The sequence below is a fragment of the Vulpes vulpes genome, chromosome 14 (genome assembly GCF_048418805.1).
Source record: "Vulpes vulpes isolate BD-2025 chromosome 14, VulVul3, whole genome shotgun sequence".
Taxonomy (NCBI): domain Eukaryota; kingdom Metazoa; phylum Chordata; class Mammalia; order Carnivora; family Canidae; genus Vulpes; species Vulpes vulpes.
This window is the reverse complement of record NC_132793.1, coordinates 139,758,810-139,878,955: the sequence shown is the minus strand read 5'-3', so window position 1 is coordinate 139,878,955 and position 120,146 is coordinate 139,758,810. Positions and strand designations below refer to the sequence as shown.

General features: G+C 59.5%; 4 protein-coding genes, 1 long non-coding RNA gene and 1 pseudogene across 14 annotated transcripts; 4 read left to right on the top strand and 2 right to left on the bottom strand.

The window, feature by feature from the left end:
- The first annotated feature begins 16,865 nt into the window (after nt 1–16,865).
- On the top strand, nt 16,866–45,470 carry PDE6B (phosphodiesterase 6B). Of its 2 annotated transcripts, XM_072738073.1 has the most exons (22): nt 16,866–17,473; nt 21,229–21,381; nt 22,094–22,183; nt 35,360–35,500; nt 35,600–35,674; nt 36,518–36,582; nt 37,309–37,375; nt 37,459–37,506; nt 38,179–38,328; nt 38,448–38,591; nt 39,088–39,153; nt 39,414–39,560; nt 40,118–40,225; nt 40,312–40,421; nt 40,523–40,610; nt 40,949–41,049; nt 41,229–41,336; nt 41,798–41,861; nt 42,148–42,222; nt 43,111–43,194; nt 44,298–44,454; nt 45,247–45,470. In XM_072738073.1, exons 1-22 carry the CDS (start codon nt 17,006–17,008, stop codon nt 45,306–45,308), a joined length of 2,571 nt encoding a protein of 856 aa, XP_072594174.1. In that variant the 5' UTR covers nt 16,866–17,005; the 3' UTR covers nt 45,309–45,470. The 2 variants fall into 2 exon arrangements, with proteins under 2 accessions (XP_072594174.1, XP_072594173.1); XM_072738072.1 differs by lacking the exon at nt 45,247–45,470 and having other exon boundaries at nt 16,959–17,473; nt 44,298–45,152.
- Nucleotides 45,471–50,666: 5,196 nt separating this feature from the next.
- On the top strand, nt 50,667–53,681 carry MYL5 (myosin light chain 5). The gene is made up of 7 exons (XM_072738078.1): nt 50,667–50,852; nt 51,267–51,374; nt 51,546–51,621; nt 52,202–52,306; nt 52,640–52,718; nt 53,212–53,260; nt 53,520–53,681. The coding sequence occupies exons 1-7, from the start codon at nt 50,850–50,852 to the stop codon at nt 53,619–53,621; spliced, it is 522 nt and encodes a 173-aa protein (XP_072594179.1). The 5' UTR covers nt 50,667–50,849; the 3' UTR covers nt 53,622–53,681.
- On the bottom strand, nt 53,436–61,353 carry SLC49A3 (solute carrier family 49 member 3). Of its 6 annotated transcripts, none has more exons than XM_072738077.1 (10): nt 60,910–61,353; nt 57,832–57,990; nt 57,434–57,647; nt 57,219–57,295; nt 56,152–56,289; nt 55,904–56,020; nt 55,482–55,634; nt 55,083–55,240; nt 54,739–54,848; nt 53,436–54,560 (listed from the first exon to the last, which is right to left on the bottom strand). In XM_072738077.1, the coding sequence occupies exons 1-10, from the start codon at nt 61,054–61,056 to the stop codon at nt 54,403–54,405; spliced, it is 1,431 nt and encodes a 476-aa protein (XP_072594178.1). In that variant the 5' UTR covers nt 61,057–61,353; the 3' UTR covers nt 53,436–54,402. The 6 variants fall into 6 exon arrangements, 4 of the variants coding, with proteins under 4 accessions (XP_072594178.1, XP_072594176.1, XP_072594175.1 ...); XM_072738075.1 differs by having other exon boundaries at nt 54,015–54,560; nt 55,124–55,240; nt 60,910–61,149; XM_072738074.1 differs by having other exon boundaries at nt 54,263–54,520; nt 55,124–55,240; nt 60,910–61,151.
- A 5,157-nt stretch (nt 61,354–66,510) lies between these two features.
- On the bottom strand, nt 66,511–70,202 carry LOC112918714 (uncharacterized). The gene is made up of 2 exons (XR_003234751.2): nt 69,932–70,202; nt 66,511–68,716 (listed from the first exon to the last, which is right to left on the bottom strand). It is a non-coding gene; the product is annotated as an uncharacterized lncRNA (long non-coding RNA).
- Nucleotides 70,203–70,409: 207 nt separating this feature from the next.
- On the top strand, nt 70,410–119,766 carry PCGF3 (polycomb group ring finger 3). Of its 4 annotated transcripts, none has more exons than XM_072738069.1 (12): nt 70,451–70,620; nt 84,214–84,254; nt 84,503–84,654; nt 88,295–88,412; nt 89,631–89,727; nt 92,305–92,360; nt 100,259–100,369; nt 101,258–101,346; nt 101,523–101,603; nt 109,063–109,200; nt 115,623–115,703; nt 116,303–116,774. In XM_072738069.1, the coding sequence occupies exons 4-12, from the start codon at nt 88,304–88,306 to the stop codon at nt 116,348–116,350; spliced, it is 810 nt and encodes a 269-aa protein (XP_072594170.1). In that variant the 5' UTR covers nt 70,451–70,620; nt 84,214–84,254; nt 84,503–84,654; nt 88,295–88,303; the 3' UTR covers nt 116,351–116,774. The 4 variants fall into 4 exon arrangements, with proteins under 4 accessions (XP_072594171.1, XP_072594170.1, XP_072594172.1 ...); XM_025996874.2 differs by lacking the exon at nt 70,451–70,620 and adding an exon at nt 83,349–83,582; XM_072738070.1 differs by lacking the exon at nt 101,523–101,603 and having other exon boundaries at nt 70,410–70,620; nt 116,303–119,766.
- On the top strand, nt 111,356–112,855 carry LOC140595529 (malate dehydrogenase, mitochondrial-like; annotated as a pseudogene).
- Nucleotides 119,767–120,146: the final 380 nt, after the last annotated feature.

The following is a 120,146-nucleotide window of genomic DNA, read 5'->3' as shown; positions in this document are numbered from 1 at the left end:
TGGCTCCTGCCTTCTTGTTCCTCAGATCTTAGCTCCACCTCACCAACTTTTGTTGGCTGCCCGCTGTCCTGCAAACACTGTAGAGTGCTTTGCATGGGTTTTCTTCTGTAGTCCTTGCACCAGACCCTCAGTCGGGTGGCCCTGTAATTCTCACACAGGCTTTCTATGAATTAGCCAGTGGCTTGTGGAGTCAGGGTTCAAACCCAGGCTCCGTGCCCAACCTCCTTTCCCCTTGACCTCCCTCCCCTCACCAGACACCAGCCTTCCTCCCTGCTTCCCCTCCTCCCTGCCCCCAGCCCCTCCCAGAGGCCCCCCCTAACAGGTGGGAACTCCTGGTGGTCTAAAGGTCTGTCCTCCCCATCAGATTAGCTGCTCACTGCAGGCAGGCTCCAGGTCCAACTGATCCCTCGCTCCTCCCCATCAGGATTCAGTCCTGCCCTGGCTGCGTGGAATGAGTGAGTGAATGAATGAATAGGTGGTCAGCACTGACCCTGGGTCACTCTGTCCTGTGACAGAGTCTAAGTATCTGGTTCTGCTCATTGGAAGAATGCACCAGGCCAGCAGGCAGAGGAGGCACCCACCTGGTGTTGAAGTAAGGGAAGGCTATCTAGGAGGGAGGTGGAAGGGAGGGAGGAAGGGAGGGAGTGGGTGGGTGGGTGCTAGGGAGGGTGGGTGGGAGGGAGAGAGTGGGTACTAGGGAAGGAGGGAGGTGGGAGCAGGGTGGGAGGGAGGGAGGTGGGGGATGGGAAGGGGAAGCCAGGCAGGGAGGGAGGAGCTGGGAGGGAGGGAAGAAGGGAGGGAGGGAGGGAGGGAAGGAGTAGGTGGGTGCTAGGGAGGGAGGGCAGGAGGAGCTGGGAGGGAGGTGGGGGCAGGCAGCAGGAGGAAAAGCAAAGACAGCAGAAGGGAGCTTAGACCGTCTACACCTCCAAAAATGTTTAGGGCAGAGAGCAGGTGACCTGCCAGAAAGGGTCCTGAGCTGCGCCAGTTTGAAATTCATCCTGAGGATGGGGAGACCCTAGAAGGGCAGGAGGATACTGCGGTGTGTATTTTGGAGGAACACTGCCCCATGAAGACTGGGTTGAGGAGACAAGGCATGTGGGGGGTTCGGGAGCACTTGGGGTGCAGGTAGAAGGGTCCTACCCAATCGTGGTGTTATTGCAAGTATTATAATCTGTCCTGTTTGCTGCCTGGCACTCAGCACATAGTCGCCTGTCTTCCGCCTCTATCTGCAGGAAGGAAGGGCAGCAGGCTGTGGTCCCTGTTATTTTTTTTTTAAGATTTTATTTATCTGGGGGAGAGAGAGAGAGAGCAAGCGAGCATGAGCAGTGGGAAGGGGCAAAGGGAGAGGGAGAAGCAGGCTCCCTGCTGGGCTCAGTCCCAGGACCCCTGGATCCCTGGACCATGACCTGAGCCGAAAGCAGACGCTTAACCAAATGGGCCACCCAGGCGCCCCTGTGGTCCCTGTTACACAGAGCCTCCTTTTAGGGTGACCCCATAACCATCCCTCTCTCACGGGGAGGGCCTGTCTGCACCTGAAGTGGTTTCTGACACCCATAACCCGGGGTGTGAACTGAAATGACCCACACACATTTTGAAAGCTGACTCTGTTGCTTTCCTGTGGAATCCTTTCTCCCAACTCCTGCCAGAGTCACCCGTGAAGCCCCTTCCCTCCCAGCCACGCGGCACAGCCAGAGGCACCCCCTGGGATGAGCAGCTGTGGGCCACAGTGGGGTGATTTGGGTGCTCAGAGGTTGCTCAGGGGACCCACACTGGAAAGGAGCAACACTCCAGTGAGCAATGACTTTAGCCAGGTTGTTGGGGAAGGAGGAGTGACTTCGAACATCACAGAGCCCGCCATGTGCCACATACTTTCTCAGGGACCAGTGTAGCACCTCCATGCGGGACACATCACTGCTAGGATTCTGAAGACAGGGAACCAGGGCCCAGAGATAAAGGCTCAGACCGATTATGACAGCAATCATGTATGCAGTGAAGGATGTTTTCCCTGTTAGCTTTAAATTCCATTTTAATATTTGGTATTTATTAACATTTGAAATCCAGTCTCCTAGAGTACTGACTTCAATTAACTTAGCTGATTCTAATTACTTGTTTTTGCATTTGTTTGTCATTTAGCTTTTCAGTATTTTTATTCTTTATCTTTTTAACTGGCTAAATAATAGAATTTTTCTTTTATTATTATTTCTCAGTCCCCTTTTTCTGGGAACAATGAATACTGATCTTCACTTATGGACATAGTGTGTGCGTTTATGTGCCAACATTGCATAGGCGGTGATTAACCCAAAAAACTCTCACAAAACCAGAGCCAGTGAGTTCTGCAAGACATGAGAATGTATTATTTTAAATGCTTTTATCTTGTGAAATGTAATAGATCCACAGAAAAACTATAATGTAACAGCTTGATGACTTATAAATGAGCATCTATATACTTGCCACCCAGTCAAGAAACAACGTTGCAGGCACCTCTGCAATCACTGCCCTCCCTCCCAGGAAGGTTCCACTGGCTTCATTTGAAACCACTTTTCTTGTGTTTATTTACACTTTTATCACCTACACGTGTACCTCTACACATTTTAGTTTGGCTATGTGTATCATTTGGACTTCATATAAGTGGAATTATAGAACATGATTGCTATACGTCAGTTTTTCTTTCATCCAAGGAGATGCCTCTAAATTTTAGCCCTGTTGTTTTCTGTGTCTATAGTTCACTCACTTTCGTGGCTGGATCCTAAGCCATCCTAAGAACATGCCACAGTTTATTTTTCCATTTTACTGATGATTCGATTTGACCGTTGATAGTTTGGGGATATCATGAATAAAGCTGTTGTGGACTTCCTTGCGTGTGTACTGATGTGCTTTGGCGTGCGTTCTGTTGGATCCCGCGTAATATATCTGTTCAGATTTTTGTGCCCTTTTGTAGTGAGAATCAACTGGCATGTGATAGCAATCACTCATTTTTAAGTGTACAATTCCATGAATTTAGATAACTGTACACGCCGCGGTCGTGATGCGGGCTGTTCCAGCTCCCCCAGAGCACCTCCTGTCCGCCCCTCTCCTCAGTCCAGCCCCCTCACACCTGCTCATCTGCTTTCTGTGCTGTAGTTTTACTCTATGATTTCATGTACCTAGAATCATAAAATATATATATTCTTTTATGTCTGGCTTCTTGCATTTGGCATAATGCTTTGTTTTTACCCATTCATTCATACTGCTGAGCCAAATTCCACCAAAATTTGCTTGTCCATTCACAAAATGGAGGCTATTACGTTTTTTTCCATTTGGAGTTATTATGAATAAAGCTGCTATTAACACTCCCGTACCAGCCTTTTGTAACCCTGTTTTCATTTCTCTCGGGCATATCCGCAGGAGTGGGATCGGTAGTCTGGATAATAAGTCTGTCTTTGACTTTATAAGGAGCTGACAAACCACCTCCCAGAGTGGCTCTGCCGCTTGGCACTCCGCAGGCACAGCCCTGTACCGAGCCCCGTGCCCCCTCCAGACCTGAGGTCCTCGGCAGTCTTCTCAACAGTGCCCGTGCTGGTGCTGGCGGGTCCACCGTGGTATCTCCCAGGAGCTTTGATTTGCATTAATTACCCTGATGACTAATGAAGCTGAGCCTCTGATATTTCTTCTTTGGCAAAGTAGCTGCTCCTAAAAGCTCACAAGATGTTAGTAAGTTATGGCCTTTTGTTTATCTTCTTTAGTAAGATATCGCTCTGAGTCTTTTGCCAATTCTGAACAACTGGGCCATCTTCATGCCATTGACTTGTGCTCCATAAATTCCATACACAAGTTCTTTACCAGATACTCGGGGAATACGCTCCCCATCTCGGACTCACCTTTCAATCTGCTCATCAGTATTTTGTAAAAAGCAAACCTTTTCCATTTTGATAGAGTCTGGTTTATTACTTTTTCTTTTATGAGTTTTGTGTCCTGTCTTGGAAATTATGCCTAAACCAAGGTCACAAATATTTTCTTTCAGGTCTTTCAAAAGTGTTATAGTTTTAGCCCTTACATATATATGTATGATCCACTTTGAGTTAATTTTTGTATTTGGTGTGACAGAACAGTCAAGGCTCTTATTTTTTTTTAAAGATTTTATTTTTATTTATTTATGAGAGTGAGAGAGAGAGAGAGGCAGAGACACAGGCAGAGGGAGAAGCAGGCTCCATGCTGGGAGCCTGACGCGGGACTCGATCCGGGGACTCCAGGATCGGGCGCTGGGCTGAAGGCGGGCGCCAAACCGCTGCGCCACCCAGGGATCCCCAAGGCTCTTATTTTTGCATATGATGTCCAAGTGTTCCAGCACCATTTGCAGAAAATAGTCACCTTTCCCATTAAACTACCTTGGCACTTTTATTGAAAATCAGTTGTTTATAAAACTGTAGATCTATTTCTACTTTCCCAACTCTGTCTCATTGATCTGTATGTCTGTCCTATGCTGATTCCATACCGTGTTTATTATTGCAGCTCTCTAGCAAATCTCAAAATCAGGTAGTAGTAAGTCCTCCAAATTTGCTCCTTTTTAAAATCATTTTGGCCACTCTAGATCCTTTGAATTTCCATATAAATTTTAGAATCAGGTTGTCAATTTCTACCCAAAAATATCTATCGAACTTTTGATTGGGATCATACTGAACCTATAGATTACTTTGGGTATAACTGATTTGTTAGCAATATTAAATTTTCCAGGGACACCTGGGTGGCTCAGTGGTTGAGCGTCTGCCTTGGGCTCAGGTCGTGACCCCGGGGTCCCAGGATCAAGTCCCACATCCAGCTCCCTGCATGGAGCCTGCTTCTCCCTCTGCATGTGTCTCTGCCTCTCTCTGTGTGTCTCTCAGGAATAAATAAATAAAAATCTTTTTAAAAAATTTCCAATCCATGAATATGATTTGTCTCTACATTTATGTCTTTAGTAATTTCTGTCAATTCTATTTTTATAGTTTTCAGTATACAGGCCTTGCACACATTTTGCTAAATTTATCTATAAGTATTTCATATATTTAATGCTTTTGTAAATGCTACTTTAATATTTTATTGTCCAACTCTTTGTTAGTAGTATATAGAAATACAATTGTTTTTTTAATTACCTTTTTATCCTACAACTTTGCTAAATCCACTTATTAGTTCTAACAGCTATTTTTCTTTTTTTTTTTTTACAAGAGACAGAGTGCAAGCAGGGGGAGGGGCAGAGGGAGATGGAGAGAGAGAATCTCAAGTACGCTCCACGTTTTAGCTCAGAGCCCGACATGGGGCTCAACGCAGGGAACAATCCCATGACCCTGAGATCATGACCCCAGCCAAAATCAAGAGTTGGTCACCGAACCAACTGAACCACCCAGGCACCCCTCTAACAGCTATTTTTGTAGTTTCCTTAAGATTTTCTACATAGACAACGTATCACAAGCAAGTTGAAACAGCCTCACTGCTTCCCTTCCTCCTTGAAAGCCTTTTATCCCTTTTCGAGCTATGGTGCACCTGCTTGGCCCTCATGCAGAGCAGAGGTAGTGAGAATAACATCCTTGCCTTGCTCCTGATCTCGTGGGAAATCATTTAGTCCTTCACCCTTTCGTCTGAGGTAAGATATAGGCTTTTGTAGATAACTGACATGGTTGAGACCTAGTTCTGTTTGCTGAGAGTTTTTATCATGAATAGGTGCTGAATTTTGTCAAATGCCTTTTTGTTGTCATAATCTATTATCCTTTCTACACGTATGTGGATACACAGATCCCTTTTACATATTCTTTTGAAGATTTTGGGGTCTGTATTAATAAGGAGTATTATTTATAGTTTTCATTCTTGTAATGTTTTGTCTTGTTTTAGTATCAAAGTGATGCTGACTTCATAGAATGAGTTGGGAAATGCTCCCTCATTTTCTTTTCTGTAAAGGTTTGTATAAAATTGATAGTATTTCTTCATTAAGAAACACTGAAGAAAACACTTCCTTAAGTGTTTGGTAAAATTCACTTGTGAAGCCGTCTGGGGTTAAAGTCTTCTTTCTGGGATGATTTTAACTATAAATTCAAATACATTCAAAAAAAATTTTTGAGTTTTAGGGATATTCCTGTTAAAAATGTTTTACTGAATGCTAATAGTTTATGTCTTTCAAGGAATTTGCCCATTTAATTTATGTTTTTAGATTTGTTGCCATAAAGTTGTCCACAATACAAGTGGTTAACTTAGAAGTTGGTTTTTCTTTTTCAGCCTGTCAATATGGTAAATGACATTCCTTGAGTTTCAGTATTAAACCAACCTTGCCTTCCTGATATAAATCCCATTTGGTCATTGTCAAGGAAATAGCATCTGTTGCCTGTTTTCAAGAGAAGTACAAATATTTCTGCCTATTACATCTTGCTATTAGAGAAAAAAAAAAAAAAAAAAAAAAACCACAGTCAAGCACTGAAGGGAGCAAGCTTACTCACCCTAGAAGTCAAGACCAAGATCAGTCGTGAGAGTTTTTATCATGAATAGGTGCTGAATCACGACTCCCGTCGTTTTTTGCTGGCCCCTGTATGGCCAATGGGTGCCCCCCAGTGGCTGATGCATGGCCATTAGCCTGCATGCAGCCCTCTTGTGCTGCAGCAGAACTCCAGCCCTCTCCGCATAGACAGATGCAGCAGTGGGCTTGCTCAGGTGCCACACGGCACACACATTTAAGCAGAACAAAGGAGCACACACCGAATCTGAAAAGGAAAAATATTCCCACGCAAGGTGACCAGCCCAGCCAAGCTGTGAGGGTTTGTTTTTCTTCTTTACCTCTGGTTTAGTGGCTTAAAATAACAATGCATGAATCAAATCCCTTAGTTGGAACTTGAGTTCATAAAAGAAAAGTTCAATAAAGCTGAAAGAATAAAATGCTTAAAAAACAGCATTTTCTTTTTTATTTATTTTCCTTTATTAAAAATTTTTTATTTAAGTTCAAGTTTCCAACATACAGTATAACACCCAGCGCTCATCCTATCAAGTGCTCTCCTCAGTGCCCGTCACCCAGTCACCCCATCCCGCCCCCACCTCTCCTTCTGCAGCCCTTTCTTTGTTTCCCAGAGTTAGGAGTCTCTCGTAGTTTGTCTTCCTCTCTAATCTTTCCCCCCTCAGTTTCCCTCCTTCCCTTATAATCCCTTTCACTATTTCTTATATTCCCCATATGAGTGAGACCATATGATAATTGTCCTCCGATTAACTTACTTCACTCAGCATAATGCCCTCCAGTTCCATCCATGTCAATGTAAATGGTGGGTATTTGTCCTTCTAATGGCTGAGGAATATTTCACTTTATATATAGACCACATCTCTATCCATCATCTTTCAATGGACACCAAGGCTCCTTCCACAGTTTGGCTATTGTGGACATTGCTGCTGTGCACATCCGGGTGCAGCGGTCCTGGCGTTTCACTGCATCTGTATCTTCGGGGTAAATCCCCAGCAGTGCAATGGCTGGGTGGTAGGGCAGGTCTATTTTTAACTCTTTGAGGAACCTCCACACAGTTTCCCAGAGTGGCTGCCCCAGTTCACATTCCCACCAACAGTGCAGGAGGGTTCCCCTTGCTCCGCATCCTCTCCAACATTGGTTGTTTCCTGCCTTGTTAATTTTCCCCATTCTCTCTGGTGTGAGGTGGGATCTCATTGTGGTTTTGATCTGTATTTCCCCGATGGCAAGTGATGCGGAATAATGTTTTAATTCTTTTGTGTCTGTAGGATCTGTAGTGAAATTCCCTTTTTCATTTCTGATATTGGTAATGTGTGTGTGTCTTTTTCTTGATCAGTTTGACTAGAGGTTTATCAATATTTTTGATCATTTCAAAAATCTAGTGTTTGGTTTCATTATTTTCTTTTTGTTTGTGTTCTATTTCATTGACTTCTGCTCTTTTATTAGTACCTTTGTTCCTGCTTACTTTGGCTTTAGTTTGCTCTTCATTTTCTAGTTCTGACTTGAGACCTTTATTCTTTCCTTATGTAATCATTTAATGCTATAAATTTTCCTTTAAACATTGCTTAGTAGTTTTAACAAGTCAATTGAACTTGAATTCGTAAAAGAAATTTTCACTTTTTCTTTATACTCCCCCAAACTTTTTAAGGTGCTACATGATGGAAGATACTAAATGGGAGTGCTCAAACTTGAAGACAAAAGCTGGGAAGACAGACGGATGGTGGATAGGTGGATGAAGGATAGATGGATGGGAGATGGTGGGTGATGGAAGGTGGTGGATGGATAAAATAAGATACAAGAGAGGCCTTGCATGGACAATGATAATGGCTCATGAATCAGGGAACAGGATTAACTCAATTCAGGATCTTGTTGTTGTTTTTTTTTTTTAAATTAGCTTCTTGTGTTATGCTGAGGTAGTAAACAGTCTCCGATGAGCAAGGCTTACAACAACCACGGTACCCTCATTCACATCGCACGGTTGCAGGACAGCTGTAGAACATCTTCTTCTTTGTTAGGGGACCCAAATGGAGAAACAGGCCTTTAGGGGACGTGTTTATGGAAAAGGGATAGAAAACAATGATGAACCTACCCTATGGCTGTTTAGAAGTAACATTCTCACTTCCTCCCACATTAGCCAATGTCACGGGTCAGGTACTTGAGGTCAGTTGCAGGAATGGAGGGGGTGGATCTCAATCCTGTTATTAGAGTGTTGGCCACTGCTTTACAACCCCAGCTGGGCAAGAGTGTTTTATCTCAACTCCTGGCCCTGAAGCCACCTTACTTGCAGCTACAGTTTCTTCTGGGAAGATTAATCCTTCAAGCCAAACTACTCTATCATGGGGCTTTTAAGTCTCCCTCTCAGTCCTTGGGTCTATGATCATTACTTGAGTTTTTCTGTCTCAATCCACTATAATCACATGTCCTCTGAAGTGAGGATCCTGTGCCTTTTTACTTGTTTTCTTTTTTTTTTTTTTTTTTTAAAGATTCTATCCATCCATTCATGAGAGACACAGAGAGAGGCAGAGACACAGGCAGAGGGGGAAGCAGGTTCCATGCAAAGAGCCCGATGCGGGACTCGATCCCAGGACCCCAGGATCACGCCCTGAGCTGAAGGCAGATGCTCAACGGCTCAGCCAGCCAGGCGTCCCCATGACTTGTTTTCTAATGCATTCCATCTCTGAAATTCCAGGCTTGGAATATACCAATCTTCTTGCCTGGCTGAGAAACGGGATGAAGAGAGAAACCAAAGCTACAGTAAACTCCAGTCCCCATTGGTGCCAGCAGTGCTTTGCCCAAAGCCTGCCCCGAGGTGCCACTGGATGTTTATAGGACCTGATTTTTGTTCAGACTTCCATCCTCTTCCAAGTAGCCCAGGCAGCTCAGGGACAATGACCCTCCTGTTAGTTTGCAACCTCCCTGGGAGCCTCCCAGGTGAAATCTGAAACAAGTCTCCAGACACAGAGGGCAGAGAGAGATGGAGGAAAAAGACAGTCCTCTTCAGGTTGGCAGGTGGCAGGTTTAAGAAGCAAGGGAACTTCCCATCAGCCTTATCTGGGCGGCCACAAGACAAGGGTATCTTCACATCTCCTTCCAGAACCTTAAAAGTTTACATAGAGATCTTAAGAGTGTTCAGTCACATATGCCATCCAGATGATCTCACCACATTACTTTCTCAAAGCTATTCTTTGAAACAGCTTCTAGAAGTGGCGAGGTCAAGCAGAATGGGCGTTCCAAGGACAGGGGAGGGAATGAAGAGCCTCCAGTTACCCAGGTCCAACTCACAGGTCAACCAGCAGTCAGGTCCTTGCAGCTCCCTCCTCCAACACCTCTACTGGCTCTAGGGGTGGGCTGTGATTAACCCCAGGCCAGGAGATGGCAAACACCTTCTGCCAAGGGCCAGATGGTAAATAATTTAGGCTTTGCAGGCCATGTGGTCTCTGCGCATGGGCTCAGCTACAAGCAGCCCCGTTGTGTGAAGCCCACCGTGAGCCACCTCTCCCTAGAGGCCACGCCCCCCCAGGGGTCCCTCTCCCTCTCCACTATGGGCTCTGCTGGATTCTGCGACTTCTTGGGAGCCCAAGATAAGTCAGTCTTGACTTCCACTGCCACCAGCTGGGGCCCCCTGCAATGCCAAGGGGTGTAGAGCTGTCATGAGGAGAGAAGCCAGCCCTTGAGCTGTAGGGACCACACTATGTGCTGCACAGACCCCTGGTCACCCAACCTCCTGAACTTGGGTTGTGTGAGATGACACATTTCCCTACTGTTTAAGGCAGTTCAGGCTGGTCTCTGCTACTGTCCTGGCTGCTCTGAGCAGGACCTCATGGCAGCATTGAGCCCCCAGGTGGCTGGGCCCCAGCTTACCGCTGCCCATGCACCCCAGAACAGCTCCCAGGGCCCTTCCTGCTTCATGTCTGAGGCTGCCCCATGTAGCATTCACATCCTGTGGGTGTGGTGCTGGCAATGGTCTCTGGGTGGGAAAAGCTAGTTTTAGTGCTTGGAGGCAGGATGGGGCTGCAAGGCTTCCATGTGGAAGCTGAGCAGGAGTTCATGGGTCAGAAGCAGGAGGGGAGATAATGCACTTCTAAGGACCGGGTGGGCTCCGCCTCAGCTGCCATCCTCAGGGGCAAGCATTGGCTTGGGGGTGTCTGGGGCAGCTGCCCACCGGAGGGACCGTGGTCTCAGAGGGCCCAGGTTCCACCTGGCAGGGCCTGGTTATCAGAGCTGGCTTCGTCGGGTCCAACAGCTGATCTTTAAGTAACTGATTTTGATGTGTCACCTTGGCTGGGCCACAGGTACCCAGCTCTTCGGGGTGAACGTGATTTCTGGGTGGGTCTGTGAGTGTTTCCTTAGCATTTGAATCAGTAGATGCCTCGTCCCACCCTTGGAGGACACGCAGAGGACAAACCGTGGAGGAGGGGAGAACTCCGTCTTCCAGCCTGCCGAGCTGGGGCAGGAGCGCACACCATCGCATCCCTACGTCTCCAACTTGTGGACCACAGGCTGTGGGACTTCTCAGCCTCCGTGGCTGCCTGAGCCAATTCCTTGACACAAATCCCCTTCTTTCTGGTTCTCTTTCTCCTGGGGTCCCTGACTAGTGCAGTAAGTGAACTGTGATGCGCAGGTAAACGTCTTACCATGCTTTCCTCTACAGTTACAGGAAAGCTGCTCAAATGGCTGGAACAACAATGGGAGGGCAGGTTCCAGCTCTGCCCCCCGCGAATTCTGGGGCTCTGCCCTCCTCTGGTCTCGGCTCCACCTCAGACTTGCGTTCCCCAAGACAGCTACACCTGGGACAAGTCCAGCAGTGGAAAGAACCGTGAGCGCTCAGTGGGCCAGGAGCTTCCCCCCGGCACCTGTAGCAACGGCCGGGAAACACGCCGCGCGGCCCGGATCTGGTCCCCAAGCAGCCTGGCCAAAGGGCTGGGGCTGTGGGGGCTTAGACCAGGCCCACGGTGGCCCACGGTGGCCCAAGGCCACCTGGGCGAGTCACCGGGGCTCTCTAACCAAACACACAAGGTGGGGGCTTCCGACAAACGCTATTTGTTGTCTCTCAGTCCTGATCCAAGACCAGATTGAGAGCCGGTTCCCTCTGGGGGCCTCTCCCGCGGTGGGCGGTGCTGGCGTCCTTGGCTTTGCGCGTCCCTCCAGCCTCTGCCCCACCCTCGGGGGGCCCTCTCCGCCGGCCTCTTATAAAGACACCAGTGGTGACATTTAGGGTCCACCCCCATCCGGTGCAGCCTCGTTTTAAATTGGTCACATCTGCAAAGACCTTATTTCCAGATAAGATCCCGTTCACAGCTCCAAGCCACGAAGCGAAAGGCACAAGGTAGTTGACCTCAGCCCTCTTGAGGGCGGTTTTGAAGAGAAGGGCCCAAGCCCCGCGGTGCAGAGGGGCCTGCCCGACCGCCCTGCCCCGAGCTCCCCGGGGGGGAGGAGGCCTCCAGAGGTCTCTGGGCGCAGCGAAGGCGGCACCGCTCCGGGGGGCCGACACCCCGGCTCCTCGCTGCCGCCTCATGCGCAAGGCCGCCCCCGCGGAGGGCTCCGCCTGGTCCAGGGTGGGCAGAGAACAGCATCGCCCACTCTCCCCCAGAGCCCACACACAAATGCCCTAAGTGCCCACGGAGAGGCTGCTGGGTATGCTACAGAGACGCCCTGGCAGAGCTGTGGGAGCCGCCACAGACGATGACGGCAGACTGCGGGACGCCCATGTCCTGGCCCATGTCCCGGCCCATGTGCTGCGGCTCCGCGGTGGAAAGGTCCAGGTCCCGAGCGGCGGGGAAGAGCCGGCTGGGCCCCGACCCCCGACCCCCTGCCGCGGCCCCTCGGGGCTCCAGCTCCGCTCCCCGACCCTCCCGGTTCCCCGTGTCATCTCTCCAGGTTCCACTGCATCCTGTGCGCTGGTGACACGCCGGCGCCGCAGTTGTCTCAGCCTCGGTCCTCGCCTCGGGTCCACCTCTGCGCTTCTGACTGGCCCACCCGGCCCACCCGGTCCTGGCCAGTCTCTTGTGTGGGGCGGGCACCCTCCCTCCTGGTGGGCATCTCCCGCCCTCCTGCTGCGGATGAAATGCCACCCGTGGGGTTTCCGAACGGCTGCCCAGGGCGCTGGGAGGCCCCGGGCTGGGGAGCCGAGCTCATTGCCCAAGGGCGAAGCGGCCAGTGGGCAGCGGGACGGTGGAGGAGCAGAGCGACCCCCTCCATCCTTCGTCTGCGGCTGCCCTGAGGTGTGATTCCTCCGCGTGAGCCTGATGAGCAACCAGGGGTCCTGGGGACCGAGGCTCAGGGCTGGCTTGGCTTCGCTCCAGCACCCCCCGACTCCCTCTGCCCACCCCCCTGCTGCCTGGGACTGAGGTATTCGCTCTGCATCCAGGCCCCAGGCTCTGTTTTCTAGAGGATCCAGGAGTATATATGGTACATTTGCTGCATGACAAAATGCCCCCGAACTAGTGGCTTAACCCATTCTCATTTGCTCCTGGTTCTGTGGGTCGGCCACCTGGGGTGGGCTTGGCTGGGCAGCCTTCTGCCGGTCTTGCCTGAAGTCGCATTGGAGCCGTGGTCAGGTGGCAGCGGCCTAAGATGACCTGCCTGCCGGCCCGGCAGCTGGGCTTGGCCCGTGGGCAGCCCTCAGCCCTGCCCCAGCTCCCTGCCCCTCCCTGATCTGCTGCCCCTGGGGCGGGCTCACCAGGGACAACCAGTCACCAACACTCACGTTGCCCGGGAAGGCACCCGGGACCCTGCTGGGATGGGGCCGGGGACCCCAGACCATCAGAAGGATGTACAATCTGCCTCCCGCCCCCTCCCGCCCCCTCCCGCACTCTATGCCCCGCTGGCAGTCCCCAGGACACGGGCACCGGCCCTCCCGCTGCATCCCCAGCAGAGGCACGTGGTCCTAGGGTTTGCAGTCCCCTCACCCCGTGACAGCGGCTCAGGCACGTCAAGCCTGGTCCTGCCCTGCCAGCAGGTGACCACAAAGTGAGTAAGTGCTGATTGCCCCTGGACCCCGTTCCCCGAACACCAAGCACAGGCCCTACCTCCTGTGCTGGGTCCAGCATCACTCTCTAGCCAAGGTTTGCCCAACCTGCCCCCGCCCCAGGCCAGCGCAGGATCCACCCATTGCCTGCATCACCCCTCATCCCACTACCTGCAGCTCCACACTCCTCCTTCGCCACCCCCCACCTGGGCCTCCGTTCCCTCCCACACCCTCAGCCTCCTCCTCCCCTTTCCCTGGGCGGGCAGGGACCGGGTCCCCTGCAGCCTGCCTTCCACAGGACCTCACCACGTGCTACTGCTCAGGGCACACACTTGATGTCACCATTAGTCATGTACCTCCCCCCACAAGAAAACCCCAGCAAGATCCCGTTGGCCAGAAGCCACATGGGGTCCAGAGGGGCTGCGAGACTCCCGGAGGTCAGGCAGCCGGTGGGAGCAGAGGATGGAGCCAACACGATGCCCCAGGCCCCGTCCTGAGGTCAGCGTCTGAGGCACCTCCCCGCGCACCCCACCGTCCACGTTGCCATCTGTCCTTTCCCATGAGGACGTGGCACTTAACACCCCTCCTGTCATCCCTCTGGCAAAAGTCAAGCTCTGGAAGTACAGGGCCTGATGGATGTGTCTGTGTCTCTGCTCTGGCAACGAAATGAGATTTCCTAGTGTGAACTCTGATGCCTCCCATCCCGGCCGTCCCCTGCCATTCCTCCTCACTGGTTAATTTTAATTTCAGGCGTAACGCTCCTTGTGAAATTGCATCCTCCCCACGGTTTGGGATAAGAAACTGGAGTTCTCTTCATGTAATAGCTATTTAAGACATATTCCTTGTTATAAATGGCTCCCAGGGTGGACTTGCTAATTTTGAAATTCCACATTAGGATGAGGTAAAATTAATAGGAACCTAGCAGAGGAGAAATCCCACTTGTCCTCGAGCATCTCCCACGTTCACTCGTGGCGAGGTTACCTGTGGTTTCCGATGGGCCCTGTGCGCAGGCGCAGCCCCCCCCCCCCCCCCAGCGCTCTCTGCGGGCCTGGCTGGCAGGTGCGGCCGACAGGTGCATCTCGTGGGCCCGCCGCCCGGCGCGCCTCCCAGGTGTTCCCCACGGACGTTCCTCATGACGGATTCTCAGGGGTGTACCCACGGGCGTACCTCAGAGACGTCTGGCAAGCACACCTCACGCGTGTAGTCAGACGTGTGCCCCAGGCTTCTCTCGCAGGCGCATCCCTACCTGCATCGGTGCCCACCCCTCAGGGCGGCTCAGTGCCGCGGCATCACGGGGTGAGGAAGGGCAGGGCCAATCCCGCCAGCCTGTGGCTCAGCAGCTACCTGGGCCCGCAGGTGAGGCAGCGGGGGAACTCGCGCACGACCCCGTGAGTCACAGGTCAAGGACTCCCTGGAGACGCTAACCCCCGATGCCTCTGGCTCCCACACCTGCGAACGCTGCGGGCCGCCGGGCAAGGAAACCCGCAGGTGAAGTGACGCGGCACCACGGCTAGGGCCGGCGGGCACGCTGTGTAATGGTGAAGGCTGAGGGGGCGCCCCATGCTCTGGGCCCCCTTCTGCTCCGGCCAGCACCCCAGGTGTCTGGCTGTGGCACGATGGTACCCGAACTCCTCAGCCAGCCCCCTCCTCCGCCCCACCCACTCGCAGGGAGCCCCCCTCCACCCCACCAGCCCGAGTACCTGGTGCCTGTGAGCGCCCAGACGTGCCTCTCCCGCTGCCGTGACCTAGGCCTACGGCCGCCAGACGCAGGTGCGTCCTTCACTGGCGGCCCCCAGCCCCAGCAGGGCCACCCTGCCCAGGGCTTCAGGCAGGTGGGCTTACCCACCCTCAGCCCTGCAGGGAAGGAGCCAGCTGCCAGGGGCGGGGGGGCGGAGGCAGGGAGGGGGGTCGCGGCCCTGAGTGTGCCTGGGGGTGGAGTGAGCCAAGGATTTGGGAAGTGTCCCCCCGGAGACCCTGCTGCCCTGGGCTGCCCAGCCAGATGGCTGGCTCATTGGCATGTCCCTCACACCAGGCATAATTTGGACTGCAGCTCGGAGAGTCTGGGGACAATACTCTGGAAGGCTCTGGAAGCTGTCTGGGGACTGAATTTGGAGCAAGGTGACCCCCAGCCCCAGCCCCAAATCTAAGCAGCGCAGCACCTGCCTCCCTGCTGTCCCCGGGTCCCCAGGCAGAACTCACTATTTTTAGGAAAAGTGGGATGTTCAGAGCAGATCCCTGAAAGGAGTCTGCTGCGTGACTAAGCAGAGACAGGAATGTCGCAGCGCAAGGGCCTGTGCCCGGCGCTCGGCCAGCTGGGCCCATTGTGGCCAGCACAGCTGCAAGGCGCCGGCCCAGAGCCCGCGTGCAGAGTCCCCCAACCAAGGCTTGTGCTGAGAAGACGTGTGTGAGCACAGAAGTCCCTCGGCCCCCAGTCACACACGTGTGCACACTCACACACGTCACCCTGTGGGCAGCTGTGGGCAGGGCCATGGCGGCCACCTCCAAGCTGGGCCCAGGGTGCCAGGGCCACCGCGCTCTGCTGACGGGCCCGGTGGGCTCACGCCGCGGGCAGCACGGCTCCCCCAGCCCCCGCAGTCCACACGGCGTGCACGCGCACACAGCAGGCACACACACATCCGAGAGACGTCACGAGCCCCCCAGCCCCTGGAGACTCAGACAGACCGGAGCAAGCCCTCGGGCCCCCAGCCTGGTCCGCACGGAGGTGGCAGGCAGTGGGGACAGAGCCGGTGGCTGCGGCCGGGCGCGCCGGTCCTGTGCGAGGCACAGACACCAAGGCACAAGCTGGTCTATGACACACGGCCGTGCCCACGGCATGGGTGTGGATTGCGTGTGCGGGGAGCACCACCAAGGAATCGGGCCAGGGAAGAAGGTGCGCGCTGGGGATTCACGAGGACAGCTTCTGACGCAGGGTGCGGCTCTTACCAGAGTTGCTCTGTTGTCACTCGGGTGACCTGTTCTCTCGTGCAAACCCCTCCTGCAAGGCCACCCCCCACCACCGAGCAGAGAAAGTCTGCAAACCCGCATCTCCGGTCCCGGGGCTCCAGGGCCTGGGCCACCTTCGTGCCCTCTCCTCACTTCCCTCCAGGAGGGGGAGCTGCGGAGCTGCTCTCAGGGACACCCCCCCCCCCACTCCCCCACCCCCTACTCCCCCACCCCTCAGACCCGCTCCTCCAGGCCTAGGGCTGGGCTGCAGTGCCCCACGCCGGTCTGGGCCGGTCAGAGCACCCCAGATTGGGGGGAGCTGCGGCCGGGCCTCCCAGAACTCTCGGGCAGGCCCCAGGCAGGCAGGGGCGCGGCGTCGAGGGACTAGGATTGAGGGAAGCCAGCGCCCTGCCCTCAGCTGCGCCCACCCCGGGCTGCTCCCCAGCGCCCCCCTTCCAGGGGTCTGATGGCCCCAGGGCCCCGGGTACACCGTCCTAGACCGGGGCCAAGGGGGGCAGGCGTGGGCGAGTCAGCTGGTGTCCGCCCAGGCCTCGTAATCGTCGCTAAGAAAGGCTTTGCTGATGACAGTGTTTGCCGGGAGTGTGTGAGCGCCCGGGGCGGCCGTGCCTCCAGACAGACAGCAGGACACCATGAGCCTCAGTGAGGAGCAGGTGCAGCACTTCCTGGACCAGAACCCCGACTTCACGGACCAGTACTTCGGGAAGACGCTGAGCCCCGAGCATGTGGCTGGCGCCTGCGGGGACGGGCAGCCCACGGACTGCGCCAGCTTCCGCGAGCTGTGCCAGGTGGAGGAGAGCGCGGCGCTGTTCGAGCTGGTACAGGACATGCAGGAGAGCGTGAACATGGAGCGCGTGGTGTTCAAGATCCTGCGGCGCCTCTGCACCATCCTGCGCGCCGACCGCTGCAGCCTGTTCATGTACCGGCAGCGCAACGGCGTGGCCGAGCTCGCCACGCGCCTCTTCAGCGTGCAGCCCGGCAGCGCCCTGGAGGACTGCCTGGTGCCCCCCGACTCGGAGATCGTCTTCCCGCTGGATATTGGGGTGGTGGGCCACGTGGCTCAGACCAAGAAGATGGTGAACGTCCAGGACGTGACAGAGGTGGGCTCTGGGCCGCAGCGGGCAGGGCCGGCGAGGAGTCCCCGTAGGTCCCAGGGGTCAGCCTGCATGACATGTGCGCACCTCCACGGCCAGGAAGGCAGCCTGGGGCGGTGGGGCGGGCGGGGCTGGCGGGGCCAGAGCCTGCAGAAAGGAAGGCAGCCAGCTCTGGGGTGGCTGGGAGGGTGGTCTGGGCAGGGCCGCTGCCCCCGTGACCCAGACGGCCCTGGGCAGAGGACTGGGGAGGAAGGGGTCAGAGCAGGGGCTGGTGCGAAGGCCCAGAAGGGAAGGGCCAGTGGGCCCCAGAGCCCCAAACTCACAACCTCCTAGGGGACCATGCTGCCTCCTGGCGCGGCAAGTTTGGGGGTTCGGGAGAGGCAGCGGGGAGACCAGGCTAGCCAGGAAGGGTAGGCAGCGGTGCGCGGAGCTGAGATTCAGGAGGCCAGGGTCCTGTAGGAGGGGCAGGGGGAGGCCGGGGCGTGCAGGTACAAGGAGACCAGGAACCCCGGAGGGACACCAGGCGGCTGGGGCCAGGGGATGGAGGTGCCCCTCGGGTGTGCGTGAGGGGCAGGCCCCCAAGGGGAGCACGGGGATGAGGGGCTCCAGGAGGGAGCAGGAAGCTCCTGCTGGGGGAGGACAGGAGCCACTGCCTCGGCCCCTCCGGCCCCTCCCGCCTCTGAGAGGGGGAGCAGGAGCCCTGAGTCCATCAGCCCCTTGCGCTGTCTGTGAGGGAACCGGAGGGGACGGCCCACGGGGATGGGCCTCTCCTGAAGAGCCCCTGGCCCCGCTCCGGGAGACCCACGGACACGTGCACATCCCCCAGGCGCTCTGGGGCCTGGGAAGGAAGTGATGGCAATCCTCTTAAACTTCTCTGCTCTCGGCAACCCTGGGCCCGGCGACCTGAATATAGTAATCTCTGGGATTAGCTTCATCTTCACTCCATTTTAAGAAGTGGGTCACCCCCTGCATGGGGATGCCAGGAGCCTGAACGACCCGGAAGCCAAGGCAGCTGGCGGGGGAGCGGGGGTGTGCACCGAGCTGTCCTCCACCACTTCCCTCCTCCTACTGCGACCGCTCCCTGCTCTGAGGCTGGGGTGCCTCTCCGCCCTGAGGGGTCTGTCCCCCGCTGCCCCCCAGTTCAGGTGGCAGGGCTGTTCTAGGTCCTGTGCCCTCCCCCTCCTAAGGCCTTGGCTTCTCGAGACCTTCCACCTCCGCCGGGATAGGCCACTCTGCTCTCTCCCCGGTGAGCGAGGGATCAGGCCCGTAGCGCCTCGACCCTCAGGGCTGCGCCGGGCCTTGTTTACCTCAGATGCGGTGAAGTGACAGCAGAGTCACAATCTGCCCAACAGCGAGTTTCCAGTAAGTGGGTCACGAAGACCTAAGCAATGCAAGTGTCAGGCTCCTGGACGCACACTGTCTTCAGAGGGGAGACTGAGGCAGAGGGCCTTGCTCCACTGGGACTCCGGCACCACCCTTGCTCCGTGAGAAAGCGTGGGGGCTGTTTCTGGAGAGCAGGGTGTGCCCAGGGGAGGGACCCCTTGCAGGCAGCAAGGACGGCTGCTGTGTGGTGGCAGGAGGAAGACATCACCTTAGCACCACTTGGCAGCTCTTGAGACCCCCGAGGGCTCCTGGGAAGGCAGCCAGGCAAAGAAGGCTCTGGAAGGAGGTGGAGCCGCAGCTCAGCCACAGGCCCTGGCTCTGTGGTCATCTCTGACCCCCTCCAAAGAGCTGTGGGCCCAGAAACAGCCCATCACGAGGGTCCTGCATGTTGCCGAGGTGCCCAGACCCCAGTTGTGGCCGCCAGCCGTTGTGGGCTCAAAGGAGGCTGGGCTGGCATGAGGGACATGGTTTGTGGGGAAGTTCTGGGCACCAGGCCAGCTCAGAAGAGGGAGGAGGGCAGCACGACCAGGCCAGCCATTGGGGCACAGGCGGGCCAGGAGGGTGGGTGCGGCAGGTGAGCCATGACGAGGGTCCAGGCAGTGGGGACAGAGTTGGAGGGGCTTTAGAGCAGTCACAGGACCCCTAGACCTGCTGAGCCTGAGGCGGCGGGAGGTGCCAAGGTGACAGCAGGGTCCTTCCCTGGGGTGATGGGTGAGTTCCAACTCCTGGAATGGGGGGCCTGAGAGCACAGATGTTCTGGGAATGAGGCTTGGGGTGCAATGGGCCTGGGGCTGCTCCTATTCAGACACTCTGGTTCCAGGCCTCCGGAGCCTGAGCATCGTCCGCTGCCCTCCAGGGGGTTGGGGCCCTGAGCGAGGCTCTGGGACCGCAGGGTCTGATTCAGTAGAGGAGCCGGGGTAGGGTACGAACATGTGGAATGCAGGTGACCCCAGGCCTTGGGCGATGTTGCTCAGAGAGCACAGCTCCTGGCCAGAGCCTGCTCTTGACCTGAGGCTCCCCTCACCGTGCACGTGGGCTTCGGGGGCCGATGAGCGGCCTCCAGGGAGAGGCTGCAGCCCCAGGCCGCGGCGTGAAGGCCCCAGTGCGGCGGGACCCGAGGGGGTGTCTGGCACAGCGTGGGGCGCCTGGGAGCGGGGAGCGCTGTGCAGGACCCCAGATGGCCGCTGCCAGGCAGCAAGGAACGTCTGCCGGGAGACTGGGCCACGTGGCCAGGGCAGCAGAGCCGCGGAGTGGTGGGTGCCCAGGACACCAGAGAGGTCACGAACGTGGAACGCGGACAGCTGACCTCCCATTGGCCCGAACTGTGGCCTAGCTGCCCCTGCAACGGAGGCTGGACGGTGGACGCGGCCCTCTTGGGCCACATGGAGGCCGGGCCACAGAGCGGGCACGGGAAGTCACGGGGGTCAGTCACCCCTCTGTCTGCTACGGGACCGACAGTCCTCGAGTAAACGCGCAAGAGCTCCCCTAACAGCAAATAATAATAACAAAATGTAGGAAGCATTTACAGGGGTTTCCTCACTCCACCCACACTGACCGGGGAGGAGCAGGCACGGGGTCATCCCATCCTTGCTGGGGGTCACGTGGTGGTAGGCCCAGGCCCCACCCAGGAAGTCCAAGTCTGAGCCGTCCACTGCAGCTCTGCGTCTGGTCACTTGGGCCTCACGCAAATAAATATCAGCCCCGGGAAGTAAGAGGGTGGAGCGGGAGTCACATCCACTCTGAAGCACAGAGTCCTTGTCACCCCGAGGGGCCTCACCAAGCCCAGCTGACCCGTTCCCTGTAGAGACACAGCAGAAGAGCCCCTCAACCAGCTCCCAGTCAAGGAGAGGCCCCCAGAGCAACTCTAAGACTAGCAGGACCTGCCCAGGGGCCACAAGTGGACAAAGGCCCCATCTACGGACCCCATGGAGCAGACGCTGGCGGAGCGTGGCCCCAGGGGATCGGCAGGGACCCTCCACGCGACTCACACTCTCCCTTTATGCAGCCAACACAGTTTTGGGGAGGAGCCTGTGGGGGTGAGAGGAGAGGGCACCCTGAGCTAGGAGGGGCTTCGGGTCGGGCCGGGGACACAGACTCCAGGGGTAACCCCGAAGCTGCCTCGGCCAGATGGCGGCAGGACCCAGGCCAGGCCCAGCCCCAGCCTGTGAGGCCTCAGGAGAGTGTGTGCTCGAGGCCTGGGGTCATGGGCTCCGATGGGGAGGAGAGGGCTGCAGCCACGGGAACAGCCACAGGCTGCGTTCTCATCCTGCGGGGGCATCTGATGCCCGGGCCGGGCCTCGGCGGAGCTCGGGGCTGCCCCACGGGGCGGGAGCCCAGGCCCACAGGCTGACCGCCTCCCTTCCCTCCTCCTGCCCCAGTGCCCCCACTTCAGCCCCTTCGCCGATGAGCTGACCGGCTACGAGACCAGGAACATCCTGGCCACACCCATCATGAACGGCAAGGACGTGGTGGCCGTCATCATGGCCCTGAACAAGCTCGACGGCCCGTGTTTCACAAGCGAGGACGAAGACGTGAGTGTCCGCGGCCATCCCGGCCCAGTCCCCCCACGCCCCGCGGCTGCGAGCTCGCACCCAGCCGCAGGCTCTGCGCCCCCTGTGCTGTGGGTCTCTTCCCATGGGTCCCGCCCCGCCCCCTGTGGGTCCCGCCCCCGGGGATCCCCCCCCCCCCCCGTGGGTCTCTTCCTGCCCCCCGTGGGTTCCGCCCATGGGTGTCCCCCCATGGGTCCCGCCCCCCGTGGGTCTTTTCCCATGGGTCCCACCCCCGCGAGTCTCTTCCCACCTCCGTGGGTCCCGCCCCCCGTGGGTCTTTTCCCATGGGTCCCACCCCCGCGAGTCTCTTCCCACCTCCGTGGGTTCTGCCCCCGTGGGTCTCTTCCCAGCCCCCCAGCCGTAGGTACCTCCCCTGGGTTCTGCCCCGGTGGGTCCCGTCCCCCGTGGGTCTCTTCCCATGGGTCCCACCCCCGTGGGTCTCTTCCCACCTCCGTGGGTTCTGCCCCCGTGGGTCTTTTCCCAGCCCCCTGCCGTAGGTACCCCCCCGGGTCCCGCCCCCGTGGGTCCCACCCCCCCGTGGGTTTCTTCCCGCCCCCCCCGTGGGTCCTGCCCCCCCCGCCGCCCCCGCCGAGCTTGCTGCCTGGGCCAGGCAGCCGGCGTGTCCGCCTCGCACACCTGAACACCTGAAAGCTGCCGGGGTTTCTAACTGCTGCTGTTCTAATGCCTGCTGCAGGTTTTTCTGAAGTACCTGAACTTCGGCACCTTAAACCTGAAGATCTACCACCTGAGCTACCTTCACAACTGCGAGACTCGCCGAGGCCAGGTACCTGCGCGCCTGCGAGGACGGGATGGGGCCTGATGGGAGCGAGGCCGCCGGTGCGGGATGGGTGCAGAGCCCGCGGGCAGTGAGCTCGGTCAGGTCCACGGGAGGGCGGGGAGAAGGCGGCTCCTGTCCACGGGAGTGGGGAAGCTGAGATGCGGCCCTAGGCTGAGCCTCAGCAGACCTGGAGGGTGCCCTGGTCGCTCCACCCACCCCGCTTTCTGCTCTGTCTGCAAATGCTCTGTGCGTCCTGGCCGTGGGCTAGAAACCCGCTTCACAGGCCGGGAGGCTCCTGTGCAGAGGGGCAGCCTGGGCAGGGGTCTGGGGTCATAGGCAGCCCCACTGGTTGGGGAAGAAAAAAAAGCCTCTGGGAGAGATACCTGCCCGGGGCATGGCTGTGCTAAGGGGGCAGCGGGAGGGCCCTTGGGGAGGACCCGACGACCCCCGACCCCCGGGCAGAGGAAGAACATGGCCCGAGGCCTTCGGAATCGCGGCTGGGGCTGCTCAGGCAGGGCTTGGGCAGCGGGGGCAGCTGGAGGGCTGCGGCCTCGGTGCCTTGCGGGGGCGGCGGTGAGCCCCACTCGGGAACAGGCGCCTCCGCCGGGTCCGGCTCCCTTCGCCCTATTGATTTGCTTCTCCCCTGGTTACCTCAGGCCGCGGGTCGGGTGCAGGGTGGAAGCCGGGCCCGGCCCGGCCACAGCCGCGGGAGCCTCTCCGTGGGCCTGGGGCGTTGCACATAAGCCAGTGCCCCGGGCTTCTGTTTGTGGGCTGGGGGGCGGGCAGGTGTGTTGTGGGGGGGCACTTACTCTCTGGCGCGACCGGATGCCCCGACGCACCCGTGTTCACGGCCTAGCCCGGACCCAGCAGTTCCCCAAGGAGCCCCGCTGCCCCCTCCGGGGAGGGTCTGGGGAACCAAGGGCCGGGCGCCTCCCTGCCACCAAGGCGGCCTCTCCGGGTCCCGTGGCTCACAGGGAAGGAGGCCCACGTGCGCACCAGCCCGCACACACACACATCTGCAAGTACTTCCACGTGTGACCGTGAATCCACGTGAGGTCAACCCGAGCCCTCGCTGGGCCGGTCACCGCGCGGGTGGCCCTGGCCTCCCCGCTTGCTGGGACTCGAGTTGCCCCCCCCACCCGCCGCCCTACCCGCTCCCGTCGTCCCGCTCACTCACCAAGTGCTCAGTCGCAGTGGGTGCACAGCGAGAACCCACTCGCTAGGCCGTCCCCACGGGACGCATCTTACCAACCGGAGGACAGTGTTCATGTGCAGCCCCGTTGTCTTTAGTCTTGCAGACTCTGCTCATTTCCAAAATGCTTCGATCAGCATCCTTCCTCGCCTCCTTCAGCGAGGTGCTTTCAGATGGTGGTTTGATTCCCTCGTCAAGTCCGCATTCCTTCGTGGAATCCCCCAACCGCTAAGTGACTGGTTTATGCGCAGGCGTGAAGGCTCACCCTTTGTGCTGGAAATTTCTAGAGGCCTTAACAAATGCATCATGACAGGGACACACAATTACAGCGTCACACAGAGTGACTTCACTGCCCTGAACATCCCCCACGCTCCACCCGCTCATCTCTCCCTCCCCACCTGCACCGAACCCCTATCCTTTGGCTGTCTCCAGCTTTGCCTTTTCCAGAAAGTCATAGAGTTAGAACCATGCCGTGTATAGCTTTTGCAGGTTGGTTTTTTTCCCTTAAAATGCATTTAAGATTCTTCTTCTTTTTATGGCTTGATAGCTCATTTCTTTTGGGTGCTGAATAATATTCCATTGTGTGGATGAATCACATTCACCTATGAAAGGACACCTTGATTGCTTCCAGTTTGGGGCAATTATGAGTAAAATTGCTATAAACATTTGTGTGCAGGTTTTTGTACACGTGTAACTTTTCAGTTCAGTTGAGTATATACCAAGGAGTGCGAGGAGCGCTGGATAATATGGTATAACCGTTACTTAGCTTTGTGAGGAACCGCCAGAAAGCAACTGTGCCACTTTGCATTCCCATCATCGAGGAATGAGAATTCCTGTCGCTCTGGATCCTTGTCAGTTACTTGGATCTTAGTCTTTCCAATAAGCGTATCTCATTTTTGTTTTAATTTATAACTCCCTAATGATGAATGCTATTGAGCATCTTTTCACATATTTATCTGCCATCTATATATCTTTTTTTTTTTTAAAGATTTTTTATTTATTTATTCATGATAGTCACAGAGAGAGGAGAGAGAGGCAGAGACACAGACAGAGGGAGGAGCAGGCTCCCTGAGGGGAGCCCAATGCAGGACTTGATCCCGGGACTCCGGGGTCACGACCTGAGCCAAAGGCAGATGCTCAACCGCTGAGCCACCCAGGTGACCCCAGGAGTTTTAAATTTTAATGAAGTCCAATTAATTATTGTTTTCTTCATAAAGTGTAGTTAAGCGTTCTATCTTAAAACTCATTACCACGTCCATCTATAGGCGATTGGATAAAGTAGACGCGAGACGGCTGATACATATAATGGAATATTATTCAGCTATACAAAGAATGAAATCTTGCCCCTTCCAATGACATGGTTGGAGAGCATATTGCTGAACAAAAGAAGTCAGAGAAAAATACCACGTGATTTCACTTATATATGGAATTTAAATAATAAAACAAACAAGCAAAGAGGAAAAAAAGAGGGAAGAAACAAAAAACAGGGAACACACTGACGGTTCCGGGGGGAGGTGGGGGGTAGGTGAGAGAGGTGTTGGGGATTAAGGAGGGCGCTTGCAGGGGTGAGCATCGCTGTTGTATGGAAGTTCAATCACCGCATCGTACGCCGGAAACTAAGATAGACTGTGCTAACTAACTGGAATTAAAATAACAGAGTTTTTTTACAACTTCATTGCCAAATTCAAGGTCACCCATATTTTCTTCTATGTCGTCTTCTAGGAGTTTTATAGTTTTGTGTTTTATAGTTAGGTCCATGAATTAATATTTATAAAAGGTGTCAGGTCTGGGTCTAGATACACTTGTTAGCATATGGATGTCAAATTGTGCAAAAATTATCCTTTCTCCATTGAATTGCCTTTGTTTCTTCATCAAACTGCAGTTATGTGGGTCTATTTCTGGGTTCTCTGTTGTTTTATTGATGTATGCATCTATTTTTTCACTAATACCATAGAGTCTTGATCATTTTAGCTTTATAGTCCTGAAATCAGAAATATCAATTCTCTAAATTTTTTTCCTGTAGTATTTATTATACTGGCTATTCCACGGGTGGGGGGGGGGGGATGACTTTCCACACAGACTTTAAAATCAGTTTGTTTATCCCCACAAAACACCTTGCTGATATTTTAGTCGGGACTGCATTTGTTAATTTGTACCTTAGTATTTCATTTTTATGCTAATGTAAGTGCTTCTGTGTTGTTGATTTCAAGTTCCAATTAGGTATTGATGAATGTAAAGAAAAGTGACTGACTTTCATGTATTAACCTTGTATCCTGTGACCTTAAAACAATCACTTATTAGTTGCAGGAAGGTTTTTCTAATTGATTCCTTGGTATTTTCACATAGAGAATCACGTCATCTGCAGGCAGACAGTTTTATTCCTTCCCTTCCAATCAATATACATAGTATTTCTTTTTTTCTTTTTTATCTTACTGCACTTGCTAGGACTTCGTTGAATATGAGCAGTTAGAGGGGACATCATTGCCTTATTCCCAATACTAGGGGGAAACATCCAGTTTCTCACCATTAAGTTTGATGCTCACTAAAGGATTTTGTAGAATTTTCATCTATCTAAGGAAGCTTATTTCTGTTTGGCATAGAGTTTCTATTCTGAATGAGCGCTGGATTTTTGTCAAATGCTTGTTCTCCATCGATTGATACGATCATGTTACTTTTTCCTTCTTTAGCCTGCTAATGTGGTAGAGTACTTTTTTTAAAGATTTTATTTATTTATTCATGAGAGACATAGGGAGAGAGAGAGAGGCAGAGACCCAGGCAGAGGGAGAAGCAGGCTCCCTGCAGGGAGCCCAACGTGGGACTCGATCCCGGGTCCCCAGGATCACGCCCCCGGCCGAAGGCAGGTGCTAAACCACTGAGCCACCGGGGCTGCCCTGTGGTAGATTGTATTAATCGATTTTCAAATGTTGAGCCAGCTTTGCATACCTGAGATAAATCCCACTTAGTCATGTAGTGTACTTATTTTTATACATTATTGGATTGGTCTTGCTAATATTTTATGGAGATTTTTTTGCATCTATGTTGATAAGACATTTTGGTCTATAGTTTTTCTTTCTTGTGATGTCTCTATCTGGTTTTGGTATTAGGCAATGCTGGCTTCATAGAATGGGTTAAGAAGTGTTCCCTCTGCTTCTATTCTTTGAAAGAGATTGTACTGAATTTGGTGTAATTTCCTATGTATGTAATTTCTTCCCTTGATCAATGAATTCGTCAAGGACCAGTGCTTTCTTTTTGGGAGATTATTATTCCAATATTTTTATTTTTATTTTTTTTATTCCAATATTTTTAATACATATGCTTCTGTTCAGATTATTCCATTTCACCTTATATGGCTGTTGGTAGTTTATATCTTTCAAAGCATTGAAAAATTAATTTAATCTAAGTTGTCACATTTGGGGGCTCAGTGTTGTTCTTAGTGTTTATTATTTTTTTTCTTCTGCTTGCTTTAGGCTTAAATTGATTTTCCTTTTCTAGTTTCCTAAAATTAGATTATTGATTTCAGGTCTTGCTTCTCCTCTAATCCTCTATCCTCCTAATATTATCCTCCTCTAATCTCCTCTGTCCATTTAATGTTGTAAACATCCCTCTAAGCACCGCTTTCACTACATCCCACAAATTTTAATAAGCTGTATTTTTTTTCATTTAGCTCAAATTCTATAAATTTCTTTCGAGAATTCTTCTTTGACCCATGTATTATTTTTTTAAAAATATATTTTATTTATTTATTCATGAGAGACACAGAGACAGAGAGACAGAGAGACAGAGGCAGAGACACAGGCTCCATGCAGGGAGCCTGACGTGGGACTCGATCCCGGGTCCCCAGGATCAGGCCCTGGGCCGAAGGTGGCGCTAAACCGCTGAGCCACCGGGGCTGCTCTGACCCATGTATTATTTAGAAGAGTTCTGTTTCATATATTTTGGAATTTTCCAGCTACTTTCTGTTTATTTCTGATCTCTAGTATAATTCTACTGTTTTATGAAAATATATTCCTTATGATTTTTATTGTTTTACATATGTTAAGATGTGTTTTATGGCCCAGAATATGGTCTATTTGGGTGAGTGCTCCATGTGACCGTGAAAGAACATGTATTCAGCTGTTGTTGGACGCGGGGTCTGTTGATGTCCGTTATCTCCAGAGCGGTTTAGCTCCCCTCTCACTGATTTTCTGCCCGCCAGGTCTATCAATTAGTGACAGAAGCGTGCAGAAGTTGGCCAGCTCGCGGGTTTATCTACCGCTCCCCCAATTCTACCAGCTTGCTAGGTGCATACGCAGCAAGGGTGCTCTCTCCTTGGAGAAATGCCCCCCGTGTCATTATGTAATGTCCCTTTTTACCACTGACAGTTTTCCTTCTTCTAAAGTCTGCTTTGTCTACAACAGTTGCAGCTACTCCAGCTTTCTTCTGATTGGTACGAGCATGCTATAGTATTTCTCCATCTCTTTACTTTTTTTCTAGTTATTTTTATCGTGGTAAAAGACATAACATAAAATTTACTGTCTTAACCAAGTCTACAGTTCAGTCATATTAGGTACATTCATATTGTGTAACCAACTCCAGCATCCGTCTCCCGAACTCTCCGCATATTCCCAAACTGAAACTCTATTCTCATTAAATACTAATGCCCCAGCGCCCTTGTCCCCAGGCCCTGGCACCCATCACCCTACCCTCTGTCTCTGTGCTTCTGGCTACTCAAAGTACCCTGTGTAAGTGGAAGCTTACGGCATTGGTCTTCTTGTGACTGGCTTGTTTCATTTCACATAAAGTCCTTGAGGTTCGTCCATTTTGTGGCAGGTATCCAAATTTCTTTCTTTTTAAGACTAAATAACATTCCGTTGTCTGGAGAGACTACATTTTGCTATCGTGACGTCCATCAGTGGACGTTGGTTTCCTTCCACGCTTTAACACTGTGAATAGCATCGTTGTAAATCGGAGTGCACAAACACCCCTTGGAGACGCTGCTTTCAGCTCTTTTGTACACACCCAGATGTGGAATTGCTAGGTCATAGGGCAGTTCTAGTTTTAATTTTTGAGAAACTTTCCTACTGTTTTCCACAGTGGTGGCACCATTTTCCATTTTCACCAACAGTACGCAGGGTTCCAATTTCTCCACACCCTCTCCAGCACTTGTCATTTCCTGTGTGTTTCTACGGTAGCACACTAATGGGTGTGAGGTGGTACTTCATTGCAGTTCGGGTGTACATTGCCCTAACGATCAGTAATGTTGACCATTCGTGTGAGTATTGGCCGTCTGTGCATCTTCTTTGGAATGTCTGTTCAAGTCCTTCACCCATTTGGGCAACAAAAACTCATTTTTGTTGTTAAGTTTTAGGGATTCTTTACATTTTCTGCATATTCACCCCTTACAAGATATATGATTTGCAAATATTTTCTCTCATTCTGTGGGCTGCCCTTTTACCTTTGATGCACAGAAGTTTTTAATTTTCAGAAAGTCCAATTTTTTTTCTTTTTTTGACTATGCCTTCATCCCAAACTCAGTACCAAGAAGCTTTTGTCCTACATTTTCTTTTAAGAGTTTTATAGTTTTCGGTCTTATATTTAGATCCTTCATTTTCAGTTAATTTTTGCAAAAGATGTGAGGTAAGGATCCACCTTAATTATTTTGCATGGAAATATCCAGTTTTCCCAATACCATTTGTTCAAAGACTATCTTTTCCCCCAGTGAATGATCTTGGCACCCTTGTTGAAAATCATTTGACCACTTATGTGAGGGTTTATTTTTGAACTTTCTATTCCATTCCATGGATCTCTGTGTCTGTCTTTATGTCAGTATTACAGTGTTTTGATTAAGGTAGTTTTGTAGCAAGTCTTGAATTCAGGAAGTATAAGTCTTCCTCCTTGTTCTTCTTTTCCGAGATTGGCTATTCAGGACCCTTGAGATTCCACATGAACTTAAGGATGGGTTGTTGGTTTATTTTTTTATTTCTGCAAAAAACATCATTGAGATTTTCATAGGGATTACACTGAATTTCTAGGTCACTTTGAGTGATATTGATATTGTAGCAATATTAAGTCTTCCAATTCATGACTAAAGCATGTCAATTTATTTATGTCTTCTTTAATTTATTTCAGCAATGTTTTCTAGCTTTAGTTCTCATAACAATACTAGCTTTTATAATGGCCCATGTACTTACCTTTATTGAAATCTTTATTTCTTCATACAGCTTTGAGTCCATCTTATGTCCTTTCATTTCCACTGCAGGACTCCCTTTAACATTTCTTACAGGGAAGGTCTAGTGGTGGCAAATGCCCTCAGCTTCTGTTTACCTGGGAATGCCTTGATTTCTCTCTCAGTTTGAAGGACAGCTTGGCGGATATAAGATTCTTGGTTGACAGGGGTTTTTTTCTTTTACCTTTGATTTTAGCTTTTTCTTTGATTTTTTCTGACCTCCAAAATTTCTTATAAGAAATCTGCAGACAGCCTCAGGAGCCTTGTGTGTGACAAGTCACCTTCCTCACTGTTTTCAAGGTTCTCTTTGTCTTGGCTTTTGACAGTTGATTATAATGTGTCTTGGTGTCAGTGTTTTTAGTTCATCTCATTTGGAGTTTGTTGAACTTCTTAGTTCACATTCATGTATTTCATCAAATTCAGAGGGTTTCCAGCCCTTATTTCTTCAAATACTGTCTCTGTGTATCCCTCTGCCCTGGCAAGGTCTGGCCCACCTCCCTTAGGGCTGACGGGCTGAGTTGCTCTCATTCTGCCCTTGCTCTGTGGCCCCCTCTTCTCCCAGAAGTGGATAATGCAGCTTCCTCTCTTCCTTCCTCCCGGGCCCCAGAATTGCTTTGAGGACATTTCCCCAACTCTTATCAGCAGCATCTCCAAACAGTGGCCTCGGGCCAGGATTCAAATCCAACCCCATACATTGTAGGTGTAAGTCAGGGAGCGTTTTCTTGGCCCTGACCACACACACACGTTTCCCCACTGGGTGTTGCCCAGGTCGTTGCCCAGGTCGAGGGAGGGGTGCAGTTTCCTCCAGGGGAAGCCAGGTTTTTAATTATCTGTCTGTCGTGTCCTGAGCCCCCACCTCAGTGTCCAACTACCCCCACTTGACTGCTCCCCTTTATAAATATAATCAGGGCTCTGTCTGCCACTGTCACGGACACATCTCAGGGTCCTTCTGCTCCTGCACCCTGACTCAGGAGTCAGAGCCATGCTTGGAAAACTTGGGTCACGTCACTGGGTGGCCTCAGGGGCTCCCGTGCAGTCCCCTCCCCTCCTCTGACTTTCCCCACCCCCCGCTCCACCCCAGCCATCGTCCCCCTGGGGTCCCTCTGCCAGGAACAGCTTCCACACACTGTGCAGCTCCTCCGCAGGGCACCCCCCGCCCCAGCTCCACATCCAGCGCTGCTCTCCTGTTCCCTCGGTCTACTCATATCTTGTAACAAGCCCAGCGGCTGCTCATTTTGATCGCGTCCTAGCTGCCCGCCGCCCCCACCCAGAAGGGAATCCTAAGACTCGGATTTTTGTCTGTTCTGTTGTCCAGTTACCCCAGCTCTGAACCAGGCAATGAGTACCATTCCGGCAAATGAATTGCCAGCGCCTGGGAACCAGGGGCTACCTGGAAGGCGAGGTTTCGGGCCCCTCGGACCACACGCATGCACGTGGGCTTCCGGCCAGGGCTCCGGGGGACTTCGAGGTGGGCGTCCGCGGCTCTCCGTGTGCCTTGACTTCCTGCTCAGACATCCCCCCGTCCGGGCAGAAAGCTGTTTCTGACACCTCATACCATGAGCAACATTTTAAAGAACCGTAAATAAGTTGCCCGAAGCACAGGGCTGTCCCTCACACCTTCGGGGAGAAAGGTCCGTCGTGACCAGGGACCGCCCCGCGCAGCTTGCCCTCAAGCCTGCGGCTGCCTCCCACTGGCCTCCGCGTGCTGGAGAACAGGGCCCCCCCCCTCCGACCTCGCAGCTCTCCAGGGTCCTCACAGCCACTCAGCAGGGCCCTGGCCCTCAGCCCTGACCACCCTTCTGGCACACTCCACGCAGGGGCTCCTGTCAGTCCCTTTCCGGAAGCATCTAAGCCATTTGGTCAGAGGTGACAGAAGCAACAAGGTCAACATTAGGTGCAGCCATGGATGCTGGAATTTCTCCGTGAGAAATCTGCTGAGTCGAGTGACTGGTCAGTTTTAGCAGAGTGACTCCCACTGTCCAGCGGGCCACAGGGCGCCAGAGGCTGGATGAAGGCCCCACTGGACAGGACTCTGTCCTCTTCCACCTGCTAGGCTGCCCGCGCCTGCGGCTCACTTGAGGACCACAAGACAGGCGCAGCCCCTCCCAGGGCCGGACAATCGCAGGAGGCCATGCGGACAGCCCAGGGCTCAGCTGCTGGCCCCATATTCTTGTCCTGTGCCTGAGCAGAAACGTTCAGAAGTCAGGAAGCAGCCAGGAGGGGCTGGCACGCCTCTCCCCGCTGGGCAGTGCCAGCCGACTTGGCGGCGGCCCCCACGTGACGGCCCTGGACACAGAGCTGGGGAGGATGTGCCATAGTACAGACCACCTCCCCGCGACAAATCACCTCAGGAGCATGGATAAAGGTGAACTCTAGTGAAATAGGGAGGAGACGATGAAGGCTTCCTGAGGCCTCCTGAAGGGGGAGAGTGGTCAGGCCTCAGTAGGCAGCGCTCCCCTCCAGGAGGCCATGCAGGCCTCTGTTGTCCGCCCCTTGGTTTCTGAGGTCACCGCTGCCCCCGGGCTCATGTCGGAGCACGAGTCCACGAAGAGCAGTGCCGCAGCACCCGGCGGATCGTGGCTCCGGCCCGTCAGCCACCTGGTGTTTGGTTCACATGACGTGTGGTGGCGCTGGTGTGCTGGCTGCTGATGTCAGGAAGGGGTGACCCCTCCCCAGGGAGGGGCCGAGGTCCAGGAGATGAGGTGTGACTTGCACCCTAAAGGAGCGACAGGTGAGCCAGGTGAGGCCCTAGTGTGAATCAACAAGTTTCCTATATTTTATTTTATTTTATTTATTTATTTTTTTAAAGATTTTATTTATTCATGAGAGAGACAGAGAGGGAGAGAGAGAGGCAGAGACACAGGCAGAGGGAGAAGCAGGCTCCATGCAGGGAGCCCGACATGGGACTCGATCCCGGGTCTCCAGGATCATGCCCTGGGCCGCAGGCAGGCACTCAACCACTGTGCCACCCAGGGATCCCAGTTTCCTATATTTTAAAGATGAGATTTCACTTAAGAAGCTGGGTTTCGGCGCAGCCGGTTAGGCATCTAACTCTTGATCTCGGCTCCAGTCTTGACCTCAAGACCTCGGGTTCAAGCTCTGCGTTGAGCTCCATGCTGGGCGTGGAGGCTGCTTAAGAAACGCAAGCAAGCAAGCCTGAGCCCCGTCCACTGACCCTGAGGGCCCTGGCCTGCTCCTCTCTACCAGGCGACACGGAGGGTGTCAGCCGATGCCGGAGTCTCCTTGGCCGGGCGTCCCGGGGCGGGAAGGGCAGGAGCAGGCTCAGAAGGCCCCAGGCTGGGGTCGAGGCAGTGCTTGAGAGGCCGTCCAGGAGGCCCAGGCCCAGGGAGAGTCAGGAAGAGCCACCGCACAGTGACACAGCACAGGCAGCGCATGAAGACACCTAGACCAAGTTCCAGAACAATCCAGGGGGTGGAGCTCAGACGAGCGGCGGCAGGGACCGGGAGGGCGCTGGTCCTAGATCCTGACTCCACAGATGTGAAGGTTCATCCCGCGGTGTCCCACCTCAACGCTCACTGTGTGTGCCAGACTCGGCTGGGAAAGTTAAAGAAGGAAACGGGGCGGGGGGGTGGAGGGCTGCGGCCCCCGGTGAGCCGGCTGCTGGACGTGTGGCCCAGCCATGGAGCCCCCGACGTCCTCAGGGCCAGGAGAGAACCCGCTTCAGAGCAGAGGCCAGCGCAGGCCCGACTGGAGCGGGCGGGGGGGGGGGGGGGGGGGGGGGGAGAGGGCCAGCGCAGGCCCGACTGGAGCGGGGGGGGGGGGGGGGGGGGGGGGAGGGATGGGCCGGGGTGGGGAGTCACGGAACGGAGGGTCACCCTTGGTGTGCATCTTGCATCTTCCTCCCGGGGACAGGCTGTCCGACGCCGCGGGCCCCTCGGCCTCCCCCAGCCCGGCTTCCCCGTCCTCACCGTCCTAACCCGGGCGCCGTCTGCAGGGGCCCAGGGGGCACATGGGGGTTAGATGCGCGGGATGAAAGCGCTCGCAAAGGCCCCCAAGACACGCTGGCACCGCTCGTGGGGGCTCTCGGGGAGCCTGACTCGTCCTCCAGTCTTCTTCCCAGCACCCTGAGGGGCGAACGTCACTGTCCCCACTTTACGGGTGGGGAGACTGAGGCCTGGCAGTCAGCTGAGGAGAAGCAGATGGGCGGCCCCCTTGCCAAGTGGGGGGAGGGAGAAGCGTCCTGTGTCCCGGCGCCCCCAGGACTGGGTGCGGGCCAGCAGCTCATACCAGGAGGGGGGCCCCGAGCAGCGCGTGAGCGGCTGCGGGTCCACGCTGCCCCGGGTATCCGTGCTCAGGCAGCCGCCAGCCCGGGACCGGAACTCGCACCCCAGAGTGCCGAGCCGCACGGCGTTCAGGGGGCCAGCGCGCACGCAGGTGCGAGGTCTCGGTGCCCAGCGCTGCGATCCGGGACTGGGGCACCGCGCAGCCTCCCAAGCCTGTGCGGGGTGGGCAGCCCTCGCCGGCCGCTCAGAGTGGAGCAGCGTGTGGGGCAGCTGCCGAGCACCGGCCCCCCAAAGACAGCTTTAGGCTCAGACTCCGAGGTGAGGACGCCCCAGAGAAGTGCTGCGAAGGCAGAGGACAGAGCTTGTGCAAAGGCCCTGTGGCCACTCGGAGTGCGTGCCGAGGGCTGGTGGGAGGGCCGCGGGCCTTGGACACTGATGGGCAGAGAGGGGCAGGGCCGGGCCACCAGAAAAGCCTCCTCCAGCCACGGGGGGTAGTGGGTGGATCAGGTCTCCAGGAACCTTGCAGGGGGGTGGCGGTGTGGGAGCTGCGCTGCCTCCTGGTGAGAGCACTCCGGGGTACAGGGGTCTCCGGGCCCATTCTTGCCTGGGACAGCAGGGCGTCTGCGAGGGGCTGGGGGCAGCCGTGCAAGGAGGCCCCGGGACTAGGCGACATGCCCTATGGCCGGAAGGTAGCAAGGAGGCGAGTGGGGCGGCCTGGAGGTGGGCCTCACGGGGTTCCTCTGGGCCTGGCCAGTGACCCGGGGGCCGACGACCTGGGCAGGTCAGGCCGAGGCTCACACAGCCGGTCCATGAACCGCCACCCTCGAGCCGTTCTATGGTGTCCGGAACGCGACACATGCCCGTTCCCAAGACGCAGCCTCTCAGGCTGATGGGGGAGGCGGGCTGCTCAGAGTTCCGCCCTCGCCCTTCATGCAGTCGCCCCTCACTCACCCACCCGCCAGGGTGGCTCTGGACCTCTGCCGTCCCACGCGTGTGTACGTGTTGGGGGGAGTGACAGTTCACACCCAGGTGCTGCTGTGCCCCCAGGTGCTGCTGTGCTCCCCAGGTGTGCGTGGAGGGGAGCGACAGGCTCACAGGCGTGCCCCCAAGTGCTGCTGTGCCCCCAGGTGTGCGTGGAGGGGAGCACAGGCTCACAGGTGTGCCCCCAGGTGCTGCTGTGCTCCCCAACTGTGTGTGGAGGGGGCCACAGGCTCACAGGTGTGCCCCCAAGTGCTGCTGTGCTCCCCAGGTGTGCGTGGGGGGTGTGGCCACAGGCTCACAGGTGTGCCCCCAGGTGCTGCTGTGCCCCCAGGTGTGCGTGGAGGGGAACACAGGCTCACAGGTGTGCCCCCAGGTGCTGCTGTGCTCCCCAAGTGTGTGTGGAGGGGGCCACAGGCTCACAGGTGTGCCCTCAAGTGCTGCTGTGCTCCCCAGGTGTGCGTGGAGGGGAACACAGGCTCACAGGTGTGCCCCCAGGTGCTGCTGTGCTCCCCAGGTGTGCGTGGGGGGTGTGGCCACAGGCTCACAGGTGTGCCCCGCAGGTGCTGCTGTGGTCGGCCAACAAAGTGTTTGAGGAGCTGACGGACATCGAGAGGCAGTTCCACAAGGCCTTCTACACGGTGCGGGCCTACCTGAACTGTGACCGCTACTCCGTGGGCCTCCTGGACATGACCAAGGAGAAGGTGAGGCCCGCGCTCCTCCTGGCGCCGCGCCGCCGCAGCGCTGCCTCCCTGACCCTCCCTGACCCTTCCTGACCCTCCGTCCCTCCTGTCTCTGCTCAGGAATTCTTTGACGTGTGGCCTGTGCTGATGGGAGAAGCGCAGCCGTACTCGGGCCCACGCACACCCGACGGCCGTGTGAGTCGGGGAGGAGGGGCAAGGCGCAGCCTGAGCAGCGTGGGCGTGGGAGGTGGGGACAGGGGTGGTGGGCTGGCTGGGACCCGACCCCTCTGGAGGGAGGCTCTGAGCGCTTGTGCTGCCCCCTGGCTCCGGCTGCTGCTCAGGGGCGGGAGGCAGGGGCTATTCTCCAGGGGAGGGTTGTCAGCCTCGCTGGGATGACCAGCATCTGTCCTGTGTCCTACCCTGAGTCCCTGTAGCAGCTCCGTGAGGAACCGTGTAGACGTGTGTGCACGCGCGTGTGCCTGTGCACGAGAGAGGTGGGGTGAAAAGGGCATGGAAGCGTGGGCAGATACCTCCGCCACTTACTGTGCGTCCAATCTGTGGCACACTACCCCGCCCGGCCATGCCTCGGTGTCCCCACCTGTCCCATGGGGGCGGTAGCTGCCTTCCTCACAGCGCCAAGTGCCAAGGGTGTAGAAGAGGCCCTGCACGTGGCGTGGCTGTGACCATGACCTGCCTCGGTTGTGTGTGTGTGTGTACGTGTGTGTGTACAGTGGGCCCCGTGTGTGAGTGGGCCGTGTGTGTCCATGTGAAGGGGGGGGGACCCAGCTTGTGTGTGGGCTTGAGCAGGACACAGAACGTGCGCGTGTCCCACGAGCGTCGGGGGTGGTCTGCGTGTGTGGTCGTATGTAACGGCGTGGGCGCATGTGTGCACTTCCCTGTGTGCACGTGCAGGTTGTGCGTAGCTGTGTCGGTGAGGTGCGTGTGCACGTCCGGGTGGGCACTGGGGGCCCCTCTGCTCCGGGGGCTTCCCTCTGCGGCCTGGCCCGGCCGCTCACCACCGCGGGGGTCCTTTCACAGGAAATCGTCTTCTACAAGGTCATCGACTACATCCTCCACGGCAAGGAGGACATCAAGGTCATCCCGTAAGTGCCAGGATTTTACGAGAAGCGCCAGCGGGGGCGGGCACCCCAGACCCCTGCTGGGTGGGCCTCCAGGAGTCACCACATGGATTCAGCAGCCTCCCGGGGGTGCTCCCTCAGCTGTGGGGCACGCAGGACGGGGAGGGAGGGAGGGAGACACCGTGACGGCCAGGGTGGACCTCCAGGGGCCCAGGTGAGCCATCCAGGTGGCCCTGCCAGCAGCAACTGACCTTTACATCCCTCAGGGTCACTTCTTAGCTCACCCAGCCATGCAGGCCGGGGTGGGAGGGGTGGGGGGGGGCAGAAGCCATGGCCCGTAGGGCGGGAGGGGAGGGGAAACCCAGGTGGGGGGCAGGGCCGGGCTGCAAACCAGCGAGACTGGGGAGAGCTGCTGGCCGTGTGGCCCCAAGACCCCACGAGCCTGTGAGGACCCCACCCTGCAGGTCCCACGAAGGGACTGGGCTCCCGGGGGCGGGCCGGCGGGCCAGGGGACAAACGCTGAGCTCCAGGCGCTCCTCCAGTGGGAGGGGGGCTCCGACAGGCTGAGGGGCCTCCGTGTAGCAGAGGCAGGACGAGCGGCTCAGACACCCCAAACCTCACCCTGCCTCCTCCGAGTCTCCCGGGACATGGCCCGCGAGCTTCCCACCGCCCCGGAGCTCCGGAAAGGGAATACAGGGACACCCAGAGCCCTGAACCGCAGCCCGGCCCGACGCCCTGCTCTCCCCGCAGCTCGCCCCCCGCCGACCACTGGGCCCTGGCCAGCGGCCTTCCGACCTACGTGGCAGAAAGCGGCTTTGTGAGTCTGGGGGCCCCGCCCGCCCTGCCCGCCGCCTCCACCGCGGAGGGCGCCAGGCGAGTAGTGTCCCCCTCCTCTTCCAGATCTGTAACATCATGAACACCGCCGCGGACGAGATGTTCACGTTCCAGGTACGTCCCCCTCCTTGCAGAACGCGCGTCGTGCTGGGCAGGAAGACGCTGTGGTTCCGCAAGGCTGCACCGAAGCAGCGTTTGCTCCTGAAGAAACCACCTCCAAACCTCCGGGGCCAAGGCGGCCCGCATGCCCCGCGGTGCGGGTGGGTGCGGTGGCTGCGGTGGGTGCGCGGCCCGGCTGCAAGGGGCCTCCTGTGGGGCCGGCTCCTCTGGGCAGGGCCCGAGTCAGCGGGGCCGCGCCACTGGCCTTGGTCTCCAAGACCTCTCCCGCGACTGGCCAGGGCTCTGGGGCCGCAAGTCGGGAACAGCTGCACCACTCGTGGGGCCGGCAGAGGGTCGGCAAGGCCCCGCTCCCGAGGACTGAGAGCGTTAGGGGCAGAGGGCCAACCGGGCTGGAGCCTTCGGAGCCAGGGAGCCTGCGTGACCGCGAGACCCACGCCCCGGAGCCACCTGCTGGGCACGTAGCCTCAGCTGGGGCCCGTGGGAGAGGTCCCGGCGCAAACCCCCAGACCCAGAGCTCCTGGCCACGGGGTGGAGGCGGGGGTGCCACGTCCACAGGAACCCTGAGCCCTCACCGCCACCTGGGGACAGAGGACATCGCTCGTGCCCGCTGGGTGACGGGCCGGGCTGCAAGCAGCGTGGCGGGCACCCCGACGCCTCTCCCTGCAGGAAGGGCCCCTGGACGACTCGGGCTGGGTCATCAAGAACGTCCTCTCCATGCCCATTGTCAATAAGAAGGAGGAGATCGTGGGGGTTGCCACGTTCTACAACAGGAAGGACGGGAAGCCCTTCGATGAGCAGGATGAGGTCCTCATGGAGGTAAAGCGCGACTCGGGGTGGCCCCGGGGGGACACGGGCACAGCGGGGGAGCCCTCGCCGCCTTCCACCTGCGGCCCGAGGACGCGCCCACAGAGGTGGCACCGCCACTCTGTCCACAGTCCCTCACTCAGTTCCTGGGCTGGTCGGTACTGAACACCGACACCTACGACAAGATGAACAAGCTGGAGAACCGCAAGGACATTGCCCAGGACATGGTCCTGTACCACGTGAGATGCGACAAGGACGAAATCCAGCTGATCCTGGTAGCACTCCTGTCGCCCGCGGCCCCTTCTGCCCAGAGGGGAGGCAGGCCGTCCTGCGGCGGGGGGGGCTGTGGTCGAGCCCCGAGCCCCCCCGGCGGCCCACGGGCTCCGCGCAGCCAGCAGCTGTCCCTTCCCTGCGTCCCGGGCCCGAGTGGGTGGCGGTCCTGCGTGCTGGCCTCCCGCGGGCGTCGTCCATGTGCCGGAGAGGCCGGGAAGGACCCAGGGAAGGGCAACCACTGCCTGCGCCGTCACCTACCTCTGAAGCTGCGGCTGGGGCTTCCAATCAGCTTGTGCCAGAAGCCACCTTGGGCCCCCAGGAGGGGCGCAGGGGGCGCTGTCACCCCGTCCCTGCCACGAGGGGCACCATTCCCCCTCAGGGGCCCTGTCCCCCCACAAGGGGCCCCATCCCCCCCCAAGGGACCATTCCCCCCCCAGGGGCCCCGTCCCCCCCACGAGGGGGTGGTTCACTCCGACTGACCGGCCCCCTTCCTCCCAGCCAACGAGGGAGCGCCTGGGGAAGGAGCCTGCGGACTGTGAGGAGGATGAGCTGGGAACACTCTTGGTCAGAATCTGACCCCCACCCCTCAGGTGGACCCTGGAGGGGCGGGAGCCCTCCCCATCCCGGGGAGCTGTGTGCCTGGGGTGTCCCCGCCCCTGCTGTCTGGGTGGGGCCAGGGACCACAGGCACGTGAGTGTCCCCCCCCCCCCCCCCCCCGCAGGAAGGGCAGCTGTCCCCACGCTCCCGGGGCGTCTGAGGTGCACAGAGGATGCTGGGAGGGGCACAGCCCAGCCTGCCCCCCTCAGCCCGCCGTCCCCCCACAGAAGGAGGTGCTGCCGGGGCCGAGCAAGTTCGACATCTACGAGTTCCACTTCTCGGACCTGGAGTGCACGGAGCTGGAGCTGGTCAAGTGCGGCATCCAGATGTACTACGAGCTGGGCGTGGTCCGCAAGTTCCAGATTCCTCAGGAGGTGGGGGGCAGGGCAAGGGGTCCCAGGTCCGAGCCCCAACAGTGGGCACGAGTGGTCAGAGATCCGGGGCCTGCAGGGCGCGCACAGGTGCCCAGAGGAAATGCAGGACGAGGGCATGTGTGGGTGCAGGTGGATGGGGGTCGGTCGTGGGCGTCCCAGGCCGCCAGGTGAACGCGGAGAGCCCCTCGGAGCACCCCCGCCTCCACCCCACTCCCCAGGGAGCCCCCGCCCAGTGAGGAGCAGCCTGCCTCGCGCTCCCCTGGGAACGGGTGCATGCTGGCGGCCTCAGAAGCCGCTTCCCTACGTACTGAAGGGAAACACGAAAGAAAGAAGTACAGAAATTATTAATAGAATTGCTTCGATTTCAGAATCCTTTTCTGACCCTCAAAGTCACCGAGGACGCCCGGGCCCCAGCCGGGGTCACACACACACACACACACACACACACCCGCACGCTGCCTGCGGGGGTGCGTCACACCCAACCGCCCCTAGAGCCTGGGCCTCCGCGGCCGCCCCCCAGGCCGGGCCACAGTGCTCAGCCCGGCGGCCTCCCCCAGGTCCTGGTGCGCTTCCTGTTCTCCGTGAGCAAGGGGTACCGGAGGATCACGTACCACAACTGGCGCCACGGCTTCAACGTGGCCCAGACGATGTTCACGCTGCTCACGGTGCGCGGCCTGCGGGCGCCCTGCGGGGGGCGGGGGGGCGACCCCTGGGGCGGGCGGAGGCGGCGAGCCGGTGCCTGTGTCCGCAGACGGGCAAGCTGAAGAGCTACTACACGGACCTGGAGGCCTTCGCCATGGTGACGGCGGGCCTGTGCCACGACATCGACCACCGCGGCACCAACAACCTGTACCAGATGAAGTAGGCGCCGGGGGCGGGGGCTAGCGGAGCTCGCGCCGCGGGAAGCACGGGGGCACCCCCAGCCCGCTGCGGGCCTCTGACCCAGCCAACCTCCGCCGCAGATCCCAGAACCCCCTGGCCAAGCTCCACGGCTCCTCCATCCTGGAGCGGCACCACCTGGAGTTCGGGAAGTTCCTGCTCTCCGAGGAGGTCCGTGTTGGCCCCCCCCCCCTCGGGGCAGGTCCCGCGCCCGCGGCCCAGCGACGACAGCACAGGGCTCCGAGCGGCCTCCGAGGCCCGTTGGGGGCTGCAGTGGGGTCAGGGCGGTGGGTTGGACTTGACACCCGCAGGGGGGTGCACCCCAGTCTCAGGCAGCGGTGGGGGCCGAGCGCCTCCCAGCGCCAGCCCAAGGCCACCTGGGTCCCCTGGGCCCCCGGAGGCGGTGCCATGACCTGGGGTAAGAGCCGGCCAGCAGCCCGACAGGGACCCACGGGCGGACCCGGGAGGGGGCAGACCGGCCCGCACCGCGACCAGAGCCCTCCCCACAGACCCTGAACATCTACCAGAACCTGAACCGGCGGCAGCACGAGCACGTGATCCACCTCATGGACATAGCCATCATCGCCACCGACCTGGCGCTCTACTTCAAGTGGGTGCACCCCCGCCGCCCCGTGGGGGCGGCCAGGAGCCGCGGGGGGCTGCGGTGGGGAGCAGGGGCCCCACAGGCCTGGGCTCTCTGCCTCGGTTTCTCTCCTAGAAGGGTGCTTGGGTGAGGGTCGAGGAGGAGGAGGGGGCAGGGCGTCGACTCTCTTTGTTCTTGGGGTTCAGGAAGAGGACAATGTTCCAGAAGATTGTGGATGAGTCTAAGAACTATGAGGACAGGAAGAGCTGGGTGGAGTACCTGTCCCTGGAGACCACGCGGAAGGAGATAGTCATGTGAGCAGTGGGGGCGACAGGAGCCCCCCCAGCTGGTCGATCTCAGACGTCCCCCACAAAACTAGAAGACCCCCGGCCCTGCCCGAGGGGGCCGCAACAGAGCAGCTCGTCTCTAAACGGCTTTGCTAAAGCGTCAAGCCAGCGCTCCATCTGCCCTGCTCCTCCTCCTCTGCGGGGGACAGGACAGGACTGGGGGTCAGACGGCCCATTTCCTTAGTTCATGACCTTGGCAGTGATTTCCTCACTTATGAACCTCCGCTGATGCGCCCCGAAACGGGGATTCAGGACTCGGTTCCCGCTGCAGGCCTGCCCCCGAGGTCCACAGGGAGGCTGCCTGATAAATACCTGTTCCCCGGGGTGGCGGGGAGCACGAGGGTGGGGCCTGCAGTGGGGGGAGTGTGAGGTGGCCGTGGAGGGGTGGGAGGGGGCCAGCGGCGCCCTGGAGCTTCGTCTGCCCGCAGGGCCATGATGATGACGGCGTGTGACCTGTCTGCCATCACCAAGCCCTGGGAAGTCCAGAGCAAGGTCAGAAGTCATGCAGGGCCCCTCCTCCGGAGACCGCAGGGAGAGGAAACATGCGCCCCCCCCCCCCCCGCAGCCCTGCCCCCCCCCTGCCCCAGGGCTGGGGGCGGCCACACTGGGAAGTGCCAATGAGCTCCCTGTGCACTAGGCCCAGCCTGAAGAATTGGGGCCCCAGAGGGCCTGGGACACAGGAGACCGAGGGCAGAGGAGGGCAGGAGCCTCTCCTCAATTTCTGACCAAGTGCTGAACCCCCCCAAGATGACTGCCTTTTATGCACCCACCCCCCAAGGTTGCTCTGCTGGTGGCGGCTGAGTTCTGGGAACAAGGGGACTTGGAAAGGACAGTTCTGGATCAGCAGCCCATTGTGAGTGTTACTTCCAGAATCTTCTACCCCACCAGGCTCCTTGGGAACCTCGGGCCTCGCTTGGTGCACACAGAGAACCCCTGGGGACTTGGGGTCAGAGACCTCAGTCTCACTTTGTGGGGTTGGTCATGTGACACGAGGTGGGTGTGAACTTCGATGGCTCGAGATCTGGGTAGGGTGTAGACCCCGACCTAAGGTCTGCAGGAAGCTGTGGTGCCCGGGCAGAAATGGAAAGTCCTTGTGAGAGTGGCCCGAGCAGGCTGTGCCGTGAGGCTCGGGCAGGCTGGGAGCTGCTCCGGGAAGGCCTGGCCCGGGGAAAGTAGGGTGCCAGGGAAGGCCCGTGGCCGGGGCCCGGCCCACACAGGGGACGGACGAGGCTGACGTCCTCCGGTCAGCAACGTGGCTCGACTGGGGTGCTGGACCACTGCGGCCTCGACGTGGACTGGTACGGGCACAGCGCCGTCCACGCGGCCTCGGTGTGACCCAAGGGCACAGGCACAGCGCCGTCCACGCAGCCTCGGTGTGACCCAAGGGCACAGGCACAGCGCCGCACCATCCAGGACCGCCCAACCTCAGGGGGAGGCTCTGGGGCCAGGGCCAGACCGAGGGAAGGGCACCTGCAGTTTACCCACAGGGTCTCAAGCCAGGGCTGTGGTCAGCACCGAGGGTGGCTCCCAAGGACCAGGGGCTCAGGTGCGGGCAAGTAAGGGGCCTTGCCCGGTGGCCCCAAGCGGGGAGGGCACCCCTGTCCAGGCCCAGCGCCATCAGGAGGCTCAGCCCCAAGCAGAGGCTCCGCCCTCATCCCACGGACACTGTGCGCCGGGGCTGCGAGACGGGCCGGGGCCGACTCCTGCAGGCTCAGAGGAGGTGTCTCTGCTCCCCCACAAGCCGATGATGGACCGGAACAAGGCAGCCGAGCTCCCCAAACTACAGGTTGGCTTCATCGACTTCGTGTGCACGTTCGTGTACAAGGTGAGCAGCGTGCATCAGGGTCACAGGCGGGCGGCACGGGCTGGCCCAGGGCCTGACCTGCCGCAGCCCCACCTCCGCCCCGGCACTTAGGCCTGAAAGCCACAGCGTCACTCCAGCCGCTTCCACCCTCTGGAAGGGCCGCCACTCACCGGGAGGCCTCACCCCAAGCCCCATCTAGGGCCCCCACGCGTGGCCTACACATTTTCAGGGCACAGACTGCAGTTTGCCTGCAGGCACATGTGTTCATGGCTGTGAGGCCAGGACAGGGAGGGCCGCCTGCCACAGCTGGGAAGGCCTCTCCCGACCAACACATTGCACACCTGAGGTTGACAGTGGACATAAGCTGTGACCTCGCAGCCCAGAGGACGCACGGGGGTGTGCTGGGGGGCCGGGTGCAGAGCCCTCCCACGTGATGCCCTATGCGGCCCTGGGCTCCACGCCTTCTGGCCCTGGCGGCTGCAGGGACCCACACTGTGACCAAGGGGTGGTCTGGTGCTGAGCAAAGTCACCCCTGACCGGGCAGGCCACGCCCCACCTCGACCAACGGGCACCCCAGCTCCCTTTGCTGCCCCCTCAGCAGGGCTGCGAGCACTGGGAAGGAGGACGGGACCAGGATGTGCATCCCAGTCCTGAGGTCGCAGGTCACGGCCCCACCACAGCGCTCCCCCTGCCCCTGCCGTCCTGAGTCCACCCGCCCACTCCATGTGCACACACGCACACACATGTGACGTAGGACATCTGAAGAGGAGCTGCAAGACCTGCATGTCTGCCTGAGTCTCCCCGGGACCCCACTTCTGCCATTGATGTGCCTTTGGCATTCTCAGGATCCTTGCTCGGCTGTGGCCGTCCGCGCCATGGGCACTCACACCCCACAACTCCCCGTCCCCTCCTCCCTCCCAGGGCTGTGCTGCAAAGTGACCCCTCAGTGGCCTCCCCTTCTCCGTCAGGCAGCCCCCCGCCCCGGGGTTTCCTCCCGGGGGAGCGAGGCAAGGCACTGGGGGGCAGGCTGGTGTCAGCAAGGGCCAGGCCGTGGGGCTGCCACCTGCCCCCCCTGCCTGGGAAGGGTCGAGAGGTGTGGTCCGACCTCCTGATTCTGTGTCCAGGAGTTTTCCCGTTTCCACGAAGAGATCCTGCCCATGTTCGACCGACTACAGAACAACAGGAAGGAATGGAAGGCCTTGGCTGATGAGTACGAGGCCAAGCTGAAGGCCCTGGAGGAGGAGAAGCAACAACAAGAGGACAGGACAACAGCCAAGAAAGGTCTGGGCCGCAGGGGTGGGCATGGGTTAGCCGCCCGCGGAGCGTGTAACGGGACAGCGAGGCAGCAGAGGCGAGCCTGGAGGCAGGCAGGTGGCCCGCGGCACGGGGACCCTCAGGCGCGGGGCCTGACGAGCAGGAACAGGGAAGGGCCCCTCCGTTCCCGGCCAGGACCACGTTTCCTCCAACCAAGTAACTACGTGGCTTCCGCTGCAAGAGGGGAGGGAAGCCCGGCAGACACAGCCCCGCAGCGGCCGCTGCTCCCCACTAACCCGCTCAGAAAAATCCACCCGTAACGTCCATGCTGCCCTCAGAAACCGGTGGAAGACCGAAGGGTGCCCGAGTGGCTCCGGCCGTGACCTCGGGGTCACGTGCAGGAGGGAGCCTGTTGGCGCCCCCGCCCCGCCTGTGCACACACGTCCTGTGCCCCCTCAGATAAACAAAATCTTTTTAAAAAACCAGAACATAAGACCTGTAAGTGAGCTAGGAGTCGGGCGCACGGGACACGCTTCCCCGGCCCGCGTCACAGGTCTCCGCAGCTGCCGCTGCAGGCATGTGCTTCCGCGGCAGGGTCGCGGCCCCCAGGAACCCGATGGCACCGCCCTGGCACTCTCGGAGGAAACGCACGTGAACAGGGCTTCGGGGCTGTGAGGGCCAGAGCTGACGGGTCACGGGAGCGAAGGCAGGAAGGGCTGAGGCCAGGCTGGCTAATCAGCTCAGTCGGGCACCGGGCCGAGGAGGACGCGGGGGGCAGGCTGTGCGCACCCTCCCCTCACCGTCCCGTCTCTCTTGCAGCAGGCACAGAGATTTGCAACGGTGGCCCCGCGCCCAAGTCTTCCACCTGCTGCATCCTGTGAGCTGCTCCCGGGTTCGGACGGCGCCCCCGCCTCTAAGGGTTTGCTACACGTTAGGAAGCCCCAGAAAATAACTAAAGACAATTTTGGATATTTTGAAACTTTTTTAAGGTCTGTGTTTTTATAAACTCAACTATGAATAAAATTTAGTGTACCTCACGCTCAGCCACCTTCCGGGTGTCCCACTGCTTGCCACGGAGAGCCCTCTGGAAAGGGGCTGTGAACTGTGCGTCCACGAGGGCTGGGTGGGAACGCCAAGCACACGACTACTTATGTGTACACGGGTAGACGAGATACGTGCATGCTGTTGCCAACCTGGCTTAGAAGGAACCCTGACCAGAAACTTGGAATAAAATAAAAACAAGTTGTCCTTTTCTCGTGTGACCCACCGGAAAGTTCTGCCAGAAGATCAAGGCCCGAGTGGAGGAGGGGTCACAGGCCTGACCTCAGCACAACCCCTGCACAGCCCTCCGCACAGATCGCCTGGCGTCGCCAAGTCCTGTCCAAGTGACGGCTTCACGCTCATGACCCAGCACGGCCAGACCCGACCAGGACACACGACTCCTGGGCGATTCAGACGCTACTTATCTGGGAGAAACTAGGGACTTTTAACCCCAAAGCATTGGTTCCCCCGACCCTGGACACTGAACCCACAGCAAGCTGCTCTCAGCTGCGCGATCAGACGCCTCCAGAGTTCCCGAGCTCCTGGGCAGGTGGGGGGACGGGGAGGAGGCAGGTCCCTTCTCAGCAGGGGCTCCTGGGGACACCCTCCCTGTAATCAGGGCCAGGCCACCCACCAAGCGGACGACACCAGCCAAGCACTGCGGGAGGGGCCCGGCTCCCCGAACCTTCGCCCTGACTAAAACCAAGGCTTTCAAGCGCTCATATGCTGCTCCTCCTTCCTCTCATGTTTGCAAATGAATCCATTTTTCTATCAAAATCTAACTCAGGGACAAGGATGTGCTCCAGACCTGGGCTGGAAAACAGCATATTCCACCCGCAGGCCTCAGAGCACAGCCCGGGAGCAGAGGGGCAGATGCGAGAGCCCAAGCCCACCAGAGCGGGGTCCATTGGCCACGTCTTCCGGGGGGGGGGGGGGGGCTTCCCGACAAGGAGACAAAGGGCATCAGCCACCTCCCAGCCTGGCGCCTGTGCTGCCCCCCAGGGGTCTGGCCAGGCTTAGTGAAGGCCCAGCAGCACCCACAAGACCCGAGCTGGCTGTGTCTGCGCAGCTGCTCCCGTGGGGGCGCCCCAGCCGGGCACCCCAGACAAGCGACGGGATCGGTGTGTCCGCGGCCCGCCTGCACCCAGCACCCCGCGTCTTCTAAAACCCGCTCCCCGTCGCCAGGCCGCACACACTGAACCGGAGGGCGGCTGCCGAGCCCGAGCCGGGGAATCAGACAACGGAGACGGGGCGGGACAGCATCGCACGGCACAAAGCTTTTATTCGCGCGCGCGCCGCTGCGGGCAGGGCAGCCTCACTTCAGGATGCTGTCGTCTCGGGCTGCAAGGTCCGGGGGGAACGCGCGTCAGGGCGCCGCCGCCGCCGCCCAGGCGACCCACCCGGCCGCGCCGCCCCGCGCCCGCCCCGCACACCCGCGGCCTCCCCCCCCCCCCGGGGCCCAGGGCCCGCGGCGCCCGCACCTTCCGCAAGCTCCCGCTCGATCCGCTTCCGTTCCTCCTGCTTCTGCTTCTCCTCGGCGGCCACCCTCCGCTCCTCCTCCGCCCGCGGCTTCAGGTAACCTGCGGGGCACAGCGGGGAGGCGCGGAGGGAAACGGTCCACGCGAGACCTTGAGGCGCCCGAGAGCCCGACCCTGTGCTTCCCACGCGGCCGGCCCGGCCCCGACCCGACCCCCACGCACCCAGGGGTCCCGCCCTCGGGGCCCCCGCGCGCCCGCGGTCACTCACTGTAGCGCTTGGCCCCGTACGCCATGCCGAGGACCAGGGCGGAGTAGCGGCCGAGCTGCGGGAGACGGCGGTCAGGGCGGTCAGGGCGGCGGGGAGACGGGGGGGGACGGGGGGGGGCGGGGGCCGGGGTCCCGGGGAGGGGTCGGGGCCGGGGCTCCCACCCCACCGAGGTCGCGCACGCGGGGCCCCACGGGGCCGAGCGCCCGCCGACGGCCGCAGAGCCCGGTTCACCTTGATGAGCGGGGAGACCTGCACCGGCGGCACCATCTTGTCCGTGACCCTCACGTCGGAAGCACAACCCGCCGCCGCCGGAAGCGCCGCGGTGGCGTAGAGGCGTAGCGAGGGCCGCGTGCGCCGTGCGCGGGAGCCTGCGCCCCCCGGTGGGCGGAGGCGGAACAGCGCGGCCGCTCGGGGCGGGGCCCCCTCCCGGCGCGCCGCTGGCGACCAGTACGCATGCGCGACCGCGGGGTGGGGGCGGGGCGGCCCTGCGGGGGGCTCAGCGCGGGAGGAGGCGGCCCGCCGGGCCCGAGGGTTTGCCGAGCGCGTGAGGCTCAGCAAACACAGGCCCCTGCGCCCTGGCTGCGGGCTCTGCGGCCCGGGGCCCCGCGCCGGGGAGGGAGCCGCCACCACGCCCCGCCCCAGGTCGCCCGCAGGGGCCGCAACGGGCTTCGAGGCTGGGCTGGGAACCCCGGTGTGAGCGGAGGGCGCCCCTTGGGGGGCGGGGTCTTCCGGGAGGAGCAGCCTGGCCGAGGGCCCCAGCAGCCCCGCAGTCTCCCCCTTCTGCTCCTGGGGGGACGCGAGGGGCCTCTCCTTTGAGTCGCTCCACCCTCTGAGCCTCTGGGCTCACTCTGCGACGTCATGCCAGGGGAGCCGCAGCGGTGCAGAGGGGGTGACGTCATGCCAGGTGAGCCGCAGGGGTGCAGGGGATGACGTCATGCCAGGTGAGCCACAGGGGTGCAGGGGATGACGTCATGCCAGGTGATCCACAGGGTGCAGAGGGGGGTGACGTCATGACCAGGTGAGCCGCAGGGGGTGACGTCATGCCAGGTGATCCACAGGGTGCAAAGGGGATGACGTCATGACCAGGTGAGCCGCAGGGTGCAGAGGGGTGACGTCATGACCAGGTGAGCCGCAGGGGTGCAGGGGGTGACGTCACGGCCAGGTGATCCACAGGGTGCAGAGGGGATGACGTCATGACCAGGTGAGCCGCAGGGGGTGACGTCATGCCAGGTGATCCACAGGGTGCAAAGGGGATGACGTCATGACCAGGTGAGCCGCAGGGTGCAGAGGGGGTGACGTCATGCCAGGTGAGCCGCAGGGGTGCAGGGGGTGACGTCTCGGCCAGGTGATCCACAGGGTGCAGAGGGGATGACGTCATGACCAGGTGAGCCGCAGGGGTGCAGGGGGTGACGTCATGCCAGGTGATCCACAGGGTGCAGAGGGGGTGACGTCACGGCCAGGTGAGCCACAGGGGTGCAGAGGGGGTGACGTCATGACCAAGTGAGCTGTAGGGGTACAGGGGATGATGTCATGCCAGGTGAGCCACAGGGGTGCAGAGGGGATGACGTCATGACCAGGTGAGCCGCAGGGGTGCAGGGAGTGACCTCATGCCAGGTGATCCACAGGGTGCAGAGGGGATGACGTCATGACCAGGTGAGCCGCAGGGGTGCAGAGGGGGTGACGTCACGGCCAGGTGAGCCGCAGGGGTGCAGGGGGTGACGTCATGCCAGGTGAGCCGCAGGGGTGCAGAGGGAGTTCCCTACACGGCAGGCAGCAGTGGCCGAGCAGCTCCCAGGGGCGCCGTGTGCTGGCTGTGGGGACACATGGCTCCCCAGGCTCCCAGGTGGGGGGGTGCCGGCAGGAGGAGCCCTCGGCCCGGGCCCTGCACTGCTCCAGGCCGAAGCCCTGGGAACCGGAGCTTGAGGCTCTCTGGGGCCCCCAATACGCCAGACGGGAGCCCACTTTCCCCGACTCTCCCAAGCCCTCCTGTTTCCAGAGAGAACTCAGCAGAATCCGAAGAGCCCGGCACGCGGAGACGGACGCTCCGGGCCGAGGCGCAGCCGCTCCAGGTGCTCGCAGGGCGGCGGGGCTACCTCCGGCTCCTGGGCTCAGCCTGCCCGCGGCCCCGCAGTCCTCTCCACCTCTGCCCCGGGGCTGCAGGATCACGGCGGGTTCCCGGGGGCGGGAGCCAGCTCGGTCCTGCAGGGCCCTGCCGGGGCTCTCGGGGGACCCTGCCCAATGCCTCTGCCAGGCCGGGGTGGGGCGACGCCTGCCCAACAGCCTCCGCGCCCCCGGAGGAAGCTGCCTACGCACCTTGACCCCACAAGGCCGAACTAAGCCTCTTGCAGCAGCGCGCCTTGTGGGGATGCTGAGCGCGCCCCCACCCCGCCCGGGTCTTGCCCTCGGGCCGCCGAGCTGATGAGCTCAGGTGGCAAACATGTTTTTCCTTCTCTGGATGTTAAAATAAACAAGGCTTCTCAGCAACTCCTGCTTCCAGAATTAAAAATAAGTGTCTCTGGGGCTGAAGGTGAGGCCAGGGTGCTGGTGGGGGACCACCCATCAGTAGCTTCCAGGGGGGTGGGGTGGGCGGTGGGGGGGCCGGTGGGGACACCACGCACACACGCACACACGCACGTGGCTGCCCGAGGGGGACCCCTGAGGCTGGGGGAGACTCACTTTGGCCCCGGGCCCCTCCTGAGGGCCTCGGGGGTTCCCACCTGGCTCAGGACACTGGAGCCGCCTGCTGACGCCTCTGCACCTGTCGGGCCAGCTGTCCTGCTGAATCCTGATCTGCCCCCGGGCGGCTCCTCGGCTATCTTTAGTGCGGCCAGCCCGGGAGACCTCCCCAGGGGCTCCGCCGGTGTCCGCCGGCCTCCCCACACCAGGGGCCTCCTGAGCACCTTCCCTTCTCCATGGGGCGCCCGCTCCTGCAGCCCCACTAGGCTCTCTCCGAGCATCACAGTCAGACCCGCTCGACTGGGAGTGCAGCCCAGCCCAGGTCCCCCACGTTACTCATGTGTTTTCCCTCTGGGAGTCCCCAGGTCCCCCCGGCAGGTCACGCCCCCCAAGACCTGGGGTGATCTCTAAGCCTGACACCACCCCACAGGCACCTGAGCCAGGTCCCCTCCCCAGACTGCCTGCTGGGCCGCGATGTAGCGGGGAAACCTGGCTGGAGGCTGGCGCAGGGCTCGGCCCATCCCGAGGCACTCCGCCCCAGAAACGTCCCCGCTCTGCCAGGGGGACGGGGCCCTGGGCCTCTCCTGCCACTGAAGCGGGGAGGCGAGGGCGTACACAACATGCCAGGAGGGATGCTTGGTCACCAGCCACTCACAGGGACTTTGGGCAAATCTAGGAGAGGCGCCTTCCTCTGCTCCCGCAGCCGGAACAAAGGCTTCTGGGTGAGGGGCGGCGGGGAGGTGCCTGGGAAGCCCGCGCCAGGGCGGGAGGGGGGCATCTGAGTCACCCGCCGGTGCCAAAGCTCACTGTGTAGTCCCTCCAGTCCCCAGGGTGGCCCTAGGCCTGTCCTTGTAGGGAGCGGAGCCGGAGTCCGAGCAGTCCTGGGGGACTGGGCAGGAGCTTAAGACAGGCGGCCCGAGCCCAGAGGGCGCAGAGCATCGCAGCAGGCAGGCCCGGGCATGGTGAGTGGGGCCCGCGGGGCAGCGGGCAGGAGTGTGAGCATGCGCATGCGCGTGGCTGTGCAGTCCCGGTGCCGCCGACGCGAGTGTTTGCCCGTGTAAGAGCGCGGTGGGGAAGATCTGGGCCCTGGTGACAGTCTGGGGCTGGACGGTGGAGGCTCCTGGCCTCGCACTGGACGGGTCCCCAGAACAGGCCCACCCGCTGGCCGGCCGCCTGCACACTCAGGCCCAGCTGGTTCCTGGCTGGACGGCAGGCCCCGGGCGCGGGGCTTTTGGGGCCCGGTCGGGCCGCTTCATACCCACACCTGCAGCTGGCCTCGCCCAGGGGCCCAAGTGCCAACCACACCCCCCCCCCCCCTCCCGCGTCTTCCCGAACACCCGCCCGGAGGCCCCTCAGCCTTGGTGTCCTCGCATTAGGCCAGCAGGAAAACGAAGAAGAAGGAAGGGGGGGGCCTCCGGGCCCAGAGGGCATCCTCCAACGTCTTTTCCAACTTTGAGCAGACCCAGATCCAGGAGTTCAAGGAGGTGAGGCTCCGCTTTTGTCCCAGTAACTCCCACCCAAGGGGTTCCCTGCGAGTCGTAACGCAGGTGACAGAAAGACCCCGGCTGAGCCTCGCTGTGGAAGCAGCGGGAGGACAAGCCTGTGCTAACGGGGTGGCCCGCCGGGGAACCCAGTGAGCCTGGCCTCGGTTTCAGGCGTTCACGCTAATGGATCAGAACCGAGATGGCTTCATTGACAAGGAGGACCTGAAGGACACCTACGCCTCCCTGGGTAGGTGCCCGGGGAGCAATTCTGCCACGACCTCGCGGGAACGCACTCTGGCCCTACAGCCTGACCCGGCGTCCCATAGCCCGTGGGCTGGAGGAGGTGGGCTGGGCCCCCCGGGGAGACGTCCCTCTCGGGTGGCACGGCCCGAGCATGGGCACCCCGGATGGAGTCGTCGGGATGAAGCTCCCGGGAGGGGCCGACACCTCAGAGGAGCCCCGAGCAGGGGGGTGTCCCCCTCCCCCCCGAGCACCATAAGGAAGCCCAGAGCAGACCTGGGAGGACCGGGAGGCCGGCTCACACTCCACTGAAGAGCCGAAGGCTGGCCCTCTTGTCCCTCCCCCCGCGTGGGGGCACGTTCTCAGGCCGAGGCCACCCCGGGGGAGAACAGGTGTGTCTCCTTCCTCTGGGCCCCCTCGCCCCAGGTAAGCCCCGCGCCTCGCCTCTTCCTCCTCCTCCCAGGGCCCAGGGTCTGGGGCTCTGCTGACAGGTCCCCCCATTGGCTCGCCTCCCCAGCGTTGTTCTGGGGACACGGCAACAACAGGGCGGCCAAGGTGGCTGTGACCCCATCTCGTGTCGGTGACAGGCAAAACCAACATCAAGGATGAGGAGCTGGACGCCATGCTCAAGGAGGCCTCGGGGCCCATCAACTTCACCATGTTCCTGAACATGTTCGGGGCGAAGCTGACAGGTGGGAGCCGCAGGGGAGTAGGGGCAGCCCTCGGGCCAGGCGGCCGAGGCGCCGTGCATTTTGTTGGCTCCTGACACCGTTTCACATGAAAATCCAGATTTTCAGATGTGCCAAAAAGCCCCAGAACCTGACACTCTGGTTCCCAGGTCTGCGGGGCGGGTGAGCTCGCCGGGCGTCCTGTAGCCTCTGTCCTTCACTCCCTGGGCCTCACGTCAGCCTCGGGCCTGGGCAGGATCCTGGGGACCCGCCGGCTGGGAGCTGCAGGTCCTCCTTCAGGCCAACCCTGGGGCCTGGGACGGGATTGGAGCCCTGAAAACCCCCTTTTGTGAGCAGGTACGGATGCCGAGGAGACCATCCTAAACGCCTTCAAGATGCTGGATCCCGACGGCAAAGGCAGCATCAACAAGGACTAGTGAGTGTGGCCCCGCCGCCAAGGGCTGCCCCTGCCCCCGCCCGCCCAGGTCCAGGCCCGGGCTGCCTGCCCAGATCCCGGTCCCTCAGGGTCACGGAGGGCAAAACTGGTCCTGCCCACGGCGGGGCATTGGGGCTGACCCTCGACCCTCGCTGGGTCTGTAAGCCGCCTGGAGGCTCGGCAGCTCGGGCCGGGGGGGGGGGGCGGGCGGTGGAGTGGCGTACCCGGTGTAGCAGGCACGTGCCTCAGTCTCCCCCGCGCCCCCCCACGGAGCCCCCCAGGGAGGTGACCCCCAGCGTGAGTCAGGAAAGACGCCCCAGTGAGTCCCAGAGCCCAGGACTTGCCCTCCGGCCAGGCTGAGAGAGGCGCCTGTACTGTGGGGGGGGGCCACCAGGCGAGCTGACCCCCCCTGGGCCTCCCACCACGGGGGCGTCCCTCTCGTGGGTCCCTCTCGCGGGGCAGCCTGATGCGGCTCCTCCCTCCTTGTCCGCAGCATCAAGAGGCTGCTGATGTCGCAGGCAGACAAGATGACTGCAGAAGAGGTCTGGCCCACACTGCCTCACCCCACTTCCTTCCCCATGGTCCTCTGTGGGCTCGGGGGCGGGGGACTTGGCCAGGGGACACAGCCCGGGCCCCCAGAGGCTGCGGCATGGGGCGGGCAGGGCACTGCCCCCCAGCTCGCCCCCTGCCACAAGCAAGAACCACACGGGAGCCGGCTGGAGTTCAGTGCCTGTAATTCGCCGGCCACCTCGCCCCTTCCCCTCCTCCCTGGGCCTGACCTCCACCCCCACCGGCCCGCAGGTGGACCAGATGTTCCAGTTTGCCACCATCGATGCTGCGGGCAACCTGGACTACAAGGCACTGAGCTACGTGCTCACCCACGGGGAGGAGAAGGAGGAGTGAGGGGCGTCTCCCCCATCGCCCCCCAGGCTGCAGCCCGTTCAATAAACACGAACCCACAAACCTGCCTGCCAGTGTCTGCTGGGGGGGGTGTCCTCCTGGGGGTGCGAGCGTTGCTCAGGACTGGGAGAGTCTGGAGGGGAAGGGTCCGCTGGGGGCGGGAGGATCAGCAAGGACCTGCGAGGGGGCCGCCCCCTGCCGCCCCTCCCAGCCCAGCCTGACGCCCCCTGCTCAGCAGGGCAGGTTGAGAGAAGCTGGGGGCTGGGATCCCCCAAGGAAGGCATGTCTCACAACTGTCCGCTCGCCTCAGTGATGCTGGGGACCCCAGGGCCTGGGATCCATCCAGTTCCCCCACAGCCTTGGCCTCTCATGCCAGCCACCCCCACCCCTGCCGCCAGCCACCCTGGGCCTGGCCTGGCCACTGGGGCATCTGTCTGGCCAGCGGCTGCGTGTCCCCCCGGCCTCGGGGCCTCCCGTAGGCCACCCCGCCGCGCTCCGCGGGTGCCCAGGCTGCCAGATGCTGGCACGTGGTGGCCAAAGCCCGCCCCTCCTGGCCTCCCCTTCACGCCCAGGACCACTTCTCGACGCACCAACTGCTCCTTTGGCTTCCGGACTCCACAGGGACCCCATGACCTCTCTGCGAGTCCCGGGGGCTCCAGGGCCTCAGGGCTCCGCGAACAGGCGGGGGGACGGGGCCACGGCTCTAGGACCGAGCTGCCCCGAGCTTCCTACGGTCCGCACCAGAGGCCAAGGGGTGGCGTGGGGTGGCGAGGCTCGGGGAGCCTCAGGGGGTGGCCGCCGGCTGGGGCGCGTGGTCCACGTCGTCCTGGATGGAGCGGCTCACGTGGGCCTCAGCCTCCAGGCGCCGGTAGCGGGTGTGGAAGAAGAGTGTCAAGCAGCAGCTGAAGAGGGCGCAGAGGCCGGCCATCAGCAGCAAGGACACTGGGGAGACACGGCCCCGCTCGGCTGAGGCTCGCCCCGCGGCCGGAGCTCCCCACGCAGGCCCCAGCGGAGCCGCGCAGCTGGCAGGGCCCCAGCCGACCCCCGCCGTGGCCAGTGAGGGACCAGGCACAGACCTCCTCACTTGGGCCCAGGGGCTCCGGGCAGCGGAGGCACTCACCCTTCCAGTCCAGGGGGCCCCGGCCATCCTGGCAGGTGGAGGTGGACGGCTCCGCTCGCCGCACGCTCAGGGCCGTCAGCAGGACCACGACGAGCGCGCCCGCAGCCTGCCTGGACAGCCACAGGCTCTTCAGCCCTGCCCCGGGCACCGCTCACCGCTCACCGCCACGGGTCATTCGGGGGGCAGCGTCCTGCTCTGGTCGCTGCGGGCCGGGAGGCCTGCCCAGGGCTGCACACAACTCAGAACGCGGTGGCCTCCGCCAGAGCAGGCGGGTGGCCCGCTCCGTGGCCTTGGGGCAGGGGCAGGTCTCGGGACCCCCAGGGAAGCGGTGGAGGAACACTCACCCCAGTACAACCACCAGGCCTGCAGCGGCACCCTCACTCACAGGAAAGGAGCACTCGACTGCCAGCTCCATGGCAATAGGCACCACCGAGAGGCCAAAGAGCCCGAGCAGTGAGCAGATGGTGGCCAGCGCGAGGGTCTGTCCCTGCAGCTGCGACACCTGGGGGTCAGGGCAGCGGTCAGCGGGACGCAGCCCTGGACATGCAGACCCAGCCAGGCCCCCCAGCATCGTCTCGGCCGCGCAGGGCAGCCAAGGCGGCGGCGCCAGGGCCAGGGGGCCGCCCTGCGGGCAGTGCCGAAGGCTGGCAAGGCCTGGCTTCCTGCTGACCAGCTTCCAGCTGTCCTGCCCCAGAGCAGCCCCTCCCGCCCCCGTAGGGTGGGCTTGCTTCAGGGGGACTCACCAGGGCAAAGGCGACGCAGACCACAGAGGTCAGACAGTAGCCAATCTTGACAGCCTCGGTGAACTGTTTGGTCTGGTCCACATACAGGCTGAGAACCAGCGCCCCCAGGACCCCAAAAATGATGAAGAGGGCCCCGCAAAGGCCTGCAAACTCCTGGAGGAGAGGAGGCCGGGGCACCCCATCACCCGGTGCAGGGATGCCGCGGCCCCAGGGGAGCAGCCTGCCCACCGTCCCCGAGAGCCCGTGGCGGGGCGGCAGGGAAGGGCCGCGGCGCAGTTAGCGGGTGAAGGACGGCCCGTCAGTACCGCCCGCAACGGGACGCTCCCCGTCCAGGGGTCCAGGGGTCCAGGGCTGGAGACCCAGGCTTGGCGGAGGTCACGGCCGCGGGCTCACGGGACAGGGGCCCGGGGAGCGGCACTCACGTTCGAGTAGCCCTTCACGCAGAGGACCTGCTCCAGGAGGGCCAAGAAGCCGGAGAAGATGCCGATGCCGCCCCCGAAGCACACGGCCAGGGTGACGTAGGCCCTGTTGTGCAGGAGCTGGGGGAGAAGCCCCGCTCAGCACAGGGGCCCGGGCACCCGGGCTTGTCCCGCCCCTTCCCTCCTCAGCCTGCACCCACACCCGGCCACCCGGCCACCCGGCCACCCGGCGTGGATCCCACCGCACTGACCAGCTTCAGCCCCTCCAGGAACCTCTCCGAGGAGCAGCGGGCGGCCCCCGCAGAGGGCGGGCTGGGGGGCACGCTGTCCCAGAGGCAGGCAGTGGCCAGGAGGCAGGCGAGGCCAGCGGGGATGATATAGATGCCCAGCTAAGGAGAGGGCACGCGTGAGGGGCTGTGTGCAAGTGTGCAAACACGTGCGTGTGCACACGGGGACCGCACCCCGCCGCTCTGGGCACACCGCCCCCTTGCCAGCCACCCCACCGCCAGCCCTCGCAGACAAAGCTGAGCCCCAGGACCCGCTCTGCTCTCGGGAACCCTGCCTTCCGAAAGATCACCCGAAGGTGGCGCCCACGGGGACAGCCGTCGCCCGAGCCTCTCCCAGGCCCCGGATTCGCCCAACTGCCCCCTGAGCCTTCCTGCCCGCCTTCATGAACGACCTCAGCGCTCGCCCAGCTGCACAGCTGAAGCCCCCTGCCCCTCGGAACCTGCCCGGGCCTGCCCCACTCCCCGACCCAACCGAGGTCCCAACTGGACCCTGCGACCGCGTCTTTGGCTCCCCAACGTTCTGGACCAGGTCAGACCAGTCTCCCCTCAGACACACCCGGGTTTTCCATCCCACCAACACCAAGCACCTGCCACCTGGGGTGATCCTCCCCCCCTTGCTCAGCAGACACGCTGGCCTGGGACCCAGCCCCTACCCCTCAACCTCACATCCACCTCACGGCCTCCGCCGGTCCCTTGTCTCCATCCCCAGCCCTCCCTTCAACGCCTCCTCCTGTTCCAGCCAGCCCCTCACCTAACTGAGGGCCTCCCCCCAGCAAGGAAACTGACATCCTGGTCCCTACCTGGCATGAAGGTGGCCCCTGGGGACCTGCACACGTGCGAAAACCCTGCGTGCACCAAGTGCACGTGCCGGTGGGGTCACCAGCAGGGAGGGGCAGGTGCGCACTCACAGACAGCTGCGGACACACTTGTACGTGCACACGTAAGCACACACACGCCCGCACGTATCACGTGCAAGCCCAGCATGCATACATACACACCACGTGAATGCACACACGTCTGAGCTCCCTCACCATCCAGGGGATGTCCTTCTCCTTCTTCACCAGGGTAGGTGACAGCAAGTTGGCCATCAGGATGCCCAAGGAGTTTGCTGGATGGGCAGATGGAGACACGTGTCTGCCCCGCCCTGGGCCAGGCCTGGTCCCCGGCCCATAGGCCGAGCCCCTGCCCTCGGAGAGCGGGGAGCACGCAAGTGCCAGGACCCATCAGCCTCAGCCCTGCCACTCACACATGGTGCCGATCATGTTGGCTGTGACGCGCTGGTGCTCCGGGAACCACAAGGCAGCCAGCTTGGCTGGAGAGAAGATGACCACGGTCTGCACCAGGGCACAGAGGCTCTGCCCACCCATGAGGAAGGCAAACGGGTCCTCGATCCCGATGGCCAGAGAGGGCAGGGCTCTGAATATACTCCCAGCAAAGTTCAGCCATGCACACGTGATGGTCTGCAGGGATGGGGTCAGAGCACTGCCTGGTCAGCCCGGACTCCCTCCCCAGCACCCTGACCTCTGCCCTGCCCCCCCAACGGCTCTGCCTGGGGATCCCCCGGGGGAGGAAGCAGTGGCTCTTGAGCCCTTACTCAAGGACCCTGCCCCATCTAAGAACCAGCCTCTTTGGCGTCTGACTCACTGCCCAGCGAAGCCCAACAGAGTCCAGAACCCAGATGGCCACCACGCCGGACGGGATGGACACCACGAGGTAGATAAGTGAAAGCCAGTTGATCTGCTCGGTGGAGAGGACGAAGTGGTGGGCGATTATGTCGGCCACGGGAGCGAAGCTGAGCCACAGCTGTGGATACACACCGGTGTCAGCCCCGGGGGAAGGTGCTACAGACATCACAGCCACCTGCTGTCCTAGGCTTGGGCAGCCAGCCCGAGGGAGAGAGAGTCCGGCAGTCCCACAGGAGCCAGAGTCTCCACTAGTCACCTCTGGGGGCATGCACCAGCTAGGGGGTCAGACAGCGTGCTTGGGACTGAAGCACCACCATCCTGCCAGCGTGGTCCGAGGGGTAGGCTCTGGAGACTTGGCCAGAGCCTGCAGGACCCTCTATGGGGAGGGCCCAGAGGCAGGTGTCTGCAGGGGGAAGGGGAGCTCTGCGTGGTGAGTTGGCTGGGAGGGGCGTAGACCGGGTGCTGGACAGCACTAGGGCCCGGGCCGAAAGAAGAGGGGGTCTCGATGAGGAGAGCCAGTGGCCCTGGCACCCCATGGCATAGATGTGCAGATGGGCTGGGCAGAGGAGTCCATCTGGGGGGATGCTCGCTGTCTACGGGGAACACCCAGGTAGATAAGGGTAGGAAGCAGGGTGGGCCTGGAGCCACTGAAGGGGCAGTGGGAGGGATGTTTCCATGGCGGGGAGGGGGACAGAAAGGGGCCCAAATGGTATCCCCAGCTTGTCTACAAACTCGGGGATTGAGCCCCAGGTGAAAACACCTGGACTGTGGGCTGGCCCTGCCCAAGGCCAGCCCACCTGTCCTTCAGGAGACCCAAGTGTTTGGGAGGTAAGACCCTCCCTGACAGCATGACAGGTGACGTTTCCCAGCCTTGGGTGCTGTCAAGAGCTAGGACTCTGAACCCCCCAGACCTTTAGCAAGACAGCGTCTCCTCCCTAGAGGAGGGGCTCTCCAAGGCTTATTGCTGGAGAAAGAAGGGAAGCAGGCCAGGGATGGGCCAAAGATGAGGGCGTCACAATCCAAAGCTCATGATCACTGCCACCCTGTGAGACCTGGGAATGCAGGGGCTGGCCCCAGGCCACATCCTCCACGGCCGAGTGAGTGAGGTCCAGGCTTGCTGACCCACGCAGATGCCGACTGCAGAGCATCACATGACAGAGAACTTGGGCAACAGCTGCCTTTTGTTCCCTTTTTTTTTCTTTTACAGGGCAAAGCAGAGGACGGATCCTCCGGGTGCAGAAAGACACTGATCCAGCAGCGAGAAAGCGTGGTATCTGTTCCCCAAACCCGCCCCGCCGAGCCAAGGCCATTCCTTCTTCCTCCCCAAGCCTGTGGCCAGCAGAGCAGAGACAGGGCCAAACTGCGCCAGACAACATGGGGACAACTCCCCTCAATCTGCTCTCAGCCCTGCCAGTGCCGCTCACATCCCTCTGAGGGTGCTGATGGCTGCCCCCCACGCTCGCCCCTGCCCACACCCCTGGGCTGCCTCCTTGGGCCACTGTGGGGCCACCAAGACCTCACTCCAGACACTGCTCCACCTGCCTCCGACACTGCCCTCTAGGAACCTGGGACCTGTGGGTACCCAGCTGCAGACGAAGGACACAAGTGGACGTGGCTGGGGTAAGCCTGATGACCAGTGCTCCCAGGGGTGACCAGAGCAGGGATCACAATTCCTGGCGAGAGTCCTGTTTGCTCCATGACAACCCGCGGACCAAAGGGGAGTGCAGCCGGACACTGCCTCGGTGTGCAAGGAACTCCTCAGGCCACCAAGAGACCCACCAACCTCAGACTCATCAAAGCAGCGTCAGGGGCCGAAGGAGACCCTGCACCAAAAAACCCTTTCTGGCTTCCTAGACGGGGACCTGGTATAAGCACAGTGCTTGAGTCCCACAGAAAAAAAGAGGTCTCGTCCACGCCTGCCCGCCACCCGCACTCGGGGCTCTGCACGTCCCGATCGTCTCCCGGCCACTCATGGCCTCCCCAGCTGTGGATCCTTCTGCCAAGGTAGCTTTCCATGACCTGATTATGTGGGGGCCTAGTGCTGCCTGGGCGGTCCTGGGGTTCCGTGGAAACTGAGGAGTCACGGGCAGGTTCATCCAGGCACTAGCAGGCAGAGCAGGTGGCTCGGGGGAAGAGATGGAGGCTGCCCCGCGCAGCCCGGGGTGGGCCAGCACCGCGGCCTGACCCCATGAGCAGGTGGCCCGGCATGACATGATGAGCGTGGCTCCAAGCCCTCCCTCCATCCAAGCGCACGAGGACACCTATCCTAGGAGCATGGGGTGGGGTCCGCAAAATGTTCACCCCACCAAACCCACTGTACGTGGTGGGCTGGGGAAGGAGGGACGCCAGCCTCCTGCGGGAGTTGGGGAGAAGCTGGAGACCCGAGCCCCAGAGATTGGTAGATCCTGTTCTCACTGGCTGACCAAGCAGTTTCAGGGGGAGTCCCTGCCAGCCCTGGGGACATTCTACAACAGTCGCCGGAGATCCCAGCTGGGCAGCTATGGAGCCCCTGGGCCTGCAGACAAGGCCCCCTGAGAGGGTCCCCATAGGGGTCAGGAATCCAATGAGGGCGCCGGCACCCTAAGGGGGGGGGGATGGAGTCGGCAGGGCCAGGCAGGGCCTGACCGGGAGGCCTGTTGTCAGGTGTTGGGTCTTCCAGAGCGAGGGGGGCTATTGTCAGCTAGACAGTGACTCCCGCCTCGCCCTGGGCAGGAGAGGAATTCTTTCCAAACCACTGCAGGTGGCAGGGACCAGGCTCCGGCGCCACGAGGACAGAGGCCGCCCCCGCCCTGCAGCCAGGGGCCTGCGTCCCCGGTCGGGGGGGGGGGGTGCCTTGCGCCCGAGCCCCTGGGGCTGCAGCGTGTGACCCCGCGCACCCACCCGCGCCCCCACCTCCCCGCACCGCCCCCCGCCCCCCACCTCCCCGCACCTTCCCGCACTGCCCCCCGCCCCCACCTCCCCTCACCTGCCCCCACCTCCCCCCACCTCCCGGCACCTCCCCGCACCGCCCCCCGCCCGCGCCCCCACCTCCCCGTACCGCGGCGTTGGAGCAGTTGAGCAGGCTCAGCACCAGCAGGAAGACCCAGCGGCGCGCGTAGACGCGGTAGCCCAGCACCGCGCCCAGGGCCGGGGGCGCATCGGGCCCCCGCCTGGCCCCCCGCCCGCCCCCAGCCCCGCCGTCCATCGCCCGCCGCGCCGCCGTCCTGCCGAGGATTGCTCGGGCCAGGCCGCCCTGGGAGGTGGCGCCGGGGCGCGGGGCGGGGCGCGCGGGGTGGGCCCGGGGGCGGCGGGCGGGGGTCCGGGGCCGGGAGGAAGGCGCGGTTACGCCGCGGGACCTTCCTCCATCCGGCTGGACGGGCGTGTCTGCCGCGGAAACAGGGACAGAGTCTCCTGCCAGGGGCCAGGCAGCCCCCGACCTCCGCGTGGGCCGCCAGGTGCACACCAGACCACGCAGGTGGGTAGAGGAGAGGCCCCCGCGAAGTCACTCGGCCCCGCAGAAGGTCCGCATTTCCCGAAAGGGGCTGGGGAGAGGTCCCCTCCCCAAGTCCTGCTGTCCAAACAAGTCACAGGGAGGGCAGCAGGCCAGCGTGGAAGAGGAAGCTGGGGTCGGTCTGGGAGGTGGCATCCAGACTAGTCATTGGGTTGGGTCCTGTGGGGAAGCAGAGAGGAGGGGCAGCAGGCAGGGGCTGAGGAGGAAGGCGGAGTCCAAGGCCTGCCTGACCTGCCCAGCGCAAGGGCAGTGTCCCCGCAGACCTGGGGCGGTGGGCCTCCCCTGCAGGGCGATGGTCCACAGTTGCCAGCTGAGGAAACAGCAAGGATAGAGTGGGGAGAGGACCTAGAGCTGAAGACAGAGAGGAGGGGGTGTCAGGGCAGCCTCCCCTACAGCGTCCTCCCCACCCAGAAGGGAACCTCAGACATCTCCCTAAGGTCACCTGTGATGTCTAGGGGCTGACATACGTGGACATGATAAAACCTTGGCACTCCTATCCCTCTCCACCTCTGACCCTCCCCCCATCCCTGGGGCTCTTCTGTGGGGCAGGCAGCTCAGCAAGGCCACAGTCACATTTCTACATGCCAACGAAGGTGTGGAAGCTAGAAATAAAGATACACTACCATTTACAATTACTTCAGAAAGTTACATACTTGGGCCTATAAAAATTGATCAGAGGAAACCTCAACAAAAATGGAGTCAGGAGTCCAAAAGGGGGAGCTCTCATGCTGTACCATTCAACGTCAAAAACTGCCATTACAAAAAACAAAAAACAAAAAACAAAAAAAAAAACCCTGCCATTACAGACCCTAACAGAAGAATCATCAATAGGTAAGAATCATCAGTTACAGGCCCCAAGAGGAAAAGATGTGCATTGTATCTCCTACAAGAAATCAGGCACCCCTGAAACTCACCCAGGGAGAAACTGCCATCACCGTAGACTCTTGCCTTTCTCCAATGGACTTTCATTCAAAACAGCCCCTCCCAATTTCCTCCTTTTTCTCTTTAGAATAACATTTCTCTCCTCTGTTTGTTGGATTACCCTATGGTTTTGGCTGCAGCTGGCTTGTCCTGCATTGTGGTCATTTGCTATTTCTGAATAAAGTCATTTTTTAAGGTCAACAGGTATAAACTTAGCAAACTGTACACAGCACTTGTGTGTAAAAATTATGCAACACAAATGAAAGAAATCAGTGAAGGTCTTTTTAAAACCAAGAGATAGGGGGATCCCTGGGTGGCACAGCGGTTTGGCGCCTGCCTTTGGCCCAGGGCGCGATCCTGGAGACCCGGGATCGAATCCCACGTCAGGCTCCCGGTGCATGGAGCCTGCTTCTCCCTCTGCCTGTATCTCTGCCTCTCTCTCTCTGTGTGTGACTATCATAAATAAATAAAAAAAATAAAAATAAAAATATTTAAAACCAAGAGATAGGGATCCCTGGGTGGTGCAGCGGTTTGGCGCCTGCCTTTGGCCCAGGGCGCGATCCTAGAGACCTGGGATCAAATCCCACGTCGGGCTCCTGGTGCATGGAGACTGCTTCTCCCTCTGCCTGTGTCTCTGCCTCTCTCTCTCTCTCTCTCTGTGACTATCATAAATAAATAAAAAATTAAAAAAATAAAATAAAATAAAACCAAGAGATGTACCATGTTCATGGATTGGAAGACTCAACATTTTAAAATGTCAGTTCTCCCCAGACTGATCTATACACTTAAGACAGCCCCTATCAAAAGGGTTTTGTAGACATAGACTGGGAAAAAATATTTGCAAACCACATATCCAACAAAGGGCTGGTATCTAGAATATAAAGAGCCCTCAAAACCCAGCAGTAAAAACAAAACAAAACAAAAGTCTAATTAGCAAAAGACATGAAGAAACATCCCACTGAAGAGGATACCCAAATGGCAAAAGATGTTGGACGGCTAACATCACTAGCCATTAGGAAAATGCAAATTAAAACCAAAATGAGATACCACCACACACCTTTCAGGATGGCTAAAAGAAAAACCAATGACCTTGAATGCTGCTGAGGTTATGCTTAACTCACTCATTCATTGCTGTTAAGAATGTAAAACCAGGTTGACAGCTTCTTATAAAACTAACATGTAATTATCATATGACCAGCAGTTGCGCTAACTGCAGTGCATCCACACCGTGGGGTGGGGCTCAGTGGGGAGGGACTGTTCATAGTCAAGCAGGCTGGGTGAATCTCAGGGTAATTATGCTCATTGGGGGATGGGGGGAGGTGTCCAACTGCAGAAGGTTGTCCACTATCTGAGCTATTACCTTAAAAGTAAGACTACCAGTTATTTTACCAGCAAAAACGGGTCTATTTGGGAATAGCAGAGAATGGCAGTCCAGGACGACAAACCTACTGCAACACCACAGACTGGCGTGGAGACCCACGGCGAAGGGACTCTGCTTATAGAGGACACGGGAGCTGGGTCGCTGCTGTTAGCAGAGTGTCCTTTGGCGTAAACTGGGAGCGGAAAGTGAAGCGGCTTCTCATTGGCGGGGCTGTGACCGTCTCTCATTGGCTGGGCTGTTGCTGGGGGAGGAGGAAACTTTCCTCCGGCTGCGGGGCTGCGGTGAGGGTGGCACTGACCCACCCACACCCAGCGCCTCCCTTCCTGTTGGGTCTGCAGTTAAGAGCTTCACCTGTGGACCCTCCTATTCCACTTTGATGAGGTTTCTCCTTATTAATATTCGCAAATTCCATGTGTTTACATTTTTGAGAAGATGGGATTGTAGAAGTGGTCTCAGGGATCCGGGAGCGGGAGGGAGGGGTCCTCCTGGGGATGGAGAAACCGTCGGCCTTGAGGCCTGGGTACCAGAACCCACGTGTGACACAGTCGTGTGCGGGGCCGCGAGCGCACCTGGAGAGGCCCGAGATCAGGGTTCACCGGTGTCGGCATCAGGGCTGTGACATCCTACAGTTGTGAAGATGTTCTCTCTGGGGAGGCCGAGCACAGAGTACAAGGGATCTCGGTATTAGGCCTTACAACTGCATTTGAATTTATAATTATCTAAAATAAGTTTAATTTTAAAAACTCACATAACACGGGGGGGCACCTGGGTGGCTCAGCGGTTGAGTGTCTGCCTTCGGGTCAGGGCGTGACCCGGGGTCCTGGGATGGAGTCCCGCGTCCGGCTCCCCGCATGGAGCCTGCTTCTCCCTCTGCCTCTCTCTCTCTCTCTCTCTCTCTCTCTGTCTCTCATGAATAAATAAATAAAATCTTTTTTAAAATAACATGGAAATCATACTCATTTGGAAACAACTTTTTCCACTGTCACACTTTATTTAAATTTGGGCAAGTATCTGCAACGTAAGCATCTAAGCTGTTCAGGTTTTTTTTTTTTTTTTTTAATTTTTCTTTATTTATGATAGTCACACAGAGAGAGAGAGAGAGGCAGAGACACAGGCAGAGGGAGAAGCAGGCTCCATGCACCGGAAGCCCGATGTGGGATTCGATCTCGGGTCTCCAAGATCGCGCCCTGGGCCAAAGGCAGGCACCAAACCGCTGCACCACCCAGGGATCCCTAAGCTGTTCAGGTTTTGAATCGAGCTGAAACACCATCCTGGGAAGGAAGGGCCGCGCTGCGCCGGCTCCGCACCCCTTCCCACCCGCACCTCCGGAGCGCCCCGCTGGAGGATTCCCATTAGTCATCTCCACTCGTCGCTTCCTTTTGAAGTGATCTTCAAAGGCTTATTTCAAATAACATTTGACACACAATTTTGACTAAATCTTTGCTTCAGTGTTTCATCTTTGAAAAAAGATTTTATTCATTCACTTGACAGAGCGAGCGAGTGGCGAGCACGAGTGGGGGGGAGGTGGGCAGCAGACGCCCCGTGGAGCAGGGGGCCTGCCACGGGCTCCATCCCAGGACCGGATCATCTGAGCCCGAGGCAGATGCTTCACCGGCTGAGCCCCCCAGGCGCCCCGTACCTCCTTTTTCCTTAACCAAATGCAGACTCCTATCAGCATCCCAACTAGCGGTAGTCAAGGCTTTTTCAGGCCACTGTGTCTTCCCAAGTTGAGAGCAGTCCCTCTGCCAAGAATGGAGCAAAGGCAACACTTTCTTCTCCGAGGATGTTGGGGAAGAAATCTCACCTTACAGAGGGAGGTGGTCACAGCCCATCCTCTGTCGGGTTTTGACTTGGCTTTTATCTGCTCCTCTCGAGAGAATGTCAGCTATTTGAGGGGCAGGAGCAGGTCTGCCCAGGGCCGAATCCCTGGAACAGGCCGGGGCCAGCACAGAGCTGTGGGAGAACATCGACACGTGCGGGGTGGGTGGCCTTTCCGCCTTGCCCCCGGCCAGGCCAGCAGGCTCTCCGCGGGGTGGGCCACTGCCCCACCCCACCCGGCAATGTGCATCCTGGACAGGAGCCTCCCTTCCCAGCAGCCACGCCCTTACTCAGGTCCACTCCGTGCTGCTTTCCCTGAGGTCACGGCTGCTGAAGCCCAAGCACACCAACGCTGTGCCGCAGCAGGAAACAGAGAGGAAATCAGAATCTGGATTCTCAGGCTGCCTCGAAAAGGATGGAGTGACTCGATCCTTATCCACCAGCACGGGCGCGGGGGCTGGGGCAGAGGCAGAGGGAGCAGTCTCCCTGATGACCAGGGAGCCTGACGCAGGACTCGATCCCAGGACCCTGAGATCGTGACGTGAGCCAAAGGCAGACACTTCACCGACTGAGCCCCCCAGGTGCCCCTGTACCCCGCTTATCCTAACAATATGCCCTGGCTCTCATCCCTGGGGGTGGCCCCGTGGCAGCTTGCTCAGGTACCTGCCACTCAAGTCAGCTGCCAGGACCCACAGTGGGCACACGTAATAGTTTATCAGTTATTCACACATGATGCCTTCCAGGCTGGCTCCAGTTTTTTCTATTACAAACTATGCTTCGATTAGTAGCCTTGTTTATTCTTGTTTTTTTTCCCCCCCATTTTTCCCAGCGTTTTGCCAGTTTTCCCAATTCACCTTTGGGATAAATTCCTATTTGGCGTTAGTTGGGCCAAAGGATAAACATCCACATGGTTGCACTGGATATTGTCAATCTCTAGTAGCAATATAGGAGAGTCTTGCCAACAAGGTAAGTTCTCAAACGATGGGGTTTTATCGCCAGACTGGTCAGGAGAGACCTCAGTGGATATCTTTTTTATTTTTTTAGATTTTATTTATTTATTCATGAGAGACAGAGAGAGAGATGTAGACACAGAGGCAGAGGGAGAAGCAGGCTCCATGCAGGGGGCCCAATGTGGGACTCGATCCCGGGATCCCGGGGTCATGCCCTGGGCCGAAGGCAGGCGCTCAGCCGCTGAGGTGGATATCTGCCCGTACACCTGAGGGAGGGAAGAGCCAGCAGGACAGGCCACGCAGGTCTAAGAGCGTGGGCCTTGTGGTGTGAGGGCCTGGCATGGGCCAGGAGAGCCATGAAGTTGGAAGTGAGTGGGGGAGAGCACCAGGGCCAGGCCAGAGGCAAGGCAGGGCTTGGTCCCAGGGCAGGACCTTGGAGACCCAGAGCAGCCACTGGGCTGCTGGCAGAGGCCAGGCGGAGCAGCTCATTGGCAGCTCCATTCAGCATAGACGGGGGTGGGGGGTGGTGGTGCTGAGGAACCAACCCAGGCAGGACAGGTGGGGGTCGGCCCGGGCAGCAGCTGCAGAGTCTGAGAGCCATGGTTGGGTTGTGGCATGCTTGATAGAGCCCACAGGAGTTCCCCAGGAACTGGATGTGAGGAAACAGAGGAATGAGGAACGAGTCCAAATGTTTGTGCCCCAGTAACAGAAAAGATGGAGCAGCTCTTGGCTGAGATGAGGACGATGGAAGGAAGCGGGTCACCTCAGAGGCCCTGAACCTGGTGGGAATGATGTCTGCTGCTCACTGGAGGGCAGCCAGCATCTGGACCGGGCTCAAAACCATGGGTGGAGCGACCACCGGCCAGGAGAAGAGCCTCAGGGAGAGGACAGAAGGAGAGAGGATGGCAGAGGGGCTGGAAGGTGCCAGTCGTGGGGCAGCGCAGATGGAGAGTGGGCCATGGGGAAAGTATTTCAGGGGACAGCAGCACCGGGGGTCATGGAGATGACAAAGGCCCCCCAGGCAGAGCCCCATGGGGTCTTGGGTGCCTGGACCAGGGCGTTTTGTTGGAGTAGGGGCAGGGCAGAGGCCTGAGGGCTTGAAAGAGAAGCTGGAGAGGCTGAGTGTAGACGGCTCTTCCGAGGAGTCCTGCTGCGAAGACAAGCACAGAAGCACAGCATGAGGAGAGAGCAAGTCCTGCTCCATTCTGTGAAGATGGGCAGCCTCGCCCTGAGTTTGTGAGTGAATGGAGTGATCCCACACCGAGGATGGCCCGTGGGAGGTGAGGAGGAGCAGCGGGTGGGTGCAAAGGACAGGCCAGTGCCCTGGGGGGCGGGTGGCCCAGGAGTGAGGACAGCGGCCTCTCCGGGGAGGAGGGAGCGGTGGGCTGGGGGGAGTGCAGTCTCCTCTCACTGCTTGTGCCATGGCTTCTGGTTTCTTCTTTCTTTCCTGTTCTATTGACATGTAACTGCACATATGTAGCCGGCACACTTCAGTAAGCTTTGCCCCACGTATACAGCCAAGAACTACCACTGCCACCCACACAGTTCCATCGTCCCAGCTTTCCTTGATGCCCTGGAATCACCCTGCCCTTGGACTTTTGCTCTGAGTGAAGCTCCTGGAGGCTTTTGAGCAGAGGAGAGACATGGCTCGACTAGTGTGTTGTGCAAGTTACCACTCTGTGCTGAGGACAGACATTAGGGGAGGAAGTATCAAGGGAAGATGCGGAGACCAGTCCGGAGGCCTTGCACGAATCCTGAGGCAGTCAATGGCGCTTGGCCCAGAGTGGGGGTGGCATGCTATAGCCAGATTCGGAGGGGTGTGCTGACGGCAGGCGGCTTGGAAGAAAGGACCCCAGCGTCCTGGCTGAGCAGGCAGGATGGAGCCCTCCTTCTGCGGTGCGGGCGAGGGTGAGTAGTCGGCTTCCAGGAAGACCAGGAGTTGAGGTATCGGTATCAGAGCCTGCGCTCCCTAAAGATATCCCAGCAGAGACATGGCCAGAGTTGCATTTGGGAGCCCAGGGTTCAAGGTCAAGGTCGGGGTGTTGTTGCTGCCGAGGTCGCAGAGAGAGCAGGCAGGTCAATTGTCCTGTCTGCCCCCTTGGCCAGAGACCCTCGGCCCCACCTCATGCATGCTCCTGGCTTTCCTCCATCTGCAGAGGGACAGCTACGGTGTCAGAGGGCCATCACATGACTTAGTGGGGTTGCTGCTCTCTGTCCAGGGCTGTTCCTGGCCTGTTGTCCTCACCTCTGACAGCCAGGCCTCCACTCCTTAGCTGCCATTTCACTGGAAAACAAAAGCAGCTGGATGAGATGCTGCCCAGGCCCCACTCCCTGCATCAGGGCCTTCCTCCCTCAGTGTGAAGGGCGGCCACAGCCCTCTTCCCCAGATTTGGTCCACAGTCCCGGATGAGGGCTTGGGCTCAGGCAGCCTTCTCTCCCTCCAGGGAGGTCGTCTGTTCCTGTACCCCATCAGTACCACTGAGGCTCTGGCCCAAACAGAAAACAGCTCTCTAGTCTCAGAAACCCATCCAAAGCAAAACACCTGTATCTACGCTCCTCCCTTGAGCCCACCATAATCCAGTGTTTCCCCCTGCAATGCATCCATACTGCACTGGCCAAGGTCCCAGAGGGTCCCGCTCCCCACTCCCTCTCAGCAGCTGACCACACATCACTCATCCCTAGGGATCCCCCTGCCCAGTCTGCTCAATCCGGGTCTTTCTTGCTGGATCCTCCTGGACTCACTGATTTCTCCACGTGGGCAGGGGGCTCAGCCTCCCATCCCTCACTCACTCCTTGGACTAGCTCATCCGCCTGCAAACACTGCAAACTCATCCTACGCTCCCGAGGCCCACAGCCTCACAGCAGCGCCCCTCGCCCCTCGGAGTCTAGCGGACATTACAGCTGCACCCTGACCCCACTGTCGGGTACTCCCTCACCACCCCCAGAGTGTCAGAGGCTGCCCACCCTTCCAGTTGTTCCCCAGCCATGCTTACCCATCCTCAGGCTGCTCCCCCGGCAGTCCACACTCCTCCCCTCCGGGGCACTGCCCGGTGCAGCACCAGGCTCTCCCCTGCACTGCACGGGTCCTCACAGACAAACACGGGGCAGCCAGAGGAGGCTGTAGAAGGCCAGCACCGTGCCATTCCCGCCCTGCTCAGAACCGCCAGGGACGCGTCCCTCTGATCTCACCTCCTCCCTCTCCGTGCCCCACGCCCTCAGGCTTCCATGCTGGCCTCTGGCAAGCATCCCTCAATCCCCCCCTTTGCAGCTTGGTGCTGGCAGGACCAATTGCCTGTGAACCCTACGTGTCCTACTTGCAGGGCTCGTTCCCTCTGTGTCTCCATGGCTGGCCCCCTGTGCCCTCGCGTGCCCATCCGCCCTATCGTGGCCAACACTCCAGACATCCACTGCCTCCCCACCCAGCTTATGTGGCTCCCACATGACACCTCCCCTCAAGGTGTGGGCCCACGAACGGGTGCACGTCACGGTCACTACTTACAGCTGCAGAGCCGAGCTCGTGCAAGCGCGGACACCCAGGGTTGCGGGGTCAGCCCTGCTGCGCGCTGTCCTCTGCGTGCGGCGCCCTCGCTCCCGCCCGGTGCACGGAGAGCGCTCGGTGCCGGGTCCCAGGAAGGACCGGGTCACAACAACGAGGCCGACGCCGCCACGGGAATGCCCGGTCCCGGGCCGGGGCCAGCGCCAGCGCCTGCCGCCCGCCGGGTCCTGTGTCCAGGGGCAGCCCTCTCCCCGCCAGCGCCGGCGCCGCGCTCGCAGGCCCCGCCCCCGGCCAGCCCCGCCCCGGCCAGGCCCCGCCCCCGGACAGGCCCCGCCCCGGACAGGCCCCGCCCCCGCCCAGGCCCCGCCCCCGGCCCCCTCTCGGCTCCAGATCCGTCGGCCGGGTCCCGCGCCAACGCGCCTGCGCCCTGTGACCACGCCCCGGCCCCGCCCACCCCGCCCTCCGGGCCCCGCCCCCTCCCGGCTGCCGGGTGGGAGCCGCTCCGCGCAGCGCGCATGCTCCGTGCGCGGCGCCCCCGACTCGCCGCTCGGCTCCGTTCGGGCATTTCCGCCTCTTTGTTTTAAACTCCGGACGGGCTTTTTTCTCCTGCTCTTGGGGGGACCCGGAGGGAGCGGCGTCCCCCCCCCGGCGCGGCCCCGCGTGCGCCCCGCTCGCCGCAGCCGAGCCGGCAGGTCAGTGAGTCCGCGCCCCGCCCGGCCGGGCCCGCGCCGCCCGCTCCTCAGGCCGCGGCCTCGGCCCGTGCGCCCGCCCGGAAGGCTCCGCGCCCCGCCCGCCCCCGGCCCGGCCCGGCCCCGCCCGCCCGCAGGCTCCGCGCCGGGACCCCCGGGGCGCGCCGGGTCATCGCGGGGGCGCGGGGCTCAGGGCAGGGCCGCGCTGGGTCATCCCGCGGGTCCGAGCCCGCCGGGTCACGAGGAGCCCCGAGCCCCGGGCGCGGCGGGACGCAGCTCGGCCGGCGGTGGCCCCGGAGCGGGGAGCGGGGAGCGGGGACGGGGAGCCGGGCCGCGCCGCCCGAGGGCCACCCCGGCAGACGGCTCCGCGAGCGCCGGGGCGCAGGTAGGTCACCCGGGAGCCCCCGGAGGCCGGGCCGCGGCGGTGGAGGACCGCGGCTCCCAGAGAGGCCAGGCCCGGCCGAGAGCGAACTCGGGGTCGGGGTCGGGGTCGGGGTCGGACTCCCCAGCCGGTCGTGGGCTCCGGCCGAGAGCGGCCCCGGGGACTGCCGGGCCCACGCCAGCCCCGCAGCGGCTCGGAGGTGCCTAAACGCCTCCAGTCTCCTCGGCTGGACCCGCCTGCTGTGCGGCCTTGGGGGCGTCAGGGACCCGGTCCCCGGAGCCCAGCTGCAGACCCTCGGAGGCCCCCGCCCTGCAGACCTGTCCTAGGGCCGCCTGGCCGGGCCCAGGGCACACGAGGCAGGGTTGGGACCCGTCCTGCCTCGGGGGATTCAGGTGGGGCTCCGGGCCTCAAGCCAGCTCGGTGCTCACGCCCCAGACCCAGAAAGCTGTCCCCTACTGCAGGGCTACCTACGGTCTTGGGCCTCGGCCCAGTGGACGTGCCTCCATCCCCTCCAACCGCCCCAGCCCTCCTCGCTCCGTCGGAGGCCGTGTGGTTGTGTGGATACACCCTCCATCCTGAGCCTGGACGTGTTTTCCGTGTCCAGGAGGCTCCGGGACGGGTCCGGTCCAGCCAGGACTGTAGCAAGCCTAGCGCGGTGTTCTGGGGGCCCTGGACAGTGCGGGAAAGTTGGCGCAGGCCGGCACACTTCTCAGGGGACTGGATCGGGCACCTTCTCCACTCCGGGAAAGGAAAATACTCAAGGGCCTAGCAATGGGGGTCTTTGCTTCTCTGAAACCCGTGAATGAGACTTTCACCTAAAACTTGCCCGTGTTTTCCTTCAATTTGAAAGTGCTGATGAGAAAGCAGGGTGCGGCATGTGCTGCCCTTTGATTGGGGAACGGCTCCAGAGTGTGTCCGGTGAGACGGTGCTGGAGGAGTCTGAGAGGATGAAAAGCCCAGGAGAGCAAGCAAGGGCCTTGCCCGGCTCAGCGCCCGGCCCTGGCTGCCTGGCGTGAGCTCAGCGGGCAGCACACAACGACTGAATGAAGAAGTGAGTGCGTGAACGAGTGAGTGCAAGGCAGGAGTACTGGTAGGAAGACCCACTTGTGTTAGGCCTGCAAACTTATCCAGAGGCTGGGCTGTAGGATGAGGTGCAGATCTAAAAGTGCGAGCTGTGTGGACTCCCAAGAGAGACCCTTGAACTGCTCTGCTCAGTCTTTTACTTTGTGCCACAACTTCACCACTCGGTGACCTAGGAGAAAACCCGTTTCGATTTTCAGATTGACGTTTCATAGGACCACATCTTAACCAAATGGGAGTCCCCAAATAGTCCAGCGTAGGAATTGTTATTGTGTCAGGCGTAACCACACTTGGGACCTTCTTACTCAACACTTCTGATTTTTTTTCTTTGTACTTTTGCACTTTTTTAAAGACTTAATTTGTTTTGTGAAGTTTTGGAAGAGACTTGCCATACTTGGCATTCGGGTTTGGTGAAGCTCTTTATTTTCCTATCTTTGGATTTTTAAAGGTATGATAGTGCTGCATAGTTGCATTGTTTATATATTGCTGTCCAATAAATTGCCCCAAAACTTAGTTCTGTAAAACAACGTCCTTATTATCTTACAGTTTTTGTGGGTCAGGAATCCAGGCACAGCTTAGCTGATGAGCTCAGAGTGTCACAGGCCGGGGTAGCGGTGTCGTATGAAGGTTTGACTGGGGACCTGCTTCTAGGCTTGCTCACTCAGCCATTGGGGCTCTTCATAGGGTGAGTCGGAGGGAGCCAGTGATAGGACAGGAGAGCAGGCAGGAAGGCCAGTCTGCATGACCTAGTCTTGGCAGGGACATCCCATCCCTTCGGCCATATTCTCTTTGATAGAACCTGGTCGCTGGGCCAGTCCTCACTTGAGATGAAGGGCGCGTGTACTGGGAGTGGGGGTGAGGGTCACGGTGGCCGTCTTAACGCCTGTCATTTATCAGGTTTCAGCTCATAGAGAGCCTGTACCTGAGAAATACCCCGTAATAAATTAGCAGAATTGTATATAGAGCGGTGTGTTAAATACAAGATTGCAGCAACCCAGCTGTCTCTTTAATTGTGTAGGTTACCACACAATTCCTCTGAAGTCACCACAATCACTAGAACCCCCGGAACTTACACAGGAGGGAAGGTCAATTATAAACAAGGAAGATTCTTGGGAATTAACTTATAATTTAAAACACCTGTAGCAAACCAGGAGCAACCCCCCCCCCACACACCTTGCAAATCAAATGGATGAAGTGCTGTGGAATTCTTTGATTGCTTCAAGTTCAATGATTTCACTGTTTCCACAGCATCATTTTATTCCTGCCCAAGATTTTGCTCCAGAAATTCTAAACTGACCTTTGTAAGAAGTTTTTAAGGAGTGAGACCCTGAGATGTTTTGGGTATTCGACCCTTGTAAGGAAGCCCTCCCTGCTCCAGAGCCTGTCTGTTGGGGCCTCGGTGCTCGGGGCCGTGGCCACGTCTCTCGCTGGGACTGGGGCTGGGCTGTGCAGGGCCCCGTGCAGGGTGCATATGGGAGGCCTCGGGAAGGAAGCGTCCCCTCCTGCCGCGATTCTCTCTGGACCTGCCAAGGCTCCGCCCGGCTGGCGTGAGGCAGGGCCCTTTGCCAGTGATGGGAATTACTTACTTGAGTTGTTAGATTTGAATGATAAAGCAAGGTTTGTTTTGGTTTATACTGTTACTCTTTAAATGCTGGGATTTATTATTTCATTCGGAGCTCTTTGCTTAGTGGTCAGAATCAAATCTGAAATTGAAAATGTAATTTTACTGTTGAAATATGTTGAGGTTTGGGGGCAGGTTCTTATTACCCTTCTGATATTTGCCATTCATAGCGCAGAAATGCTGCCCGATTCACTGTGCTTCAAAAAATGGAACTATACTGTTCTACCAGTTGGTAGTTTATCATTAAATTTTGGGGAATAAGACCTCTAAAAAGAATAAAACTATCTTTTCTGATCTGCCGCGTTCCTCCCTACACCGAATTCTCCTAAGGCCAAATGACAACAAGAATGAGACACTTCACAGTTGACGAGAGAGTTAAGGTGTGAGTCTTGCCTAGACACATTTTTGAGGATTGTCTATTGAATTAAGCAAAACTCACTGATAAAGAAAGAAAACTCGCTAGAAAATACAGTTCTTAAAAACTGTTGGGTTGATTGCTTTTTTGAAGAAAATAGGTGAATTTGGAGAGTGAAAGGATTTGGATTATTTTATTTTGCAAATGAATCAATATTTGCTGAACTTTGCTACATTAACAACACATTCCAGATGTTTAGCAGGAAATACACCAACGGTAGAAAGTTGCCTGCATTCTTCTTTGAAGGCCCGGCTAACTGTGGGTTTTATGGAGGATGTTGTGATTCTCAGCAGGGCCTGGCTGGTGTTAGACGCTCAGCAAAGAACCCAAAGCTGGTCTTCATCACACCTCGTGTGGCCTTCTCTGGAGGCACCGTGTGTATTAACTTGTTTGGTTCTTAAAGCCGCCCACCATGGGTCTGCTCCGTGATCACCCCCACGTGCCCGATGAGGAGACAGGCACGGGGTACGGCTGGGAAGTGGGGAGCAGAGAGGGCTTAGCCTTTCCCCTTTTTTTTATTTCAAGTGATCTCATTTTACTCTCCCCATTCCCCACGGTTTTATTTCAGAAAAAACACAATGGAGAAAAACTGAAAGAATTCTACAATGAGCAGTCTTACACTCCCACCCCGATCCAGCAGTTATTTATGCTTTGCCATATTTGATTCACCTCTTTTTTCTAGATGCATATTTATTGTCATTGAATCATCTGAAAGTAGCTACCGGCAGCCTACCAAGTTCCCTAAGTGACTCAGAGCACACAGGTCGCAGGAATAGGATGGTCTCCGCACAACCGCAGTGTCACCATCACACCTGAAATGTGGGCACGTGATTCACATACTAGCTAATAGTTTCCTCCACTTTCAAATCTCCCCATTTGTCTCAGGAATGTCTTCCATGGCATTTTTCCCTGAACCTGACCCAGGCGCTGGGTTGCCTGGTGGCACTGGGGGTCATGGTCCTTAGCGTCTCTTAGGTCCCCCACTTGCCCTCCATAGGGTTGACTCTTTGGCTGCGTGTCACCTGGATTTTTCTGCCGCTTCGCTTACGGTGTCCACTTTTGTCTGTTGTCCCTGTGTACTCTAGAAACTAAAAGGAATGAGGCAGAGGCTGAGTCAGTCTCGAGATTTGGGAGATGACTTCATAGGAGCCAGTGAGAGCTGCATGTCGTCCCCTGGGGACCCGCGGCCAGTGGTGGTTCTTGGGTCCATCCTGCTGGCCGTACTTCTGGTGCCCGGTCCCCAGTGTCCTGCCAGGGGGAAGACTCCAGACCTGGAGCCCCCGCGCCGGAGCCCCGGGGCAGTGCTGGCAGTGGAGAGGCCCACTCCGGCCGGGCCCTCCCTGTCCCGTTTCTGGTGGGGAGGCGTCCCCGGGCCATCTCATGCTCACAGGCACACGGGTGAGTGCTGCTCATCAGCTCCGATGCTTTCCGCAGACTTTATAAAAGGGTTAGTGGGTGGAAGGTGTTTGAAATTGTTCATGGAAATAGGACTTTTGCTGACAAATAACATTTCCTTTACGTCAAGTAAGGGCCTCTCTTGCCGTCGAGGCGGGAACGGCTGCGGCCGCCGTGTTCCCCAGCCTTTCGTCAGAGGCAGCCTGGTGAGGAAGGCGGACGTCGAAGTAGGAGAGGGAGTCCCAGTAGGCTCAGCCGCCCAGCACGGTGTCCTGGGCGGGTGGTTTCTTTCTCACTGTCCAGGGGCCGAAGTCCAAGATCAAGGGGCCCGGTGATGTGGTTCGACGTGTGGAAGCCCTGTGCCGGCTCCCGTGAGGACGTTGACCTCACGCCCGCCCTTAGCCTCCAACCCTGCCGCCCCCGGAGGCTCCGTCTTGCAGAGGGTTTGGGCCTTCGAGACGTGAACTGGAGGTGGGGCTCTAGCTTCTGCCGCTTGGGTCTAGAATTGGGAGAATAGTCGCCAAATGAGGATGTTTCCAGGCTGGTGGCTGTTTTGTCTGCTTGGGGAGCTGGCCCTTCTGCCGTTGACTCCATTTCTTTAAATATCTACATGAATTTTCTAATGCATCACAAATTGCCACCAAATCGGTGGTTTCCAAGGACAGCGACCTACTAGCCAGGGTTCCACGGGCTGGAAGTCCAGCACAGTGTGGCTGGTGCTTGGGGCCTCCGAGGCTGAAGTCCGCGTGCTGGGCGCAGGCTCATCTGAGCCTGCGAGCCCAGCCCCTGCGGCTGTGGGGTCCAGGCCGGGGCCGCCGTCCGCTCCCAGAGGCCCCGCGGCGCCCCGTCCCAGGACCGGGGGTAGCGGACAGCAAGCCGTTTTCTGCCAGTGTGACTTAGCCTCTGGCCGGCAGGCGCAGACCGTGCTGAGAGTGTGCTGGATGGCCAGCAGATGCTCGCCCTGGCGTCAGGTCAGCTGACGTGGGACCTTTACTCCACCCGCAGAAGTGCCTTTGCAGCGGTGCCTAGGCTAACAAGGTGGGACATATGTGTATGCCATTATCTTGTGGCCGTCTCGGGATCCGGCCTGCCACCGTCCTGGTGCCCCACAATTCACATCCTCCCGAACACCAAGTACACCTGCCCCGTTTCTGGGGTTCCCCAGGGTCTCATCCCACCGTAGCACCGGCTCCAAGCCCCAAACCTTGCCTGAACCACAGAGCCTTGGAGTCACGTGCCCTGGATCGTCCACTTGGGTACGTCCACTGGGTGCCGCCCCGGGCCCGTGGAAGCCCAGTGAGAGGGGTCGCCTTCCCAGCACCTGTGCACGGAAGGACAGGTGTAGACGAGCTGGCACAGAAAGGGGAAGTGGGGGGATCCCTGGGTGGCTCAGCCATTTAGCGCTGCTGTCAGCCCTGGGCATGACCCCGGGGTCCCGGGATCAAGTCCTGCATCGGGCTCCCTGCAAGGAGCCTGCTTCTCCCTCTGCCTGTGTCTCTGCCTCTCTCTCTGTGTCTCATGAATAAATAAATAAAATCCTTAAAAAAAAGGAGGGGGGAGAGTGGACGGAACAGTCACGGGCCCAGCGCAGATCTGAAGCCCAGAGGGATCCTTGCCTGGGCTTCAAGGTCAGGGTGACCCCGCTGGCTCTCTGCTTCGCCCTCTGGGCCCTTGGTTCTGCCCTGAGCCGGCGTTTTTTGTGAAGTGAGGCGCGTGCCTGCGGCTGGGCAGCCTCATGCCAGCCCCTGCGGGAACAATCCTGGGGTCCGACGGCCCCTTCTCACAGCGTATTTTTCGTCTTCTCCGGGTTGAAGCTGACAGTTAAAGTGGGCGTGATTACGTGATGATGTGTTACGTGCTTGAGTTCTAATGTCACCTTCCCTTTCTCCTGACTTATCTGACGGTACCGTCTCCTGTTCCAAGTTCTCAAGGATGGTGTCTGAGCCCGTGCCCTCCTTGGCCCTCTGTCCTCGTCCCCCTGTCCCGTGCAGATGCTTCGTCCTCCAGGCCAGCCGGCCGCAAAGTGGTCCTAATGCTCTCCGGGGCTCCCGTGGCCCGTCGGTGGGGCGCCTGCTGCTCGGGCCCGTCCCTCCAGGCCCAAGGCCAGACGTCCCTCCGCACCGCTTCTCCTCTGTCTCTGTCTAAAGCAGCCCCTCCACCCGTTTGCTTCGCTGCCTTCGTCTGCTTTCTCCGCGGTGCTCGTCGCTGCTGAGGGCTTGGTCGTGTCTCGTCTCCGGCCGCAGCGGGAGCGCCCCTGTTGTCCCACAGGCGTGCCTCGGAGCAGCATTTGAGCACCTTTCCTGAGACGTCTGCAAACGCCACGGCCCCCGTCCGTACTCGGGCCGTAGTTTGGCTGGATGTAGAATTCCACAGCGAAGTCTCTTTCCTCAGAACTCTGAAAGAATTGCTGCTTTTACTGGCAGGATTCACTGTCGCTGATGAAAGTCTTCCCAGTCCGTCGTGAACTCCTCTCCTCCCACAACCCGAGGACGCTCTCTTGTACCCTTGATGTCTTGAATTCCAGGACCTGGCTAGGCGCGGGTCATTGTCACTCACCGTGCCAGGCACTCGCGCCGTGGCGGTCTGCTGCGTCTCCCAGCTGGGGAAATGCTTTGGATTTTTCCAGATCATGAAATACCGCCTACAAACGAGCAGAGAGAAAGATACAACGGACACCTGTGTACTCATTGCCCAGCCTGAGAAATAAAGTAGTAAAGTGTAATTGAAAGCTCCTTCTCTCAGTTTTCTGTTTTTCCTAAAACACCTGTTGTTTGGATGTTGGATCTTTTCTATTTCCTGTCTTTATCTACTTTTTGAGAAGATTTTCTCGACTTTATCATTTAGCCCTTTTATTGAATTTTTAGTACTGCCAGTCACGTGGCTGCGATCGTAGTACAGAGGTGGGTAGTAACGAGCAGGTAAACTCCACGCTCAGGGTGATGGGTATGTGCGTACGCGGCATGTAATTCTAAGGAAGATGGTCTCTCAGGGTGTTGCTGGGGAGATGATGTTTGAGAAAAGGCTTGCTGGAGGGATGCACATGGCAGAGAGGGGCAAGGGCCACAAGGTGGGAGTGTATCTAGAATGTTCTAGAGCCAGCAGGGGCCCACCATGGCCACAGTGGAGTGAGAGAGGTGGCTTGGGGCCTCTTTGGCCACTGGAATGCCTTGGCTTTCCCTAAGCCTGGGGAGAGGTGCGTCCTCTAGGGCCACCTGCTCAGACCTGCGTTTTCACAGGGGTTCCTGGGAGCTGTGCTGGGTGAGTGTGGCCCAGAGAGGCTGAGCAGCACACTCGGGGTGGGTGTGAGGGGTCGTAGTTGCCCCTGCCCCTCGTACATGGGTGTGAGGGCGTGCGAAGCCGCAGAAGGGACGAGCCTGTGTGGGCGGGAGGCCCAGATGGAGCCTCAGCAGGCCTGCACCCGTGTGGAAATGCCTGGCCTTCCGGGTGGAGCCCAGGTCGTGGTTGTTGGAATTTGGGGTCAGGGAGCGTTGAGCTGGAGGGGCAGGTGTGACTGTGGGGCCGGGGGTGAGTGGGCCGGGTGCCTGGGAGCCGCTCAGTCCGCCTCTGGGGGACGCGTCCAACATGGGTGGGCCTCGGTGCTGCTCAGCCTGCGTGCCTCATCCTGCCCTGGGGGTTGTGTCTGGGGTCCCCCTGGCTCCCGGACATGTGTCACCCTTAATTTAAGTAAAAACGAGGAGACGGCTCACAGTGGATGTGGCCATCAGGGCGCCCCTCAGGGAGTTGCCAGTTACTCAAACACCCAGCGGCACACAACAGCTGTGGGCGGTGGCCTGTGGCGTCCCCAAGTGGGGACTTCACTGTCCTTTGAGTCACGAACCCTTTTGAGAGTCTAAACTCAAAGCACTTTCATGTTATTTCTTTATTTTTTAAAGACGCTTTCACGGCAGCGTGTGGCCACCTAGAACCACGTTTCGAGTTTCCCTCTTTCTCCTGATCTTGACCTGGTGTCAGTGTCCCAGCAAGGAACGTTCGTGACACGCTTCTGTCCATCTTGAGATTGCAACGGTCTTTGGAACCGGGGCCTTGTGGGCCCTGGCAGGGCCTCCCCTCCCCTCCCCTACCTGAGCACCTGGCCTGGCCCTCGCCAGCCGTGCTCGCCCGCACCTACCTGTTGGGTCCCACCCTGTGCCGGGGCTCACGACCTGTGCCGGGCCCAGGGGCGAGTGGGACCAGACAGGGATGGGTTCGCCGGGTGCCGGAGGTTAGTGAGGGGCCAGAGGTCAGCTGCCTGCGGACACAGCATGGAGCCGGGCGCTTCCTTACACACCTGCTGCGTGCAGACACGTCCTCCGGGGCGGGGGGGAGCATCACGCGGAGCAGCAGGTGTGGACGCGACTTCATGCAGCTGTACACACGGCGCGTCCCGCGTGGCCGCCGGGTCCGTGACGAGCAGCGGTGGGCACGGGGCAGGGGTCACAGCAAGGACGCAGCATCAGCCCTGCTGTGGGGTCGCAGTGCCCCGGGGGGCAGGCGGCAGCCTGACCAGGAGGACAGCATGACCCCGTACGACAGTCCCCGACAGCCGTCTCCCCGTGAGCGGGCCAGCACGCGGCCACGGACCGCTGCTCAGGGCCCAGGGAGCGGTTCACGCCGCGAGGGGGCATCAGAGCAGGACGAGCGACGGGAGCCGGGCCCCGCGGTCCCACAGACACGGCACTGCGGCGCGGGCGTCGGTGAATGTCCACGCCTGACCGACTTGTCTCTTTAAAATAGGTGAAGGGGATCCCTGGGTGGCGCAGTGGTTTGGCACCTGCCTTTGGCCCAGGGCGCGATCCTGGAGACCCGGGATCGAATCCCACATCAGGCTCGCGGTGCATGGAGCCTGCTTCTCCCTCTGCCTGTGTCTCTGCCTGTTTCTCTCTCTCTGTATGACTATCATAAATAAATAAAAATTTAAAAAATAAGTAAATAAAATAGGTGAAGCGTATGTCTCGTCGCGTGTTTTTCAGGAAGGCCGTTGAGTGAAGGTTGTGGGATATGTCGGCGACTTTGTGCCAGTAGATTTTGATGAACGTTTTCCTAGAAAGTTACCACTTCGTGAAACTAATTAAAAAGCAAGTGGAAAGCTTGATTCTTGTAAGACGTGGTTGACAGAAGGAAGCACGACCCTGGGGGGGGCACTCCCGGTGGGGGCCCGCTGCTGGTGCCCTGTGGCGCCCCATCTCCCGTTAGGGTGCACGGCGCACCCCTGGGGCTCAGGCCACAGCAGCTGTGATGGGTGTGCTGGTGTGGGAGGACGCCGACCCTGGTCATTAGTCCCAAGGGGCCCGTGTAGCGCATCGCATGCGGTCGGAGGCCTTTCTAGGACGACGAGGGTGTGTGTGCACGTGCTGGCAGTGGTCAGGGCTGTACTGCGGGGGAGATGCTGCTGCAGGAGGTCACCTTAGTTGGGGGGCACTCGGGTTATAGGGCATTTTTCTTAGGGTGATTCTTTACTTTCTAAATCATGTTTGATAAAGGTGCATACTGCTTCCACTCCGCAAACCAGACCTGCTGTCTTAACCTCAGACGGTCATGGAGGGGGCACCCCCACACCGGGACGGGGGGCCAAGGGATGCGAGCCCCAGCGGCCCCGCATGCAGCCCAGGGGCCCACGAGGACTGCCCGGGGCGGGGTGGTCCATGGACGGGCGGGGAGGCTGGGCCTCTTCACGCGGGATGCCTGCTGCTGGGCAGGTAACGGTGGAGAGGCGGCCGCCCCGGGCCCCCCAATGGCCCCAGCCCCATGCACAACGCGTGCTGGAGCCAGTGCCCGGGAGCCGTGGGGGAGTCCGGGCCGGATGTGGAGGGGCCTCGGTTGGGGCCTCGTCCAGATGGTGACCGGTGAGCTTGGGGATGGGCTGTGCTGGGATTGCCCCCGTCCCGGATCTTGTTGGCCGTCGGGAGGTGCTGGGGGACAGCAGACCCTCACGGGATCTCACTTGCATTTCCTGGCTTCCTGACGAAGCTGGGCGTCTGGAAATGGGCCTGTTTGGACTTTCCCTGTTGTCTGGAGTGGGGTTTGGCCACTGTTTAGCAGCACGTAGTGGACACACGTGCATCCCGTGGCAGGGACGGGCAGGACGTAGGCGGCGGGCGCAGGGTCCCCCGCAGGTCGTTGGCACAGCAGCCTCGGCAGCCCGGTCTGGACTGTGGTCAGGAGTGGGGGCGTTCTCTCCCGCGGGGAGCCGGGGTGTCGGGGGTTCGCGGTGTGAGCGAGGCTGATGCCAGTAGTCCCCGTGGCCAGTGCTTCTGACACTGTGTGGTCATCCTCCTGGCCGAGTCGGGCGGGCCTTGCCCCTGCACTTGATTACGTGGGGGTGAGGGCGGGGGACACGCTTTGTATAACACAAACTAGGAGTTTGTTTTGTTTTTCCGATTTCATCACTGGGAATGATGTTTGTTGCAATTTTTTAAAATTGTAAAATGCACCATTAATGGAGGTGCAGTTTACACACGGTAAAGCTCCCTGGAGTTTTCCAGGCCGCACCCCAGTCCTGACCCAGAACCCCGCCGGTAGGGGCCCCGGGCGCCCAAATCTGCTTTTTCTACAATTGTGTGTCTGGGAGACGTGGACGCGCAGGCCTGCCTGCAGCACAGAGCTCTGTCCTTTGCTGGTCTTGCTGAGAAGAGCCTGCTGTGTAGACGGACCTACAGCAGTCCTCCTGGTTCCTACCGCCCGATGGGCATGTGGGGCTGTGTGAATAAAGCTGCTTTGAGGGCCACCCGGGGGGCTCAGGGGTGAGCATCTGCCTTCGGCTCAGGGCGTGACCCTGGGGTCCTGGGATTGAGTCCTGCGTCGGGCTCCCTGCGTGGAGCCTGCTTCTCCCTCTGCCTGGGTCTCTGCCCTTCTCTGGGTTTCATGAATAAGTAAATAAAATCTTTTTTTAAAAAGCTGCTTTGAACGTTCCGGCATAAACTGTTGAATGGATATTTGTGTTGGTGTCTCCCTTACGTTATTTACGTGTTTATCTTTAGGGCAGAGGCCGAGGCTGAGACCCTCGCAGGCCGACCGCACACCCCACGCAGAGCCCCACGCGGGGCTCGACCTCGTGACCCTGAGATCATGACCTGAGCCAAAGCCACGAGCGGACACTTAACCGACTCCAGCCCCCGGAGCCCCTGTGTCTCTTTTAAGCAGAGAACTTTTATTAGCTTCTAAATTGCTAAGATTTTTTTAAAAATCATGAATGGATAATGAATTTCATCAAAGGATTTCTGGCATCTTTGGGAAGATCTTAGCACTTTTCTCGTTTGGTCTTGTGTCAAATTACCGTCCCTGTATCGTGGGGATGGCCCCGCAGTGCCCAGCGCGACGTCTCCTTGGATGCTCCAGGCCGGGTGGAGCGGGTGCCGCCCGTGAGCCCAGTCTGACCCCCGCACGTGCGGTCACAGAGCGAGCTGGAAGGCACGTGTCCTCCGGGGGGACCGCGTGGGGCTTGGTCTCGGCTGCGTGAGCACCTGGTGGCCTCGGCCAGGGGGTGAAGGGACAGCACTTTCCCCGCGCCGCTGTGCCCGCACCGCGCTCCTCGCGCCCAGTCCACCTGCCCCGCGGCTCGTGGTTCTCTTTCTGGGAATTTATCAATTTCGTATAAATTTCCACTTTTGTTAGCAGAAAGCCGTCCACAACCCGTAATAGTAGTGTGGCCCGTGACCGCTCGCGCGTGGTCTTCTGGGCTGGCCCTGCGCCTCTGGACGGCGTGTGACAGGCGAGCCGGTGCCCGGCCGGTGCCCTCACTCCCGCCCTTCGGCCTCCACTGGCGTGTGGCTCTGGTCACTGGGCGGAGACCTCGTGCCGAGGGCCTGTCCCTGCGGATAGGCTGCCGCCGTACGACCCACATAACTGGACAGACGCCGACGGCTGCTCACGGACACGCCCCCGTGGCGGCCGAGCCGGGCCGTCCCCTGGCCTCCGCGCGCTCCCTTCCTCCGTCCCGCCCTCCCTCTCCTCCTTTTTCTGTAGGACTTGAGTGAGCTTCTAAGATGAGCGAATGAGAAATGCAGTTGTGGAAAGCTTGAAGCGTGCGACACCGTAGATCGGATGCCACGCGCAGCCGCTGTAGTACTTCTGAGGTCCGCTGTCCCGGGGTTGCATGTAACCACTGCTGTCCCAGCACCAGGGTCACGCCGCGTGGGCCGCGTGCGTCCCCAGGCCCATCCCTGGCGAACGTGCTGCTGGCTCCCCTGGGCAGGCGGGTGGGAGGGTCCGTGGACGGGTCTGTGGGGGGGTCTCAGAATGAGCCTGCACGCGGCCCTGTGGCCTCCAGCCTGACCACTGGGTCCTGGGGGCTCCCGGGTCCCCAACCTCAGCCCCGCTTGGTGCCTGTGCCCGTCTGGCCCCTGCGTGGCCCAGAGCCCGGCTTGGAGCCTGCGTGCTCGCCGGGTGGGCTGTGAGGAGGGTGCAGAGCCGGCGTCACGGAATCCAGCTCCTGTGTGTGCTGTTCCCCCAGAGGCCCCAGCCCCCTCCCGGGGCTCCCCGCCTCCGGAGCCTGCGCAGGCCTCCATCCTGTCCCCTTGGGCTGTCCCCCGCCCGCCAGCCCCGGGCCTTGGTGACGCCAGCCTGGCCCTGGGATCCACCCACGTCTGTGCTCCGCGCTGGTTCCTCAGTGTCCTTGGTTCTTGGCGCTTTGAGCTGCTGGTGTGCGGGGGCCAGGGGCTCCGTGCGGACAGCGTGTGGGTGACGCCCGGTGTTGTGTCTCCACAGGCTTCAAAATGTAGCAGAGGGCTCCCGGCTGCCATGGACAGGTAAGCGCAGCTTCGGAGCGTGGGGACGGCTGGCGGCCTCCTTGGGGAGTACTCCGTGGGACGCAGCCTCGGAGAACGTGGCTCCCGTAAACGTCCCGCGGCTACTTAGACGCGTCCGGGTTTTCTCCCGATGCTTGTGCTGGACCCTTGTGTCGTGTGCTGTGGGGGACGCTCCAGAGGCTCTAGACGGGACTGTGTGCATCGGGCCTGCGTGGCGGACACGAAGTAACGGGCTGTTTCTGTGCCAGAAAATGGACAGAGAGCGAGGGACAGAAGGGAGGCGCACAGGTGAAGACCCACGGGGCAGAGTGAGGCCGCCGGCGAGGACGCGCAGCATCGGAGCAGCAGCCTGAGCGCCCAATGCGAAGGCCGGAGGAGAGGGCCGCAGACATCTAGAGAGGTGAGGCGCCGCGCCCCCGGCTGCTGGGGGGAGCCCGCTGTGGACACGGCCGCGTGCTCACGGCCGCGCTGACCGCGGACGCCCACGGCCTGCCTCCGTCCCGCAACAGGGTCCGGGACCCACCAGCCCGGCGTCTCGGGGTTTGCTGGCGGGTGTGGGGTGTGGAGGGTGCACCACTCTGCTTCTCCGGCTCGTGCCCAGGGCTGCAGAGGGGCCGCCCGGTGTCGGGGACGGTGGCGGTGCCTGGCGTTGGGGCCCCGCGTGGGCAGGGCCAGCGGTCCGGCCGGGGCCTCTCCAGGCTGCGCTCGTGTCCTCAGGTGGGGGCTCTGCAGGCAGATGCTTCCCCTCAGGCTGGCAGGGCCGTCCCCTCTGCCAGACGCTGCCTCCAGTGACCGCCGTCCATGTTCCTGGTCCCCGTGACCTCCCTGGGGGTCACCTCCTCGGGTTTCCCGTTGGTGGGACCGTGTGTGCTCCTTGGTGAGGGTGCCGAGCCCTCGGTGGCCTGACCGGAGGCAGTGTCCAGCAACGTCCACGCAGCATTCCCACCAGCAGGCCCTGCTCCCGCTGCCTGGGGAGTGGGTGGGGGGAGACGTGTGGAATCCTCAGCGAAGCCTGCGTGGGTGACGCCCGAGCAAGGGTTGCTGCGCACGGAGGGTGCTGACTGCGGGCACAGTCAGCAGCTACAGGAAGGACCAGCGCGGGGTGGACGTGTGAACCCCTGCGTCCTGCTGTTGATGATGATCTGATCCGTCCTGTTCCCGAAGCTCCCGTTGTCCCCAGTGTGGCCGGTAGAGCCTTTGAGCCGGGGACGTGGGCCGCGGGTGCGCTCCCTCCCGGCCCTCCCGGCGGACAGAGTCTACGCTCACATGCGCACACACGTCTGTATCTATTCAGCCACTTGCTCGCCAGCAGAGCCCCCGCCGACCCCGGCCCCTCAACAGGGCCACAGGCCCTGCGTGGCAGCGTGACCCTGGGCTTTGTTTGGCTTCACCAATTCCTTCTCCGCGTCGTCGTGCTTTCGGTCCAGGTGCGACTGAAGCCAGCCCTGTGGGGCTCCCGCCGGGCAGCTCGGCTGGCCGGCGGCAGGGAAGATTTGTGGTTGCTGAGCTCGTTGCCGTGTGCGTGTCGTCTCCTTCGTGGCGGGTACGTCCACGGCGGCTCAGTAGAAGGTTGAGGACGAGAGAACGGTGCTCGCTTGGGGCCAGTGTGGGGCCTCTCGTGGGATTTCTGCGTTGGCAGGCCCCTGATTGCCACTGTTTGCCGGGGATGATGCCAGGAGGTGGTGCTGGGTTCCCCGGGGGTCAGCACCCCTCGCCGGCCTGGCCTGGGTCCCACGGCCCCAGGTGTGGCTGCTTCCTGTGGAGGGAGGACAGCAGGGCTGACAGCGCCCCAGGCGGCCGCGTGTCCCCGCAGGCGGGGGTGGGGTGGGTCGGGGCGCGGTCCGTCTGGCCGGCTGATCGCATGTCTGCTTGGCTGGCTGTCGGACCTGATGAGCGTCTGGGCGGGTGACAGGTCACCTCCAGGTTGCCGCTCCCCCTAGGCCCTCACCTCCTCAGCCGGCCCCAGAGCCCGGCCAGGCCCCCGTGCTGCTCAGCGCCGTGGCAGGCAGAGCCGGCCCTTGCCCTGGACCCCGACCCCCGACCCCCACCCCCGACCTCGCACGGATGGAGGCGGGTCTCAGGTCCTCCAGGTGCTTTGCTGTCTTTTCCCTTTTTCTTGAACGGCACTGGGCACTGGCGTCCTTCGGCGGCCTGGGAGTCGTGCACGCCGTGGCCGCCGGGTGAGGCCAGCCGCCCTCGGTGGTGCCTCGGTCTCTGTCGTATCTGCTTCTGCTCTTCGTGCGGAACCCCGATCGTGATGCCCTGAACCTGTTCTCTCGGTACTTACCGGAGCGGTGTCCTGTGTTGCTTTCCTGCTGCTGCTGTAACAAAGGAGCAGACCTAGTGGCGGCCGCGGCCCAGGCGCGTCCCTGACACTTCGGAGAGTCACAGGTCCCCAACACGCGCCCCTGGGCTCAAGTCTAGGCACCCACAGGGCTCCTTGGGCTCCAGGGGAGAACCGTTCCTCATCCTCTGTGGTGTCCGGGGCGCCGCACCCTCGGCTCCGTGGCCCGGCTTCAGGCCAGCCTACCGTCCCTCGCCCCCGACCCCGACCCTGCCGCTGCCCCTCGAAAGGGCCGTGTGAGGTGACGCACAGGTTCCGGGGTAGCCGTGAGCATCCCCGGGAGCTGCTGTAACTCCTGGCACGCTCAGGAGGTGCAGTGACACACCTGCCCTCTTGGAGCCCGTGGTCCAGGGGGAGAGACGGGTACAGCGGGGGGGAGGGGACCGAGACGGGGACCAGGCTTCAGCACGCTGGCGCGCACATGCTTGCACTTGGGGACGCCGTGTGTGTGCAGCGGTGCGGTCCCGTGGGTCAGTGGCAGACGAGCAGGCGGCTGGTGGGCGGGACACGCGTGTGCCCCCGGTCCTGGGGCCGGGCTGTGCTGGGCCAGGAGGCTCCTGAGGTCCTGGGGGGCTGGTTGGCTGTCCCTGCACAGGGCGCGGGACGGGAGGGGGCCTAGAGCCCCTGCGGTAAGCGAGGCTGCTCTCAGCCAGTCCGTGTGGCAGTTTTCCGTGGTTTGCCATCTTAAAGTTGCAGCGATCATCTTCCGAACGTGTCCCGTTATTGAGATAAGTTTTTAGGAACGGAATGGCTTCTGCCCTGTTTGGGTGTGTCTGGCCAGCGGCCCCTCCCTCTCCCGGGGCTTGTAGGATTGAACGTCGACTGTCCTGACCCTTCTTGGAATGACATGTGGCGTGACCCGCGAGTATGGACATGTCCCTGGGCTGCGTGCCCTTGTTTCCGTGTGTCCATACTGAGGCCTCATCCAGGGACCTGGCTTCATGTTCAGGTCGGCTGGGGTCGCCCTCACTGGCATCCCTTGGGGTCCTTTGTCCCCTAGCTTTACAGAGGAGCCCGAGTTCCTGCAGTGACCCCTCAGCTATGTCCCAGACCCAGCGCGGCCCGCCTGCTCCCCCAGCCTCTCCTCTTGCAGCTGCACCAACGTCCCTGACGCGCCCCCTACCCACTGACCTCAGCTCAGTCCTGCGCAGGAGGGGGTCGAGGAGTCCAGGGGGCGGGCATGCAGCTGGCTGAGGGGACTCGGGGGCACTTTGCAGTGTGCTGCCCGGCGGGGGTTTGGCGGGACAGTCCTGGCCCTCTAGGGGAGGCTGACGGCGCGGCACCACGTACAGGTCGAGCAGAGAGCCTCTGGCCTGCCGCTGGTCCAGGTGGGCAGCAGCCCCCATCCCCTGAGCCTGGGGAGGTGTGGTCACCTGACTGCCGCTGGTCCAGGTGGGCAGGTAGCCTGGGGAGGTGCGGTCACCTGATTGCCACGGAGCCCGAACCTGTGATGAAAGGATCAGGGGCGTCCAGCTCCTGCTTTCGGCTCAAGTTGTGATGTCAGGCTCCTGGGGTTGAGCCCATGTCAGGCTCTGTGCTCAGCATGGAGCCTGCTCCTCCCCCTGCTCCTGCTCGCTCTCTCTCTCCCTGTTCTCTCTCTCTCTCGCTTTCTAAAAATAAATAAATAAATCTTAAAAGAAAAAAGCAACACCTGGGAGTATTTCAGATATTAATTAAAAGTGATTTTCTCTTACAGAAGCCAAAGATGTTGACGAGAAAGATTAAGCTCTGGGACATAAACGCCCACATCACCTGCCGCCTGTGCAGCGGGTATCTCATCGACGCGACCACGGTGACCGAGTGTCTGCACACGTGTATGTGGGGAATGTTCTAGAACGTGGTCCTGACGGCCTTGGGGTGTGTGTGTGCACAGATGTGTGTGGGGAATGTTCCAGAAGGTGATCCTGACAGCCATGGGTGGGTGTCTGTGCAGGTGTGTGTGTGGAATGTTCTAGAAGGTCATCCTGATGGCTGTGGGGGGGTGGGTGTCTGCACAGGCGTGTGTGGGGAATGTTCCAGAAGGTGGTCCTGACGGCCGTGGGGAGTGTCTGTGCATGTGTATGTGGAGAATGTTCTAGAATGTGGCCTTTGACTGCTTCTAGCCTTGTGGTTTCCTGATACTTGGGTTTTCTTTCATTTTTCTGTTTTTCACCGAAAACTTTAAGTGGAAGCACAAAGCAAGACACAGAAGCAGGAATAAAGATCCTAAATCAGAAAAATTATTTCAAATTACAAATATTATGGGTAATTTCAGGTGAGGTATCGTTTAAGAAATTTCAATACGGGAAAGGAGTCCTAAGTGTGTTACGACACAATATTCATTTCCCAGGGACAGAAATGCTTATTTTTAAAATTTCCAAAGGAATTTCTTACACTTTCTAAGCAGAGGAACGTGGTTCGGGTCCTCGAGGCGCATACGCCTGTTGGATGGAGGGTGCGCTTGCTCGCAGCGAGGGGTGCGCGGTGGCCGAGGTCGCCGGGAGGAGCCCTTGGGGAGCCAGGGCCTTGCAGCAGAACCAGCGCCTGTAATCCGAGGACTTTGGATCATGTATTTTCCACTTTAGAAAATAAAATCTCGCCAATTTTGATAGAACTTTTATTTTAAAGGTGATTATAGATTTAGATGGTTATTTTCATTGAATTCTCTCCAATTTTGTTGTACATGGAAAATTTTGTGATTTTTTTCTTTTTTAAGACGAACATGAAAGTTGTGTTAGCGCCTGTGGGGAGGATATTGAGGCGAGACCCTGAGGGGCGTCCTGGTGGCTTCTGGGCTCCTGTGCCCGGAGCGCCTCTGCCTCGGCTAGGTTCCTGGGTCCCCTGAGCCCCACATGTCCTGTGTGCCGCCGCGCGGTGAGCGGTGAGCAGCCGCCAGCCTGGGCCTGCTGGCTGGCCAGCCTGGGAGGCCGGTGTCCCGTCACAGCCGCTGCGCGGGGGTGGCGGGTGCCAGGCAGGGCATGTGTGGAGCCCGAGCAGGGTCGGCCGCCCCGTCCTGGGCACACTTTGTGACGTGGGTGTGTTTCTGCAAACAGTCTGTCGGAGTTGCCTGGTCAAGTACCTGGAGGAGAACAACACCTGCCCCACGTGTAGGATCGTGATCCACCAGAGCCACCCGCTGCAGTACATCGGGTGAGTGTGTCGGCCCGGGCCCCCGTCAGCCTCGGCCTCGCCCGCGCATCAGGGACTCGCCCTGCCTCTGGCCCTGCGGCCGGCCACGTCAGCCCGGTGGGCGCTGTCCCCACGAGTTCGGGAGTAGTTTGTCACGTTGGGTCACTTGGGCACCTGGGGGCCCGCCTGCACTAAGCTGGGCTTCCCTGAGGCGGGCGGCGGCCTCGCTCCCCGGGCTGCTGAGGACCCAGTGCTCCTCGGCCTCGGGCATCTGGGCCGTCCTGCCACCGCCTTCTGTGGGTTTTGGGAACACTGGGCCCCCTCGGGATGGGCACCGTGTGTGTGGGAGGCTTCAGCAGGTCTGCACGACCGACCCAGGGCTCAGGCTGACGTGGGCAGGACGTGCTGGGGGGGCTTGTGTGTGGGGTTTGAAATGCCTTGTGGATCAGGGGGTCATTGTAAAGGAAGTACAGCGGCCCCCACCCCGTGGGGGCAGCAGAGGTGAGTGTGAAGATGTCTGGAAGGGAGAGCGCGTGTTTCCACCCCTAAGGTTGTGACGCCCGCAGCATGCACGGAAGAGTTTAAGAACGTGGACAGCTGGCCGCCGCGCAGCGGGAACCTCCCTGGACCGAGGCAGGAGCGAGCAGGCCTTGAAGCCTCCCGGCCGTGTCGTTGTGGCCAGGGCGTCGGGGTGCCCCATGGGCTCTCCCCGCCAGCCTGGGTGTCCCCGTGCAGCGAGCCCTCCCTCGTCCCTCAGAGCGGGCTGTTGGCGTGCGAGTCCTCGCGGTGCACGATCTTACCGCTGCGCCCCTGGGTGCTGTGGGCTGCGTCCTTCCCTCGGAGGGTGTGTGCGCTCCTGCCCGGATCCCCAGTGAGCACGGGCCTCGCCCCACACGGCAGCTGGCCGCTGAGGCTTCTGGGAGGCGTCTGTTCCCACCGCACGTCCTTGGTCTGGTGGGCCCTTTGTGGCGGCGTGTGTGCACGTTTCCTGTCCTGGGGTGTGGTTTCGTAGAGCACGGGGTGCCTCCTGGCGTGAACTGTGGAAGGCGGGTGGTGGTCGGGGCCTCATGCTGGCGGGAAGCTGTGGAGGTGCAGGTCCCCGGGTGTCAGGGCCCGGCCCCCGTGCTCTGGGAGGGCTGAGACCCCTCAGCAGGCCGCGGCCCTGGGGTTCCAGGCACAGCCTACCCTGCTAACTGGGGCGCAGCTCGCCCGGCGCGGTGGCTGGGGCCGTTGGCCTCGGCGTCTATGCCTTCTCTGCAGTGACCCGTGCGGTGACCAGGCCGGGGAGGTGCCCGGCCCCGAGGCCTACCATGGGCCCTGGGCTCCGGTCACCTTCGTGCTGAGCCTGTCCCCTGCTCCTCCCCCCGGAGCGCGGCCCGGAACTCGGGTGGCGCAGGGCGGTCGTGTTTCAGCCGTCCTGGGACCGACTCTGCAGCTGGTCAGAGCCTTGTCCTGACCCCGCGGGGGCCCTTCTGCTCTGATGCGCTCCAGCCGACCGCGAGGTTGCCGCGCAGGAAGGGTCTTAAGCTTTGCACCGGGGCCGCTGCGGGAGGCGGGAGCCGGGAGCCAGGCACCTTGGGGCTGCGGGATCCTCGGGGCAGCTCTGCACCTCCTCTGTGCGAGGACTTGTGCCACATGGCCTGACGGAGGACCCACAACAGAGTTACGGTGTGTGGCCCGTAGGACGGAGTGTGAACGTGGGGGCCATGGGGGCTCCCAGATGGGGCCTGGGTGTGGCCGACTCCAGGAAGGAGGCCCCGTTGTGTGCCTGTCTGCTGGCACCCTCCCCGAGGAGAGTGCCCCGAGGCCTCCACCCGGCCCTGTGGTCCTCGGCCAGGCGACGGTCGCTGTCTGTGCAGGACTCTGGGCCTGCGGGGTGGATGCCAGGTGCCGGAGCCTCGTGTGCACTGGGAAGCACGGCTGCCGGTTCACACGCTCCTGCCCGAGTCCTCGAGGTCTCCGTTTTTGTTTTGTTTTAGATTTCATTTATTTATTCATCAGAGAGAGAGAGAGGCAGAGACAGGCTCCGTGCAGGAGCTGGACATGGGACTCGATCCCGGGTCTCCAGGATCACACCCTGGGCTGAAGGTGGCGCTAACTGCTGAGCCATCAGGGCTGCCCTCGAGGTCTCCGTTCTCACGGGTGGGCTTTTTAAGTGGACAGTCACGTGACAACAGTCACTTGAATGTCTCAGTGATTTCAGTTTACAAATAGCAACAGAGGAGCGGGAACGGGCGCGAGGCACCGTCTCGTGTAGCCGTCTCAGGAAGCCTTCGTGGGCGGCTTGTGAAGACCACGCGGCCTGCCCACCTCATTCTTCGGAACAGTGCAGGCCGGGAAGCGCCGTGGAGGGCCGGGCGGGGCCGTCCTGCAGGGTCTGGCCTCTGTCCCCGTGACCCGCACTGTTCATAGGCCTTTGGAACCTGAATGAAATGATGCGCTAATTGGGGGCACACGGGACCTGCTAGCACACACGTCTGAGGTGCAGACTAGACGCAAAACTCAGCCAAATGTCAGATTTGCGACCGTGGAGTTGGGAACGTGCGCGGCGTGTGGCAGCGGCCTTGCTAACCTTGCCTGTTGTGTTCTCTTCACCAGTCATGACAGGACCATGCAGGACATTGTTTACAAACTGGTTCCGGGCCTTCAGGAAGGTGAGTGTCTGTGGGTGCAGCTCGGCGGCCGAGCGCCTCCGGGGGGCGGGTCCTGGCGGGAGGTCCCCGGGCCGCAGCACCCCTGTCCCGTCCCTCTGTGCTCACGAGCACCCACGGGTGGCCCCGCTGGGTGGCGGCCCCGATGGCGCCTACGCAGACTCTAGGCCAGTAGCCAGGGCGTCGGGAAAGCTTAACCGTGTTTAAAGCCGATGTCACTGAGGATTAAGTAGAAGCGTGTGTAGTGTGAATATCCCCAAGGTTGAAACGGCCATTGTCGTTAAGGCTTCCCTGCGGGGTGAACGCAGAGACTGTCGCTGCCCCTCTGTGGGGCGGTGGAGGGCCCAGGCCCCCCTGGCGGGCTCGCGGTGCCGACTGGTACAAGTCATGTTCGCTTTCAGGGATGGGCCGCCTTAGGGGGTTCACTCGGGCCGTACGTTCCCCTTGTGGTGTTTCAGAGCAGGGTTACCACCCGGGATGCAGCTCGCGGTGTTAGGTCAGCGGAGGGAGCGTCCCGCGTCCCGGGAGCTCGGTAGCGTTCCGAGTCCTCGCCGTCTCCCCAAGTGCATTTGTCAGGAGAATTTAAGCTCCCGAGAAAGCGTAGATGGGGACAATCATCCTTTGATACCCAAAAGTCTTTTGGTCCTAAGACCAAGAATACATCAAAATGCACACCAGCAACTTAAAAACTGGTTGCAGAGTATTTTCAACACATAAGTGGGCAGAGCCATGTGCGGAGCCCCATGTGTCGGTGACGCCGCGTCCACACCCCCCAGCTCACCGTCAGTCGTGTTTCATCCATGGCTCCTGCCGTCCCCTATCCCAGGGGACAAGGTTCTTCTAACACACCAGCTTTATAGATCTAGAAAGTTACGGGGACCCCGTGGCCCCACATACCGGTCGGTGCCCACGCTCGCGACTGCTGCACGAACGCCACGGGTCTCGAGTTTGCTCTCGGTTTCCGTTGGGTCTGGGTCAGGTGGGCCCCCGGCCTCCCCTGGCCCCAGTCTGCAGGCCTGGCCAGGTTCTGGCTGGCGTTTCGGCGAGCCCCCCTCCGTGGCTGCTGCATCTGAACCGGGGCAGCCGGCCTGTCGCTCATGTTGGCCCGGCCACCCCGCAGCAGCAGAGCGCCAGCCAGCGCTTCATTACAGGTGGTAAGACCGTGGCTGCTCCGGCGCCCGGCCCGGCCCAGCAGTGGGTGGACGCGTCCGCAGAGCCACCCATTGCTGCCGGGTCCCCGAGGCTGTGTCGCATCGGTGGACAGAGCTGCGCCGGCCTTCCCTGTGCACAGCCTGCCCAGCTGCCTTTCCGGCCCCGCCGGCCGCCGTTGGGTGGATGCTGACACGTGCAGCTTCTACAGCGCCTACTGGTCCCTGCCCTTTCTGGAGCCCACGCACTCCCACCGCTGGCCCCGGGCACCACCCTGGGAGCCTGGCATGGCCCTGCCGTCCGAGCCGGGTGGGCTCTGGGCTCTCTGGTCGACTTCCTGCCCCCGGCAGCTCCGGCCACGTCCCCACGGAGTCCACATGCCTTCCGTGTGTGAGATGCCCCGTGACGTGGCTGCAGTGCAGGTTCTGTTTGTGAGAAACGTGTTGCCCGTACGGGGTGGGGGGGGTCCTGTGGCCAAGCAAGCCGCTCCGTGTGGCGGGCGCCCCTGCACCCCCGAGCCAGGGTCTCCGTCCCTGTTTCTCCGACTCGTGGCCACTCGCTGTTCTTCATGAGAACATCTCTGCCTTGAGACCCTTCACGGCACAGCTGCTGTCTTGGCGCAGGCTGTGTGCAGAGGCTCGTCATCCTGGTCGCGCCCACGGTGCCTCCGCCGCCTGTGCCTGCCGCTGTCTGAGCCCTCGGCGCCGCGCCTCCCCGTGCTGCCCGCAGCTGCTTCCCTGCCAGCGTGGTGCAGAGCTGCTCGCCGGGCTTGGGCTGCGCCCCGTCCTGACCCTGGCCACGCGGCGGCTCGTAGGTGTCTCGTCCTCGGTTTAACAGGCGCAGAGGGCTGCGGCGAACACCCGTGTGAACACCTCCGCGGGTGTGGGGGAGCGTGTTTGCCTTCCTCTGGCAGTAGAGCCACGGGTGCTTCCTGTGGCCTCTGTTCCCGGCGGGAGCAGGGGTCGGCCCTGCAGCCCACGTCCAGCTCGCTGCCCCTCTTTACGTGACTTGGGAGCCGAGCGTGTTCTTTACGCTTGAAACTGTTGGGAAGAGGCCAACGGCGTGTGATGTGCAGGTGACGCTAGCTGGAATTCCATCATCCGCGGTGTTGGGGACGGGCGTGGGGACTCCTCCCTGCGTCCTTCGCCCCCGCCGCGCCGCAGGTACCGGTGGCAGGCTGGACGGGCGCCCCCTGCCGCACCACACGCTGCGGCTCTCAGAAGTGCGGCTGGGAGCTGCGCCCAGGCAGATCCCATGGTCGCCACGCGCCCCTCGTGTCGCAGCAGGAAAGGGGGACAGCGCGGGCCCAGATGTGGATGGTTTAGGGAGCGGTCCTACGAGCCGCCAGTGCCGCTGGTGCTGACCTGGGGGTGGACACAAGCAACGTCGGGAGGAGCGGAAACCTAACTGGGTGCGTCACCACAGCGGCAGGTCTTCACAGAAATCAGGGCTGAAGTTACGGCTCCAATCACAGCCAGTTTCTGGGGGGCTCAGCTGTCAGCCAAACGAGGAAGCTGCTCGCTGAGGCCTGCCCGTAGCGAGGGAGGCCGCGCACCCCGAGACAGCAGCTTGTTCCGGGGCCTCCGGGCACAGCGTGGCGGTCGGGGCCGCGAGGCAGGCGGTCTCAAGGGGTTTCCGGGGTGTCTCCGGTCTGCTCAGCTGCTGCGGAGCTCGGCGACCCAGGGACAAGTCTCCGAGCTGGCGTGCAGAGCCCCCGCAGGCGAGGGTGTCTTCAGGGGGGAGAGAGCTCGTGGAGCACAACCTGAAGTCTGTGAGGACGTGACCGCGGCGGTGGCCGGGAAGGTGCCTGGGAGGACGCCGGGCGAGCCGCGGACACGCCGTGAGGACAGACCTGCCTGGGTCACTGGCCACGGAGCGCTACACGGGGTCCGCCCTTTCCCGGGCGATGTCACCGTCCTTTGGAGGCGGAGGCCGACGGCCCGACCTCCCTTGCACACGGCCCCTTGGGGGCTGAGCGCGTGTGTGGGGTTTGGAGCTAAGGGCACAGGACACTGTTAGGGAGGGAGAGCAGCACCTTCAACGTGGAACCGCGGTCTGTGCCCCGCTCCTGCGAGACCGAGTCCACATTTCATAGCCCACTCAGGACTGAGGGGCGCTGCCGTGCTGCGCCAGTCGGGGGACGGGACAGCGGCCTGGGCCGGCACAGGAGCACGGGCTCCGCAGTCCACGCCGGCGGGCACACCTGCACCGATACCAGTGTTTCTGTGCAAAAGGACATTTTCAGAAATGAAATATGTAAAGATCCCAGGGATGAACGTGTGAAGGGTGTTGGGAACTGACAATGAGGAACACTGACTTTTAACCCCAGCGAAACAGATACTTGCCCCCAAAAGGAGCCTATTTTCCTTGCTGGTCGTCTATATCGTAAAAAATTGCACTTGGTTACGATTACTGTACTTTGAATTTCACGACTTCTGCTCCGGTTCCCCCCAAGGAGCTCCCAAGTCACTGCTGTCCTAACAGGTAAAATGCTTAACAGACTGAGCAGCCACTTCTCTTAGATCACAAGAGGGAAGAGGGGTGGACGCAGGGCAAACGGCTGCCCCAGGATTGGAGAGAATGACAGCGGCTGTGGGGCCGCGGGTCCCCAGGCAGGGACTGCGGACGGAGGCCTCCCTGGGAACCACGCTGGGCCGGAAACCTGTGCTGTGGCTGAGGAAGGGCTGGTGGCTCCGCGGGGACCGTTCGGAGAGAAGAACCTGCGGGGAGATCCACCCGGGTTGGCCAGGGCCCCACTTGGACCGCACAGAGGACCCCTCCTGTGCTCACAGCAGGGGCAGGACAGGGAGCCACTGTGACTTTGTTGGAGCAGGGCCTGGCCCCGGGAACCTAGGCAGCCCGCGCCCCAGAGGGGAGCCCAGCTGAGAAGCCCAGGGAAGCCGTCGGAGGGAGGCCTCGGCTCAGAGGAGCACGGAGCCCCCCGCTGTCCCTGCGCCCGGGAGGGCCTGGTCCCAGCCGGTGCACAAGACGATCAGGCTCCCCAGATGGAGGCTTTGAGGGCACAGACCGAGCCCCCGGACCAGACACGCCAGGGTGTCGGACGCCTCAGGCTGCAGTTGGAAACAGCGGTGGTGAACGTGCTGAGGCCCTACGGGAGGGCGGGGGCCGGGGGCTGCAGACCCCAAGAAGGAGGCAGAGAGGAATGGTGTCGTCACCCCGCGGTAGCGGACGCCGAGCCTCCGGGGGGCTGGTCCGGCAGGACTTGGGTGAGGAAGAACCCGAGGGCGGGGCCCGTCAGCAGAAGCCCCAGGGCCAAAACTGGAAGGGGCCACGGACAGGGCGACTCGGAAAGGTCACCGCGCACGGAGTGGGACGCAGACGCCGCACAGAGCAAGGGCGAGCTGAGGAGCGGGGCCGGGAGGATGTCAGACGGCCAGCCGCGCCTGGGACACGCAGGAGCGGGGGTGGGACGTGACCGGACTCCTGCCCCAGGGCCGCAGCGGTGAGCAGCCCGCAGGCACCGGGGAACAAGGCGCCAGCCTGTGGAGGGAGGTCGGGGGCTCGCGCTCTGTCGTGCGGAGGAACCTGGACGCACCCTGAGCGGGGAGGAGCAGCTGAGGAGGACGGGGGCAAAGTGAAGCTTTCTTTTTATTATTTGTATAAGATCTTATTTATTTATTCCTGAGAGACAGAGGCAGAGACACAGGCTGAGGGAGAAGCAGGTTCTGTGTGGGGACCTGATGCAGGACTCGATCCCGGGACCCCGGGGTCACGGCCTGAGCTGAAGGCAGGTGCTCAAAGTGAAACTGGAGTATGATCCGTCAGTGGCTGACGTGCCAGTGGCGTGTGTTGTTTCCTTCTCCCCACTGTAAACCTGCCGTGTCGTAGCTCAGTTGTGCCACTTGGCTCACGCAGCCCAGGTGTCCACTCCTGGTTGACAGGCCAGTGCCCTGAGAGTGATGTTGGGTCGTGGACATCCTCATCTTGGGCCTGATCCTGGCCTCACCTGTGTCAAGTTGGCCCTGGGCCCTCCGTCCCCTCCGTCCCCTCCGTCCCCTCCATGCCCTCCGCCCCCTCCGTCCCCTCCGTCCCCTCCATGCCTTCCATCCCCTCTGTGCCCTCTGTCCCCTCCATGCCCTCCATCCCCTCTGTGCTCTCCGTCCCCTCCATGCCTTCCATCCCCTCTGTCCTCTCCATGCCCTCTGTGCCCTCCGTCCCCTCCGTTCTCTCCATCCCCTCCATGCCCTCCATCCCCTCTGTGCCCTCCGTCCTCTCCATGCCCTCTGTGCCCTCCGTCCCCTCCGTTCTCTCCATCCCCTCCATGCCCTCCATCCCCTCCGTCCCCTCCATGCCCTCTGTGCCCTCTGTCACTGAGGAGGAGCTGAGGGCCAGGCTGGCGTTCGTATCACTGCCCTGGGTTCCCGCAGCACCCTAGTTACACCAGGGTCACAACTTGTGATTTTACCAAAGGTGAGATCATGCTGCTTGATCTTGCTCGCCATCAGGGGTGCTGCTCCCTCCATGGCAGACATACAGCCGGTGGCGCCTGGCTGGCTCCATCGGTTGAAGGTTCAACTCTTGATTTCAGCTCAGGTTGTGATCTCAGGGTCATGGGATTGAGCCCCGTGTCAGGCTCCGTGCGCAGCATGGAAGCCGCCTGACATTCTCTCTCTCTCCCCATACCGCTCCCCTGCTCATGTATGAGCTCTCTTTCTCTAAAATAAATCTTAAAAAAAAAAAGACTTGTATCTTTTTTTTTTTTTTTTAAGTAGGCTTCACGCCCAGCACGGAGCCCAGAGTGGGGCTGAACTCAACCCTGAGACCAAGATCTGAGCTGAGGGCGCCTGGGGGGAGCCCGCTTCTCCCCCTGCCTGTGTCTCTGCCTCTCTCTGTGTCTTTCATGAATAAATAAATGAAACAAAAACCCGACCTGGGCTGAGATGAAGAGCTGCCGAGGCGCCCGGGTCCGTGTCATCTTTGATGGCTGCACAGGGTTCTGCTGAGTGATGGCGCGTGCTCTTACCCAGGGCAGCAGATGAATGAGATCTCCCTCCTTGCCGCCCGGGCTCGCCCAGCCCTGCGTCTAGTGTGTGGCCCGAAGGCCTCCGCTGGGCGCGCGCCCCTCTCCTTACGCAGCAGTGAGGTGCTTGCTGTCCGATAGCTCACCAGCAGCACGTGGGGGCGAGCAGCTGAGGCCCCGTGGTTCTAGCTGCGGGTTACCGTGCTGCACACTTAGCCGGAACGTCTCTATGCTGGTGTCTTCCTGACGTGGAATATTGTTATTTTTCGTCTTTTTTCCATTCTGATGGCTGAAGAATTCTTAATGAGAATTACACAAGGTACGTGAGGCTGCCTCATTTCCACGAGGGGAGACTCCTCTGGCGCGGACCCGCAGGAGTGCACCGCCTTGGAGAGCCTGGGGGACGGCCTCACCGCCACGCACTGCATTTCACACGTTTATTCCCGAGCCAGCTCTTATAGGATTATTTAATTTCTTTCCAAGCCAATCCCAAATTTCCCAGACCAGCCTGGTTGGGCACTTGGCGCACTTGATTCCAGCGCCCCATCCGTCTAGGCCAGCAGCGCTGTCCCCGAGTTCGAGGGGCGTCCTCCTTCTGCCCGTTGCCCCCTGTGCCCACGCTCCCGCAGGGTTGGGCTGCCAGGTGTCGGCGTTGGTCCAGGATGGGGACGCGTCTCCCTAGCTCCGTGGAGCGCGTGGCACACGGGGCAGACGAGGGGCAGGTGGGCAGTGCGACCGGGTACCACAGGGTTAGCCGTACACAAGTGTGTTTCATGGGGTGAGTCTTACGTTACTAGTTGGAACAACTTGGGTTTAAATTTTGTTTGTTGGGGCCCCTGGGTGGCTCTGGTTGAGCGTCTGTCTGCGGCTCGGCCGTGATCCCGGGTCCTGGGATCGAGTCCCACATCAGGCTCCCTGCTTAGCGGCAGGGGGGAGGGAGTTTGCTTCTCTCTCTGCCTGCCTCCTGCTTGTGTGCCCTCCCTCCCTCCCTCTCTCTCTCTCTCTCGCTCAAATAAATATTTAGAATAAAAGCAAACAGATTTTCCTTGTCACCTGCTGTGTGGCCTGAGCAATGACCGGCTGCTCTGTTGTCTGGGCACAGGCTTTAGAGTCCCTTTGTGCTAAAAGTCGTGGGGCGGCCGCCTGCTGTCAGAAGGCGCCCGGCCCGTTGTGCTAGGGGAGCTGCTCTGGCCGGCTTGCTGGGAGCCTGCTGCTGGGAGCCTGCTGCTGGGAGCCTGTGGCGCCGGCCTCTGCACCTTAGGGACCTTCCCGGCTGTGGTGGCTGCCCGCAGGCAGCAGGGGGCGCTCCTCACCCACCGTGGGCGCAGCCGGGTGCCCTCAGGGTCGGCGGGTGGGCAGGCCTGAGCCCCAGATCCCTGTGCCACCGCAGAGTCGGGGAGCGTGGGGCAGACACCAGCTGCCAGAAGCGGCTGTCTTGAGTCTTGGGGGCGGGGGGGGGGGTCTCGCGGGTGTGCACACCCGGGCTGGGGGCTGCTGCTGCTGCACGGCCTCCCCTGCAGGATCGTGAGCATGGCCACCCCGATGTTGGGTCTGGGGCAGGGGTCTCGCGGGTGCGCACACTCGGGCTGGGGGCTCCTGCTGCTGCACAGCCTCCCCTGCATGCTCGTGAACGTGGCCACCCCGATGGGTCTCCTGGTGGCAGCCGTCGAGGCCCCCGGATCCAGGTTGTCGTTTGCTGCGATGCTCGCGAGCGGGGTCCTGATGGGCCCTGGTGCCTTCCTGACACCGAGCACGTATTTGTTTCCAACAGCGGAAATGAGGAAGCAGAGGGACTTCTACCACAAGTTAGGCATGGAGGTGCCCGGAGACGTCAAGGGGGAGACCTGTTCTGCAAAGCAGCACCTCGACCCCCATCGGAACGGTGAGTGGCCAGCGCGCCTGCTGCCCGCCATCCTGGGCACCCCCCGGGCTTTGGTGTGGTGCTTGTGGGGCAGCGTGAGGACCGGGTCCTGGACCAGGGTCCCTTCGGGTGACGGGGCGGGATTCCCAGGGACTGGGAGTGAGGTGCCGTGCAGAGGCCCCGAGAGGCGCCCAGTCCTGTCTTCCCTGATGGGGGCGGCCCAACAGTGCCTGGGCTCCGCGTAGAATCAGTGGTGGTGTAAGGTCCCGCTGTATTATAACAGGTTATTCAGACGTTTGGTGCCGTGCTGTTTTCCCCAGTGACCACAGCGGTTCCTCAGAGGGTTCCAGACCGCCCCGTGTGTTTCTGACCACGGCGCAAGAAAGCACAGGTCACGGCTGGCCCCAGAATGGCGGGGGGCGGCCGAGGCAGGGGGTGCCGTCGGGGACGGCATGTGAGGCCGGGGATCTCGTCCCAGCCACTTGCTTTCGATGGGGTCTTTGTTCCAAAAGTGGTGTTGGAACCCTAGAGGTCGTGGGAGCCGTGCGTCACCCAGTCGGTAGTTGGTGTACGAGGCATTGAATAGTACTGGGCGTGAGGGCTCTCTGCTGTCCGCCGGCCCAGGTGGCCTCGGCCTGCCGCGCCCTGGTGCACACGCCCGCGGACCACGTCCAGCTGGCCGCAGGCTCTCGGGCCCCGCGGCGTTTTAGCAGGTGCTTCGTAGACCAGCTGCCCCAGTTACGTATCCCTTTAAAGGTGCAACTGTCTTATTTGGATGAATCTTTGTAGCATTTTGACCATACTGTACGGTTAGAAAAATAAAAATAATGGTTTAACATTAGAAAGATAGAAAGATAACAGTTTAACATTCTGGATTTGTAACCCGGTGTCGTCTGTTTTTGCTGAAAGGTGAAACCAAAGCAGATGACAGTTCGAACAAAGAAGCAGCAGAGGAGAAGCAGGAGGAGGACAACGACTACCACCGAAGCGACGAGCAGGTAGACGGTGTTGGCCTGGGTGTGAGCCCGCGCGGCACGAGACGGCAGGAGAGGCGCGGACGCCCGCCGTGGGGCCTGCCTCCGTTTCTGAAGAAAAGGCCAGTCGCCAAGGAAGTAGACGCGGCCAAGTGCCAACACGTCTCCTTAGTTTCTCCTTCCTTATCTGTTCCTTTTAGTTGGCAGAGAAACATGTGCTTGCTCTGAAACATCCTGAACGTAAAAGAATTGAAGCCCAGACCCTGCACACGACTCCCCAGGTGGGGTCGCTTGGCGCCGGGCGCCTTTCCGTGCGCGTCGCGTATCCCGTACGACGGGGTCCAGTCGGGTCGCGTGTCACAGGGAAGGAAGCAGACAGCCCCGAGGCGTCTTCGCCAGATCAGAGGGAGCAGCGAGCGTGCGCTCCCATCCCAGTCCATGTGTGCCGCGCCTCCCAGCACCCTGAGCGGAGGGCTGCCGGCGCATCCACTGACAGCGGGGCCCTGGCGTTAGGACACAGGAGGCGCCTTCCCAGCTGTGCTCGGCGTGGCTCTGGGTCCCGTGCTGAGGAGGCGGGCGGAAGAGCCGTGCGCGCGAGCAGAGCGCCACCCCCGCGTCCCCGTCCCCCGCGTGGGCGTCAGGGACCCCGGCGGCAGGCGCTCGGCACTGGCTGCTCACGAGGGCGGGGGAAGATCAGCCTGCGGAATCCGTGGGCGGGGGTGGGAAGAACGTAGAGAACACGTAAGAGGGTCCCCAGGTCACGGGAGGGCAAGGTGTATCCTCGCCAGATGAGCCTCGGTGGTTGTGGCTCTAACTGCACGTAGAGCATCTGGGGGAGGAAACGCTCAGGACAGCCGTGCAGACGGGCGTTGGCCGCGTCCGGGTGTGTGTGCACGTGTGCTGGCAGGTGCAGCTTTATGTGCGTGCAGATCGTACACGTACGTGTGCCCGTGTGTGTTAAGTACGTGATTTAAGTAGTGTGGTTTGGGAAGAACAGAATAACAGGGTCTGAGTCTTCGGATGACACGGTTCTGGTCGAGATCTCAGGGAGCGAAACGGTGTGTGGACGTAGAGGTGTGGTCGGTGCCCCTGGGGCCAGGGGAGGACGGGCGGCCCGGTGGGCAGAGGGCTCCCTCGCCGGCCCCACCCCCGGCTCAGTTTCCCCTTCATTGCTTCTTATATTTCCGCGGTTTATTGTCAGTAATTTTTGCCTTTTTTATCCTCCACGGGCCGAGGATTCGTCTGTTTGATCAGTTGCTTTCAAAAGAGTCCATCTTTGGCTTAATGAATCTTCCTGGCCTCTTGGCTCAGTCCGTCCTTGTGGCCGCCGTGTGTGTGCACGCGGTTCCTGCCCTCGGCTGCGTGCGCGGGCTCCTGGGCCTCCACTTCCCCACCCGCCCCTCTCGGGCCTTCTCCCGAGTGCCCTCCGTCGTCCTCTCCTGCCGTTTGGAGTTCGAGTTTCTCATCTGGTTCTCTAGGAGCGGTGTCAGGCGCGCTTAAATGTCTATTTTATGGCCGTTTGTAGTCAGTCGGCGTCTGTAACTTCTCAGAACAAGACTGGACTTCGCCGCGCTGCTTGTCAGGCTTTGCTGTCCTTGAGCCTCAAAGCACCTGGCTCTGTTCTGAACACACTCTGGACAGGGCGCCTGTGACATTCCGGGCAGCTCGTCCTCATCCGCAGTCAAGCCGCAGGTGGTGCTCGGCCACCTTGGTGCTCGGTGCCTGCCCCAGCCCCAGCCCCATCCCCATCCCCCCCATCCCTGCTCCGTCCCCACCCTCATCCCCCATCCCCGTCACCCCCACCCTGTCCCCATTCCCGCCCTGTCCCTGCACCCATCCCTGTCTCCCGTCCCCCGTTCCCCACTCCCCTGCCCCATCCCCAGCCCTGTTCCTGCACCGCCCCCAGCCCTGTCCCGTCCCCCCGCCTCCCCCAGAGCAGCTCAGTCTCCTTCCCTGGGACAAGACCGCCCCCCCCGCCAGCTGCTGCCAGGTGGGCCTGCAGTAAAGGCCACATTCTGTAGCTCTGATGAGTCACTGAAGCAAACACAAGAAAATTAGAATATACACCTACTTTTTTTCTTTTTTTAAAGATTTTATTTATTTGAGAGCAAGAGAACACACAAGCAGGGGGAGTGGGAGAGGGAGAAGCAGACGCCCTGCTGAGCATGGAGCCGCACGTGAGCCTGGATCCCAGGACCCGGGATCATGACCTGAGCTGAAGGCAGGCGCTTCACTGATGGAGCCCCCAGGCGCCCCTACACCTACTTTTAAGCAGAAGAATTTGGCCCTCCTCTAGGGCCTGCTTCTGAGCAAATGGGCTGTCAGGTGTTCCCAGAGGTGCCCGTGACCTGTGGGGGGTCCCCCCCACACACACAGCGACGGAGCCGCCAGGTGAGGGCTTTGGGCTGTTGCTCAGGCTGTGCGCACCCCCACTCGCCGCCGTGGCTGGGGGCAGCACTTGGCCCGCACGAGCCTCAGCCCCGTGGGACAGCCCACAGACCCAAGCACCCTCGTCTGGGCCCCCAGCCAGGGAGCAGCAAGGGAGGTTGTCCCAAGGGGAGGGCAGGGAGGGCGGGCGGCCAAGCAGGGCCCGCGGAGGAGGGAGCAGGGGTGCTGGGGCTCCCTGGGGCAGGGGACCGGGCAACGGGGCTGTGCTGGGGGCTGGGGCTCTCCCCCGAGAGCAGGGGCCGTGCCCGGCTGGGCCGGGGGCTTCCCGTCCGTATCTGTAGCCATAAGCCGCGTAAACGGAACATGTGTCTTTCTACGACTGCCTGTCAGTCCCAGTTCCAGTTGTGAGAACCTTGAGTGTAACGCGGGGACTTGGTGCTGATGCCACGCAGCGTCCGTGTGCTGCGCTCGGGCCGTGCCGTGTCCCTGCCTGCTGGACGCTCGGGCCGAGGGGCCAGTCGCTGTGACCCCGAGACCCAGGCAGAGCGGCTGCCGAGGCCTCACTGGGCCTGTCCCTGCCAGGACGTGCGGTCCCCAGACGGGTCGCCCGCTTCTCTTCCTCAGTCCTGTCTTCGCGTGTGCTCCGGTCGTGCAAACGTCCCCTCAAGTGTTTCTTGGTTTTCCTGGTTCTTCTGCGTTTCGTTAAGTCGCCTACTCCGCCGTGGACTTGGTGCGCCGGGTGGCCTGGCTCTCCGCGAGAGCCGTCCGGGGCCTGCTTGTCCCGAGTCGACGCTCGTCATTATTCGGAGCCTTTGGGTCAAAGTAATTAAAACCATCCTCGCTTCCTCCGGTATCTCAGGAGATCTCCACACCCAAGGTTCTAAACACGTTCTGACGTTCTCTTACGAGCTGTTTTATTTTTTTTTTTATTTTTTTATTTTTTCTTACGAGCTGTTTTAAAGTTCCCCTTTCTACAGTGAGGTCGTAGGCCAGCAGCGGTGATCGTGGGCGGCAGGGCGGCAGGGCGGCAGGGCAAGCCTCTCGTCCTCCGGGTGGGCTCCTCCGCGTCCCCGGCTCCCCTCCTGCCGAGGACCTTCGCCCGCCTGCGCTCCGTCTGTGCTCGGGTCTGTCCTCGCCATGGCCCTGTCATCTGTGCTGGTGCCAAAACCACAGTCACATGTTGACTTGCGGATACTCCTAATTTTTCTTCTTCAAAATAATCTTGACTAATCTTGCCTTTTGCTCTTCGAAATAACAATTAGAAACCAACCTGCCACACTGCGTGGGCGACCCACAGAGACCTTTCTGAGAGCGACAGAGGATGGGCTCAGGGTTACTTTGGGAAAAGCTAGCATTGGCGAAGTCGCCTTCCCTTCCTCCGGGCCCATGCCCGTCCGCCAGGTGCTCGTGTCCGACCCGGCGCTCTTGGGTAACACGCCCCCCCCCCCCCCCCCCCCCCCGGCCCGAGTGTCGCTGCGAGAAATGGGGCTTTACCACGACTCTGCACTCTCTGTTCCTGTTGCTAAGACCACGTTTCTGCCTTGTGTTCCGGGTCATCCCTGCCGGACGCCTCATGCTCTCACTTCCCTCTGCTGTCCCTGCGTTCACCCTTGGTGCCTTTCCTGGCTTCTTGAGTTGAATATCCACGTAGTTCCTAAATATATTCTTTGGTTCTAAGTATTTTTAAATTTTCGTTATGATTTCTTTTTTGACCCATAGGTTATTTCTTAGAAATCTATGTAGAAAATTCTAAACCTCACATCCCACTAAAAAGCTGCAGTAGTCAAGACATTACGTTCGAGGCATTAAGTAGATGAGTGAGTGAGTAGAACAAATTGCAGAAATAGAACAAAGCCTAGAAATAAGCCCTTAGATTTGTAGTATTTGGTTTTCAGTGAAGGAGCCAAGGGAGGGCACTGGGGGCAGGGGGTGGTGGACAGCTGGGCGTCCACACCCTGGACGGACGGACGTCCTCTTCTCACACCTCGTGTAAGAAGATAAGCCCAGAATATAAGAGTATGTGAAACTTCAAAACTTTTACGGGGAAACACGAGTGAGAGAAAATCTTTAGGGCCTTGGGCTAGGCCGAGAGTTCTCACGTTCAACACAGCCCACGGAAGAAAAACAAGTGGCTTTTGTCAAGTGAAAGGACCGGCCACCGACTGGGAGAAAATACTTGCAAATCACGTCCTGATAAAGGACCTGTGTCTAGAACACGCGTGTCATGTAACTGGGTGAGGAGATAACCCCGCTGAGAGGTGGGTGAACCACATCCGTGAACATTGCTCCTGGTTAATAATCACGCGAGAGCTGTTCGGCATCCTGAGTCGTTAGGGAACCGAAACCAAACCGTGATGCCCACGGGGTCGGCTGGGTCAGAGGGCCGGGGCCTGGCGGGGCTGGCGCGGGAGCTGGCAGGAGGGTAAAGGGCTGAGCCGCTCGCGAGAGCTGCGTGGTGAGTCAGACACAAACTAACCCTGCGCGTCTGCGGCTCCCTGCGTGTGTGGAAACAGCCCCGTTGCTCACGGCAGCCAGGCCTCTGGGAGACGGCGTACGGTCCCCCACGCGGGCGCTGTGGCCAGCGGTGACCGGTGACCGGTGCGGGCAGCGGCGTGTCGTGTGATCCGCCGAGACACGGTGTCCCTGGAAGGCCCATCGTAGAGATGGGAGGTGGCTGGGGCGGGACGGGGAGGGCTGGCCGAGGGCCTGACCTAGGACTGGCTGCTGGGGGTCGCGAGCTGCCCCACACCCCTGGTACTTCCTCCAGGCTGATCTGGTGTAGTTATGCTGGCGACACATCCGGCACCACCGTGCCACCGTCCCCGCCGCCCGCACAAGTCCACACAAACCTGAGGGGGGTGAACCCAGCCTCCGGTCCCCCCACCCCTCCCCTCCCCTAAATCCTGGCCGTCTGGTCCTCGTCCAGCCGGGGATGCAGGCCGCGTGTCTCTGAGCCTCCTGTGGGCCGGCACCCTCTGGCCCCTGCGGCCTCTGCCGGAGCTGCCCTGCTTGCCGCCTCGTGGCCTGCGCGGCGCCGCGGGCTCGGACCCGGGCGGCTGTCCCAGGAGCACACGGCCGCCCGTCGTGGGGGTCACGGTGCCTCAGCCTCCCGCCAGCCCGAGCGTGACCCCAGTGCCTTCCGGGTCAGAGACGTTTCTCGGGGAGCGTTCTGCTAGGAAGCTCTCTTTCTGGAAGTCTCCTTCACCTGGTTGGCTGGGTCAGTGCGCTTCTGGTTAATAGTTGCCTGGTATTTCGATTTTTTTTTTTTCCAACTTAACTACGACACTCATGTCGGCACGGAACTGAATTTTTTTTAGAAAATCCAATGAGAAAATTTCTTTAACTGACAAGTTATTTTACATTTACCATGATGGGTGGCAATTCTGAATTTATTTGCACTTTGCACTGATAGTTTTTTATCTTCCCCCATTCTTGCCTTCTACTGAACTCGTGTTCTTCAATCTCTTTTTTGCGTCTGTTTAGCAACTACCTGGCAAGTGACAGGCCCTATTTTTATTATTTTAGTGGCTGTGAAATTCTAAAATGAATGTCTACATTTTTTTAAAGGTCTGATGTTAATGAGTCTCTTGGTTTGCCCCAACAACACGAAGGCCTCGAGGGCCTCGCCCACCTGGGGCCCCGTGCCTGCCTCCCCGACGGGGGTCTTTTTCCTCAGCCGCCCCCTCCTCCCCGGGGTCTGTCTCGCTTACCGTGCTCACCCCTGCGCATTTCCTGCGGGGCTCCAGGCACCCGCTGCCCCTTCCTGGCGCCTCCCCGCCTTCCCCACGTCTCTGTAGGTGTAGCTTTCCTTTATTTCACTTGTTTTGGATTCTTTGGCTTCCTGAATTTGAGAGTTTACGTCCTCCACCATTTTGATCTTCAGCTGTTACTTCTGTCCCCAGTTCTCCCTTCCTTGAGAACACCTGTCCCAGGTGCGTTACATCCCTCCCTTTTCCCTCTTCTTTGTCTTGTTATTTTAATTGACATCTTGGTCTCTGTATTTCTTTTAGATAATTTCCTCAAGTTGGTTTTTCATGAAATCGGTCTGTCTTCCTCTGTGATTTAGCCACCATGAGGCTTAGAAGGTGTATTTAGTTACCTTTTACACCTGCCTGGTTTTATCCAAAGTGTATTATGTATTTAATTCCTTCTTTTGTATCTCTAGTAATTTTAGATCTACAGATTTTAGTTAATTCCTCTGTTTTGTTTTGTTTTGAGAGCATGAGGGCAGGGGGCAGGGGCAGAGAGAGAGAGACTCTCAAGCCGACCCCATGCCCAGCGCGGAGCCTGAGCAGGATTCAGTCCCACAAACCTGAGATCATGACCTGAGCTAAAATCAAGAGTCAGACGTGCAGCTAACTGAGGCCCTGGGTGCCCCTCCTCTCTTCATCCTTTTACCTGAATTTTGGGAGGTCTGATTGTGCCTTGTTTTTGTGGCTGTTCCTGGAGAATTACTCGTTCATGAGGGTTCTCTTGAGCCAGGCTGCACGGCCTGGGGTCCTTCTTTGCCTCTGCCGGGCACCCCTGGTCCCCTCTTACTTGGTTACCTCGCGGTCCCTGTCACACGCCACATACTGTGACCCCACTGAATTGTTGATTGTCTGGGAGGTAACTGTGAACTTTCCAACTTTGTGCCTTTGCTTGTGGCTTTTTCCTGAGGCCAGAGTACTTTCTTCTCTCAAGACTCTGCTGTCCTGTTTTTTTGTGTGTGTTTTTAAGATTTTATTTATTTATTTATTCATGAGAGGCACACACAGACAGAGAGGCAGAGACACAGGCAGAGGGAGAAGCAGGCTCCCTGCAGGGAACCTGTTGTGGGACTCAATCCCGGGACTCCAGGGTCACGGCCTGAGCGGAAGGCAGACGCTCAACTGCTGAGCCACCCAGGGGCCCCTGCCGTCTTCTTTCAAGGGCAGTTGTCCTACTGCTTCCTTTACAAAGCCTTCCTCGGTGCATCCGTGCACAGTCAGGGGCGCCTGCCATGCTGGCTCTGCGTCCTTCCTCCTCACGCCGGCAGGTGCTCCTCGCAGCCTGACTGTGTGCGTCCCACCAGCCAGGAGCTCGGGACGGGGCTCAGTCTGTGGCAGTTTACCTCTGAGGCGAGACCAGTGTTGTGTGTACAATGAACAGATAATTCCCAGAGTTTCTTTGAAGTACTTGATAAGACAAAATTAACAGCGTTCGATTATGTTTCACAAAACAGTAAACAGATTTTAAGATAATGTGTATGAAATGATGAAGTAAAACTCTTTCCCATGGTGTTGAGGCCCAAAGCGACTTCTGATTTCACAAGGTCAGCGTTGTCACATCTAACATCTGAGCGAGCCTGCCAGCCGTGTCCTCCTTTCACAGGTGAGCATCTGTCTGGAGTGCAACAGCAGCAAACTACGCGGCCTGAAACGGAAGTGGATCCGCTGCTCGGCCCAGGCCACGGTCCTGCACCTGAAGAAGTTCATCGCCAAAAAACTTAACCTTTCGTCTTTCAATGAGGTAGGAGCTACACCAATAGAAACTATAACAAATTGTTTCTCATTTGTAAAAGTGATACTCCTAAAGTTCTTTGTCTTTTTTTTGTTTTGTTTTTATATCTTTGTTTGGAGACTTTAAGTCAGAAAAAAAGTCTCCATTTGTTGTGCATGCTCCCTGCCAGTGTGATGGGGCGTGGTGGTGAAGAGCGTGGAGGGAAGGCCAGACGCGAGCAGGGGAGCCCCTTACCAGGAGGGACAGCTGGCGGGGCGGCAGGGAGAGGGTGTTCCTTTGGAAGAGAGGCTGTTCTTCGTCATCCACAAATGGATGGACGACTGGCTGGGGGAAGGGTGAATAAGTGGGCAGGTTAGTAAGATACTTTCAGGTATTTGGTGGTAAATGATGGGAATTAAGTGAAAGCCGGAGCCCCTGGTGTGTGCAGGGGGTGGACAGAAGGCTGGGTGAGCCTGTCGGTTCGGGTGTCACTGGGGGGCCCTCCTGAGGTGGCAACGCTACGCTGACATGTGGAGATGGGGCGAGTGCACCTAGCACGTGAGATGGATGTGGATCCGAGGGACCAGAAGGCAGACCATAGTGGGCCACGCGGTGACCCCACCAACACCTACATCCATTTCCTAACGACCAGAACATGTGAATGTGACTTTATTTGAACAAAGGTCTTTGTTGATGTGTCACGAATCTTGAGATCATCCTGGATCATCCAGCTGGGCCCTAAATTCAGTGGCAAAAAGGTCCTTAAAAGAGGAGGGCAGACACAGACTTGCCTCAGAGCGTCTTCTCTGACCACAGCAGCACACAGTCGGAGATGGTTACAGGAGGAAACCTGGCAGGTTCACAATACCGTGGAAATTCAATCGCACACTTTTCTTTAAGGTTTATTTATTTGAGAGGGAAAAAGTATGAGAGAGAGAGAGAGCGCGCGCGCGCACGAGTGCGGGGAGGGGCAGAGGGAGAAGCAGGCTCCTCACTGAGCGGGGAGCCCAATGTGGGGCTCGTCCCAGGACCTGGGGATCAGGACCTGAGCAGACTCCTGGCAGCCCCCAGGCGCCACTAAACAACACACTTTTAAACAACTAACGGATGCAAGAGAAATTGGAGAATACTTAGAGACAAATAAAAATGAAAACACGACTTACCAACCTGTAGGTTACAGTAAAAGCAATGCTAAGGGGGGAGTTTATAACCATAAATACATTAAAAACAAGAAAGGTCTCATCAACAACATAGAACTAGAAAAAGAACAAAGCTTTGCACCCAAAGCCAGCAGAAGGAAGGAAATAGTAAAGATCAAAGCAGAGATAAATGGAATCAAGAACAGAATACAATAGAGAAATTCAATTCTTTGGAAAGGTCAATAAACCAGCTGAGGGGGCTCAGTTGGTTAAGCCTCCAACTTTTGATTTCAGCTCCGGTCATGATCTCAGGTCGTGAACCCAGCCGCGCGGGGTGCCGTGTGCTCAGTGCGGAGTCTGCTTGTCCTCCAGCTTGTCCCCCAGCTTGTGTGCACTGTCTTTCAAATAAACAAAATCTTTAAAGAACATATTATTTTAAAGTTTTGACAAACTTCTAGATAATGGACTAAGAAAAAAGACTAAAATCTGAAATGAAAGCAGAGGCATTGTTACTGATTGTGCAGAAATAGAAAGGGTCGTCAGAGCGTCCCGTGAACAGCTGAACGCCAGCACGTGGGATAACTGGGATGAGGGGACGCAGGGCTGCAAACACAGAACCTCCGAGACCGAGTCACGGGGACGCCGGGTGTGAACAGGCCTACGACTGGTACGGAGCCCGGATCAGGATCCGACACCGCCCCGCGGAGGAGAGCCCAGGACCTGCCGGCTTCGCAGGTGGTTCTCCCAACGTCCTTGCCAACTCTTCCCAAAGCCTGAGGGGGAGAGGAGCTTCCCGACTCATTCTGGGAGGCCAGCGTCAGCCGGGTACCAAAGCCACACAGAGACACCGTCCGAAAGGAAAACCGGAGCCCGACATCCGTGACCGCCTCCCAGCACCTGGGGTAGCGGCAGGTCCAGAGGGCTGTACCCCACGACCAAGGGGGACTCTTCCTGAAACGCCGGCATGGGCGGGCGGGACACGGATCATGTGACACGCGCATCGGAGAGTGGAGGGGGGACCCCGGATCGTCACCGCTGAGGCCGGTCTCCAGGCCTGTGACCACTCAGCACGCGTCCACATAAAAACACCCCACGAAGCAGGGACGCAAGGGAAGCACCTGCGCAGACTAAAGCACTTAGAAGACCCCGGGAGACGTCCCGACGCGACGTGAGACTGAACGCGTCTCCTCTGAGATGAGGAGCAAGGTGGGGATGCTGCTGCCACCACCTCCGTTCCACGCGGTCCTGGGAGTCCTGTTGGGAGCGGGCAGGGGAGGGTTCCACGTGGGAGATGCAGGAGTGAGCGTCCCTCTCTTTGCCGATGATGTGATCTTAATGTGGAAAATCCCAAAGAGGTGGAGGTCGTGGTGTCACCTGCCTGCCGTTCCGCTGCCCGCCCGCTCCAGCCACGCTCTCCGCCCTCGCCCACCCGCTGTCGGCCCAGAAAATGCTAACAGAGCTGTGCTGGGGGCTTTTGGAGGAACTGCGCAGCCTGTCAGCCGCCTGACCCTCTACGACAGTGCTTGTATGCCCGGGGTGGCCGCAGATCTGAGGCCAGGGCACCCGGGAGAGCCTACCTCGGACCTAAGCAGCTGGCTGACCGTCTAAAAGGCCGAGATGTGGTGGTTATTCCAGCAGGAGTCCCAGGAAAAACCAGGCCTGCCACGGGGTGACCTGGTCAGCACCGGTGCCCCAGTTGTGGTTGCCGTGCCTGCCGCCTGCCGCCTACACCCAGCCCTGACCTGAGGCCGCGAGCTACATCACTGCAAATCCGCTAAACTCCACCATCCCAATCGCAACAAAAGTTTTCAAGAAACACAGAACATAGAACCCCAATAAAATCTTCAAGGTGACGACCTTGGACATTGTCAGAGTTAGCACTTTGATTGTAGAGCTGAAGGGTTTGGATTCCGCTCGACTCAACGTTCCTGTTATTGGCTCGTTGGTGGCCATGCTGGAGAGACTGTCGTCCCCCGATCTCTCAGTGCACCCTCAAAGTGGACCTTCCTCAGGACTAGCTGACGGCTGTTCCCTGGGCAATCCAGGAGGCCAGCATGGAGGTGGTGAAGGCCAAAGCGGGAGCAGGCGCTGCCACCTTGTCCATGGCATATGCTGGAGCCTGCTTTGTCTTCTCCCTTGTGGGTGCAACGAACAGAAAGGAGGGAGTTGTTCAGTGTTCCTTCGGTAAGTTCCGGGAAGCAGACAACCGTCGCTGCTGGGGTCAAGGGCATGGAGCAGAATCTAGGCGTCGGCAAGCTCTCCCCTTTCAAAGACAAGATGATAGCAGAAGCCATCCCTAACTTAGGAGGCATGTGGCCCTGTAAAGCCATCTTATGCCCCTTGTGTTTCAGTTGCGTTCACCACGAGTGTCATGTTTGGGTCGCTGTCCCTTTCAAATTGTGGGTCCGTCTATGGGTGCATCAATAAAAGCAGGCTTTTTCTTTAAAAAAAAAAAAAAAAAAAGGAAATCCCAAAGATGACACACAGACACGTTACAACTACTAAACGAATTCAGCAAGATAGCAAGACAAAAGTCAACACAAAAATCAGCTGCATTTCTGTAGATTAGTAATGAGTAATCTGAAAAGGAAATTATAAAAAAACAATTCAATTTACAATCACATCAAAAAGAATAAAATGCTTAGGAATTAACCAAGAAGGTGAAAGACTAGTACAATGAAAACTACAAAAATTACTGAAAGGAATTAAAGAAGGCATAAATAAATGGAAACGGGCAGCCTGGGTGGCGCCGCGGTTTAGTGTCAACCTTCAGCCCAGGGTGTGATCCTGGAGACCCGGGATCGAGTCCCGCGTCGGGGTCCCTGCATGGAGCCTGCTTCTCCCTCTGCCTGTGTCTCTGCCTCTCTCTCTCCCTCTCTCTCTGTGTCTCTCATGAATAAATAAATAAAAATCTTTATAAATAAATGAACAAACAAATAGAAACATGTCCCAAGTTCACGGATTGGAAGACTTAATGTTGTTAAAATGTCAATACTACCTAAGCAATCTATAGTCAAAGCTATCTCTATCAAAATCCCAATGATATATTTTGCAGAAATTTAAAAACCCATCCTAAATTTTATATGAAATCTCAGGGGACCCCAAGTTGCTGAAATAATCTTGAAAAAGAACATAACTAAAGGACCTACACTTCCTAATTTCAGGTTTTACTATGAAGCTACGCTAATCAAAAAGTGTGATATTGGCATAAAGGCAGCCCTCTAGATCAATGGAGATGAATAGAGAGCCCAGAAATGGACCCTCACGTAGGTGGTCAAGTGATGTTCAACAAGGGTGCCAAGACCACTTAATGGGGAAAGGACAGGCTTTTCAACAAACTGCTGGGGAGACTGCACATCAGCATGCAGAAGAATGACATTGGACCCCTGCCTCACACCACGTGCAGAAGTTGAAGTAGATCAGGGACCTAAATGTCAGACCTAAAACAATGAAACTCTTAGAAGAAAACATAGGACAAAAGCTTCAGGACACTGGATTTGGCAATGATTTCTTGGCTAGGGCAGCAAAGGCACAGTCAACAAAAGAAAAAAGTAGACAAATTTGACTTTTTGAAAATAAAAAAAATTTTGTACAGAATGTGAGAAATTATTTGCAAGCCATACATCTGATAAGGGGTTACTATCCAGAGTATATAGAGACTCCTAAAATGTAGTGTAAAAGAAACCAAACAACCTGCTTTAACAGTGGGCAAAGGACTTAGACATTTCTCCCAGGAAGGCACACACAGCCAGTAGCTGTGAAAGGATGCTCAGTGTCACTGTCATTACTGGGAACCATCTCATAACCTACAGGGATGGCTACTGTAAAAAAAATAAATAAATAAATAACAAGAAGATAAAAATGGCAAGGATGTGAGGAAACTGGAACCCTGTGCACCATGGAGGGGGGCAGGGGGTGTTAACAGGGTGCAGCCACCGTGGAAGACAGCGTGGACAGGCCTCAAAAACGCACAGAATTACCACATGGCCCAGCCCTTCCACGTCTGGGCAGGTTCCCAGAGCCGAGGGCAGGGCCCCCACGGTCACGGCCGCTGAGATGTGGAAGCACCCACGTGTCCAGGGATGGGTGGACGGATGGATGAACAGGTGGGTGGATGGATGGATGGATGGATGGATGGACGGACAAATGGATGATTGGATGGATGAACAGGTGGATGAATAGATGGATGGATGGATGGACGAGCAGATGGATGATGGATGGACGGACGGATGGAATGATAAACACAATCCATACGAGGAGTGTTACTCAGCCTTAAGCAGGAAGGAGACTGCCACCTGCCACCACCTGGATGAACCCCGTGGACGCTGCAGAACGGTGCAGTTTCTTACAAAAGTAAATACGCTCTGCCCACGAGGTCCAGCAGTCACACGCCTTGGTGTTCATCCGAATTAACCGAATCCTTACGTCCACACCAACAGCCACATGTAGATGTTTATAGCAGTTTTGTTCGTAATTGCCAAACTTGAAAACACCAGGACGTCCTCCAGCATGTGAGCGGATGAATAAACTGTGCTCCGCCCAGACGGTGGGGTGTTACTCATGCTAACGAGAAACGAGCTATCGAGCCGCGAAAACCTTAAGCGCATATCACTAAGGGAAAGCAGTCCCCTGATTCCCGCCGTGGGACCTTCTGGAAGAGGCGGACCTCTGGGGACAGTGACAGGGTCAGCGGTGGTCAGGGCTGGGGGGTGAACGGGGGGGAGGACGGCGGCCTTGGGGCTATGACGCCACGCCCTGGGATACTGCGGGGGGCACCTGCCATGAGTGCGCAGCCCAGGGGGTGACCCTGACGCCGTCTGTGGCCTGGGTGAGGACCACGTGTCTCCATGACACGCCCCCTCCGGTGCGGGTTGGGGGGGATGGGGGCACATGGGAGACCTCTGCACCTCCCTCTCAGTATTGCCCTCACCCTAAAACTGCTCTAAAAATAGTCTTTTTAAAAAATAAAGGAGAAAGACCATCTGAAGAGCCCATTTCCTTTTTCACTGAGGTAAGAGGGACACGCTCGGCCAAGAGTTGGACTGAGGTGGGGAGACAGGTACTGTGGTGACAGCAGCCAAGGGCCTGGGGCAGGGGACCTGGGGGGTGTGAGTCCAGATTCCGGGTGCTTTCCACCCTTGGGTGGGTTGGGGCGGGGCCTTCCAAGCACTCCCACCTGTGCCACCTGGAAACAGGACCCGTCACCCACAGGCGACACGTTGTGTGCCCCTGGCTGGCAGGCGCAGTGCTGGGGCCAGGCGTGCTGAGCGCCGTGCTCTGGGCGCCCTGACTGAAGCCTTCTTCTCCCGCCAGCTGGACATTTTATGCAATGAGGAAATCCTGGGCAAGGACCACACGCTCAAATTTGTGGTTGTCACGAGATGGAGATTCAAGGTGAGACCCGTCACTTTGTAAAGATTGGGTTCTTGGGGGGATCCCTGGGTGGCTCAGCGGTTTAGCGCCTGCCTTTGGCCCAGGGCGCTATCCTGGAGACCCGGGATCGAGTCCCACGTCGGGCTCCCGGCATGGAGCCTGCTTCTCCCTCTGCCTGTGTCTCTGCCTCTCTCTCTCTCTCCCTATGTCTATCATAAATAAATAAATCTTTAAAAAAAAAAAAAAAAGATTGGGTTGTTGGGTTGTCAGAATCCGGAAACTACTTTTCTCTGCATATTTCCAACAAAGAACTTAGAAGTAACAACTCTGTGACAGGATGGTTCTAGATCATCAGTCCAGAGCCCGTGTGGCTGGGGTCCTCCTGGCCAAGGTGGCCACCCCGTGGTCCGCTGCTGCACCCAGAGGGTGCCCGAAAGCCTTCGGGTGCCCCCCTGAAGCAGGAGGCAGATGGCGGGACCCCCGACTTGGGGGGCAGCCCAGAGCAGCAGGACCCTGAGGGGACGGGCGGGACCAGGTGGGGCGCAGGTGTGCGCAGGCCCAGGGCCCGTCCCCGCGGCTGGCCGTCGTGATGGGCCCCGTGCTCTGACTTTGTCTTGCAGAAGGCGCCGCTCCTGCTGCACTACAGACCCAAGATGGACCTGCTCTGAGCGCGCCCCGCGCCGGGCCCGCTGCACGCGGGTGTCGCCTGCGGTGTCGCGGGACCAGATTCCTGAATAGAGTATTTATAACTTTTGTATGAGAGAATTCACACTCGACAAGACACTACCAGCACCACGGTTACAAGACGACGAAACACTTCACAGTCTCAGCGGCCGGAGAGGCGCCTCTCGCAGACTAGATGGTAAACACAGTGGCCACGCGACCTGTGCTTGCTTCCCGGGCCTTGAAAATCTGGTCATTTCCGTTTAGTTTATGAATTTGGGTTCACGATAATCCTCAAAAATACTTGTACGTTTATTGAACCCTTCCTAAGTTATTGAAAAAAATATCTCTTCTTGGTGAATGACGATATTTATGTTGCCTTTAGCTTCCTGAAGACTTAGAAGGTATATAAATGGTTAATTTAAAGCATTCCATTAATACTATGAGTCAGCCACGGGGTTTCGTTTTCCACGTTAGGAGCCACGTCAGCCCGCCGCTGCCCCGCCTCGCCGGCGCCTGGGCCCCGAGGACGCGCGGCGGCCCTGGCCGAGGCCGGGAGGGTCCCCTGCCCCCTGGACGCGGTCGGGCTGGCGCGGCCCGCAGGGCCCGGGCTGCCTTGGCTGGCTGGGCGCCGGCCTGCAGAGCCACCCGCGTCCTCGGACGGTGTGAGGGCCCCGGTGGCTCAGGGCTCCCGCTTAGCCTCCCTGCTTGGCTCCGCCTGCGCTCACCGGGCCGGACAGGGTGGTGGCCCGGGGCTCTCCTGGGAAGGCACGTGGGTCGGGCGGCGCGTCCGCGGGCTCCGGCGGGGCCTGCGCTTGCCTTCGCGGTCCTCGATGGGCCGGCGCGGCCGTGGCAGGCAGCACACTCCCGGTCCACCCCTTTCTCCTCGCAGATGTTCATATTTTTGTGGAATTAGTGAATAAACTCTGCCAGCACCTCAGTATTCGTCCCTTTAAAGCAGTAACTTGGAGCGTGGGAGGGCGGGAGGAGAAGCGCTTTCCGGGCCGCGAGTGTCGCCCTGGGGTCCGCGGGCTCGCCGCCCCTCCCGCCCCGTGTTCGGGAGCGTGTCGCCGTCCTGCCGCCCGACAGCGAGGGTCGGGTCTCTGCTGCCCCCTTCGTAGACGTCAGCGTCGGGAGCAGCCACGACCGGGCCTGGCCTCGGGGACGGGAGAGCCGCCCGGGCGCGCGCAGGCGGGTGTGACGCGGGGTCGGACCGGGCTCGAGCGCAGCGGCGTGGGGGCCGCGTCGTGCTTCGGGCCGCCCCGCGGGTCCAGCGAGCGCACGCGTGAGTGACTCGCACCGTCTACCTCAGCACACACACTACTGCCGAGCGCCGCGCAGGCCGCGCGTGCCTCGGTGCGGGCTGGGGCGCCCGCGTCCACACCCACAGAGCCGCCCCGCGGTCCGATCAGCCGCGGGACCGCCGGAGGATCCCCTGACACGTATTTGTGACTTTGTAGCTATCTTTGCAATCACTTGAATTTGCTATGGTGCTAAGTGGACGCATTCGGACACGGAGGTGGCGACGGAGCCAGGGCCGGCGCCGCCGGCTGGCCGCTGGCCCTCCTGTGACCCCCTTTGTAACCGTGTTAACCCGACGAAACCTCAGCAGCAGACATACCTATTTTTCTAAGATTCCTCGCGCAGACTGTCTTCACGGCAGGACGGCCCCGGGCGGCTCCGGGGCCCCTTCCCGCTGGCCCGCTCTCAGTCCACGCCGAAAGGCTGAATTTGGTTTTTCCCGGCCTGAGAGCCAGGATCGGTTAGGGCCGGGTCCTCCCGGGTTTCTTTGTTGACAGATGGAGTTCCTGTGAAGTGGTTTCCACGACGGTTTCCGCTGGTAAAACAAGTGCTGTCCGGTCACCTTCTTCCCATCTCACCGTCACCGCAGTGGGACGCGCTGCCCAGCACACGGTCTCACTAAATGCAGTTTTCATGAAGATAGAAAATTCAGATAGAATATATAATATTGAATTTAAGATTTGGGGGGTTAAAAAAAGAAAACTTAACTTTATAAAATTATTTATTCTATTTTAAGCCTTCTATCATATTTTCCCATCCGATTGTTTGGTTTCCGTGGTCCAGCTTTATTTACAGGCATATAAAATGAAATTGTGACATGTTTTGCAAGCTTCTTCCTTTTACTTTGAGTAGCTTTTAATTTGTATGTTTTTGTTCTGTATAGATGAAGAGCATCGTTTATGCTTTTGTGCAATAGGTTCCGGATGCATTGATCAGACATCTGCCTAAACTGTAACGTCACATCTCTTCTGCTGAATCGAAAGGGAATGTAGGTGGGATCCCAGTGTGTGTACATTCAGCTCTTTGGGTTTTCCTTTTCCGTTGCTGTTCTAAGAACAAGAGTGCTGTTTGGGGATGGTTTGTGTGTGTGCCCCGCGCGGCAGGGCGGCCGGGCAGGCGGCCGTGGACACCGGCCCTGCGTGCTCACGGCCCTGGAGGCACCGCCGCGTGTCGGCCACGGACGGGACGGTGCTGCTTCCCTCGGGGCTCCTGGGCCCTTTGAAGCCTCCTTGTGGCGAAGTCTTTACAAATTCGTTTCGTTTTTTCCCTCCCTCGAAGTGCACAGGAGGGCGTTTTACAGCAATTTAAAATGTGTCATTGGATCGATTGTTCTAGGAACGAGCCAGCTGATTTCTGCTTCACGTGTGAGTATCAGGTGTGCTCTCAAGACGCTGAAGCAAGCGTAGCGCAGATAGCTGACCCGGGAAAAAGGCGGTTTCTCTGTTTCCTCAGGAAAGCACTTAGCTCCGGCACGTCCCGGGGGCCGTAGCCTGAAAGCCAGTGAGCTGCTCTGCCTTGGTGTCCAAACAGACGACCCAAGTTGGGATCCGTAGCTTAGGAAACCCGGTACTCGGGCTAGCCGTAACCTTTACGAAGATCCCGTCCCTGCCAGGCAGAGACAGGTGTCCCACCGAGGAGGCTGCCCGCGCCGCCGCCCGCCCGCCGTCGCCTGCACCGCGTGTGGCTCCCGTGTCCACGAGCGCATCTGAAGGATGGACTGAAGGTTGAGTGTCCCCCAAGGTGTGTGTAGCGTTAGTGTAAATGTCTGTTCCAACAGCTTAATTGGGTTTAAGAAAACCATCCTCTCCCCGAGTGACGTAGGGTTCAGGGCTGTGAGCCGCCAGTAACCTGATCGTCACATGTGGCAACATGGACGCTGTCGCGGTTTACTGAGATGACAATGCAGATACATATTTTTGACTGTTTAATTTGAAAGTTTACATTTTTTATGCTTTGTGTTGGTGTGTAATTTTTGTACTATTGGTGGCTAGTTTTTGTCTAAACTCTTTTTTGGAATATTGCTTAAATGTTTTGATTTTATGATAGTGAAGCTTGTACTCAGTGTTTTGCCAATTAATATTATATGCTTGTAATAAAAGCAAAAGAAAACTTACCTAAACATTTTTCAGGCTGGAAATTTATCATCTAAAATACTTGTCTTTGGGTTTGGGGTTTTTTGTTTGTTTGTGTTTTGTCCTGTACGTGTGTATATGATGTAACATTTGAAAGAGCGTGGGCTGCGAGGGCTGCGAGGGCTGCGTGGGCTGCGAGGGCTGCGTGGGCTGCGAGGGCTGCGAGGGCTGCGAGGGCTGCGAGGGCTGCGTGGGCTGCGAGGGCTGCGTGGGCTGCGTGGGCTGCTAGAGCTGCGTGGGCTGCGTGGGCTGCGAGGGCTGCGAGGGCTGCTAGAGCTGCGAGGGCTGCGAGGGCTGCTAGAGCTGCGAGGGCTGCGTGGGCTGCGAGGGCTGTGAGGGCTGCGTGGGCTGCGAGGGCTGCGAGGCA

What these genes read in the sequence shown, in the direction of transcription:
- PDE6B (XM_072738072.1), top strand. Translation starts at nt 17,006, where the DNA reads ATGAGCCTCAGTGAGGAGCAGGTGCAGCACTTCCTGGACCAGAACCCC. An exon ending in TGGACATGACCAAGGAGAAG is followed by an intron (nt 35,501 to 35,599) that starts GTGAGGCCCGCG and finishes GTCTCTGCTCAG; the next exon opens with GAATTCTTTGACGTGTGGCC. An exon ending in ATGAGCTGGGAACACTCTTG is followed by an intron (nt 39,154 to 39,413) that starts GTCAGAATCTGA and finishes GTCCCCCCACAG; the next exon opens with AAGGAGGTGCTGCCGGGGCC.
- MYL5 (XM_072738078.1), top strand. An exon ending in AGATCCAGGAGTTCAAGGAG is followed by an intron (nt 51,375 to 51,545) that starts GTGAGGCTCCGC and finishes CCTCGGTTTCAG; the next exon opens with GCGTTCACGCTAATGGATCA. An exon ending in ACAAGATGACTGCAGAAGAG is followed by an intron (nt 53,261 to 53,519) that starts GTCTGGCCCACA and finishes ACCGGCCCGCAG; the next exon opens with GTGGACCAGATGTTCCAGTT.
- SLC49A3 (XM_072738077.1), bottom strand. Translation starts at nt 61,056, where the DNA reads ATGGACGGCGGGGCTGGGGGCGGGCGGGGGGCCAGGCGGGGGCCCGAT. An exon ending in TCAACTGCTCCAACGCCGCG is followed by an intron (nt 57,991 to 60,909) that starts GTACGGGGAGGT and finishes GTGTATCCACAG; the next exon opens with CTGTGGCTCAGCTTCGCTCC. An exon ending in TCCTGGAGGGGCTGAAGCTG is followed by an intron (nt 56,021 to 56,151) that starts GTCAGTGCGGTG and finishes CTTCTCCCCCAG; the next exon opens with CTCCTGCACAACAGGGCCTA.
- PCGF3 (XM_072738069.1), top strand. Translation starts at nt 88,304, where the DNA reads ATGTTGACGAGAAAGATTAAGCTCTGGGACATAAACGCCCACATCACC. An exon ending in ACCTTTCGTCTTTCAATGAG is followed by an intron (nt 109,201 to 115,622) that starts GTAGGAGCTACA and finishes TTCTCCCGCCAG; the next exon opens with CTGGACATTTTATGCAATGA. An exon ending in TCACGAGATGGAGATTCAAG is followed by an intron (nt 115,704 to 116,302) that starts GTGAGACCCGTC and finishes TTTGTCTTGCAG; the next exon opens with AAGGCGCCGCTCCTGCTGCA.